Source organism: Balaenoptera acutorostrata, chromosome 1 (genome assembly GCF_949987535.1).
Source record: "Balaenoptera acutorostrata chromosome 1, mBalAcu1.1, whole genome shotgun sequence".
Lineage (NCBI taxonomy): Eukaryota > Metazoa > Chordata > Mammalia > Artiodactyla > Balaenopteridae > Balaenoptera > Balaenoptera acutorostrata.
The window spans coordinates 29,551,432-29,691,835 of NC_080064.1; the positions used below are offsets into that span (position 1 = coordinate 29,551,432).

The following is a 140,404-nucleotide window of genomic DNA, read 5'->3' on the forward strand; positions in this document are numbered from 1 at the left end:
CTGTCTGGCTACGGTTCCCCCATCCCAGATGGAGGTTTGGAGGGGAGAGAGGATCAATACCCTGATGGTGGCAGCTGCTCTGGGACGCCTCCTTCCTGCGCAGGTCTGGGCTGAGCCAAGCCAAGCGGGGAGTTCCCCCTTGGGCACTTGGCGGGAGGCTGGACCAACGGGGCTGGGAGACTGCTGGGAGGTTCTGGCCCCCTCCCCCATTCAAGACGGTGACGGCTGCTAGGGTGAGGGAGCGCCCGTCCAGGGCACCTGGTGGCAGAGCCAAGAGCTACAGGAATCCTGCGCTGCGTGGCTGGGTGGGAGAGATGGAGACGCGGCGAGGAGGGTAAGAGACGACACAGGCCACGCTGGCTCCAGATCAGGAAGTTTTATTGCTGACATGCAGGAAGAGTCCCCATGTAGTACAAAAATATGACTTTATACAAACTTTTTTGTGACTTTTCCCGTTTTGTTTTTTTACAATAGGACTTCTCTCAGCGTGTGACACCCAGTGAGGGCAGACCCAAACTCCTCTCATTTGCTTTGCCAGAAATTACTCAGACACATGGGCTGACCTTGGAAGGGACCAGTCTGTCTGACAGGCTTTGCAGACCTGGAGGATATTGCTTTGAAAAGGAGGAGAAAGACCACCAGGCAAGCAGGCCCGGAGGGTCTGGGCAGGCTGCCGGACGAGGGGCTCGGGTGAGGCCCTCACGGGAGGACAGTCACAGGGGCTGTGAGCCCTGGGCCGGACTGCATTTCTACTCCTTTAGGAGACTTCTTTTTGAAATAAATATAGAAAAGAGGGCATCCCGCCCCCCACCCCCGCCCCTCCCCACCCCAGCACGAGACCCTGGCTCTCAGCAGCTGGACAGCTGAGGCAGGCTGAGCCGGTGCTCAGGGGAGTAAGTGCTGGGCTCAGGCGGGCTCCCACGGACCCACTGAGGCAGAGGCACGAGGCGCCCACGTGCTGGGGTGGGGGCATGGGGAGGAAGGGGCGTGGGCGGCCCTGCTACTGCTGGCAAGAGGTGGCCCCATTTTTTCCAGATGGGGAAACTGAGGCACAAGGAGGTTTGGGACCTTGCCCAAGTCACTCACAGTGAGTCAGCTTTTGGGGAGGGGGCAGCTCACACCCTGGGAAACAAGGTCACGCAGGCCTCTGTCACCTCCCCACTGGGGAGAAGGCAGGCAGGAAGGGCCCGAGGGCCCAGGGCTGCCTGGAGGGGAGTGCTCGGCTGCTCTGAGGGGCCTGGGGAGGGTAGGCCAGGGGAAGGTCTTTGCTTGGCACTGGGCAGGGCCAAGTCCAGTGTGGGAGAGCAGGAAGGAGGGCATTCTGGTGAGAACAGCGTTTCTGGCAAGACGGGCATCCACTTCAAAATCTCGGCTCAAAAAGGGCAGCAGGGCTGTTCTCAAGCCAGGCTGGGCCCCCCAGTCCCTACGATTCTCCCCACGAGCCCTGCAGCCCCCAGGAAGGACCCTGGCGCCCCTGGTGGTCTGCTGGGAGAGACACCACCTCTATTACGAGGCAGGGGCGGGAGAGGAGATGCCCCCACAGTTCTCTGAACACAGAGGAGTGAGGGGAGTGAGACGGCGTGCAAGCAGGGCCGCCTGTTCACAGCTGGCCCAGAGCACCCCTCACCAGCCCCCCACCAGGCACCCTTCCCATCCATGTCGGCGTCACCTCGGTACCACGGTGAGGGGTGGAAGAGGAAACCAGGGCCGATGCGGGTGTACAGCACCTCAGAGAAGCTGAGATGGGAGAGAGAGAACCAAGTGTAGAAAGGCCTCCGCATCACCAGAAACAAGGAGGGACTGGTGGGCTGGAGGTGGAAGGGGACCGGCCAGAAGGGGCTTCTGAGCCTGGGGGCGAGGAGGGGGCCCATCGGGGGCTGTGGACTCCCTGCTGTCCAGCCAGGCTGGGGGCAGGGAGTGGCCATGGGCCGAGCCACCTAGAGATGGGAGAGAAGTTGGTTTCAGTACAAAAATAAATACATTTGAATTCCGCTTAAGATGAGGTGACAGTTTTCCAAAGCTTGGACTGAGGGGCCTGGGGTCAGAAGGGGAGGGAGGAAAACAGACTGCGAGGGGCCTGGGAGGGCAGTGGGGAGCGGGCATTCATGTTGGGAGCCAGCAGCGAGCTGCACTTTCAGCTTATGTGGACTGTGGGGGGCAGCTGCCCCCGGGGGTCAGTGGGTCGGTGGCGGTCGGCCCCCGGGCGGGCGGGCTCCCTCCTCCTCCCTCTCACTCAGTCCAGAGACAGCATGGTTAAAGAGACAGAGGTAGATTAAAACGTCATGATTAAAAGCAGATTAGTTATCTAGGCTTCTCAGATTAAAAAACCAAACAATCAAGCAATCATTCCAAAAGGTAGCTTCGTGGTACCTCTGCTGACCCCATGTGTGACCTGGGCTGTCCCTGCCCCGTCCCCGGTGCGGCCCGAGAGAGAGTTCAGCGCTACGGGGCCCAGCCGGGGAGCCGGGCTGTCGGCTGGGGGCCGGGAAGAGGTGGTGGGTGGTGCCGGTGCCCCTGCCCGAGGCTGCTATTTCCGCAGGTAGCGCTGCGCCAGGATGGCTGCGTCCAAGGGGTTCACGGGCTGCGCGTCGCGGCCCAGCCGTCGCACGGGCGGCACACTGCCCAGCTGCCGCCTGGGCCCCCAGCTGCGGGCCTCGTGCACGGAGCTCTTCTCCTCGGCCAGCAGCAGCTGCTGCCGCATGTAGTTCTCAAACTCGTATTGGGAGCACTCCTCCGTCACCTTCGCCTGTGCGGCAGAGACAGACCCACAGAGCCCGGCAGAGAGAGGGAGCCCAGCAGAGAGAGGGAGCGAGAGAGGCGGAAACGCAAGAGGGAAGAGCAGGGCAGTGTCAGCTGGCCCGCCTCAGGGGCCTCCCTCCCCAGGCACCACACCCTCAGGCCCGATCTAGTGGCCCAGAGTGTGGGTCCCGGAAGCCCTCCAGCCAACCTGGACCTCACCTTGCTGGCCACCCTGGGTGTCACTCAGACCTGTAATCTCCCGTAACTCACTGACCTTGGAAGAGGTCACATTCCCTCAGAAGGCTTAGCGTCCCACCCGCCCCCGTGAAATGGGGCAGTAGTCTCCCCTCACAGAGGCTCTCGAGGGACCGGGGCAGGTCAAGTGGTAAGAGAGCAGCCTGGGGCTGGGGTGCCAGCACCTGGGCAACCCTGTTTCTCCGTCTTGCCCCAGGCTGAGCTCCCTGGGACAGCCCAGGCACAGTCACAGGGACTGAAGTGGGCGGTCCCTGTGCTAATCATCAGAGGGGGAGAGCAGGGCTGTGGAATCAGACTTGGGTTCAAGGCTCAGCCACTACTTCCAAGCTGTGCGACTTTGGGAAAATTACTTTACCTCTCTGAACCCGTTTCCTCTTTAGTGAAATGAGATAAGAACACAGGACACATAGGCCTGTAGTGTGGACTGAATGAGGCGTACTGGGGGGGCACTCACTGCATGCCAGTGATGATTATTTTTAGCTGCTAGACAGCCCTGGGAGGGGGTGGGAGCTGGGGGGGCAGGGCCTGGAACTCTCTCTTGGAGGGCCAGCAGGCTCTGCTGTAGTCCCAGGCTGGCTCCGTCCCGTCCTCCCTGCCAGTGCTTGCTGTGGGACTCCAGCGGGGCCCAGAGAGGGAGGGTCCTTACAGCTTCCCTCCCCGGGCTCGGCCAAGCCCTGCCCTCCAGGACGCACCCTAAGATCACCCGCTAGCTGCCTTGCGCCCTGGTCTCCGCCCCGACCCCGGGCCCAGCACTTTCTCCAGTGCAGGCAACAGGGGAGGAGAGAAAACTGGGAGAAAATGAATCATCTGAAAAACTAAAAGCAGGAAGGGCAAGAGAGAACCCTGTGAGTCAGAGGGGCAGACCAGTGTGACCGTTTAAAGGGCCGGCATATGGCAGAGCCAGGGCCTGGGCAGGAAGAGGAAGCTGAGGGAGGGCCAGGCCGAGCTGCCGTGAGGCCTCCCCGCCGTGGGGCCTCCTCCCCGACTGCCTCCCAGCCCCTCTGTCAGGCCACGGAACTGCCAGCTGAGCCAGACCCAAGGCAGGCCCCAGGCAGCTCAGGCTGAGGACTTAGGTCTCTCTTTCCCAGCTCCAAGGGCTGGGGAGAGGCCAAGGAGGCCCTGGCTGGGAAAGGGGCCGAGGGGGCCCTGCAGCCCTGCCCAGCCTGCCCTCCCCAACTCACCTCCTGGGAGCTGTCTGCGTTGCTCATTTGGTCGTCGATGTCAGGAACCACCTGCAAAGGCCCGCTCAGAGAGGACAGGGACTGCCTGCAGGGGAGGCCGGGAAGTCAGGCTGGTCCAGGTAGCCCGGGCCCTGCTCCCCCGACGGCCAGGTCCCCGCTGCTCGGAGACTTGGCTGGAATCAACAGACCTGGGATAGTCCCAGCTCAGCCCCTTCCTAACACGATTGCCTCTGCTTCTCTGGGCCTCAGTTTTCTCTCTCTCTCTCTCCATATATTTTGGCCATGAGGCTTGTGGGATCTTAGTTCCCTGACGAGGGATTGAACCCAGGCCCTCGGCAGTGAAAGCACAGAGTCCTAACCACTGGACTGCCCAGGAATTCCCTCACCCAATAAATGGGGGACAATTTCCACCTCGCAGGCTGTGGTGAGAACTCAGTGAGATAATACCCATCCCATAGTTGGCATGGACTGGCACGCAGGAGATGCTCAACCCTGAGTTCTGCCTGCACCCTCCCAACCCTGCCCATCAGGAGAATCTGGAGATCTGACTCTGCCTGGAGGAGAAACGGGCCCAACCTCAGGCTACTTTTCTGGGGAGGCAGGACAGTGCCTACAGGTGGGCAGAACCCAGCCTTGCCCCTGCCCACTCACCACGACGCAATGATGGCACTGAGGGCCTCCAGGACGTCGGCAGCAGCCAGGCGCTGCTGGGGGTCGAGGACCAGCAGTTTCCGGATGAGACACACGGTGTTCTCAGAAACCCGCCCGTCCCTGATGCAGGAGAGAGGGAGGCAGAGGCTCAGGCAGGGTGGGCTGGTGCTGGGTCTCGGACCCAGGACTCTAAGCCTCACTGTGTTGTTTCCAGCCCTCAAGCCTGAAGGGCTGGACTCCAGGGAGGGAGGACTCACTCGGGGATGGTGTACTCGGCGGCCTTGATCTTGCGGAAGAGCTCCTGCGGGATGCTGTCGTAGAAGGGGAACTGGCCGTAGAGCATGGTGAAGAGCACCACGCCCAGGGCCCACATGTCGCTCGGCTTGCCCCGGTACGGCCGGCCTGCAGGGCACATGGACACACGCACACTCAGCCCAGGGCTGGTGAAGAACGGCCCTGGCGCTCCCTTGGCTTACTGGCTTCGCGCCTGAAGTCCTACCCACAGGACCCCTCCGCCTTGGCACCCTCACTTCCAGTCACCCCCGCCCCGCCACGCTTCCTCCCAGAGCAAGCCGCACGGGCCCAGTCTTTGAGCTTCTGTCATGCTCTTTCCTCCTCCGCTCCGCAGGCTGGTTCCCGCTCGTGCTCTGGAGACCCGGCTCCCCAGGGGGGTGCCCCGCCTTGGCGTGACCCCTGAGGGGAAGGGGTCACACCTGGCCTTGTGCAGCCCACCCTCCTGGGCACGTTTCACGCCTCCTCCTCACAGCACCAGCCCTGCTCTACTGACTGCGAGCTCTCGGGCGCTGGTCCGGCCCCTGCAGCAGACAAGCTCTCCCAGGAGCTCTAACCGTCAGGCGACTTTTCCCTGAGCTTTGACTTTTGAGGGAACAGTGAACTTCAAGCTTTCCTTTTGGTAATGACAATGCCAGCTATGGTTTATTGCGCCAGACACTGGGTTATGGCCTTATTTAATCCCACAGGGACCTAATGAAGTAGGGGCTATTATCATCCTGATTTTATAGATGAGAAAATAGAGGCCCAGAGAGGTCTGTACCTTTCCCAAGGTCACACAGGTATTAACCAGACTATGAACTGTGAGGGCAAGGCCATGACTGCCATTTCACAGCTTCATGCCCGGTGCTGAGGTCTGTGCTTGGCACACAGAGTCAATGAAAGGCAGACCTGGGATCAAAACCCACTTGAGTCACCCCACTTCATCCTCTTAACAATGTAGGGAGGCAGGACTGTTTTCAGCTTTTAACCCACAAGGAGACTGAGGCTCAGAGAGGGGGGTTGAGGGCCAAAGTCACACAGCTGGGTATTAACAAGGCCAGTCCCAGAGCCCGGGTCTCTGGTCTCCCAGTCCAGGTCTCTTTCTGATGCAGGGGGTTCCTCTGTTTCACCCTTCAAGAGTGGCATGAGTCTGGAAGAGCCAGAGCCAGAGGCCGAGGGCAGCAGGTGAGAGTGACGGCACGTGGAGGCCACCCCAGCCTGGCACTGCTGAGGAGGCCTGACCAGAGGCATCCCCTCCACCCCGAGGCCTGCATACAGTCACAGACCCCACCTCTGGCACAGCTCTGGCTCTGTCAACTACAGGGATGCTTTCGGGACTCTCAGGGAGGGTATCTGGGCTGGGCTGGGCTGGTGGGGGAGGGGTGCTCAGGGAGTTGGGAGGCACCCCTGGCACCCAGATCTCTAGCAGAGGCCACAGGGACTCCACCCAAAATCCCCAGGCCTGGAGAGTGGCACCACTGCCCTCTGCAGAGGTAGCCCTGGGAGGGGCCTGATGCTCCAGCAGAAGCCTCAGCTGGGAGAAGGCCTCCAAGGAGATCGCAAATGCTCGTGGCAAGTTAGAGCAGCCTGCTCCACAGGAAGACACGCGACAACTCGGGAAGAGGCTGCTTCTGCCACTGTGGGGAGGGAGGCACATGTGTGAGTGCTGGGGATAATGGGCCCTGTAGACAACCCTGAAACCTTCGCATCGCAGGGATGGGAGCGGATGTGAGCCCTTGGTCCCCGGAGGGATCAGGACAGAGAGAGGGACCCCAATCTGGCAAAGGACAAGCAAGAAAGGAAAGAAAGCCTACGGTGAAACAGAAGCGTGGGCTTGGGCAGGAGGCAGCCCTGGGATCGAGCCTCAGTTTTCTGGTTTACTATTAGCTGTGACTTTGAACAAGAGGTCTGATCTCTCTGAGCCTCCATTTTCTCATCTGTAAAAATTTTACCTCACAGGGTAGCTGTGTGGTTTTATACAGATGATGCCTGTCATATGCTCAGTACAGCACCCAGCACTAACAGTTTATCAGAAGGTGATAGCTACATAATTGACTTATTTTGTGTATTACCTGTCTCAGCCCCACTAGAAAGTCAGCTCACCATCCATGGAGGCAGGATGTTTGTCTGACTGTTCACTGCTGTAACCAAAGTGTCTAGAACAGAGCCTTGCATGTGGCAGGCCCTCGGTAAATACCAGCAGAATGAATGAATGAATGAATGAATAAACAAACAAAGGGAGTATTATCTTTGAAATGCAAGTCTCATCACGGTAGCCTCAGTGAAGACCTCTTCAGCGGCGTCCTCTCGCACTTGAATTAAAGGATGGCGTTTCTCAACAGGGCCTCCGTTAGGCCTTGCGCGGCTGGACCCCCATCCACCTCTCTGGCCTCCCCCTGAACTTGCTGAGCGGCAGCCTCAGGGGCCTCTGTGGTCCCTCAGCTGTGTGGCGCCACCCCCGCCCAGTCACACCCCTCGTGGGTTCCTATTTATCCTCACAACCTCAGCTCGAACGCCACCTCCCCGGGGAGGGCCTTCAAGCACCCATTCTTCACACTCACAGAAATCACGTTTCTTTCCTTCCAAGCACTAATCTCAGAGAGTAACTAGTGTAATGATTACCATCTTCTTCCTCCATGGGACCCCAAATTTTGTACCTGGAGGGACAGTACTGGTTTGGGCCACCAATGAAGCCCCAACACCTAGCCCGGGGCACACCCATAGATAGTTTGTTGACTGAATGAACGGCTGCAGAGCCTGGCTGTGTGAGGTCCCAGGGCCTGCTGCCTGGCACCCTGCACATACCGCTGAGCACGTCTGGACTGATGTAGGCGGGGCTCCCCCTCTGGTCCTTCAGCAGGTCCCCCTCGCTCACGAGATGCTTCCCGAGGCAGAAGTTGGTGATGGTTATCCGATGAGTCCTGGGGGCGGGAGGCAGAGAGTGAACAAACCTCGGTGTCTGTACCCATGGGCGCCCCAGCTGTCCCCACCTCTCGTCCAAGGAGCAGAGGAATCACACCCACGTCCTTTTCTGCTCCATTGGCCCTCCTGGCCTCCCCAGAGCTGCGTGGGGAGTGCCACTGGGGGTGCTGACACAGGCCAGTCACCCTTGGTTGCCACCTGCTGAGCTGTCCCCGCAGGGAGCTGAGTCACTCTGACCAGGGGAGCTTCAGGGTGCTCCCCTGAACCTGCGCCCTGGCTGAGTCTTGGGGCTACAGATTAGGGCTTGGAAGAACTGCAGAGATTTCTGCAGTCTCCACACACACAGTATCTATCAGTAGACTGGGAGGAACTGGAGACCCAGTCTGGTTCCCTCATTTGCACAGGAGGAAGAGGAAGTCCAGCAGAGTCTTGGAGGCCTTCCTTCAGTCCCCCAGTGCTGATCCCTTGGGTCCTCACTTTTATTATTATCACAGCATCACCAACAGTACTAAAAACTAATGCTGGGTCTTCCCTGGTGGCACAGTGGTTAAGAATCTGCCTGCCAATGCAGGGGACACGGGTTCAAGCCCTGGTCCGGGAAGATCCCACATGCCGCGGAGCAACTAAGCCCGTGCGCCACAACTACTGAGCCTGCGCTCTAGAGCCCGCGAGCCACCACTACTGAAGTCCGCGTGCTTCGAGCCCGTGCTCCGCGACAAGAGAAGCCACTGCACTAAGAAGGCCGCGCACCACAGCGAAGAGTAGTCCCCACTCGCCGCAACTAGAGAAAGCCCGCGCACAGCAACGAAGACCCAACGCAGCCAAAAAAATAAATAAAATAAAAATAAATTAAAAAAAAAAAAGGAAAAGGGAAAAAAGTTTAAACAAAAAAACTAATGCTTAGTAAGTGCAGACCCTGGCTTAAGTGCCCGATGGGGACTGTTTTCATTCACCCCTCACAACAGCCTACAAGGGAGACTTTCTCGCCGCCCACTTCACAGATGATGCAATCAGGACACAGAGAAGTAGAGAGACTTGCCCAGGGTCACACAGCTAGTGAGGAGTGGAGCAGGATCCAACCCAGGTCTGTCTGACCTCAGACTCTGCACTCTTGAGTGACACCAGTGGGGTGCCCACTGGGTCCCGGGACAATGCCCAGCACCTGACTTTCCCTTCCATTCCATCCAAGGTGACTCACCCCTTGTCTTGTACAGCAGACTCTGCACTGCTAGAAAACCACAGATTCCCCATCTGAGAGAGCCGTGGTGAGAGCAGCTTTGGGCTCCGGTCCTTTCTAGGAGGCTCACAACGAGAACAAAAACCGGCCCAGAGAGGACGCCGTACGCCACCCCTGGGGACGCGGGGTGAGGGTGCAGAGCTTCCTCGGCCTGTGTCGGGGGGCACAGGGAGGAAGGGCCCCTCTGCTGTGACAGCCGGCTGGCTGGGCGGAGAAGCCTGGGAGGACGGCAGGAAGGGAAGCCCCACCAGGGGCCTCGGGCGGCCTCTCCGTAGAAGAGCCTCCAGGGGGAGAAGAGGTTGGCTCAGAGGCACAGGTGTGTGCGGCTGCGCTCACGAGGCTCCGCGAGCCCCTCAGCTTTCCTGGGGAATTCTGCGGGCAAGGGCTTGGTGCACAACAAAGGCCAGTCTGTCCCCGGCGTTCCAAATGGAAACGCTGGCCCTCGCCCTCCGTACAGGCCTGCCCTGGCAGATGCCACGGAAACCTGCCTGGTGGCCCCCAGGGCAGCTAGAGCCTGAGAGGGCAGGCGAAGGGTCTCGGGCAAGGATCACGTCAAGAAGTGGGCTGCTCCCGCTCAGAACCGCCCACGTCACTGAACACGGCCTGCTCGGGCCTCTTGTCCACGAGGGCCCCACACAGCATACGCACTGCGTTTTCTCCCCTGGTCAGAGCTGGCCACGGCAGCTGGAGGCCTGAGACGCTGGGAGGAGGACCGCTCAGGGGAGAGTCTGGTGGGCTTGGGAGTCAGATTCCCAGGTTTTAGGCCTGGCTCTGCCACTTCCTGGCTGTGTGATCTCGGTCATGCTATTTAATCTCTGTTAAACCTCAATTTCCTCATCTGTAAAACAGGGAAAACATTAGCACCTAACTCCCAGGGCTGTGTTAGGACTTTACAAGATAAGAAGATAATCCCAGGGAAAGCACTGAATCCAGGGCCTGGCAAATAGTGACTGATTACTAAGGGCCAGCGCGGATGATATGTCATCCTCAGACGGTGGGCACAGCTGGTGGAGGTTACCGGTGGAGACCCCAGGGAACACAGCGTGCTGAGGTCGCGGGTGAGAGGAGCCGCACTGTGACGACAGGCCCTGGAGCACACGTGCCCGCGCGCTGGCCTTCCACTCCACTCTGCCGGCAGGACCTGCCAGCCCTCTGCCCGTGGGGCTCGAGAAAAGCTCGGCCGAGACTCTGCAGGGTGGGCGGCATGGCCGGGTTGGAGCCTCTCCCACAGGAAACCACACGGTCAGTTCCCAGCCCTCCAGAAGCCTGGCGATGCTCCCTGCCCGCCACCATTGCCCCAGTCGGCGCGGCGCACAGATCCCTGGGAGTCCAGACCCCCCAGGCTGGTCCTGGCAGGAGAGGCAAGGGCAGCAGGGGTGCAAGGAGGGAGCTCTGCGTCAGGAGGGCCCGCTCAGTGAGTCACTCTTTAGCTATGGCCCTCTGGGCTACCACAGTGTGTCTCCTTTTCTAGGAACTGGGCGTGCAACGTGCCCACGCGGAAAAGAAAGGACGGAGAAAGAACCCACAGCCAACCTCAAAAGGGAATTTCAGATGGCAACCCTTGCCCTTTATCCACGGCAGGGGAACTTGCTGTAGCAGCTGCCTTGCAAACCCTTCTCCCTGTTTCCCTCCCTGGGAGCACTCCGTCCTGCTGGGAGTCTCCAGCTCATCTGCTGCCTCTCCAGTTGGACTTAGGGCCTGGCCTGATGGGCAGGAAGGGGCTGGAGCTCCTCCAGGTCCACCCTTGACTTCGTAAGGATGAAAGCGAGGCCCCAAGAGGGGAGGGGTGCGCGCGTGGACACATGGGAGCAGGCACTCGGCGGCCAGCGTGGGTCCCTGCAGCACCCCCGGCGCCTTCCTGGCACCCGTGACTCAAGTGGGAGGTGGCCAGAACCGCTGTCTGCCCAAGACAGACAGGGGATTATAGGGTTAAAGGATGTGCAGCCAAGACCCAGGGTCTGAATGAGGTGCGGGTGCTCTGCAATCCCAGGGAAACACACTGCGTGCACATGCACGCACACAGACACAGACACAGACACACACACACACACGCATGGACACTCCCGGAAGAGCTGCCATAGCTACACTGGCGTTACTCAAGAAAGGTGTCACCTTCCGACTACATTCCCAGAACCTAGGGGGGCCTGGAGAAGTGGGAGCCAGAAGCTAAGCCACCACAGAGACAAAGAGGCCTGGGGTGCTGGCCTGGTTAGCAGCGCAGGAGCCCCTGATGGTGCATGCCCATAAGCACCCTCGGGACGCTCACTTAGAGCCAATGAATGGCTGCACGGAAGCCTGGGAGACCATGGGCTCTGCAGCCAGACGGACTTTGTGAACAGTGAGCCTGCAGCCCAGAGTGGGATGGTGACTGGCCCAACATCCCACGGAAGGCCAGGGCCCGAGCCTCCCGACATGAAGACAATACGCTCTCAGGGCCAGGATGGTCTGCACCTTCCGACACCTCCTCTCCTTGTGCAGTTCAGAGCTGGGGCCGGGGTGCCTCGGGACCTGGCCACTGGCATCCTCGTTGGCCACTCACCACACAGCAGGCCTCATCTCCAGAGGGAGCGAGCATAGAGGCCCTGCAGGCCCGGCTGGCTAGCACAGGGTGCGCTTACGAGGGCCAGTCTCTGCAGGAAGGCATAATCATCTCTGCTTTCACAGATGAGGACACGGAAGCTCAGAGGAGTGCTTGGTACCACAGCAGCTTCTCAATACATGAACGGCTTAATCAACAGGTGAATAATCAAAGGAACGAGTGCTCACGGTCTCAAGGGTAATTAAGAGGCAGTGCTGTGCTGTGAGCCAGGTCTGACCCCCAGGGCCCACTCCTCCCTGGCTTTCCTAACTCTCTCTCGGCCGGTCAAGGGTTCAAGCAGCCCTGGAACTCCTGTTTCCTTCCCTCCTCCCTGTGCAGCACGACAGGGCCAGGTTTCAACCACTTCACTTTTCTCAGGCAGGCAAATCTTTACTCATCCTTCACGAACTGACTGAGATGGCCAGAGTCTCTGCCCGCTCCGTCCTCTGCACGTTGGCCCTCGTACAGTGACAGCTGCCCTCCGGTCGCCCCAGGCGGCAAGCTCCGGGAGGCTGTCTGCGGCTCCAGTGCCGGGCGGGGCTGGGGACGCGCCGAGTGCGGAGGGGCGGCAGCATCCTCCCAGTGGCATCTCAGGCTGACACTGCAGGGTCTGGTGCCCCATGCCCCTCCCCAGAGCTCCTTTTCCTGTGACCTGTGTGGCTTTGGCCACTTCACAGGGATAGTGGGCCCAGGCCCCTCCAGCGCGGGCAACCACGTTGTGGAACAAATCCCCCACCACACCACTTCTGCCATGAGGCGTGTGCTGCCTGCCATTTGCAAGCCCTCCGACCCACTTTAACACCGGGAGGTGAGAGAGAGGTGAGGGTGAGAGGCTCAGGGAGAGCGGGTGAGGGAGGTGTGCCCTTCCCGGCCCTGCATTTCTAGGATCTTGGTGACACACAGGGTGGGCTCTCCTCCCATCGGTCCTGGGACCCTGCATGTTGGTGTCCCTCTACCATTGCCCCAGATCACTCAGAAGGGGCCCAGACCCTCTGCCTGAGTGGGGTGACAGCCTGAGGCAGGAGCCTCATGTGATCTCCCTCTGCCACTGGCTCACCGAGGGTGCTGGGGTGAGCCGCCCAGATCCCCTCCAATATCGAGGTGCTCTCTCCCTGCTGCTGGGAATGTCGGCTTCTGACCACTCACAGCTGTGTCCTTTTCCAGGAAGTCCTCTCAGCCAAAGGAAGCTGCCTTGCCCAAAGCTATGCCCCCAGGAGCAGCCTGCATTCAGTGGCTGGTCACAGTCGGGATACAGGGCCGTGTGCCCCCGGACTTGATTTGGGGCATCTGAAGGGCCACCTGGCTTTCCAGGCTGAGGCCCCGTCGTGACTGCCCAGAGTTTAGCTTCTCCCTCAGCCCAATCCTGCCCCCTTCTCCCTGAGAGCACGCCTCAGTAAACTTCCTGCACGTACATCTCAGAGTCTGTTTCCTGGGAACCTGACCCACGACAAAGCCTTGTTTTGCTCATCTGTCATTTTGTCACCTACTGGTCTATTTTTTATAGTCATTTACTGTGCACCCACTGGGCATGACAAATGAATGGACCAGGGGGACTGCTGAAATCCTTCCCAGAGCTCCCTTTCTGTGGCCTTTAAGGCTCCCCTTCTTAGCAAGCACCATATTCCCATGAGGCAAAAGACAGAAGCAAGCATCTCATCCCCTGGCCCCATGAGTCAGAATCCCCATGGGGACGCTGCTGGGCTCTGGGTAGTTGCAGCACGTAGCCTGTCCCAACCCCGAGGTTACATCACGAAAGAAGAAAAGCGAAGCTTACCTCTTATTAAGCACCATGTTCCCAAGCTTCAGGTCTCTGTGCACAATGTTTTTCTGGAAAACAACAGGCACATGGTCTGCACTGTGAAGATGAGAGCCAGGGTCGGGCCCAGCCTGTAAGAGGTGGGCTCTCCAGGTGTTGGGGAAGACATGTCTCTTTAGGCTTGGGCCTTGACTTGCAAGCCACAGACACATCCGGACCACTTAGGGCCTCGTTAACCACGTGGACGAACTAGGTAACGTGCGAGCCCAGGCAGTCTCTGCCCCACACAGGGTGTTTACCCCAGTTCTTTCACCCCTTAGGGCAGCAGCCAATGGAGAAAACCACTCCTCTCTCTGCCTCTACCAAACATCCCACCAAAAAACCAAGAACCAAAAAAGCAACCAAAAAATCCCAAGCACCTGCTTAGATCTGGGGTCAGAGTTGAATTCTCATGGTTCTGATGACCAAGTACTCCAGGCTTGGCCCACAGAAGCTGTGTGTCTGCAGGAGGCCCAGGCTCTCCTAACCTGTGCTTTGGGGTTCCCGACACCCCCAGCCCTAGGAAAAGCTCAGAGGCAGGCTGTGGCTGCACCCAGTGGGTATCTCCCGCTTAGCCTCTCGACTGCTGGGGCATTTCTGCACGGGGCTCTGCTGGGCTGCCCGCACCTCCCCAGGGCCGTGGGCTGAGGCCTGCAGCACCGTGTCCTCAGGTGTGCGTGTCCTCCGGCCACTTTCCTTCTGGATGTTCCCAGCTGCAAAGCACACCTGGGTGAGGGTGGGACAGAGCTGCTTCCACTGAGCAGCAGCAAGAAGGGCGGCTTTCCATGGAGAGAAGGTGGGAGCTGCAGGGGCGGAGGCTCACCTGGTGCAGGGCCTCCACCACGCGCACCACGTCGTAGAAGATGACCACGGTCTCCCGCTCGCTGAGCCTCTTCTCCTTGATGACGTAGTGCTGCAGGTTGATCAGGTCGGCGGTCTTGTCGCTGAAGTCGTGTGCACAGAGGCAGTCGAGGACGAGGCAGATGCGCTTCTTCATTTTCTTAACCATTCGGCTGGATTCTGCGTCCTCAACAATTTCACAGGTGCGGTCCTGGGAGGAAGGGGGCAGACCAGGGCTTGGCTGTGGGCCCACCAGGGCCAGGGCCAGGGGCTTGGGGCTCTCCTCTGGAGCCTGGAACAAGCCTGAATGTGTGAGAGCGGCAGAGGCCTGAGATCTGGGCAGCGTGGCCCATGGGCCGCTCAGCACTGCCCTGCTTTCCCCCGTGCCAGGCCCAGCCAGTGGCTCAGGTAGAAGCAGCTCAGGTTCAGACTTCATGCTTTGATCCTACTGCAAAGCGTCTGGATCAGGGCTGGGCACTGAAAGCCAAAGGGCCCTCTGAGCTCAGTGTGCAGGCAGCACACTCAGGGCTCCGGGGCATCCTCCCCTCCGGGCACTCCCAGGGATTCTAGCAATGACCGATGTAAACTTCCTTCCAGTGTCCAAGATGGGGGAAGCTAAGTGTTGTGCGTGTCCAAGACAACTGCTGTCACGTGGACGCAGGACTTCTGGGCAGCCGTGTAATGGCGGTTAAGAGTACGGCTCTGGCCCCTGACGGCTGAGTTCAGGCCCTGGCTCCACCTCGTCCTAGCTGCGGGACCTGGGGCGGCTCACCTAAGCTCTCCAACACTGGTACCTCGTGTGTGAAAGGGAGCCAGCAACCCCTACCTCACAGGTTGCTGAGAGAAAAGACAACCATGCCAAGTGCTTAGTAAGCACCTGGACTCAGTATCGGTAAGCCAGGGCTCGGTAAGCGGGCACCACTACCAACCCCAAGGTTGGTAGTTCTGGACCCATTTTCCTTGCTGAAAAGGTATTTTGAGTAAGAGAAAACACAGGTGCAACATGAGGACTTTGACCCTCCCAGCTTGAGGAGGCCCTTGGTGCCAGCCCCAGCCGACTGGGGGACTCCTGGGGACTGAACGCCACGTTTCTCCTCACGAGCAGGATCACACCTCTCATCCCCTCTTCCCCAGAGGCCCAGCACAGTGTCTGGCACACAGAGGACTCTAAACATACCTCTAATCGCTCTGGTTCTCTTATCCAAAATGACATACACCAGGGCCAAGCTCTGGAAGCTACCAGCGATGAAATACTAAGAAATCATAATCACCCCCGATTTGATTTCATGTTTAAGGGACACTCTACATTTCAGAGGTGCCTCTCATTGCACATCTAAGAATAAAGACCTCGGTGGGATCTATGTGTGGGGCTGGGAGGCATTTTCCCCTTATCTTCCCTCAAGAAATCAAGCCGACAAGGAGTTCTTATTGCCTGATATAACAACGGTGATGAGCACGTATGTCCCCGGACAGCTCGGTGCTTTATACCCTCTCACTCATCTTCCCACCACCACACATGGTAGGCACGGTTATCATTATTCTCATTTTGCAGATGAGGAATCTGAGGCTTAGGAAGTGACTCGTTCGAGGTCACACCACCTGAATCCAGGACTGCCCGCTCCAAAACCTGTGTGCCTTCCCTGACACCAGGCTGCCTCTAGCGTACCAGGTCCATCCAAGCATGAGTGGGCCTGGCCAGCGCATCTGCCTGAGGGCGGTGCAGAAGCTCCACGGGGGCCTCAGCAGGAACCCTCCCCCACCCTCCAGCATTCTGAACCTGGTTCTTCATTTCTGGAGACGCAATTTCAGTTCTGCCCCAGGGAGGGCTCTTTTCAGGGTGCCAGTTGCCAATTAGTACCTTTCCTAACGGACCTGGAACATCTGAGCATGGGGTTCAGGGACCCTTGCCGCAGAAGCTGAAATGCCTGGGCAGGCAGCAGGACTGGTACCAAAAGCAACTGCGGAGATCCACAGTGCCCCGGCGCCCGTCCTTCCTCACTGCCCTCCCTTCCACCCTGGCCTGGCTGATTCCTGACAACACAGCTAGAAAGAGCCCGTGTCTTTAAATAACTTCATACTTTCCTCTTTTCTCGGAAAAGCGGCTCTTCAAAGAAAGCCTGCAAGCTGCAAACCAGGTGCATTCCCGCTAGGCTGCCACCATCAGAGCAGGAGCTCGCTGGCCCAGCCAGACCTCCAGGCCACCCGCCAGGAAGTCCTGCTGTTCTGCATGTGGGAAGACTGGGGGGTCCTGTGATGTGGCCCAGCAGTGCCAGCCGGGGTGGGGACGGGAGAGGTGCCACTCACCTGGAAGAGCCCGTGGTGGTGAACCACCCCATCCTGCGTGTGGAGGAGGGAGAGCAGGGAGTACTCGGTGTGTAACAGCATCTTGCCTTGCCTCTCCTCTTGGCTTTCTATTCCTTGGTCGCCCCTCTCCTCAAGTGTAAGGATCTTTAGGAAGGCACACACACAAAAACAAAACCCCACAACCCTTACTTTTCCAAGCAGAGTGACCAGAACAGGAGGAGCAGGGTTTCACATCCTCCCACGCAACCCTGGCACACGCACCCACACGTGCGTGGACGAAGTGAAACGGTCTTTCCCAACGTGACAGCAAAGTGATATAAGCACAGACAGAGCTCCCCGGGAAGAAGTGCACTGCTCTCGCTCACAAGTGGTGCAGAAGAAGGTGGGAGGAGGGAGGAGCCGGGCTGGTAGGATGTCCCGGGGTCCCCGGCCCCCCACGCCTGGTGCCTCACTTACCTTCAGCTGATAGAAGTCATCCGTGCCATCTTTCCTCGCCAAACACTGCACGATGCTTGGCACTGGTGAGTTGCCCAGACGGGGACCTATGGCACAGACAGCCGCTGGCTTACTTCTCAGGAGCCTTGTCTACCATGGCACCGTGGGGCACTGTGCCGCCACGTGGGCTTTTGGCTAGATCTTCTCTCCTGGAGGGCACCACGTTCACATCCACTGAACTCATGGTCTCCCCTCCAAAACTGGAGCAGTATGTGTGCATCTGCCTGAGTACACCTGGCTTTCACAGGCACATTTCTCAAGAGGGGCTCTCAACACGGGGTGCATGCTGGAATCTCCAAGGAGTATGTGCTAAAACAGAGATCCCAGCTGCAACCTGGGCCCTCTGAATCAGCAACTCCAGGCTGAGGAGCCAGGAAACTGTCCCTTTAACAGGTTCCCCTGGTGGTCTGATACGGCCACGTATCAGCTTTTGGGAACTTCTGTACTTTCAGAGATGTACACGGCTTGATGGCCTGTGACAGCACCCTGAGCTTTCAGAGCATAAATCAGGTAATGTCACAGTGTCGATGCACTGCTAAAAAACCTTAACAGCACTCCACTGCTTTTAACATGCAATCAACATTCCTTTTTTTGGCCTCCAAGGTCTTGCATGATTTGGTTCCTGTGCAGCGTTCAACTGATCATGTCTCCCCACCCCTCCTCACCACACTCCAGCTACGCTGGACTCCTCATTCCTGAGATGTGAAGCCCTTCCCTGCTTCTGGGCCTTTGTGCACCTGCTGTTCCTTCTGCCTGGAATGCTTTTCCCCTGCTTTTCATATGGCTGCTCCTCCTTATCCTTGGCTGTCAGAGCAACTGTCACTTCCTCATACAGAACCTTCCTTGTCTACTCTCTCTCTAGACCCTTCTTACTCTCACACCATCTTGTTTACTTCCTTCAAGGCCCTTACCCTTCCTCCCCACCCCCATGATGATCTCGTGTGTTGTTTACTCTCGGTTTCTTTTTCCAACTAGAATGTTAAGTTCCGTGAGGGCAGGAACTTGTCTTTTTTTTTTTTTTTAAACTTAATGGTCTTTATTTTTAGCTTTAGAGTGTGTCTCTCTGTGTCTCCAACCAACTGTCCTGCCCAATGCCCAATTCTTTTTTTTCTTTTTTTTGGCCGCACCCCGCAGCATGCAGGATCTTAGTTCCCCGACCAGGGATCAAACCCGCGCCCCCTGAAGTGGAAGCGCCGAGTCCCAACCACTGGGCCGCCAGGAAACTCCCCAGGAACTTGTCTGTCTTAATCACGGCTGCATCCCTGACAAACAGCACAGGCCCAGCAGGTAGCAGGCTCCATGAACTGTTCGCTGCGTGGCTGGAACTGGAACTGGAACTATCCTGTACTCCTAAGTCCAAGATGCTGTCCCAAAGCAAAATTCACACCCAGTCTCTGGCTGCTAGGAGAGTTGGGGTCCTCAGAGCGCAAACCACCTGCAACCCTACACATGCAGTCTAGACTTGCTGGGCTTCCAACATCATGCAGAAAGGCCCCACTGCTCCTCCAGACCACTGTGTACACCCAGTTCTACAGGATTTCGGTGCCAATTTTGTAAGAAGTTTGCAGCTGTACCAAACACTTTGTGAACTTAGTTGTGCCCTCCAAGAATGGTCAAAGAAGTGCCGTGGATGAGGTACCTTGGGTTCTAAGGCAGCTTGTCTGCTTCCCGTGGGTGATGTCCTGGGGGCACACATAGGATTCTCTGGGGGAAGAGACGGTCTATCTCTCAGCTGACACTAATCTAAGGCTGGTGCGGCTACAACAGAAACAACAACTCCTGGTGCAGAGCGACCTTCCACTCTCATCAATAGACTCCGTTTAAAGTGGCCGAGGGTTGGTCAGGCTCCCACGCTGGGGTGGGCGCGGCGCTGCACCCTGCGTGTCTGCAGGTCAGACTGTGCTGCCCCGGCCCCCCACTCACCCGGCCGTCAGAGGCTTACCCAGGATGAACGGTCCAGCTCTCTTTGCATTATTTCCAGAAATCCCACTTCCTAGAGCCTTCGCCCTGGCCGACGTTTCCCCAGCTCCTCTGTCTGATGCTCTCCGCTTCATTCTCAGCTCTAGACGAGACAGAAAAGAGCCTTCTCACTGAGCAAGTCAGCGAGTTTCCTTACGCTAACCCAGCCTGCGAGTCTGCCTTGAGGACGCATCACACAGCTGCCGCTGCCACCTCCTCCCCCTCCCAGAGGAGCGTGGAAGGTTCTCGATAACAAAGGACCACGGCTCCTTTACTGGGGATTAATTAGGGGCTCAAGCTGGATGCACTGGCTACAGAGGTGGGCAGCTGGCCCACCTCAAAGGGACCAGTCAAATGCAGAGAGAAGGACACAGAGTTTTGTGCAGATGCCAACTGGGGTCCCCTGAGACAGACAGCTGGCCCTGGAGCGACTGTTCCCAAAGTGAGGCCTTCTCCCCAAATATCCCTTTCCCCTAAAAGGAAAGGGGACACAGGAGCCAGATTCTAGAAGACGTTGACCTCTAGACCTGGATTTAAACAAAACAGAAAGGAGTTGCTCCTTTCAGCTCTCTACAGTTCACGCCTCGGGAAGGCAGTGCGCTGGAGGCGGGGCGAGGAAAGACACGTACACAGAGGAGCTCCACACACGGAGGGCAGAGGGTCACAGGGATGCCCAGGGAAGGCCAGCTGCCCAATCCCGAGGCCTCTGGCCCAGAGTGGGTGCAGGGGCTCAGGGAAAACTTCCCTGAGGAGGTGATACTGGAGTGGGCCGGGCAACAGGCAAGGTCATTCCAGGCAGAGGGGCCTGGGTGAGCAAACGTACATAGTAAGAAACGGCACGTAAGCAACAAACTCCAAGTAGCCTGTGTCGCTGGAGTGCACAGGGAGTGGTGACAGGTGACCCACAGAGGGGAGCAAAGGCCAGATCTAGGGGACCTGATGGCCACGTTAGGAGTGTAGACTTTACCCTTGCACAGGGGGCTTGGGAACACTGAACCCTAAGCTTCTATAATTTTTTCTTTTTATAAAAGTAATTGGCATTTCCTGCAGAAACATTAGAAAACACAGACATGCAAAAATAAGCAAATAAGGTACCCACAATCTTAATATTCAAGCAGACTTTCCTGTGTGTCTGTTTGTGTGTGTGTGTGTGTGTGTGTATGCTTACAGTTCTCGTTATTACAAAAATTCAGACCACGCTATGATACCATTTCTAAGCCTCCTTTTCTCCCACCTAAAATATATTATGAGGGTGAATTTTATGGTATGTGAAACATATCTCAATTAAGCCGTAAAAAAACAAAACAAAAAAACATTATTAACGTCCTTGCATGACAATTTTCTTTTGTAGCGTCACTTGAAATAGCTACAGTCTCCTTGGTAAGAATATAGCATGATTTATCAGACCACACCCCTATTCATGGACATCTAGATTCTTCCCACTTTTTATATTTTTTATTAGCAGTTATGCACACACATCTTGGCATACTTGCCTCTCTCCCTCAGGATAAACTCCAAGAAATGCAACTACAGGGTCAAATGGGGCACACATTTTTAAAGGTGTGTGACATACACTGCCAGGTTGCTCTCAGGAAGGCTGTGCCAATTTATATATTGATACCATCAGCAGTGTGGGAGAGTAAGTCCCAGAACTTGCACCAGGAATGAGTATTTTAAAAAGCTGCCGATTTGATGAGTAATAAAAAGTATATCATTGTTTAATTTCATAATTCTTTAATTATTCATGAAGTTGGACTTGTTTTACATGCTTACTGGCTATATGTATTATTTCTTTTATGAATTTCCAGTTCACATTCTTTTTCTATTTTTTTTACTGCTTTGTGTGTATTAGTCTTAGTGATTTTTTAGGAGCTCTTTATATATTAAGGCTATAACTGACATAGGATGTAGTTTTTCTTAATCTTTTAACTTCTTTTTAATTAAAAAAAGACTAAATGTCTATGTAGTCAAATAGACTTCTTTTCCTTTAGTTTGTTTTTGCTCTTATGCCTAGAAGGTGCCCCTACTCTGATAACAGGTGCGTATTCACTAGTTAGCTTATAACTTCATATGCTGCCATTCTGGCCCTTATTCTAAACCCCAGGAGACTGACTCCACGCAGTGAACTGGAAGGTAGGAGAGATGGCCTGATGCCCTTCTAGTCCAATCTACCAGGTTTGACTCCCATCAAGCCCTAATTTGTCTTCAGAGCTGTGCCACTGAGGAGCAGACCCATGATTTCATCCTGAGAGTAACTAGATCAGGTAACTCAGTAGGCCCTGACAGTCCCCAGACAGAGCAGAAGCCATGGTTAGGCTCAGCTGTGACTTCTGCCAAAGAGGCTCATGCTGGAAGTAGATTCAGTCATTCACACAAAAGCAGGGAAGAACACAACTGTTTCTAGAAAGATCCTAAAAAGCTCAGCAGTAATGTGTCTAGAACAGTGTTCCCACTCTTTGCCTGGCTAACTTCTATGCATCCTTCTCAATGTGAATATCACTTCCTCAGAGAAGCGTTCTTGACATCCCCAACACCAACGGGTCATAGCCTCACTCGGTATCCTGTAATTTTCATTCATAGCACTTTCCATATTTTGTGATTATGTATTTATTTGTGTGCTTATATGCTTAATGTCTTTTCCCCACCACTAGACTAAAAATCCCTCAGAACTAGAAAAAAAGAAAAAAATTACATAAAACCATTACCCCCAGTGCCTGGCCCAGCAGATACTCTATGAATGGCTGGACGCCTTCCCTCCAGTTGCTGATGGTTCCTATTGGGTCAGCAGCCGTGTGCTGGAGCTGCCCTGCCCTGGTAGATGAGTTGATTTCATTACCATTCTGGCGCTGTTCTCTGCCTTCCCTGGAGCGCTAAGACGCCCCTCTCTTCCCGGTTCCTAGGAGAGCACCACGTGGTGTCACCGTACCTGTGTAGACGCTGCCTAGGTGCCCACGCACAGTCATGGTCTAGACAGCAGTTTGCCGGGAGCAGCTGCAGCACAGACAGTGAGTTGCCTCAGCCTGCCCCACCCACCCCACTAAGGATTCAACGCAAGCAAATGGCATGGGAGTTGCTCCAAAATGTAGGCAGACAGAAGGATGAGAGCAGATGGGCAGGGAGAGGGAAAAGATGCTGGCAGGCGAAGTGGCAGCAAGGCTGTTTCCCTTCCCGAACATCCCTTCACGCCGCCAGAGCTGGTGAAGGCGATGCAAGCAGTGTGAGGAGGCAGGTCTGGGCAACTGGAAGCTGCTGCGGGCTCGCGGGTGGGATGAGCTAAGACAAGCCCCTCCTGCCCCTCCAAATCATCCTGATGTGTCCCCCTCCAGAGACACACCTTCAAATGGCCCACAGATGCTCCCACGGGGAGGCCGCTCTGAGGGATCCTGGCTTCCCAGGGAGATCTGTGATGTGGAAGCTCTGGCTGCCCTGGTTTCAGAAGGCCTTGGGGCCAGGCCGCTCCAGAGACGCTGGTCCTCAGGCTGCGGTGAAGGGCCCTGGCCCAGCCTGGCTAACGGGGAGCCATCTGCCTGGTGTCTCCTGGGCCCACAGCTCAGCTTGCCAGGAACTCAGCAGGCCTGGTTCAGAAGTCTCTGGAACTTTAAATCTGTCTACTATTCCACGTGCTGTCCTCCCAAGTCAACGCCAGTTTCTTTAGAACCTGGATTCAACAGGAAGCTCAGTGAGGCAACGATGGGTGTGAGGGGTGAGGCCAGGAGGGAGGCATCCCCGCCCGCAGGCTGCGCTCCTCCACCCTGAAAGCAGGGGATTCCCTTTGCTTGGCCCAACCTGGGGAGCAAGTTGTGGGCCTCAGCTCTGTGTCCGCCATCACAGCATGCCCAGAGGAGGGGATGCCGGCCCTACCCTGTCAGTTTGCTGTTAAGGTCATCCTGACCCAAAGCGGCTGGGCGATGTGAGCCCAGCTCTCCCAGAAGGAAACAAAGGCTGGGCCCTCAGCACCACATAAGGTCCTAAGGCCCATCATGCCCAGTCCAGTGCTGTAGTGTGACAGGGTACAGGACAGTTGGGCAGGGCAGAGCCAGGCAGGGCACCCTACAGCAGGGCATGGTTCAATACGGTAGACATACCACCAACCCCCAAAGGAGGTGGGCTGCAAAGAGAGAGGGTACTGAGGCGTTCCCAGCTCAGTCTGAAAGCCTGGCTGTAGCCTGACTGAAGGCTCGGTCTGAAGCCTGGTCAAGGCAAAGAGGGGCCCATTACTCGCACCCAGAAGCATGCCCACAGGCCTCCACACAGGAGGAGACACGCGGGCCCAGGCGGCGGACACTCACAAGCGCAGAGCCAGCGTGAGCCCCCAGGGGACAGCACAGGGCCCGCACACACGCGCAGAGAGTTCTGCACTCATTCTCGCTGTAGGCTTCTTGCTGCAACCTCGGGGTTCCTGAAGAGATGCATGACCTTGCAAACCGAACAAGTGCAGGCAGAGTGCAAGGGCGGTCCCCGCAAGGAGCAAGCAGCAGACCCTGGCCCAGTGCACTACTTCTGTGCATGTGTGTGATGACACCACAGCTGGTAGCCACGATTTGTCAGCAGCTTCTAATGCCTGCTAGGGGCCTAAGGACTTGTCTACACTGCAGGGTCAGGCTGAGCCGATGGTGTCAGGATTCAAGCTGTCCCTGTCAGCAGTCCCTATCCCCACCCCCATGTTTCCTGGCTCTGTGCAAACAAAACAAACAAAAAGTTCCTAAGCTGTGTAGGCCTCTGTCTTCTGGACTTTATCTCTGGTAATGTCTACTGAAGGCAGGGACCTTGTCCCTCTGTCCAGCCCACCTGGCACGTGGAAATGAGCACAGATGCTCCCACCCATCCCTGGCCTCAGTCCTATTTGCCACGCATGAGTTAAGGGTCTGTGTGGCCAGACCCGCACCAGGCCCCAGGAGGGAGGTAGAAAGGGGTCTCTGTCCACAGGACACTCAGGCAGCAGAACAATGTGGTCAGAGCAATGCGTCTCGGTCTTTCTCATGCCACAGTACAGACAGAAACATCTGTACAGCACTTGGGGGTGAAAGGCCTGGGGACACCAGTTGTCCTCTGCTTAGCCCAGTCACTCCTGGGCTAAAGGGATCACCATCTTGACCCACATAACCCATACTGGCTGGGAAGCTCGGAGTCAGAGCAAGGCCTCTGGAGTAAGCCAAACCTGGTTGCAAGCCCAGCACCATCACTTAACAATGATGAGATCTCAGATGAGATACTTATTCTGTACCTACACAACCCAGAGTACAGCATCCACCTTACAAGGTTGGTCTAAGGATTAAGTGAGATAACCCATGCAAAAGGGTTAGCAAGAGTACCTACTGGCATATCATAAGCATTTGATAAATTGTGCTTTTATTAGCCTAAACACAGTAGCTTTGAATTTTTCCTCCTGCCCAAGGAGAAAGGGATAGTTAGGCACTGACTTGGGGTGGGGGGCAGAAGAAGGACGGTAACCAGACTAAAGGCTTAAGAGACCTTGAACCTGCCATCTGTCTGCTGGCCTGAGACTACAGGCGGGGTGGGGGTGGGGGTGGGTGGCCTGATGGCCAGCCCGAGTGACATGTTCAACTGGGTGTGGGGAGGACAGGAGGCCTGGGGGTTGGCTGAGCTGCTGAGGAGGAAGAGGGGTGCTGGGCAGTACCAGGTATAGTTCTGTAGTAGAGGGCAGAGTACAGTTGTTTTGCGGGTCAAGGGGAGGGCCTGTTCTTTCAGGCAGAGGCACACAGCATCTCATCCTCTTGTTCTGTTCAGTGGTTTATGGGGGAGCAGAGGCTGGAGCACCAGCTGGCAATTATCAACGCAAGGCGCAGTAAGGGACGGTCCAGGATGATGGGGTCATACCACATGGGTCCTTCATCATGATCAAGTTGGGGGGCACCAAGGAGTCTGCAAGTAAGACCTAGTGCCTCTAGTCCAGGATCTCTTGCAGAGGATTGTGGGAGGGGGACAGAGCACACATACTGGGCTGTAAAACTTCTACTGTCAAAGGATATAACTCTGGGTATGTGCATTTGTCAAAATGACTGAACTGTTAAAGGACCTGTGAAATTCACCATGTGTAAATATACCTCAATTAAAAAAAAAAAACAACACAAGCTGCAACCTTAACCAAATAATCAAAGTTATATCACTAATAACAGAACAAACTGACATCATGTTACTCCTGATATGATGCAACCTCATTTAAGTTATTTATTTGTTTTTTGTCAAAAATGCATAACCTCAATCTGATCATGAGACAAACTAAAATTGAGGGACATTCAACAGAACAGGCCTGTATGCTTCAAAAACATCAATGTCAGATAGTTAAAGAAAGGCTGAAGAACTAGTCTCACTTAAAGGAGACTGAAGACGGGACGAGTAAATGAAATGGGTGATCCTGGGAGGAAGAAGTTATACAGAACACGACTGGACAACTGGCAGAATCTGAATATGGACTGTATATTAGATAATATGACGTTAAATTTCCTGAATTTGAAAACTACATTGTGGTTATACAGGAGAATGTCCTTGTTCTTAGGTGACAGATGCTAAAGTGCTTAGAGGTGAAGGGTCATGATGTTTGCAATTTACTCTCAGGTGCCCGGAGACAGAAGAGAAGGTGCAACCTGCTGGAACAGCTCCCAAGACCCTGGAAGAATCTGATGTCCAGATTTACAGGTTCAAAGGGATTTCTTGTGGGTACACAGCTCACAGTGGCAGAATTTGGAATCTCATACTTGTTGGGCGGAGCCAGCCTGGCGTGAGCAGGAGTTCAGTTTTGAATGCCCCCCTTTCTCCAGGCTGAACACTGTGCTGAAGGAATGGGGGGAATGAGGTCTCTGTGCAATCTCCAGGTCTGCCACCTGGTGGCGTCTTTCTATAGCACATCTTCTTCACAGGGTTTCTCTCTGCACCCGCTGCAAGATGGTGGGGCACTGCTCTTCACCAGGCTGGTCAGGAAGGATGCAGGAGCAACTCCATCAGCAGACTCCCACCTCAGTTGCCTGTGGAACTGGGGCTGGACAAACAGATGCCAGCAGGCTACTCTTTCTCCTCTGCTCGGGGACCTGGGCCTGCAGTATCTCCATCTGTCTCTGCTGTGGGGGTCCTCCAATGCTTCCTGTGGTCTTTAAGAAGAAACCCAAACTCCTCAGTGAGCCTGGCCAGACCCAGGCTACCTATCCAGCTTCACTGCCCTTATATGCCCCATAAATCCAGCCACACCAAATGACTCACAGTTCTCCGAGTGTGCCACAAACACGCTTGCCCTGACCTCCTCTCCCTGGTTGGCTGGTCCTTCTCCCTCAGTCCTCACTGGTGTCACCTTCTGCAGCAGGTCCTTTTCTCCTCCGGCTCCCAGAGCACACTCTGTCCACTCCTAACGTGCCGTAGCCATTGTCTGACTCCCCGTCCCCACCACTCTCCAGGCTGAGCAACCCCAGTTCATCCCCACTTCCCTGCACCCACTCAGTGCCTGGCAAACTGCTGAATGAGAAAACAGGGAGTGTAGAGCTGTCTGTTATGCACCCAGAAGGCACTAAAGCCCACACTGGGGCAGGGGACAGAGAGGACCCAACGAGAAGCCAGGCGCTGGATTGGGACCCAGAAGAGAGTACGGATGGCCCACCAGCTTGTGACAGGAGCCAGACTCCAAGACCAGAGAGACAAGGGGTCACAGCTGTAGGTAACTGGGCTGCAGTGGTGCTGGGAATAGTCTGTCCAGGAAAAGTCCCAGGTCAGAAGTGCCTGGATGCCCGGGGCAGGGCGGTTCTGGGCTGATAGCCAGGGGTTGTGCTTAGACAGTGTTGGCTGCTGGAGGGCAACCTCCCCGAGGAATGAAACCCATTCACAGCATGCCTGCAGCCTCGGACCAACCCCTCACTGGCGAAGGGACAGACCAGCCCCCTTTCTGCTGAGTCCAGCAAAAAAATCTGCTTTCCTGCAGCAAAGTGTGGGAATGTGTGAGTGACAGCCTGGCCTGCCCCTCACACCAGGGACAGGTCCTCTGGGCCACTCTAGGTTTGTAGTGTGAAGGTCCTTCTGCTGGTCAGAAAAATTCCTACCACTCCTTTTCCCTCAGACCTTCTGGCCCAGCTATGCATTTAGCTGACTACACCTGGAAAGAAACAACGGGACTGGAGGTGTGAAATCTCAACACACGATGCAGCCAAGACGACCTGTGGAGCCGCAGAGGCTGGGTTACTGAGACCCCCTCCCACCAGACCACAAGGCAGTGTCCTCCACCCCTCCCTGACCCAAGCACTCGGGAGCCACTCTCACTGCACTTCAATACTCACATGTATGTGCTGCTACTAGTGGCCCAGCTTCCCTACAGACTTGCTCTTCATCCACAAAGTCAACCCAGGGAACCAAGAGAAATTCGCAGCCCATGGAACCAGGTGTTTCAAACCATGGACCAGTTACCCAAATGCCAGTTGGGAGCGCAAGATGGATTCTGGGGTCAGGTGGGCCTGGGTTCAAACCTCAGCTTCCGTGACTCACTAGCTTTATGACCCTGAACTAGTCACCTACCCTCTGTGAGAGTCATTTACTGTCCGTGGGCCTCAGTTTCATCATCTGTAAAAGAGGGGTGTCTCGAGGTCTCTGCTGGATGAAGGGTGAGCGTTCCCCACTCCTTGCTGAAGTAACCTCCCTGGTGACAAGTCTCTCCAGGTGCGCACCTTTTAAACTAGCATTCGATGGACACCTGCTGCTTGCCAGCAACCGTTCATTCTTAGTGTTTCCTAGATTTTCTTTAATTCTCACAACTTTATAAAGTAAAGATTTCCCCCCTTTTTTGGTTTGCTGACAAACCAAAGCCTAGAGGCCCTAGCCCAGCTGACTGGGCCAGAGGAGGCTGCCTGTGGCCTGTTCTCTTCTTCTACTCCTGCTGGCTGGCTAGAAGGGGGCTCTGTTTAAGGGCTTTTCCTTTGAGTTTGAATGACAGCCATCCCTGAAGCAGGCATGGACCCTCTCCCTGGGAGCCTGAAGGCCACAAGCAATCTCCCTAGGAACCCACTGGAAGCCATATGCTTCCGTGCTCAGGATGGATGCTGGGGGGATGGGGAGGTGGATTAGTAATCCCTCAGCTTTAGCTAGGACTCCCTGATGACAAAGATTCATGCACGTGCTGTCATCTCCACTGTTCCAAAACAGAGTGATGATTTTGTTCATTTTAAAATGCAGGATATGTATAGCTCCAATTTGTCAGGAATACATACCATCACATCCTTCTCTAAACGTTTGCCTTGGGGGTGACAGGTGAACTGGCTGCTACTAACCAGAGCTCCTCTCTTGCACGGGATGAACCTCACCCCCGGAAGGCTGCTGTGCTGGGCGTGTGGGAGAGTACCTGCAGCGCCAGAGAGGAAGTGACTCAGCCCAGTGGGAAGTGGGAGGGGCGGCCAGAATGAGGGCCCAGTGGCCAGCCTGCTCCCCCTCAGCACATCCGCACCAGACCCATCTAGAGCTCGGAGGTCCAACTCTAGTCTCCTCCAGAAGGCAAGACTCACACACAAGGAGATTACATAATCGGTGATGTCCCTCTTCACCCCCTGCCCTGAGCAAGCCCCACTGGGCTCCTCCGTGCCTCCATGAAGGCTGAGGGGAGAGACGGGGAGGGGAGTGGGCCTGAAGGCCCCGGGCTGGGAGGATGTATCCCGGAGTGATCCTGGGAGAAGAGACTCCAGGGCTGTGCACACAGAGGTGGACCTGGAGGCCCCTCTGGGGAAAAGATAAACAGAGTAAGAAAGCAATCCCTGGGACGGGGTAAAGGGCTTCAGCAGCAGCTTTTCTGAGAGCCACAGAGAGAATCCAGGGCAGCGTCGCCAGCCCTGCCACCAGCTCACCCCTCCCAAGGGCCTCCGGAAGCAGCTGATGTGACAACAAATAATCCGTCACTGTGTGTGGGTGTTGGAAGAGGAAGGGACAGACTTAATAGCTCTTTCTCAGGCTGTGCTGCCCTGGTATCTCCTATCTAGAGAAGTATCCAGGGGAAGCGGCCAATACCCTGGCTGGGAGACCTTCCCGGTGGTCCCTCGGCTCTGTTGCGGGGGGCCTTCTGCCATGTGCAGTGACGGGAGACTGAGTCACTGACAGCCCTCCCCGGTCACTCCAGCCTGCCCTGCAACAAAGGGGACCCCTCCTCAGCTCAAACCATCAGTTATTGCTCTGTTATTGCTTTGCTCAGTGGGAACAAGGCCCACCACAGGTCCCTCGTGGAATTCAGGTTCTTTTTCTTTTTAATATTTACTTATTTATTTGGCTGCACCGGGTCTTAGTTGTGGCACGCGGGATCTTTTTTTTTTTTTTTAAGTTGTGGTATGCGGGAACTTTAGTTGCGGCTTGTGGGATCTAGTTCCCTGACCAGGGATCGAAGCTGGGCCCCCTGCATTGGGAGCATGGAGCGTTAGCCACTGGACCACCAGGGAAGTCCCAAATTCAGGTTCTTGACACCCAAGATGGCCCAAGTCAGGCAAGGAGAAAGCAGCAAGTGACTAAAGAAGGGCTGGCTGAGTCTGAGAGCACCTTTGTGTCCTAGACATGCGTTTCTCTGCTCCACGGGGTCCTCACCCAGAGGAGAGGGACAGTGTTGTACCTGCCCAGGGTTCCTGAGGACTGCGGGGAGCCAGCGTGTGGGAGGCACTAGGTAAATGTTACGTTTCCTTCCTTCCATCTCAGATTTCCAGAGCGACAGAGGGGAAAGCCTGGGCCAGGGCCAGGGCCAGGTTCATGTGATTCTCTTTCTTCATATGGTTTTTAACAGCAAAAGTCACTACAATCATCCCGTGAGAAAGGTAATTTGGATTGGGGCCAGCAAACTGCCTTTCTTTAACTGCCTCTATCAAAAATGAAATTCAATTAAATTTCACAGCCTTGCGAATGAACAATACAGTTCACTTTCTGCAGTTTTACTGAATGCTGCTGGCTGTGGCTGCTTGGTGGGCAAGATTACAGAGGCAGACAGCAGGCTTTGCCATCAGAGTGGCCCTCAGTGGGCCGTTCAGACAAGTGGACCCACACGAGGGCCTCACCTGCTCCGAGTCGCTGAGGCCAGCCACGAGCCACCCCTGACACACACTCTGCTCATGAGTGGGTGAGAGCATGCTTGCCTGCGTCTCTCCAGAGGGTGAGCTCCTGGGGGCAGGGCCTGGGGCCTTGACCACTTCCGAATCCCCTGCACAGGCCCCACAGGTGTGCAGAAAACAAGGTGAAACCACAGCCAGCAAAGCAGAAGAAAATGCATTTGCCCCGGGCCCAGAACATCCAGTTCTAGGGATTTACCCTCCCGGTTCACTCACACAAGTTCACCAAGATGAATGTGCTCAACAAGGGTCCCTGGAGAGCCCTGGGTAGCAGGAAAAAACACAAAGACAAAACCACAGATATCAAAATGCACACACATCTCCCCCAGACAGGAAACAATCTAAATGTCCGCCAAGAGAGGACTGGTTCACTCCATCATGGTACGTCCACACAGGGGAATACAGCCTTTAAGACTAGGCCCACACCTGCTGGTAGATGAAGATGTTTAGGATACGTTACACTAAAAAGAGCAAACTGCAGGGGACTTCCCTGGTGGCGCAGTGGTTAAGAAACCGCCTGCCAATGCAGGGGACACGGGTTCGAGCCCTGGTCCGGGAAGATCCCACAAGCCGCAGAGCAACTGAGTCCGTGCACCACAACTACTGACCCTGTGCTCTAGAGCCCGCAAGCCACAACCACCACTGAGCCCGCGTGCTACAACTACTGAAGCCCGCGCGCCTAGAACCCGTGCTCCACAAGAGAAGCCACCGCAATGAGAAGCCCGCGCATTGCAATGAAGAGTAGCCCCCGCTCGCTGCAACTAGAGAAAGCCTGCGCGCACCAATGAAGACCCAACACAGCCATAAATAAATAAGTAAATTTATGAAAAAGAAAAAGCAAACTACAGTACTATTTGTATAAGATGATCCCATTTGGGTAAAAAAAATAAGAAAAAAGATGATTATACGCACCCTTGAATATGCATAGGAAATTTCTAGAAGAAACTTAACAGTGGATACCTCCAGGTAATAGAACTAGGGGCCTGAAGGAGATGGAGAGTTTTATTTTATATTCTTCTATATTGTTTACCTGTTTCATTGTAGGCTACTATAATAATGTTGAAAAATCTAAAAAATTTTCTGAGTCCATTAGAATTATTAAGAGCGGTAATGGAACCAGGGGAGGCTGGGTCTTAGGGAAGGCACACTTGGGGGAGTATGGCATGCGAATGCCCCGAACGTGTGGGCCTGCATGTTGATGCAAGGCTGCATCAGGAGAGTGGGAGACAGAAGGGACAAACCACCACTCCGGGTACACTGAAACTCTCTCAGGTAACTTGTAAACTTGCCTATAAGGAACTTCCTGTTCACCACCCGGTTTCTATAAAGGCTGGGAAGACCACCAAACCGTTCAAACTGGAGACCTGGAAGCTCGTTCATAACGCCTCTTTCGGGACACTCAGGCCCACCAGCAAAGAGCTCACCTAGGCCTCACCGGAGCCAACCCCTGGGTCCTGACTGCGGGCCAGGCACCAGGCGGAACCTGCCACAGACAATAACACCTTGTGTTTAATCCTCATTACTACTTTGGAGGAAACTGGGTTTGGAGATAGGAAGTGATTTCTTCAAGGTCACTCAGCCAGCAAGTGGCAGAACTGGCTTCTGAAGCTGGGTCTGATCTAAGCCTTAAATGCTGGGTGACACGGTTGAAGGTCTCCTTACCCACTGCTCACAGGGCAGGAGGGGAAGGACTTGTCTCCAGGCAGTGGCAGTTTCCATTCTTCTAGGAAAGAAGAAGGGACTGCTTCAGCTTTGTCAAGGTCCCTTCCAGCTCTATGGCTTTATTCCATGTGGCCTGGGCTCCCTGGGGCCAGAGCCTGGCCAGGACGGGGGAATGGGATGGCATGGGCTCTAGGGTCACGCGAGTGTGGGCTGGAAATCCGGCTCTGCCCTTGCTGGCTGAGGGTTCCTTAACCCCTCAGTGTCTGAGGGTTCTCTGTAAAACAGAGTCAAGCCCTCCTTCCTTAGATTGTGAGAAGGCCTCAATACATATTGCAGAGTACTTAGCAAAGGACCTGGAAGGTGGTGGGGACCCTTCTTTTGTGGCTGGTTTCCTTCCTGTTCCTTCAGGAGGGACCACCTTGGGAGCGGAGTTGGAGGAGAACACAGCCATGGAAGTCACACAAACATGGTAATGCCAGGGGCTCCACGTCTACTACAAAAAGGGGCAGGATTCCTGCTCTCCAAAGGTGGCAATGCCAGCAGTGGGGCTCCAAAAGACCCACAGAATTTTGGGCTATGCCAGTCCCAAGGTCTCCCAAGAGGCTGAACCAAGCCTCTCCCTAGAGGCACCTGCTATCCCCTGATCACACCTCAAAGCAGCTCTGCCCTAAACCCAAAGACAGGTGACAGGCATACCAGTCCTGCTCTTGCCAGTTCCCTCTACCACATCCAGGCTACTTTCTCTTCCTTCTGGACCCTTGGGTCACAGACTCCCTAAAGCCAAAAGATCCTTGGTCTCTTTTGCCAAGTAGGTGATGGTCTGTAAACAGATGTAGAGGGGACAGCTTCATCCTAAATGACAAGAGCCCTTCTCAGTTTCTCTGGTGCTTTCCAACAACTCGAGTTTCTTTGAAACCATCAGACCTGTAGACTGCTGGACTGCGTAAGCTCTAGGGAACCCCAACTCACACCAAGACAGACCGCCAAGAGCCAGAAAAGGGTGACCGCCACTGGGGTTCTCAGTGCCCCTTGGAAAGAGGGATGTCAACCCAAAAGAGTATCTTTGCTTGCTGAGGGAAAATCAGGCTGCTCCAGTTCATTAAAAGGGGGCCAAGAAATTACTTTAAAAATAATGAACATGAAGGATACTCTTTGAAGCAGCAACTCCTCTTGGAATTTATCCTGCAGATACCTAAGGTGGGAAAAACCACACATATGCAGATAGTCACTTCAGCTTTGTGTCGAGAGCAAAAGGCCGAAAATAACCTAAGTTCATCAGCAGAGAGTCTGTTGAATAAATTACACAAACAATGATGACACAATATTGCCAAAAATGACCCAGACGTGCATGAGACAAAGTGGAAACATCTCTAAGATAGTAAGTAAATCAAAGCAAGCAACACCATCCTTTCCCTTCTCGGATCTTGATTATAGATCCCGAGAGGAGATGCAGGGCTGCTATGGGCCCAGGGCCACCTTCAAGGCCACAGTCTCACCTGAGCAGGTGGAGGAGGAAGAAATGCCCTTGTCTCAGGCCACTTTCTCTTCTACCTTCTTTACACCACAAGTGCAAGGACAAATCCTGCAAAAATCTCCCCAATTCCAAAGGGTCTGTTTGAAGCCCCATCTACCAGCACATCCCTCTCTGCAGCCCAGTCTGATTCAGGCCTAGCTCTGTACTCCCGTAGAGCTCAGGGGGATAAGGGTACAAAGGCAGCTCCCTCTCACTTCCCTGATGGTTCTGAGTGAGTCCCAGGTGGCCTGGGGCAGACATCTCTCCTTCTGGAGAAGAGGGACTGAGTTGGCTGACCCAGCCTCTGGAGTAAATCCAATCTCAAGGTCTCTTTCTAGATAAGATCTCCCCGGGAGCACTGGGAACGGCCATCTCTCCCCTGAGGGCGTGCTGCTGTCCAGGACCCATCACTTGCTGAATCAGTGTGGATGGCACCTGACCGAAGGGCTGCCCTTTAGGGCCATCTGAAGGCTGAGGAAGTCATAGAAGTTTTGCAGACTCAGCCACTTGAGTTTCTGAAATACTGAAGAAGTTCACCTCCCTGGGCAAATCTGGGCAGGGGGAAGATGAAGGAAGGGAAGCTGCCCTTTTCCCAGGCGCTGACGCAGGCAAAACCAGAGAGAAGCCTGGCCCGAAGCTGGACAGAGTGCCACAGACTTTGCAACTGACCCTCTCCCATGGGAGGGCTTACTGAATGGAGCTGGCGGATTTCACTGGCCATTATCTTCTGCCGTCTCTATATCCGCACTATCATTCACTCTGTCAGCCAAATCGGGAAGCTCGAGGTCACCTGCCATCATTGCTCCTCCCTCAATCATCACTGCCAAACACTCCCAGAGTCCAGTTGATTTCCCCCAAAACAGCTCTGATCTATGCCCTTCCTCCGCATCCCAACTGCCTCTACCCTGATCCAGGCCCCCACCAGCCCTCACTTTGATTACTGCAAAAGCCTCCTACAGAGACTGCAGACTTGTTCTATCCCCAGTCCATCCCCCACCGGCAACCGGAGGGCTCCTGGCAAGATGCAGGTCTAATGGTGTTTCCTCCCTTAAACCAAAGCATCCCATCACCAACAGAATAAGAAGTTCAAGCATCTTAGCACTGATGCTTACCTCTCCAGCATGTCCTAAAGCCAGGTCCCTTCTCACCCTGTGCCAGAACCTCTTGTGGTTCCTACAGCGTGCACACACACCAGCCTGCATCCATGCCTGTGCCTTGCTGCTCCCCTGCCTGGAGTGCTTCATGAACCCTCAGAAAGCTCTATTCACCCTTCAAGATTCAATTTTCATCAAGATCCAGCTCAAGTTCTAAGGGCTCTCCAAAGTTCTCCCCAGTCACCTCCCCATCCCCGAGGAGAATCACTCCTTCATCTCACTCCCACTACATGCTGCACAGACTCCTATGAGACACTCACCAAACTCTATGCAAATGTCAGTTGGTTAGGAGCCTGCCTGGCCCCTGTTAGACCACAAGCTCCGCCAGGGCAGGGCGTGCCTCGCCATTCTCATTCTGCGCCTGGCTCCCAGCACATCCTCGGCCACGCTTGGGAGCTCACGTGTGTGGAACAGGGGTTCCGGATTTTAAGTCACCACATACGTCAATGTGTGCTTCCTGATGGTACTAATTCAGATACCAGACTAGGGTCACTAACAGGGACACACATGAAACAAACTCTAAATACTTTTTCTCCTAGTATACTTTAAAACATGATTTTTTTTTTTCCTCAGCAGTCCTACTTCTATTTTAAAAAATGGTTCTTTTAAAGAGCTGAGCTGAATCATCTGCATGGCTCCCATACAGACTTGGTAAATTCCCCACAGATTTCTTTTTTGGAGAGAATACAATAAAATTCTGTGGTCTTGTGATCCCTCAGGACATTTCCGACAGCTCAATGGGACACAGTTTTAGTTGCCACTAACTGCTTCAACTAATTCTTGGAAGTCCTTTCCTGCAGCCTGTAACAGCAGCTAACACTTACCAAACATTTCTTACTCAGTGTGTGCTAAATGCCCAACCTGCCACATCTTACTGAATCCTCACAACTGCCCTACAAGGGAAGGGCTCTTACTGCCCACATTTTCCCCAGATGAGAAAGCTGGGCACGGGAAGAATAAGTCACCTCTACTGACTGGCAGGGCTGGGATGTGAACTGAGATTCTGTCTGACAGCAGAACCAAATAGGCTCTTAACCACTACAGTCTGCTGCCTTCCCAAAAGGCCAAATTAAAGGCCCCAGGGAGCAACTGACCTTACAACTAAACTTCTGAGAGGACAGCCTCACCAGCCCAGCTGCTCGAGTGACCTGCAATCTCAGGAAGAGAGGGGCACATGTGCCAGGCACTTCTGGGGCAGGCAGAGCCGCCCAGGGCAATGCAGGGAGCTTGTCACCCGCCACCAGTTGCATACAGCGCTGTCTCGGCAAAGATCCCCCACCCCATGCCATCTCTCTTCTCTCGGAGGCCTGCAGTAGCCTCTGAAGAGGTCTCCAGTGCTTTAGTCTCTCCTCTCTCCTCCCTTCCCTCCTGCTGAGGCTCCAGGGAGAGCCTTCGAAAACACGAGTCTAATCACGACACTCCTCTGCTTAAAACCTCTTCACTTGCTCCCCACCGCCCTTGGTACAAAGTCCCAAATTGTTAATGTGGCATTCCTTGTCAACCCGTACTGCTTTACCTGGCACCACGCTGCCTTTCATACCACCATACTGAACAATCTGAGGTTTCTGGAAAAACTCTGAGTTGACATGTCTAAGTGGAGTACCTTGCCCCTTTGTTCTCACCTGGCTGATCTTTCCCATCCTTCTAGACGCAGCTCCAGCATCGTCACTTCTTCCAAGCCTCCCCAAAACCTCCCCCCACCCTGCCCAACTCAGGCTGAGCTAGAAGCTTCCTTCCCTGGGCTCCCACAGCCCTCTGTTCTTGCTGTTACTAGTTTTTCAAGACTACGTTTCAACTATTTATTTACAGGTCAGTCTCCCTTAACCGGACTGTGAGCTTCTTGAAATAAGAATAAGAATAGCTAACATTTATTGAACTCTTATTACGTGGCAGACATGGTTCTACGTGTTTTACATGTGTTAACTTTTGAAATCTTCACAACCACTCTATGTTATCACCCCTGTTTTATAGCTGAGAACACTGAGGCACAGAGAGGTTAAACAATGTGCCCAAGGTCACACAGCTACAAAGCTGCAGAGCTAGAATTTGAACTCAGGAATTCTGGCTCCAAAGCCCACTCTTAACCTCTATAATATAGGGTACTTGCCTCTCCAGGCAAGGACATTGCTGTTGTCACGTGGGGAATGAATGAATGAATGAATGAACGAACAAGGGCTATCTCCACACTGTCTAGATCTAAGGGACAAACAACTGGCACAGCAGGGCCACCAAGGAGCACTGGCCCAGTTCACAAGCACTGTTTACAAACAGGGGTTCTTTTGGCCTGACAATTACATATCCTGCTCTTCCTTATCTCATGCAAAGCTAAGCCAAGAGGGAAGGCGCCCAACCCAGAGTGACTACCCTCTTCTTCACTGCTCTCAAAACCAAGCAAAGCCAACCGGTTTCCTCCAGTGACTTAATACAGAGCAAAGTCTATCCCGACAGCGAAGGCGGCTGTCATCTCTTCCTTCCGCCAACAAACGGGGATCAAACCTAGGAAGTGGGGGTGGCAGAGTACTCGGCGTCGGGAATCCTGATGCCCTCATCTACTGGCTGGAAGGTGGTGCCAAGCGGCGTGGGAATGGGCGGGCCTGAGAGGGCACAGCAGGTGAAACAGTGACCATAGCAGCAGGCTCTCTCCTTGGAAAAGGGCGGCCAGACGTAGCACCGGCAAGCAGATAGCTCTGACCCGCACCTGAACACCTCCCGGGATTCGAAACTTCCCCAGCAGCGATGGTGCCCGTGCCAACGGGTGAGGGCTCCTGGAGGAAGCCCGGGCTGGTCCTATCTGGGAACTCGTTTCAACTTTCATGTCACTCTCGGGATCAGGAGGGCAGCGTGGAGAGGCAGAGGATGTCTCTTGGGAAAAACCTAGCTGGTTCAAATCCGGCGCCTTCACTGACTGACCGAGTGACTCCTGGCAAGGCTGACAGTGCCACCTCCCAGGGCTGCGGCGGGACCGAGACTCCCCGCAGCCACCGGGTACCCGGAGCGCAGGAGCCCCCGCCCCCGCCGCCCGGGAAGGGCAGACCACAGCGGAGGACGGCACAATCGCTGTTGCCATTTCTGTCGCAGCCGGACGGCCTCAGGCTGTCACCCCGGTCCCCGCGCTACGGCCGCTGAGGCCCGCCCCACCAACCCGCACCCCCGGCCCGGCTCCCCGCTTCCGGACCCCTGCCCTCACCTTCCCCCGGTGCTCAGCGCTGCTCGCCCATAGTCCGTAGCCCGGAGCCGGGGCTGCTCGGCGCTCCGTCCCGGGGGGCCGGGGCCGGTCCAGGGGCGTGGGAGCCGCTCACCGTCGCCTCCCGGCGCAGCCGCCCGAGCCGCCGCCGCCGCTGCCGCCGCCTCCCTCCATGGCTGCGGCGCCGCCACCTGACAACGGAAGTGACGCACCACCCCCTCCTCCCGGACCAGCCGCATCCCCGCCCCTTGCCCGTATCTACAGCCCACGGCGCAGGGATTGGGCGCCATCTTGACAATGGGCGGAAGCCTTCAGGCAACAGGCCAGAATCCGATTGAGGATTGGTTCAGGGTGGGGTCCGACCCGAAACCTGGGAAACGATTGGACACCGAGACCCTAAGGGGCGGTACTTACCGCTTAGCTATGTCTGCGGTGAGGTGGGGCCGGAGGCACCGCCCCCGCCCCTACTCCACTGAGCCTCGCGTGCCCTACACTCGCCCTACACTCGCCCTACACTCGCCCTCCCGGGTCTGGAGACGTCTGCAGCAGTTGAGAGGTCGCCTAGTTGTAGTGTATTTGTCGGAAAAGTGGCTCTTCCTTGACCCCCATTTCTGTTTCTGGAGCTTTGTGCGGCGAGCGCTGCCGTGAGGCTCAATCAATGATAGGAATTCCTGTCATAGCCCTCACAATTCATTTCCCTCTGGGCCCCTCGCTTTTGTAGAAACCACGCTTCAATCTGAAGATCCCTAGAGTCTCGACCAGGGAGGTTAACAGTGAAGAGTTCCTGTTAGCGATTCCAGCCATCTAACCTCAGCCCCTCCTGCTGCAGTTTCGGTCCCTTTCTCCTCCTCCTCCAGCAACCACGCCCTCCATGAATCAGCTTCTTGCACCAGCAGATGAGCCCTTTAAAGGGATTGCATCAGGCTGGTGACTCACTGGGGCCCTCTGAGAGCCTGGCTTCCCTCCGCTGGCATGCAGAAGTAGCTAGAAGGGCTCCGTGGTAGCAGCACCAGCCACCATGGACCCACTCCTTTGTCTCCCAGGTGTGAGCCAGTGTGCTTGCTGCATATGACTGTCTAACTCCCGGGTGTCTTTCCAGCTGTGTCATTCTGTATCCATGTGGGCACACGTGTCCAAGCCTGTGTGCACACTGCTGGATTTTCCTAGGGTGTGTGGCCAGGCACTTACGTGTATGCACGCATTTGTCATCTGCACACAGGCAGTGCCAGGACGTGAGAGTTGGTGTGAGAGAGTCGGGCTGCTTCCTCCTGTGTCCATCTCTTTGTCTCTGAATGCCTAGTGCACACTGAGCTGATGGGACTGAATAACAGTAGTAATCGAAACAGCTCCAGTATTATGTCACACACTGTGTTAAGCACTTTAGAGACATCAACGTTAAGGAGTCTGTTCACGGATGAAGCAGCTAGAGCTCTGAGAGGGGAAGTAAACTGTCCAAAGACATATACAGCTAATAATGGCAGGGCTGTGATTTGAACCAAGTCTGGCAGATTCCAAAAAGGCTGGATTTGAGTACTTGCTGTGTCCTTTACAAGCTGAGTGACTATGTGCAAGTTATCCCCATCTGTCAACATAGGGATAACACTTCATGGGATCACTGTGAGGATCCAGTGAGTGTGGAAAGGGCTTTTCATGGGGCCTGGCGAATAAGAGTGCTCATACCCCTCCCAGTTACTGAGCTTCAACGCAGTGGGGGACCGAAAGTCAGGCACAAAGAAGCGGGGCCCAGCCCCCCAAGCTCCTCTGTCTGACAAAGTGAAAAGCCTAGGGATTCCGGAAGCCCTAACTCTGACAGGAATGAGTGTTGGGTTTTCCAGAGCTCTAATTATCAGCTAGATGAATCACTTAGAGCTGACACCACCATCCCCACCCCCAGGAGGCTCTCAGCCAATTCAAAATATAGAATTTTAACAAAGAGGAGGAGGGGGAAGAGAAAGAGAGGAGTAGGAGAGGTAATGAATAGAAAGGAAAGGTGCCAGCCAGAGGAAATGAAAAACTGTCACCAGGACACCAACAGGAGGAGACCGCTGCATCACACACGTGTGTGTGTGCACGCGCGCACACACACTCACACACATACACACACACACACACACACACGGTGACATACTCTCCTGCTGGCTCTCCAACTCTGGGCATGCTGGCAGACGGCGCTGCCATAACAAAGTGACGCCTGTCACAACAGCATGAGATGGTTGCTTGAGGATGTACCAGCAGATCTGCCTATTACAGAAGGAGAGGAGGAGACCTTCAACCCTGGGGAGCTTCCTCAGGCTTCTGGAACCCAGCAAACCCTTCCTACTGGCTGCCTTCTGACTTCTCTTTGTGGCCAAGCCCCTAGACCCAAGGTATGGCAAGTTCCGAGTGCCAGGCCCACACCTGGTGGCTGGGTACCACCACTGTGAGCAGAGGCACCGCTTATCTTACCCGGTTACCAGCATCAGGAGGGCTGGGCGGCAGAATAGTGTAGTGCAGTAGTAAAGATCATGGAGTTTTAGGCATACAGACCTGAGTTCAAATCCCCACCCTCCTCTTCACTGGCTCTTTGACCTTGAGCAAGTCACCTCACCTCTCTGGGCCTGTTTGTTCATCTTTAAAATGGGGCTACTAATATAAACCTCCAGGGTTGTTGTAATGATGAAATGAGATGATTCATTCATTCCACAAAGACTTATGGAGTGCCTGCTATGTGCAGAGCACTGAGCTGGATGCTAGAGATCCAGTGGGACCAAGCAGACCACAGTTCTGCCCTCCTGGAGCACGTAGAGCCCCTGGCACAGGGCCTGGCACACAGTGAGATTCAACAAGCAGTAGCTATCTGTGATGACCATCTTGGCATTCTGCCATTACCTTAATCACAGGACCTGGCAGATGCCTCCACCTTCCCCCTGAGGAAAGTGGACCTCAGTTTCCTCAACTGTAAAATGACAGAGTTGGATTGGATCAGTGATTCCCAACCTTCTCACCTTGAAAGCTTCTTTTAGTATCTTCCATCCACATGAGCCTCATATCTGGTAAGATTTTGTCTCCCGTACAACCTGCATCAAGTCATTTCTTCCTTTTTATTCATTACAGCCTCGTATGACAGCCATAAGAGCTTGTGATCAGGAGGAGCAAGCCAGTGTGGCCACCACGCTGTTGGTATAACTCCAGCCCGAAGCAGAGACCAAGCTAGCTTGGGTAACCTGCACATACTATGTGCTGTTTCTCTGGGTCCCTCTGGAACACTGATAAGAACTCAAGGGACTCCTGCTGCCCTCAGGGACCCTTCAGTTGGGGATGCCAGACTGGAACTCACTGAACTGGATGCTCTCCTGCAAGTCCCATCCAGCTGAGAGCTGGAGATGTCACATCACTCGTGTGGCCCCCAAGGAGATCTGAACTTCAAGCCATAGGCCACCCAGCTCTCTTCAGAGCCCTGGGAGTCTCCTCCCCCAAATGAGAGAGCATCCTGTACTCTTCTCTCCAAGGCCTGGAGGGGAGGGAGAGGAAGGGGCACGCCATCCCACCTGAGCACTCAGAATTCCAGGGGGCTCAGTCAGCAACTGGGATCCCCACATCGGGGTATGTGCGGGCTTGAACAAAGGCTGCAGCAATGAGCACAAAACCCAAACTCCGATGGGACGATGACATTTTGAAATATGTTTTTCATCTTTCCCTTGGTGTCCCTCCACCCTTCCCTTGTGCATGTAGTTAGGTTACTCCGCATACATTACGCCAGGAAACAAATGATACGACAGAATGCAGAGTTCATTTTTTGCTTCTGAATTCCATGAGGCTTGCCTTCAGGGAGGAATGGAAAGAATATCTGTGCAGATCCAAATTTAGAAAACTGTAACAAGGGGGATCTGGGAGACTGAGACTTTAGGGGGTGGCCCCTGAGAATAGAGAAGCTTCTCCTCAGCCTCTGAGCTAGAGGGCATCAGGGTCCGGGAAGCAGGAAGAGTTGTGTTCCTTTTCTTGGTGGAGCACCAAGAAGTAATAAAACCCTCTGAAGAAACAGCTGTGCGCTGCACTGGGGCAAACAGCGGGGCCTAACTAACCCAAGACCCTAGGAATTTCCTGGGCCGGAGTGGCCTGGAAAAAGTAGAGTAAGAATCTGAACACTCAGAGGGGGATGGGTCAGGAAGGAGCAACTCAGCAGCATCCTGAACAGGCTGAAGACAGAAAACCAGTACAAAACTAGGACATCTCAGGGGATGCTAGTGTGACTGGACCAGACACCATCAGATCAGACTACCCTGCCCAAGCTTTGGCATCTTCAAAGGAAGTGCCCTAGAATTCAACCAATTCTGAGGAAAGTGATGGGGAACTCTGAATTGACTGCATTTAAGTTTCTGCCACTCTGGCTGAGTGAAGCCAAATATGAATTCAGTTGAGTTAGAGAAAATTCAAGTTATATTTCTTACACACCTGAAATTGGAACCAGCTATACTCCTTATCCACAAGGCCCTGTATCATTTGCCTCACCCCCTTCCCATTTCTCCTGCCTCCCTCCCCTCTGTCAACAGTCACAAGGGTATTCTGTTATTGCCCCCAACCCCCCAGCTTTCCCACCTCGGGACCTTTGCACTGGTGATTTCCTCTGCCTTCCCTTGGCTCTTTAAATGGTAGGCTCCTTCTCAGTATTTTGTTTTTCTTCTTTCTTTCTCTTTTTATTAATTTTTATTGGAGTATAGTTGCTTTACAATGTTGTGTTAGTTTCTGCTGTATACCAAAGTCAATCAGCTATATGTATACGTATATCCCCTCTTTTCTGGATTTCCTTCCTATTTAGGTCACCACAGAGCACTGAGTAGAGTTCCCTGTGCTATACAGTAGGTTCTCATTAGTTATCTATTTTATACATTGTAGTGTATATATGTCAATCCCAATCTCCCAATTCATCCCACCCCCCCTTCTCAGTTTAACTTCTTTAGTCCACACTTTCTGAAATAAAACCACCTATTTTCTCTCAAAGGGCCCTGTTTATTTCCTTCATGACGCCTATATGTTTACTTTTGTTAGTCTCCCCCTCCAGAACATCAGCTCCCTGAGAGCAGGACCCCTGTCTCTCTTGATGTTCCCTCAGTAGCTAGCACTGTGACTCAGATTACTTGTGGAATGAATGACCCGTGGCTTGCCATAGCTTGGCGGGCACTGAGCTCCCTCCACCCCTACACCTGGGCCCCCGCCAGCCTTTCCCAGCAATCCAGGACCAGATGCCAAGACCCATAACCTTGGGGCTTGAACACTTAGCTGTGCTCTACCCCAGGGACTCGGCATGAGTGTGTCTCAGTGGACCCTGGTTCCCTCCCTCCCACCTGTCCTCCCAGCGCCTTGCCTCAGAACCATACAGACCCGCTGGCATCTGTGCACAATGCTTATGGAACATGTCCAGAGCCCCTCTTCCCAGCAACCCGTGCTAGCCCTACCGCTTCGCTCCCTGGCCTGGGGGCTCTTCCTTGCTCTGCTCCTGATGTAAAAGCAAACCATTTAAAAGCCTCAGACCTAAACCTCTCCTCCATCCTTAGGTCAGACTCCCAGCATGAGACCTCTTCAAGTTTGGGGGCATCTGCAGACACGTGGGAAATGTCTGCAAGGGAGGCTGTGTGCGGACTTCCCTCCGGTTCATCATACTGGAAGGGGTGGCTCTCTCTCCACTGGCTTTGAGAACATGGACATTTCTACAGTGAGGAACCCCTTTCTGTGCCTGCCCTCTGATTTCTCTTACCAGCTGTCTTCTTCTTGTGCTGCTCCCCTTAACTCTAGCTGTCAAAGGGGCCTGGAAACTCAGAGAAGTGGTTTTCTCCCTGCTAGGACCCAGTGTTCTCTCTGAAGGCAAAGGGCAGAGTCTAAGTGCCTTCTGGGGCCTCTGGGCAATGAAGTAAATACAATAGGCAGAAGATTCATGGTGGGTGGGTGGGTGTTGATAATGCAGATTCCAGGTTCTGTTTCAAATCTGGGGAGCCAGGAAGGTGGCTCTTCTAGACACATCTCAGTTGGTTCTGATGAGGTGGTCCAGGGACAACACTTGGACAGACTGGGCTAGAATATGAATGCAGTGACCATGGGCTGCCAGCGCCCAAATGAACACTCCTCTCCAGTCTCTCTCAGGAAATGATTACCTCCTCTGCTAGATTCTAAGCCCCTCTCCAGAAGGGACCAAAGCTTACTGGACAATGTGTGCTCAGCAGAAGGCCTGGCGCATGGCAGCTGCTCTGTGGACGTCTGTTTGATGAAGACAAACTCTCTGCTTCCACAGGACAGAGCCGCTTTTACTGAGATGGTGGCAGGGCTGGTACGGCTGCAAGGCAGCTACAACAAAGGCTGGGGTTCTAACCCCGAGAACGCATTCTTCCCTGAGGACCCAACGACTCTCAGAATCAGAGCCTGATTTCTTGCTGTGGGATGAGCTCCCACACTGGAGGGGAGGGCCCAGGATTACTCCAGCCTCTCCAGCTCAGGAAAAAGCAATGAGACTAACAACCTCTTCAACAGGGAATCGGAACAGAAGAGCCGCTTTCCCTCTGACCAGACTGAAGGCCTCTCCTACATTCTCAAACTTTGCTGCATATTCGTATCACCTGGGAAACTTAAAAAAATTCCACTGCCCAGGCCACACCTCATACCACGTAAATCCAAATAGGTGAGGGTGAGATAGGTGATTCCAATGTGCAGCCACGCTTGCGACCCAGCACCCTACGACACAGGACCGACAGGGAGCCCAGCGCAGAGGGGAAAGCATGAGGCACAGACTTGTTCGCATCCCTTTTAGTTTTGTGAGAAAAAAACCACAATTACAAGAGAAATGGGATGCTCAGGCCAAGCACATTTAATAATCCTCACTGGGAGAGGGTTGAAAACTTTTTGACACATTCCCTAAACCAGTAAATCAGAGATTCAGATAGATAATGATCCAAAGGGGGGACTGTCATCTACCCCAAGGCCACAGATAGATAACTAGAATTCTGGGTCCCAGGGTGAGTCTGGGAGGTGGGACCCTGTGAAAGGCAGCTGTGACAGGTGATGTCCGTCAGACACCAGCTTCTGGGCTGGCCCTGCTCCCTTCCCAGGTTCTGGGCGGGGAGGGAGAGCAGGCTTTGGCTCAGTAGAACTCTGGAGGAACCTGAGTGGAGACCAGGGCTGGCTGAGGGGACAGGCTCACTTATAGTTTTTGGAGGGAAATTCCCGCCGGCCTTTCCCCTTGCCGCCAAAGTTGCGCACCCGATGGATGACCTGCAGCTGCTGCTCGATGGTCGCGGTGATGTTCACATCATCGGGGATGTGGACGTAACGGACATTCCGGCCTGTCACAAAGAGGTCATCCAGCTCGACCTGATGCCCCCAACGGTCCGTGTAGGTGACCTGGGCCAGGCGGATGTTCATGAAAGCATCAACGTTGTCTATGCGTCCGCGGGCCATGCTCTCATCCCGCAGGTCCACGGTGGTGACCTGGCCCTGGAGGCCCTGCAGCAGGATGATCAGGCTGTTCTCGGAGATGGTCCGCTCCTTCACTGAGTGGCTCACTGCCATTCTTCCACACTGCGGCTGCTCGCTCTGGGAGGGGCACACAGAGGGGAGCTGTGGCAGGCTAGCGGGTGCGGTTGCTAACTCACCTCCACCAGGTTTTAGCACAAAATCCCCAGCCCAGACATCCCCAAGTCTGCCCACCTCCCCAACTTCTGTGTCTATGGAGCACCCTTAGGTGCTTCATGTACACACCTCAGAATCCTCACAACACCTTGCAAGCCAAGAATCACTTATACTCACTTTATAAATGAGGAAATATGGCCGGGAGAGGTTAAGTCACTTGCCCAAGGTCACACAGGTGATAAGCGGAGGTGCTGGGATTCAAATCCATCGCTGCCTGACTCCAAACCCCACACCAGTGGTTCTGAACCCTCACTGTATGTTAGAATCATCCGCTGAGTTTTTACCTGGCTGCCACACCCCAGAGGTTCTGATTCATTTGGTCAGGGGTGGGGCCCAGGTATCCTATTTTTTAAAAGCTCCCCAGGTAATTCTAATGTGCATCCGAGTTTGAGAACCACTGCTCTAAAGTGTAGTTTACACCTTGCTACTCAAAGTACGATCTGTGAACCAGCAGTTTCAGTATCACCCAGGCACCTGTTAGAAATGCAGAATCTCCAGGCTTTCCTCAGACCTACTTAGAGAATCTGCATTTTAACGTGACCCCTAGGTGAACCACCAGTTCTCAAACAATCGCCTGCATCAGAATCACCTGGAGAACCTGTTAAAACACAGATTGCTGGGACCCCCTTTCAGTTTCTAACTCAGTCGGTCTGAGGTGGGGCCCAAGAATGCGCACTTCTAAAATATTCTCAGTTGATGCTGATGTTACTGGCCTGGGGCGCACTGAGAACGACTGGTCTACAGGATGCTGCCACCATGTAACCAGAAATTTATATAATTGATTGAAAACAAGAAATGATAGCATATACCGCACATACGTTTTGAAGGTAGAGAAATAGAGGTTCGACTCCCCACTCCACCCACACTCTGTAAACGTAGGCCAGTTACTTAATGTCTCTGAACCTGTTTCCACGTCTATTAAACCGTAGGCTAAATGAGGCTAACAAGCTCTCACCACACTGAATGTATTTTCCTTTGCTTTCGATTATGCCCTGATGCTGTATTAATGTAACTTTGTCTTATCTATCCCCCATTTTCAGACCCTGAGTGCAAGTTGGTGGAACTTTCTTTTCTTTCCTTAAGACCTCACTCAGGATACCGACAGGGCTGTGCAGGGTGGCATTAAGTGTGGCAAGCTACCCATACCACTGACAAGAGGCTAGGAGCTGGGCCGGCCGACTCTAACGACCCCACCCAGGCTTCACCAGGAGTACGTGCCCAAGCAAGGGTTTGGGGCAGCACACTGACTGCAAAGAGGCAGGTCTGGTCTCGAGGACGGGTTCGGCCACTTCCTAGGAGGGCGACCTCGAGCAAGCCACTTGGCTTCTTCAAGCCTGTTAGCCAATCCCTAAAAGGGGGATGGTGATCACCCTTTACTCACAGAGCGTGGGAGTGGGCTTGGGTAAGGAGCTACGCTCAGCAATCGGGAGGAAAACGCTGGCCCCGCTCCCTCCGCCTCCGCGGCTCCTGGCTCCCCAGCGTTCCGCCCCTGGCTCCCGGACACACCGCGCGCGTTCCTTCCGCTGTCCCGCTGCGCGTCGCCGCCGAAATTAGCGAGCGCCTAGCCGGCCTGCTCCTCTCCCGCGGCCGAAGTGAGAAGCCATGGCAACCGAGGGGCCGCTCTGCCCTCCCGGACCATCGAGAGCGCGGCAGCGCGCAGGGCCCACGACCCCGCGGCAGGCCCAGAACTACAATCCCCAGAAGGCCTCGCGGGTGCGTGTCTCGCGCTCCTGCAGCCGCGGCCTACGTCATTGGCTTCTCTCCTATTTTGGAGACATTCTTCCGTTCAGCGAATCCGGTCGTCCCTCCTCCGTGGAGCAGTTAGTTCCAGAACCCCCGCGAATACCGAAACCAGGGCTGCTCAAGTCCCTTCTATGAAGTGGCGTCGTATAGGAGGGTTCCTCATTCGCGGATACGGAGGGCCGGCTGTATTCATTGAACCTTCACCGTGTGTCGGACACTTTCCCAGGCTCTGGTCGTAGGGGTGACCAAGGAGACAAGCTCCGTGATCTGATGACCCGACCCTTAAATCTACTGGGGCGGGGGGGAGGCGGAGGAGTCGCCTATGAGAAAAAGAAAATTATGATAAAATTTCTTCAGAGAATTAAAACGGGTCGATGTTATAGTGACTGCGTGACCTGTTATTGGACGGTCAGGGATGTCCTGAGAAGGTGACATTTGACATCTGAGTTGAGATGAATTACATGAAGCCAAGCTTGTGAACACTAGGAGAAGAGCATTGCAATTAGAGGGAACAGTTTGTGCAAAGGACCTGGTGCAAATGAGCTTGACAATTTGGAAAAACGGAAAGGCCAGTAAGACTGGGAAGAGTAGTGTGAGAAGAAGTCGGAGAGGAAGGCAACAGCCAGGGTATTTAGGATTTTGCAAGCCAAGGTAAGGCGTTTGGATTTCTGGATTAGGAGTGCAGGCTCTGGAGGCTGTGCCTGGGTTTAAATCTGCCCGTTGTTAACTGTGTGACTTTAGACAAGTTAATTATCCTCTTTGTGCCTCAGGTTTCCTTATCTGTTACTGGAAGTGCAACAATAGGCCATCAAAGGAGAGTGACAGGATCTAATTTACAGTTTAAAAGGTCATTCTGTATAGCCTTGGAAAAGCTGCTTATCTTCCTTCAGCCTCAGTTTCATTAGAAAAAAACAAAACATAATGACTAACTTAGAGAATTGTTTTAAGGTTTGAGTGACCTTCATTAATCTGTGAAAGCACCTGGCACACAGGAGAAGCTCAATAAGAGTTAGGCTTGTGTCATTCCTTTATCCTCTCATTCACTGGTTTCCACCTTCCCCAGGAGCCTTCTCTTTTTACCAGTCATCACAGCTGGTCTCTTCTTATCCTAAGAATTGAAATTGTCTTTCTCCTCCATGCATGCTATTCTTGTTTTCCTACCTTCCACAGTAGAACTTCTCAGGAGAGGCCTCTATATCAGTGGTTCTCCAGTTGCAGTCCCTTTTCCAACCTCATTTCTGTGTGAGACTGGATTTTCTTCATGTACTTCAGCCAAAACAACATAGCACAATGGGCTGAATGCAGAAGCAGATATGAGAATCCAATATCCCTCTGTTGTGATAGACATTAAAGAGATTTGCAAAACTATAAAGCAGTGTCACTCTTCTCACCATATTTTTTCTTTTGGAAAATATAGTTATTTTTAAATAAAAATATGTTAATGGGTCTGTTGTTATTTAAAAGAGAATTAATATTAAAATTTTAATTTCATATATATGTGATTGCCATATATATATATATATACACATACACATACACACACACACACACATATATATATCCCCCACATAAACAAACACTTTTGGGGGTTTTCAATAATTTTTTTTTAATAAATTTATTTATTTATTTTTGGTTGCGTTGGGTCTCCGTTGCTGCACGTGGGCTTTCTCTAGTTGCAGCGAGCGGGGGCTACTCTTCGTTGTGGTGCGTGGGCTTCTCATTGCGGGCTTCTCTTGTTGCAGAGCACGGGCTCTAGGCGCGCGGGCTTCAGTAGTTGTGGCACGTGGGCTCAGTAGTTGTGGCTCATGGGCTCTAGAGCACAGCCTCAGCAATTGTGGCGCACGGGCCTAACTGCTCTGCGGCATGTGGGATCTTCCTGGAACAGGGCTCGAACCTGTGTCCCCTGCATTTGCAGGCAGATTCTTAACCACTGCACCACCACGGAAGTCCCTTCAATAATTTTTTTTTTTTTTTTTTAAGGATTTTCTTATTTATTTATTTATTTATTTATTTATTTTTGGCTGTGTTGGGTCTTCGGTTCGTGCGAGGGCTTTCTCCAGTTGCGGCAAGCGGGGGCCACTCTTCATCGCGGTGCGGGGACCGCTCTTCATCGCGGTGCGCGGGCCTTTCTCTATCGCGGCCCCTCCCGTCGCGGGGCACAGGCTCCAGACGCGCAGGCTCAGCAATTGTGGCTCACGGGCCCAGCTGCTCCGTGGCATGTGGGATCTTCCCAGACCAGGGCTCGAACCCGTGTCCCCTGCATTAGCAGGCAGATTCTCAACCACTGCGCCACCAGGGAAGCCCCCCTTCAATAATTTTTAAGAGTACAAAAGTGTCCTGAGACTGAAAGTTTGAGAACTGCTGCTCTGTCCTGAAGGCTTTCACCTACTCACTCAACTCACTGTAATCTGGCTTCTTCTCGAGTATTTTGAGTTCTACTCCCATTAACTTCTCTGAAGAAGGTTACTAATGATTTCCTTGTTCTTAAGAGAACCTCTATCTCTTTCTTAGTCCTTACTTCCATGATCCTTCTCAGTGATTGACCATATTGACCATCGTCCTCCTTGGTAATTTTTTTTCCCCCTGGGGCTTTGTATCACTTGGTTTCAACCATTTCTCTGATTGTTTCTTCTCCATCTCTCTTTTTTTAACCCCACTTCATTCTGCTCCCTAAACATGTGTGCTTTTTCTGGGGCTTTATTCCGGGCCCAGCTATCTTCTTGGTCGAGTATCTCTTTGCCACCTACTACTATATGCTGAATTTCTTGTCTACATCTCTAGCCCAGACTACTCCACAGAAGACCTCCATTTCCCAACTGTCCGTTGCTTATTCTCACATGTGTCACTGGTACTTGGAACTCAGCGTGTCTATAGGACAAGTTCATCAAGTCTTTCCCAAATGAATTGCTACTCTGAATTTTTCTATTTCTGTGGTTGCTACCACCATTTTTCAACTACCCAAGTGGGCACCTTGAATAAGCTTGACAACTTCTATCATTTCTGGATTCACCCACACCTGTCACAGTCAGTGAACTCTGAAGATTCTATGGAATTTGTCTCCCAGCCTTCACTTGCCTTTTTATTCTGACTGCCACCATTCTAGTTGAGACCCTCTTTTTCTCATCTAATTCCTTATAAAAGCCATCTTACTGGTCTTTGTGTCCCATGATCCTTTGTGAACAGATTCAAAGTACAGTTATGATCTTATTTACCTGCTAAGAAAATAATCAGTTCACTAGCAGAAGTAAATTTCCAGTGCTGACATTGATTTGATTCCAACTTACCTTCCAGCTGAATCTCCTTCAGGTTCTCTACCCAAACTCTCCAACCAGTGTTTCTTAAAGTGTGGTCTGGGAACCAGTTGCCCTAAAGTTATCTGGAATGCTTGTTAAACCCAACCCCACACCTACAGACTGAGGAGTGGAGCCCGGGGATCTGCACATCTAGCAGTGTACACGACAATTGGAGACCTGCTGCCCTCCTTTCTAGTCAGACTCAGCAACCCCCAGACAAGCCCTGCACTCTTGTCTCTGCCTTTGCTATACTGCTCCATCTGCCTGGGATCTTCTCTTTTTATCTATAGATGTTAAGTCCAATCCCTCCTTCAAAGGCTGGCTCCATTGCTGTACCTTTCTGAAGTCTTCCCTGATTACCCCAATTGGGAGTGACGCTGATAGCGTATTGCTTAGTATATGTTTGCTTGTTGCATGCGGATTCACCATAGTTATTACGTAAATCTTGCTTCTCCTGCTCGTCTCTTGGGTGTTGAGACAGGGAGAAGGTCCTAGGAGGCCCAAATGCTTCACCCTACAAACAGCAGTTGCAGGAGGGACTGGTTTTATGAATGTGGTGAGAAGGTGATGGGGATCTGAATGAATTGGTGGCAGTGGGGTGGAAAGAAGGGATGAGTGTTAAAGACTCTGAAGAGAGCTAATCAGAATCCTTGGGGGCTGATTAAATCTGGAGTGTGGTTTGCAGAGGGGGAATCAATGACTGAAATTTTAACACTGGGTATCCAGAGAGGTGGTCCATTGATAGGAATAAGAGGGTTGGGGGGTCATGCCTGTGGAGGGTATCTCATTTTTTGGCTACTCAGACACCGAACTCCTTTCCCATTTGGGGAAATCTGACATTCTATGAATTTCAGTGGGAGGTGAGGTTCTGCTTCCCACTCCAGATGATTTAAAGGCCTTGTCAGGTATGGCATGGGCTTGTGACATAAACTCAGGCATTATCAGATTCTAAATCTGGAGCAAGTGACACGAACCAGCAGGAACTGTTTAGGCTCCGTCCTGGTGTCTGCGTCATCCAGTGCCTCATTCCTGGGGGTGCTGCTGGTGCTGGAGTGCTTTCCTATGCTGCCTTCCCTTCCTAGGTTCCTGGCCATTTCCCATGGTCCTTCAGTCTTCCTGACAACTGTGAGTTGCCTGAAGCCCTTTCAGTAGAGTCCTTCTCTACCTAAGTAGCCAGAATTAGTTCCAGGTTTTTTTGCAACCTGAAACCCAGACAAGGGTCCACTTGAATTGACTTCAAGAGCCTTGAATTTCCCTGTTCCCTTTAGATGAGCTCTGTTGTGGTTCTGTATCCAGTTGTCAGAGAATCACAGAATCCTGAGAGTTAGGGTGATTCCCAGGTCACCTGCTCCAACTTACCACCCAGGGTCCACATCCCCACTCCACCCCCCCACAGATCCTCCCGTAACCACTGCCCGAGACTCCAGTGACCAGCAACTCACTCCTGTACCAGCTGTTTTACTCCATTGTTGAGAGGTTTTGGGTAACTTCTACCCATCACTTCTGGTTCTTTTCTATGGAGAACTGTCTTATTTTGTATTATATTTAAGAAGTTTCTTCATGCCTTTCAAAAGTGAAATAAATGTCCTGAATAAATAAAAATGACGTCAGTGTTAGACACTAAGCTTAGGGTGATGGAGCATCTCAGGGAAAGTGAGTCTGCAGTCCAGGTGAGGGGGGGCGGATACAGAGATTTGTGAGTTAATAGTACTGGTTGAAAATAATGGCCTCTGAAAAAAGGGATGCAAAACAATTTGCAGAAGAATGCAAACTAAGCACTGCAGGGCACATAAAACATTTGGTCAGCACTGGGGCAAGAGCGCTGGGGTGAGGGTAACGGATAGGGTGAGGGTGAGAAATGGAGTGTGAGAGAGAGATGAGGTGAGAGTGAGGATGGGGGTGGGGGAAAACGCCAGGGATGAAATAAGGATCCTCCAGCAGTTGCCCTGGCCGTTCTGACAGACTTAGAAACGGCTACGTTAATGCCTGCATCAGACGGCCATCCTCAATCAGAAGCCACCGAGGGAGAGAGGGGAAGTGTGGTCAGAAATCAGTAGGATTTGGGACTTTTCCTGGTGGTCCAGTGATTAAGACTCCGCACTTCCAGTGCAGGGGGCACGGGTTCGATCCCTGGTCAGGGAACTAAGATCCTGCAAGTGGGCCTGGCGTGGCTGGTGGGGTGGGAGAAAGAAAAGAAATTAGTAGGATTGGAGCCCCCAAGGACAAGGGTGAGAGAGTTTTAGGAAGAAAAGGGTCTTGAGCAGGGCCACGGAGAATGGGGAGCAGAGAAGGTTGTGGGGTCCAGCAGAGTTGAGGCCTGGAGACTTGAGAAGGGACCTACCTGTGTAGTGACAGGAGCTATATGGGGAGCAGGAGGGAGGAAGGTGAGGCGGCTCGGAAGACCTTAGAGCTGGTGAGTGAGCTGAGGAGGCCCTGGAGGAGCAGAGGCCGTGCTGCGTGGGAGCGGGTTGGACCAAGGAGCTCCCCAGCTGCCACTTGGTGCACTTTTAAAAACATTTAATTAGTTAATTAATTAATTAATTTTTGACTGCGTTGGGTCTTCGTTGCTGCGTGCGGGCTTTCTCTAGTTGCCGTGAGCGGGGGCTACTCTTCTTTGCGGTGCGCAGGCTTCTCATCGCAGTGGCTTCTCTTGTTGCAGAGCATGGGCTCTAGGTGCACGGGCTTCAGTAGTTGCAGCACACGGGCTCAGTAGTTGTGGCTCGTGGGCTCTAGCGCGCAGGCTCAGTAACTGTGGCACACAGGCTTAGTTGGTCTGAGGCATGCGGGATCTTGCCGGACCAGGGATAGAACCTGTATCCCCTGCAGTGGCAGGCGGATTCTTAACCACTGCACCACCAGGGAAATCCCCGGTGAACTTCTGAGGTGCAGAAAGGGGTCTGGGTAGGGAAAAAGAGATAAAAGATGTGGTGAGGTAGAGAGGAGAGGCGAGGGAGGGCATCTGACACGGGTATTATCTTCTCAGTTGTAATGGAAGCTGAGAGGCCTTCTGGATATCCAGAAAACCCAAGTCAAGCATCCTTGACCTTCCCCTTGAATACCTGAAAAAAAAGTCAGCCCCTGGGGAATTTTATAAAGAGCAGGAGGGTGGAGTGATCTGAAGCCAATGTGCACATCTAGGATTTAGGAGTCTTGGGTCTGCCCCCAAATCTATAAAGCTTTCTTTATAATATTTTATCCTTTGTGCGTTTTAAAGTTGTATGTATCAAGTAACCCTAAAATAAAGAGAAACAATATATGAAGTTTATAGACAGTGGTTTTGGATGAATTATGTAAGAGATGGGAATTTAAACAACTTCCTTTGTTGTAATTTCAGCTGTCTCTGTGACTTTCTTTTTGTTTTTTTTAATTTATTTATTTTATTTATTTATTTTTGGCTGCGTGTGGGCTTTCTCTAGTTGCGGTGAGCAGGGGCTACTCTTTGTTGTGGTGCGCAGGCTTCTCATTGTCGTGGCTTCTCTTGTTGTGGAGCACGGGCTCCAGGCACGCGGGCTTCAGTAGTTGTGGCTCGTGGGCTCTAGAGCACAGGCTCAGTAGTTATGGCGCACGGGCCTAGTTGCTTCCAGGCATGTGGGATCTTCCTGGACCAGGGCTCGAACCCGTGTCCCCTGCATTGGCAGGCGGATTCTTAACCACTGTGCCACCAGGGAAGCCCTCTGTGACTTTCAAGAAGTCACTTTTATTTTTTTCCTCTTATTTTTCTCCCAGGATACAGGACTAGTGTTAATGACCCACCCTGGCAGGTCCTTCACCTTCATAATGAAATTGAAAAAAAAAAAAAAAAAAAAGGGCCACACCTAGTGGTGTGGCCTCGCTAAGCCTAATGCAGCTGGGGTTTCCTGTGGTTCTGGGAACTAACAGAGAAGGTAATGTTATTTTTGACATCAGAGGAGTGACTGGCCAGAAACAAAAAGAACACAGCGTGTGTATGTGGGGTGGTGGGGGGTGTTAAGGGGATCAAGTAATCCAGAATAATCTCCATCGGCCCTTGGAACGCATCTTGACATTCTCATCTGGAAAGAGGTGGCTATGATCTGAGAATTTACTTCACGTTGGATCATGAAACTGGGCAGGGAAGATTCAACTGTGAAGAGGGTTCTCCAGCCCAGTCCCTTGAAAACACTTCTTTTCACTCCCTCTGTGCCAGCTGTCCAGGAATTTGGCAGCTGAAGAGGAGTTTTCCAGGGCATAATTCAAAGGGAGGAAGGGGGAAGTAAACAGTGTATCAGTTTTTGGATTTTAATTTGGGTCTTTACAATTCAGTATTATGCAAATATATATATATATTTATATATATATATATATATTTTTTCCCCCCCTAAAATTTGCATTTGTCTTTCTGTGGTTTCCTGTGGCTTGAGTTGGTCTCCATGGATGTAAACCAGAGTGACAAACCAGGTGGAAGAGGATGAGGGAATCTGATCCTGTTCAGACTTGGGGATCTCCAGGATCTGGTTATGATGCTTGGATTTGTTTCTTGCCTACCAGGATCTGGATCTAAGGAAAAAAGTGAGTTTATCTTTTAAAATTGTTACATACTTATGTGGACTGCATGGGATGACTTTCATCCCAGAACTAAGGGCTAAATACATTTCCTCCTTTTTTTCTTCCCCTTCACTCTCAATTTTTATTACATCTTTCTTCTGGGAGCCATTAAAGTACTTTTGTTCGGAAGGCTTTTCTAGAGCTTTGCCTTGCATGTTCTACAGGGCCTTCCAACACTATGATAAGGACAAGAGCAGGACAGTTTAAAACTTAGTTGAGAAGAGGTAAGTCACAGAATTGCTGAAAGAGAGCAGATATACTCCCAAAGCATGGAGTGGGGCGGGGGAGTGCGGCGTGGGTAAAATTCCAGTTCTCAGACCCCACCTGGGGCAGGGCCTAAGAATCTGTAAACTCGGCAACTTAGCTGGGGCAAGCTGGCTTTGAGTCAGTGAACTAGTTCTTTTCCTTTCTTACAGATGAGAGAACTGAGGCTCAGTGAGGGTAACTGCCTAAGACGCCGTTGTGAATTTGGGGAAGGGATGGGGACCATGGTGTGCCTTTCCTTGGAGCACACTGGGCACTGTTGTGTGACACCCTCAGACCCCGTGGCCTGGTGTTAAATGAACAATGATGCCTTGTCAGTACTCAGTCCACATTCTTGCCAGAGTAATCCTTGCCTTCTTTTTCCTTTGCTCCCTCCCGACTCCCCTGCTTTCTTTGGGTACCCTGAACCACCATGCAAATAAACTTGTTTTTCTCAACATTTGTGCAAGTCTAGAGACATGAAACGCAAAGACTGCCTCGTCACCAGGCTGCCTTACCAGAGATCTGTATCTTGTTTATTCACTGAGAGAACAGATAGGTTGGAAATCATCAGCGCGGCTCTGGGATAGGTGGAGGGAGGAGGCGGCTTCTTAGCAGCCCGTGGCGCACCTCCAAGGCCCCAGGACAAGCTCGGAGCAGACAGTGGAGTTCAGGTTTGTGGCAGTGCGGTGGCAGCCAGATCTAGGACAGAGCCTTTCCCTTCACTTGTCATCCGGTCAGGCCACCCCAACTGGTGGCCAGATTGCTTACAAGAGACTAAAACAGAAGGCACTCTGTGAGCCTGTAAGAAGCAGTGTACACAGCACGGTGTGCTTCTCCCTCTCAGCGGACCTTTTGGGGGCTTTGGTGGGTAAGAAAGAGTCACTTTCATGGGTAGGAAGCAACTTTATTGGGTGATTTACCCTTCTGTATCCAAACCCTGTGCCTTGGGTAAGCTAAAGGACAGGCCCCCTTGCATTCCAGAAATATGTTCGCCTCAACTCTGGCTAGGGTGCAAGGGTCCTGAGTGGTCCTGGTGGCTGGCTCAATCTCAGGCAATGATCAGCTCAGCTCAGTTTCTCTCCTACCCTCTGCCGTTCTGGATATTGCTTCCAAGGGATTGAATGTACCTTGACCTCTGGATATTGGCTGATCCTGAGCCCGTCAGTTACTCAATCCGGGATGACTATGAGGTGGAGGGCTGACCCCCTTCCTAAAGCAATTAGGGCAGCCCTGGCCTGAGATAGTTCTCATAGATCCCAATTAGACTTGGCACCCTGCCAAGGGAAGTCACTCACCTGGTGCACGGCAGGGACAGTGGTACACCGTGTGCACCTCCCGTACATCCAACTTAAGGCTCTGCTTGGCCACTGATGGCGAAGCAGAGGAGACAGATGTCATGGCAGAGCATGCGGGGTGTCTTTAGAAGGCAAGAACACTAAGTGGCAGAGGAAGACTCTGGGGCTAAGGAGGACGTATCATTCTTAAAAAGCAAACTGTTTCCTTGGTACACATTTCCATATGGGATAAGCCCACACTACATATGGATAGAGAGACGTGCGGAGAACCACAGACACCCACATGCTCTGCGCGGGGCCTGCCTGAGGATTCCCTGTCACGGCCTTGCTTCCTCTGCCTTGGAGGTGACAGTTCCCAGTGTGCCAGGGAGAGGAGGGCTGTATAAACTGGGCCCCGACTGTTTGAGGCAACTGCCTTTTCCACTTACGTCAAACTCACAAGGCAGAATACATCCCAGAAAGCGCTGAAGTTTTGTGATGATTCACAGGCATCTGTGAGCAGTAGGTCCCCTGAGCAAAGCTGTAATGAAAACGGCAACAGGAGCGCCCTCTTACTGACTCTCAGGCTTGAACCTCTGGCTCCGGATGCTTTGATTGCCATAAAACTAGCAAGAACATGGGAAAGGTCCAATTTAAAAGCCAGAATATATTTTGCTGAAAATATGAATATGCGTGTGCCTTCCAGAGACTGTGCTCCCTGAGGGAGACCCGCACAGTTCGTTAGGACATAAACAGGAACAAGAGGTAAGGAAGGGCTTCACTTAGTAGAAAACTAGCAGCATCGTTTGGCTCCCTGGGGCGTCCCCCGGGGTCCTCATCAAGCAGCCTCTCCGTAGGGGGAGGGGCGTGCCTGGTCAGCACAGCTATAACTCATCCATCATGGCAAGCAAATCATCGCCCTTGCTGGCACTCCGCCTTGGCTGGTCCAAGATCTCAAACTCCCCCATGATCCGAGCCAGCTCTTCGTTTGTCTGCTGGTCCTGTGAGAGAAATGAGAGGTGGAAGGGAATGAGGAGGATGTGTGGGCACCATGGCCTCTTTGTGCAGTTGGTAGTTAATTTTCCCACCACTGTGATGCATTTCAGTTCCTCATCACCTGTTTGTCAGAATAGGGACTACATTACGTGCCGATTAGAGAGGAGAAGGGAGGGCCTTTGAAGTTCAGTGTTATTATAAGATGAGGAGGGTAATAAGATTTGACTTATGTAATCCCCTGCACACACCTGAGTAGCTTGGATGTTGATAACTTCATAGGATAACTCTTCTGGCCTGGTTAGCGCTGCCTGTCTGTACAAGATGGTAGAGAAATGGGTCAAAGGTTAGGGTTTTCTCCCTGCTAGTGTGGCAAACTGGCCCTTGATAATTTGGCAACCTATTTTTTCTGCCTCACCTTCTGCCCTTTCCATTCAACTTTCTACCCTGTCCCCAACCAGTGCACCCTACACTCCAAGAAGTCCTTTTATGTCTCTGTGCCTTTGCACATACTACTGCCAAGAACGTTTTCCCCCTTCCTCTGCTTGGCAAACTCCAAGACCCAGCTCAGTTGCCAACTCCTTCAATCCGCGGGTACAAAGTCAGTCGCCGTGTCCTCCACTGGAGTGTTTATGACATGGCGCTCGAGTGACTTGTGCACGTGTTCATGCTCCTACGACACTGGGAGTGCCTGAGGACAGGTCCCAGGTTTTCCGCTCCATCTGTGGGTCCCCACATGTACCACAGTACCTGCCACTTCAGGGGAGAGGGGAATAGAAGGCAACCCCCATCCCAAATATTTAGTTGCGAGGAGCATCACATGAGATAATGAAGGCAGAGGTGCTCTGTCAACTGTGAAGTGCTGTGTCAGTCTCAGTGAATTGCCACCACTATTGGTTCTGGGGGAGACTGATCCCAAAGATATCATGCTCTGACCTCCTTCTGGTTTCTTAACAGTCTTTTGTTAACATGATTATCTTGACTTACAATTCCCTCACTGAGTTGTGCTTTGCCAAATGAAACATTAGAACTATTTTTTGAATGAATCCACAAAGTTCAGGCTATTTAATACTGGTGGATTCTTCTTTAACTAGGTTATTGAGTTTGCTGGTATTTCATTTGTGATCTTTACATCTGTGTTTATAAGTGTCATTGGTTTATAACAGTCCTTTTTCGGTTCTTATCACACTTAGGGTTTTTATATAGGTCTCTAAAGAAACAGGCTGAAAACGTACTCTTCCTCTTCATCAGTGGTGAAGAGATTCAGCCGGAATCCTGGCTCAGGGCCACTGGGTTTCTTAATCTCCATGCCTCCTATCAGCCTGGCCAAGAGATTCAGCTCTTCTTTAGCAAGAGGGTTTGGAGCAATGCTTTCCTGCAGGAACAGTTTCATGATTTTTAGCCACATGAAGGTGATCACATTTTCTGCTGAGACCCCAGAGCCCCGGGGTGGTATTATAAAACAAGACAAAACGATAACAGTTTAAATTACTTCTGGGAAGGACCGGGTCCAAATGAAACATAGAAAACAGGCTTAACCAAGAGAGAAATAACCTGTGTCAGAAGCAGAGGGCCTCTAACAAGGCACAAACCAGAGATTCTCAAGATGAGGGGAGGGCCCCAGGGATCCCCATTCTCCTCAAACTACCTTCCTCCTTGAAGGAGAAGAACTGTTGCTTCTCCTTCAGGCAATCTAGTTCCCCCAGCCTTTACAAGTAGCCTGGCTGGAGGCTCCAGGTCCAAGGGCACTCATTCCACGGGAGCGACCACTCTGCGCTCAGGTGGTGACCGTGAACAACCCCTCCCCCCGTCCCCCCACCGAATCCCTTCCGTCCTGTGGCTCCCACTCTCACTGCCTGGTCCCACTGCAGCCTTCCCCCCTCCTCCTAACCGGCTCTCTCTAACCCAGCTTTCCCCTGCTGTGCCTCTTGAATCAGGCCCCATGTCCCTGCCCAGGAGAATCTCTGGCCACTGCTGCTATCGTGTTATGATCTAGCCATGTGGGAGAGACGCTGCCTCCCTGCTTCCCCCAACACTATGCCTCTGGGTGCCTTTGCTCATACTGTCACCTGGGTTTGTATGCCTGTTTCTCCCTCTGGGCTATTTAGTATCTTCTTCACTCTACAGCCTCTCTTGAATGTCGCCTCTGCTGAAAAGCCTTCTTGTTCCCTGTCCCCCGCTCCCACCCCCCTGGACAGGACATGCGTTCTGACACAGCTCTTTACTCAGAATGCTCAGCGAGTGTCTTCCGCCATGCTGTAGTTATCTGTTCCGTCACTGTCTTTATAAGCCCCTTCAGGATGGGACTACATCTAAGCCAGCTCTGTCCTGGGAACCCAGCCCATAGACGTAGTTCAGTAAATGTTTACAGAATAACTGAATAGTCCATGATTTGTCCTATAGCTAGCTGGTAGCTAGTTCAGTGAAAATTTGTACAACAGAATTCAGAGGACCAAAAACCCCATTTTGAACTTAGCTTCCACATCATTACACAGGGAAGCATTGAAAAGGGATGTTTGAAGGATCAGAATACACACAAGTGCTAAACTCAGCAACCACGGACCTCGCAGCACTGGTACGATGCTATTTCACATGTCCTGGTGTGTGGTTCCTGCTTAATTATGGTGGTGGAGCCAAGCTTAAAATTACCTAATTAGGGGCTTCCCTGGTGGCGCAGTGGTTGAGAGTCTGCCTGCCAATGCAGGGGACACGGGTTCGAGCCCTGGTCTGGGAGGATCCCACATGCCGCGGAGCGACTAGGCCCGTGAGCCACAACTGCTGAGCCTGCACGTCTGGAGCCTGTGCTCCTCAACAAGAGAGGCCGCGATAGTGAGAGGCCCACGCAGTGCGATGAAGAGTGGCCCCCACTTGCCACAACTAGAGAAAGCCCTCGCACAGAAACGAAGACCCAACACAGCCAAAAATAAATAAATAAATAAATAAAATTTCCAAAAAAAAAACTCAGCTTGTGTGTTCCCAACTTAAGGAAGCCACCCAAGCTGGGTGAAGTGCTAAAAAAAAAAAAAAAAAAAAAAAAAATTACCTAATTAGTCAGATCACTGGAGGTCTCCATGAGAAACTGTAATTAAAAACCTGTGTGATGGGGACTTCCCTGGTGGCACAGTGGTTAAGAATCCGCCTGCCAATGCAGGGGACATGGGTTCGAGCCCTGGTCCGGGAAGATCCCACATGCCATGGAACAACTAAGCCCGTGCGCCACAACTACTGAGCCTGCGCTCTAGAGCCCGCGAGCCGCAACTACTGAGCCCACGTGCCTAGAGCCCGTGCTCCATAACAAGAGAAGCCACCGCAATGAGAAGCCTGTGCGCCTCAATGAAGAATAGCCCCCGCTCGCTGCAACTAGAGAAAGCCCGTGCACAGCAACAAAGACCCAACGCAGCCAAAAATAAATAAATAAATAAATAAAATTAAAAACCAAAAAACCTGTGCACTGGTAAGGCAGAATGGAGAAGATTGCAAACAATGAGGGAAATGTTGGCCAGCTCTGAAATCTAGAGATCCCTCCCTCTCCCCGTCCAGACTCTTATATCTAGAAATAAGCTATGAAGATAAACAAGGGAGGCAGAAGCTCACCTGTGTCTGTGCAGCTAAGTTCTCTGATGCTCCAGACATATGGGTTTCCACGGGCCGATTCACACTGTACCTGGTGGTAACAGAAAACCACGAAAACACTGTCCAGGCCTTTTACCCTGACTTCCTTCTTACTCAATTAGTGCATAGTTTTTATTTTGAGGCATTGAAAAGTGTCCAGAAAGGTGCTGGGAATACAGAATACAACTAAGTGGGTGTCAACCACTCAAATTTTGCTTCTTCCCCAAACAAAACATCTGGGAAGCTGTGTGGAAATTTTTTCTCTGGCAAAGTAATGTGTATCGCTGTAAAAAACGTGATCGGTACATGAAGGCCAGGCGCTGTTGGATCGCCACTGCAACAAAGGTTTTGGCTAGTTCTCTTGCATGGCTATTTAAAATTATTTATCTTTTCAACTTGCTAAGTTACCTTATGTTGGGAAATCTGAGGTGCCCTTTGGAAACGTCGGGGCTCTGCATGCCGTGTATCTAGGGGAAATTCCTCCAATTGTCAGCAGGGATTTTTCATAGCAGAAGTCAAGCTGGTTTTTTAAGTGAAGGGACCTCCGTTGGACTTGAATTCATTTGGGGAAGGAAGAATTTGCTTACATATTAGTTCCCAGTTTCAGGACTCGGTCTCCATAGAGTTCAAAAGACCCTTCTTTGGGGGCAGCGACATAGCTCCCGCCGTGCTTGAATTCTGCCTTCCTCACTTCTTCGCCTTTGTGGTTGAATGTTCTACAATACAAAGTAGGACGTGATGACGTGTTCTCCAAGCTTGGAGAGTCCCGGAGGCTTCTTTATTCTTGGTACTATGGGACCAAAGGGAATTCATGCACTGCTTCAAGATAAAGATGCTGGTTGATGTAATGATAGTAATATAATAATAATAATAATAATATTTATTGAGTACATGTTATGTGCCGGGTGCTGTGTAGCACTTTGGAGCATTACAGTATTATCTTATTCAATAGATGAGGAGATAAATCCTGGAGAACTGGGTGGTTTGCTTCAAGTGTCTGCGAGGCGACAAGCTGGGATTAAACCTCCCCTCCTCACTGCTGTGCTTAACTGAAGAAAAGGAGGGGCCCCAGCAGGGCTGCACTCTACGTGGTAGCCCACATACTGGTTTCCCAGCACCCCAAACATTGGTCTGACAACTACTGTTGAGAATTCACCTGATGAGTCCGGGAACTTTGGTTCCCCAGGGAAGAGGCCCAGACACTGGCAACACAAAGCGACCGCTGGAATTCTGAACTTTGTCCTTTAGAAATATGGACACCTGGAAAAAAAATACTTATTGTCATTTTTCTTGGTCTATTTCCATAGACGTATGCATTCTGAGGATGGAAAGTGTGTAATGGCTTAAGAATGCTACCTAAGAGAGAAAAACTCACCGTAACTAACACCTGCAGAGGTGTAGTGTTTTTACACGGAACTTCTTTGGCGCCACACATCAAATCTTCCAGGTGAGTAGTGCTACCCCTGCCTTAAAGGAGGAGGCTGAGTTTCACAGAGGGAAATGACTTGCCCAAAGAGAACAGGAAGAGACAGGACCAGGATTCAAAGCCAAGGTTGACTCCAAATTCCACACCCACTCCTTGGTTCCTTGCAAGCTTTCCATACAGCTGTGAGGCTTGAGCTATAAGAACCTCATTATCTCCGTTTTACAGATGAGGAATTGGTGGCTCAGAGGTTAAGACACTTCCTCTAGGCCAGCCAGCTCATAAGGGGCAGGGCTGAGGATTCAAACCCTTGTGTTTCTGACTCCAAGCTCTCAGCTATGTGCTGGACTGGTGGATCCAAGCTGGCATTAGAGTCTGAAGGTCTTCTCTGTGCCTGAAAACCCTATATGATGCTTACTTCTACTCCTTGCTTTGTGCGCTCTGTGTTCAGGTCTTGGGCAGGTTAAATCCCATCAAGATTATAGCAGTTAATCAATTTTATTGGGGAGTTCCCTGGCTGTCCAGTGGTTAGGACTCGGTGCTTTCACTGCTGTGGCCTGGGTTCAATCCCTGGTCGGGGAACTAAGATCCCGCAAGCTGTGCAGCACCACCAAAAAAAAAAAAAAAGAAAAAAAAATCAGTTTTATTGGAGCTTAGCTTCCTCATCTGTAAAGTGAGATACATTTTTTTTTTCATACTGTGGCCCTTTTTTTAAAAAAAATTTTTATGTATTATTTATTTATTATTTATTTTTGGCTGTGTTGGGTCTTCGTTTCTGTGCGAGGGCTTTCTCTAGTTGCGGCAAGCGGGGGCCACTCTTCATCGCGGTGCGTGCGCCTCTCACTATCGCGGCCTCTCTCGTTGCGGAGCACAGGCTCCAGACGCGCAGGCTCAGTAGTTGTGGCACACGGGCTTAGTTGCTCCGCGGCATGTGGGATCTTCCCAGACCAGGGCTCGAACCCGTGTCCCCTGCATTGGCAGGCAGGCTCTCAACCACTGCGCCACCAGGGAAGCCCAAGTGAGATACATTTGTAGGGTTCCTTGAAACTCTAAAATTCTACAAGATTACATTAGTAATATCATCAAGAGTAAGCATCTGTTGCATGCAAGGCAGTGAAAGTGCCAAGTGGTAAGGATTTGTATGCTGGCAGTTTGGCCTGCCGATGTTAGACTGCCCAGGCTCACACCTCAGCTGGGCCTCTCCTTGGCTCTGGGGTTTTTGGTAAGTTACGCCACCTTTCTCTTTGGTAAACTGGGGATAAAAACAGAACCTATTCAATGGGGTAGTTGACCACTATGTCAGATAATGAACAAAAAGCACTTATCACAGAGCCTGACACATAGGAAGTGCTCAATAAGAGATAACTAATATTCTCAGTATCACAGTCTAATTGGGCACAGGACACAGCATAGAATGGAAAAATGAAGACACTATACAACACGATATGCTGAATGGAATATGCAGATGAGTCCACTGAGGAGAATGACCACAGGCAGAGGGGGTGGGTAGGTGCGACTGTGGGTTTGGAGCTGGGCCTGGAGGAGGAAGGTGGGTGTGAAGACACTTCAGAAGCCGAGATTGGCAGGCACAAGGCATGTTTCGGGGAAAATGTGCACACTGGGTTGGTTGGAGGGTTTGGCTTTAAGAAATTTTTAACCTTGAGATTCTGTGACCAAGGGATATGAATATAAGCATGGAGAAAGAAAATTTTGAGAGAGAAGTGAGACCATATGTAGGTACTGGATTCTCTGTTAGCTAATTCTAACAGGGTTGACTATGTCATAGATCTGAAATGTACAAATTTAAGTCAAGTGTGTGTTTGACCTGAGAATCTGCCCTTGGCTGGATGGGACTTTTGGGTCTGCCTGCTTGCCCAGCCCCTCTGCTGGCCCTCAGCTGTAGGTGTGACTCTCCTGTGCCCTGTTCCTCTCACTCCACCCTTTTTATTCCGAGGTGATCTCATCTACACCCACATGCCAGTATTCACCTCTGCGCTGATGGCTCCCAGACCTGGAGCTTCCACTCAGTCTTCCTCCCTGGGCATCGGACCCATCTACCCCATTGCTTATTAAACGTGTCCACCTATGGGTTCCATGGGATGCACCTCCAATTCACCCTGCTCAGAACAGGGCTCAAGCTGTCTTCCCTAACCTGATCCCAGTGAATGACACCATCAGGTCACCAAGTCAGAAGTCTGAGTCCCCTGCCCACCACCTTCCCCTGGCCCTTCAGTCGCCAAGCCCTGCCCACCTGGTGATCACTTCTGTGTCTGGCCCCTCCTCTCTACCCTGCTCCCTAGTGCAGACCTTCATCACCTCTAGCCTGGCCACTGCAGAGCCTCCACACTGGTCTCCCTGCCTCCGCTCTCATCTGTGTTTCATCCATCCTCCACTTTGCTGTTAGAGAGACTCTTCTAAACTCCTATCTGACCATGTCCCTCTCCTGCTTCACTGGCTCTCTGCTGCCTGGCAGATAATGTCCAGTTGACCCTTGTTCCTCTCCGCAGCCACGTTCCTCCCTGAACCCTGTGTTCTCGCCATACTCGATTGCTTGCAGCCTTCTGGCCCCCTGCACCAATTACACCAGGTGGTTACATGCCTGTGCCTTTACTGAGATGGTGTCCTCTTAAACCCTCCTCCTGTTTTCCCATGGTCCTGGTGAAAACCTATTTCTTTTCTTTCTTTCTTTCTTTTTTTGGCCGCACCACATGGCTTGTGGGATCTTAGTTCCCCGACCAGGGTTCAAACCCGGGCCCCCTGCAGTGGAAGCATGGAGTCCTAACCATTGGACCGCCAGGGCCCCCAAACCTATTTCTTTTAAAAGCTATTGGATCCTCTATGAAGACTCCCTGATGCTCTTGGGTAGAGGTGGCCATGGCCCACGTTGTGTCCTGTCTCTTCATACTCTTCTGGGTCAGAACCAAACATACATAAGGTACTTAGTGCACTTTCCCTTCTCTGATGAGGTCCTGAAGGCAGGAGCCATGTTTCCCATGGAAAGAGAGGATGAAGGTCACGGAGCTGTGGGGCTGGAGTGCTGGATGAGACATCTCCACGAGCACCCACATTCCACAGGATGAGGGTAGGAGTCAGGTGGCCCGGAGGAAGTGAGCCAGGGACGTAAATGCTTGGTGGATGTGGGTGAGTGACTTGGCAGTCGGTTTCAGCAGTGAGGGATGAGTGCAGGGCTTTGGATGGTGTAATGGTTGCTGGACTGGCCTTACAAGAGGAGGGCTAAGTTTGTGAGGGCAGGAAAATAATGATCGGAAGGTGAGGGGGAAGCTGGCCGAATGCTGACTCTGCTTCTCACATCCTGCCTGTGGATGAGGGAGAATGACCGGCCTCCTTCAGGTGGCCAGAAGACTTCGCATACCGTCTCTCTGCTGCATGCTGGGGATTCCCACATTTACGTCTCCAGCTTGGCGCTCTCCTCTGAGCTCCAGGATTAGGTATTCAACTACCTACTTGACTCTGCTACTTGGAGAGCAAATCCCATTGAAATAGAATTGATTATTTTTTCTACTCAAATACACTTCCCTTCAGTTCTTCCCCCACTCAGAAAATGGCACCAGCCACTTAGGAGTGTTTCTTTCTTCTTCTTTCCCTCATTCCCCACATCCAGTCTCTTAGTGAATCTTACTGGCCCTGCCCTGAAGGTATATTCCATACGTGTCTCCACTGCTAGCACCTAATCCAAGTGCTTTCATTTTCACCTAGATTTTGTAACTGCGATCCTACCTCTACCCTTGTCCCATTTAATTCATCTTCCAGACACACATCATGTTGCCACTCACCTTAAGACGCTCCAGATCTTTGCTTTACTCTTAGAATAAACTCCTTTACTAGGGTCTAAAGCTAAGTCAACTGGTAGGTAGGTACCGGTTTATTCATGACTGGCATCTCTTCTGATTAGTTAGTGCCCGTGCTGCACAGGTGGTTAACTTTATTTTAAATATCACCCCTGCCTAGATATGCTCCATCCTCACTGGCTTTCGCTCTGTCCAAGGAGCACATCATGCTTTTTCCTACCTAATGGCGTTTGAACTAGCTGTCCCTTCAGGTTAGATGCTCTCCCCTGAGATCTGTGTTATTACACTCTCAACTGAAATATCTGTCCTCAGAAAGGCTGCCCTTGCCTCTATCGTCTAAGGATGTACTGTCCGGTATGGTAGCTACTAGTTAAGCATGACTATTTAAATTAAATCTATAATTCAGTTTCTCTGTCGAACTAGCCATATTTCAAGTACTCAACAACCACATGTGGCTAGTGGCTCTCATATTGGACAACACAGATACAGAACATTTCCATCACCGACAGGAAGCTCTGTTGGACAGTGATGGTCTAAGGCAACATCCTGTCCCAGATGCCTTCTATAACTTTACTGTATATGGCCACCTTCCTAAGAGTTATCAAAGCCATAACACGACTTACGTGTCCTCCTTGTCTCTCCCTACTAGCACGGAACCTCCTCAGGGCAGGGCCTCTGCCTTGTTCACTTCTGTATCTCAGGACTGAAAACTGCCTGGTGTAGAGTAGGCACTCAATACATATTTGTTAGACTGACTAGTTTTCCAGGGATGAACTATTTCCCAGTGGAGTGGATAATGGAGTGGAGGTGTAAGGACCGTGCTGTGAAGAGGAGAAGATGGAGTTATGTTTTCCAACAGCTGGAACAGCGGGAGCACAGGAAGAAAGTCCCTGATAGAAGACGCACGTGTGGGAAGGAGCATTCGGAAGAGGGTGGGTGACTTGAGGGCCCACCTTTTAGGAGGCGACTCTGGAGGGGCTCTGGAGAGCTGAAGGGGGTTGGGACTTGAGATGGTTGTACGTAACTGCTCAGGACTCCAAATGGAATCGGTCTTCGTGCAGCCTCTGGAGCCTGGGGCACAGCTCAGGCCTTGACCATACTAAGGCCACTTCACGTTGTTTTGTGATATCACAGAAAGCTTTGGGCATTAGGATGAGGAGTCTTGCATTTGCTTTGGTTAAACAATGAGCAAGGGAGTTTTCAGAGCTGTGTTTTCTTGATTTAGTTAGTTTTGCTAACAAATCTAAAATCTATGAAGATTGTTTTGAACACGGAGAGAATCTGTATAGGCAATCATAACTTGCAGCTGAGCAGAAATACCATTAAAGACCAGACTTGGAAAAGCAGCCAGATGTTACAGATCGGTGGCTGAGTAATGTCAGGATATGTGATTCCTATTTCTCTTGATGAACACTCTGATGTTTCACTGCCTGCCCATTTAGCAATTAAAGCTTAATATATTTTGTGGTTTAATATATTTTAATGATTTTGTTATAGACTTATTATTAGGAAAGTCTTTTTATCATAATGAATTTTATCTTGCCAGAATTGAGAAATCAATATGGCTGCTTATATTACTACAATCCATAAAATAATGTCCAAATATGCAGTCTTGACAACCATATGATGCAGAGTTTTCAATATTTTAAAGCAATGCAAAACTTAATCTTATTTGTACTTTCATATTTTTAATTTTAATTGATGACTATTAGAGATCTTAATTTATATTGATGTTATTATTGCTCCATCCATAGCAAATGAAATTATTCATAGGGGTTAAAAATAAAATTGGCCTCAGCGTTGAAATCTATTTGTCTTTCCCTGTCCATAGGAGGGAAATAACAATCAGGTCCTAAGCATATTCTATTTCTTTTTTTGTTTGAATTTTATTTTGTGAATATGTTATACATGCACATGTACAAAACTTAAAAGGTTCAAAGGGTGGGAATTCCCTGGCGGTCCAGTGGTTAGAACTCTGTGCTTCCAATGCAGGGGGCACAGGTTTGATCCCTGGTTGGGGAACTAAGATCCCACAAGCCGTGTGGCACGGCCAAAAAAAAAAAAAGAAAAAAGGTTCAAAGGGTACACGAGGGAAAGTCAGTCTCTCTTGTATCCCTATCCTCCATGCAGTTCCCCACTCCCAGGAGCCAACCACTGTGACCAGTTTCCTGTACATCCTTCCAGAAGCATTCTATAGTGTATACATATACAAGCAAATACATATATGTTACATGTGATGGTTCACTTAATCCTCCTGAAAAACCCTAAATTAGGAACTGTCATTTCCATTTTTCAGATGACGAAACTAAGGCGCCAGGGAAGTAATTTGCCCAAGGTCACGGAGCTGTGCTGTAGGTGGGATTCAAGCACAGGAGTGCCTGACTCCAGAGCCTGGGCTCATTTTGCTGTATCACCCACCCTCCCATACCAGTGTGTTAAATTCTGGGAAGGAACAAAGTCCTGTGCAAGAGAGCCAGGCCCCAAATTCAGAAGCTCAGAAATGTGTTTTTCAAAGTTAGGGTGTAGAGCTGTCTGGAGGAGGCAGGGTCAACTGGGAGGCAAGAGCCAACAAGAAGTATGAAGGCCTGAGCCGGGCTGGTGGCGACAGGAACGGAAAGGAGGGCGTGGAGAGTGAAAAGGCAGACTCGTTGGGCCTTAGAAGCAGTTAGAAGGTCAGAGAAGGGAAATCAAAGGTGTGACGCTCTGGTTCTGAGCCGAGTGGCCGAGGGATGGTGGCGCCCTGAAAAGAAACCAGGAAGTTGGGCAGGACTTGAATTGTGGAGACTAGTTTAGCTGCAGACGTTAGGTTGTGGGCGTGGGGGAGTGTCTCAGCAAGCAGGTGGAGATGTGGGTCTGGACGGCAGGGCTGGGACAAGGGTTGGGTAGAGGTTAGATGCAGGAGTCATAGGTGGAAGGGTCAGTCGGCAGCCAAAGTGGGGAGGAAAGCGATTCCTCACGAGCAGGGGGTGGGTAGAGGCAGAAGGCGGAAGGTTTGGAGACAGGAGGAGGGGGAGGAAAGAGTGAAAGGCAGAGAGATGGGAGAGGTAAGGGAAGGCCAGGACGGTATGGTGCCAGGAAACTCCATGGAAGGCGACAGTTTCAGGGAGCAGGAGGGCAGCCTCCTGACAGCTCAGACACTGGAGAAGTCAAGATGATAAAGGCTCGAGAAAAGGTTTTGGAATTGAGATCAGGCTGGTGGCCTGGAAAAGCAAGGGAAGAAGCCATACTTTAAAGAAACACATAAGGTAACTGGGAGGGAATGTTGGCATCACTGTCTTCCTTGGTCCATTGAAAAACTGCTGAGATTTGTTATGAGAAAATTTCTCATCATGGAGCCAAACACCGAGGATATTGCTAACTGGGCAGAATCCCAGCCTTGTCTGCCCTGAAGACTTGCACCCTGTCTCCCCAGGACAGCAGTGGCAGGGTGCCCCCGGGCCGCCCACTCACTCACCCTGATGTGCAGGTCCTGGAAGAAGATGAGGAGTGTCTGCCGGATGAGCTGGAACTCCCCCGCAGAGAGACCCCCGTATGTCTGCGGAGGCAAAGCAGATAGAGGTGTTCCACTTTCAGAAGTGAGATGGAAGGTGCAGACAGGCAGGGGTGGGTGGGTGCCCAGGGATGGGAGCCAGAGAGCAAGGAGAGGACTCAGCTGCTGGGCAGGAGGGGCAGGAAGGCCAGCACTGCACCCTCGCCTGAGGGACAAGCCCCACGGTGGCACACCGAGCGGGGTGCACTTTACCTGCCCTGTTCCCCGCGATTCTATAGGACATCCACCACCAACTCCCTTTCAGAAAAGTTAGGAGAGAACAGCTATGTTCTGTATCATTGCTTCCCCAGTTATGAAGGCAACAGTGAGAGGGTATAAGATGCTAATGTCTCTTGTGTTTCCAAAACGGATACCTGGAGATTTTGAGAGTTTTCTGGGAGAGGCAGGTTTTGTCATTCCTCACCCTGTTCTCTTTGTCATAGAATCTGCCTGTTCTTAACAGAGGAATGAGAATGAGTATTGGGGCTGAGAGATGATAAACTGACGATACGCTTACTTCAGTCAGCTGCTGGAAAGTCTCATCCACTTGATGCAGGATGGTTGGGGAGTCTTGGATGAATCCCTTGATGGCATCCAAATGATTGAAAGTGACCAGCAACACATCCTTGGGACGAGGACACAGCAATACTTGATATTTGAAAGCCATTGTCATCAGGTCATAGAGCTGCCAACCCATACATGAATAAAAGAAATAGGACCATAAAGGCAGACATCAGAACCTCAAACAATGATTCAGTCGGCACTTACCGGAAACCAATTCTGGGCTTATCATGCAGCTCAGTGACCATATCTAGTCATCACTCAAACCAAGACACTGTTGAGAGTAAAAGGGGGTGATAGTAATAATTAAGCTGGGACAAAAGGAGTAAACCAGGATATTCCTGGGCAAACCAGGATTTCTGGCCAGCTTACGTGTATTGTTGATGGAATACACATGAAACAGTACGGGCAGCTGGGGGGCCCTGGACAGGGTGCTGGACGTGGAGAATGAAAACCCAAATTCAAGCCCTCCTTGCTGCTGACTTGTTGGATGGCCCTGGCCAAGTCTCTTCGCCTCTCTGAGCCTGAGTTTTCTCATGTGTAAAAAATATTCCTGGGACTCCCCTGGTGGTCCAGTGATTAAGAATCCTCCTTCCAATGCAGGGGACATGGGTTTGATACCTGGTTGGGGAACTAAGATCCCACATGCCACGGGGCAACTAAGCCTGCACGCCAAATCTACTGAGTCTGTGCACTCTAGAGCCCATGTGCCACAACTAGAGAGCCCGTGTGCCACAACTATTGAGCCTGCATGCTCTGGAGCCCACACGTCACAACTAGAGAGCCCATGCGCCACAACTACTGAGCCCGTGTGCTCTGGAGCCCGTGCGTCACAACTAGAGAGCCCATGTGCTGCAACTACTGAGCCCGCACGCTCTGGAGCCTGCGCACCGCAACTGCTGAGCTCGTGCGCTCTAGAGCCCGAGTGCCACAACTAGAGAGAAGCCCGCGTGCTGCAACGAAGATCCTACATGCCGCGACTAAGACCCGACACAGCCAAATAAATAAATAAATCTTAAAAAAAAAAATACTCCCTAATTTCCCAACATTGCAGAACGGCTGAGAGGAGTAAATGAGAAAACACATGTGAAAGTGGCAAGAATGAAGTTCCACGACTGTATGAGATGAAAAATGAAACTTAGTAAGAGATCAACAAGCCCCAAGTATGGTATGACCACCCATGAAGATCAGAGGTGAGACACTGGTGAGGAACAAAGTGGTCACGATAGGCTTTGTGGAAGAACTGGGCCTGCTACAGACTCAAGGCAAGGTTCCAGCTGGCTGAGGGAGGGGAAAGGCATTCTAGTGGGGGGGAACAGCATGCGTGAGGGTCTGGAGGCAGCCATAGCCGTGCTCTTTTCCTGGGAGAAAGAGTAGAGCAGCCTGACTGGAGGGGATGGTTTGTGTTCAGGGTGGCGGGAAATGAAGGTGGGTATGGCAAGGTTGGAGTATTAGAGGTTTTAGAAAGATGGACAAGATAATTTAGACTAGATGTGGTAGGAATTAGGGGGCTACTGAAATGCTCTGTGCTGATGTGATAAAAGTAGTGATTAAGTGAGATTGGTGACTCTGGCCATGAGGAGATGCGAGAGAAGGGAGAGACTGGAGTGGGGAGGATTAGCTGGTGCCTGGCTCCTAAGAGGGTGGCAGTAACATCGACTGACTCTATGAATGAAAGAAATTTTGTTGGAGTGACCCAGACGGAAGGCCCGGAATAAAGATGGTGGGGATGGATAAGGAAGGGAAAAGAAGAGCACGTGACACTCCGGAGGAAAGCTGTCAGTACATGGTGCCTGCCTGACTGGATTCGGGAGACGATCTGAGGGCTGTCCAAAAGGACCACAGCATTTCCAACTTAGTGCCTGGGAGATACACGATGCTACAATGGAGGCAGGGGAGTTTGGGAGAGAAGGCGTGGACACACCTGAGGTGGGCTTGGGAATTAAACTACAGCCACCTGAGTGCTGTGCAAGCACGTGGATATGCATGGCCTCAACTGATCCGCTTTAATTTCACAAGAACTCTATGAGGTACGTATTATCCCAAGTTTAAAAATGAAGAAGCTTGCCTAATTTCACATAGCTGGTACTTAGTAGTAGGGTGAGATTTGAAACTAAAGACGGTCAGATCCTGAAGCACGTGCTAGAACCCTCTACGCGATCCCCTTTCTCCAGCATGCAGATAAACATCTCGCTTAGAAAGTGGCATACAGCAGGAGCAGCCTGGTGTGTGTGTGTGTGTGTGTGTGTGTGTGTGTGTGTGTGTGTGTGTGTGTGTGTGTGTGTGTGTGTGTGTGTGTGTGTGTGTGCGCGCGCGCGCGCACACACATGCAGGTGTGTCTGATACTAGAGATGTAGATTTAAGACTCTCCACCATCATCATCAAACATTAAGTACCTGGGACACCCCTGGTGGTGCACTGGTTAAGAATCCACCTGCCAATGCAGGGGACATGGGTTCGATACCTGGTCCAGGAAGATCCCACATGCCGCGGACCAGCTAAGACCGTGGGCCACAACTACTGAAGCCTGTGTGCCTAGAGCCCATGCTCTGCAACAAGAGAAGCCACCGTAGTGAGAAGCCTGCACACTGCAACGAAGAGGAGCCCCCGCTCGCCGCATCTAGAGAAAGCCCGCACGCAGCAACGAAGACCCAGTGCAGCCATAAACAAACAAATAAATAAATAAATAAATTTATAAAAAACAAAAAACATTAAGTACCTGTTGTGTACAGGGCACTGTGCTAGGAATAAAGGATAAAAACAGGTATAGGATGAAGAAATGAAAGTTCAGGTGAAAGAGTTATTCAGTCAATTGCATCTCAGAGCTATTGGTAGAAAGAAGACTTGAACCCAGGTTTTTTTATTCCAAGTTCTGTGTCCTTTCTCAGTGGAAACCTAAACTTTCTTAAAGGCAGAGGGAGAGGAACAAGCAGAGAAGAGAAGATATCGAACATTTATCGAACATCTATGTGCCAGGCCTTCTTGTGTCATTATATCTATGTTTCTCACTTAATCTTTCCACTAACAGATGAAGTAGCTGTTATTATCCCCATTTTATAGATGAGAAAACGGAGGCTCAGGGAAAGAAAGTAACTTTCTAAAGGTAAGTGGCAGAAGGTAAGAGGGCATAGTTAAAGGCAGTCTGTCTCTCTGAGGTTTCCAGGTACCGGCAATGAGACAGTATTGATTTTTGCACACCTGGCACCCACTGTCAGTCCTCATGATTTATAAAAATTCACATAATGAAGGGACTTGAAAAGGAATTATTATTATCATTATTTTAAAAACTAACTGAAGTCCATGTATTATTCAGATTTTATTAGTTTACCCTAATGTCTTATTTCTGTTCCAGGATCGCACATTATGTTTAGTCATCATGTCTCCTTAGGCTCCTTTTGGCTGTGACAGTTTCTCTGGCTTTCCTTGTTTTTGGTGGCCTTGACAGCTTTGACGACTGGTCAGGTATTTTGTAACATGACCCCCGAATGGTATTTGTCTGATGTTTTTTTCATGATCAGCCTGGGGTTGTGGGTTTTTGGGAGGAAGATCACAGAGGCAAAGTGTTATCGTTATCACATCATATCAGGGTACCACCACATGGCTTATCACTGTTGACGTTATCACCTGGTTGAGGTAATATTTGCCATGTTTTTCCACTGAGAAGTTAGCTGTTTTCCCCCTCCTTTCCATACTGTCTTCTTTGGAAGGAAGTCACCAAGTGCAGCCACATTCAAGCAGTGGGGAGTTATGCTCTCTATCCCTGAGGGCAGAGTATCTATATAAGTGTTTGGAATTCTTATGAACAGGAGATTTATCTATTCTCTGCCATTATTTATTTGGAATTATTCCTTTTAAAGTCAGAGTACCCTAAAAATTGGTTTTGCAAAGAAACAGATATGTATATATTATAAATATTGGGTTGGCCAAAAAGTTCGTTTCAGTTTTTCCGTAACATCTTACGGAAAAACCCAAATGAACTTTTTGGCCAACCCAATAAAGACTGAGCAGTTTTGAATTTGCTTTTTTAAAAAAAATGCCTGGGGGCTTCCCTGGTGGCGCAGTGGTTGAGAATCTGCCTGCTAATGCAGGGGACACGGGTTCGAGCCCTGGTCTGGGAAGATCCCACATGCCACGGAGCAGCTGGGCCCGTGAGCCACAATTGCTGAGCCTGCACGTCTGGAGCCTGTGCCCCGCGACGGGAGGGGCCGCGATAGAGAAAGGCCCGCGCACCGCGATGAAGAGCGGTCCCCGCACCGCGATGAAGAGTGGCCCCCGCTTGCCGCAACTGGAGAAAGCCCTCGCACGAACCGAAGACCCAACACAGCCAAAAATAAATAAATAAATAAATAAATAAATAAATAAATAAGAAAATCCTTTAAAAAAAAAAAAAAATGCCTGGTTTGCAGAGCTGAGCTTTGTTAAGGAAGAAGCAGAATTAAAGCTTTTAGGTTTGCGTGCTTGTATTGGGTTAAGGTGTTCCTAAACATGGACATGCAAATCAGCACACTCTTTGGGTGACATAATGGAATAAACAACACAGGGGTTGGTGCAGATGACTTCTGAGGTCCTTCCCAACTTGAAACTCAAGAACAACCCATGTTTACATGTGCCTGTCTTTTGCCAGGCACCACTGCGTACGTCATCTCATTTGACTCCAGTCTGTGATCATCCACAAGAAATGCAGCCTAGGGGACAGAGGCAGCTGTCTGCTCACCTTATCCATGCTGGCCTGGTTTAGTCTCATGATGGAGGCGTGAGCCAGGCGGTCGTAGACTGTCCTCAGGGCCTTTTTGGAGTAGAGCTCTTGGGGTTTGAACAATTCCTCCATAAACTTTCGATTGAACATGGTTGAGATGATGTCATTCAGAACTGTAGAGACAAGAGAAGATGCAGCTGAGCAAGGTACTGGCGGAAGCTTTATTCAGGAAATGCTCCCTGTGTACGAATGGAATGGAGGAGCTGGGCCTATGTAGAGTGGGGATGTGGACGTGTTTGGTGAGATCTGCTCCATGGGGAGAAACCACACAGGTGTCCCAGTAGAAAGCAGGGTCAGGAGTGCTTTATGAGACCATCTCAGGGCAAACATACATGTGACAATGTACAAATATGCTGTGCTTCAAAGGTTACAAACCACTTTTACATACATTATCTCACTTGGTGATAGGGGATAAGTTTCTTCTTTCTTTAAAATAGATTCCTATTAGAATCTTTAAAAAAGATTCTTTTCAATTAGAGCTCTACCTTAAAATGAGAAGCAGCATCATGCTGTTTTGTTTGTTTGTTTAGCAAGTCTATAACATTTTTACTTAAAATTAAATTTTATAAAAATGGGACCTATAATGGTAATTGACTCTTTTTTTTTTTTTTTTTTTTTTGCAAAACAGTTTACAAAAATAGACAAGTCTACCCACTGGTTAGAGATTAAAACTTTCCTAATGTTTCTATAAGATGTGTACTTCAGATAAACACCATTTTAGGATGCCTTAATTTCTATATATGATCTATAATATTGATATTATACTGTAGTGATATGTCTCATACTGTTGTTCAGATGGAAAATGTCCATGCAGTGAGAATAAAAGGTCCTAAGGTGTGTGCAAACCAAAGTTTCTATAATTCTAGTTTTTCATTCACTCATTCATTTAGATATTTTGTGCAGCTCAAATAACATTAGTTGAGGGCTGGGAAAACCCTTTGGTACAAGAAATAAGAACAGGTATGGTTGAACACAGATTATTCTTAATTAAGTGAGTGTATATGGATGCTGAGACTATACATTCATAGTAATTAAAATTTGAAAGAAAACTGGTTACTTAACATAATTATACAAAATCAATTATCAAATGTGGGTGATTATTGCTGAAAGATACAGATGCCTCTTTCTCTTGCCACATAGAGGACACACCAGGTGACTGGCTGTGGCCTTGTATCTTAGAGAGTGAAGGCAAGGTCATGATTTCGGGCACCCTCTCAACCTGTAAGTAACTGATAGACGTACACTGAGGGCTCAGGCCAGCATTTTAAAGTATCTCAAAGAGCAGTTTTGGGGAGAAGCGGGGAGCTGAGGGCTAGTCGTACTTAAATCTTAAATGGAAGGGCTACAGAGAGAGGGGAGAGGGGGAAGGGAAACACCTCCCTCCCCACTCCCCCCTCCCCGACACAAAAGAACGAACTGACTGTGACTCCTTCCAGAAGTGTTGAACTCACACTTGACCTTTGGATTTTACTCTATACTCCATCCCATTAGTGAGGAAGAATCAGATCCATTACCAACACAGGGCATCCCTCACACTGGACAGTTCCAACCCAGGGCAGCTTACCCTCGATGTGCACTAACATTTCCCCATTGTCTCCCTAGAGACAGATGAACTCTTCTGGGTTTGCCTCAAGCACAGCCTTTGCCTTTCACCTAACCAAGCAAGGACCTGCAATAAACTGGGCTTTCTGACATTTTTCTTACCACAGCCTATATAACATGTAGAATTTGCAAGGAAATAGCTACAAATGGAAAGACACATATAAAGCCTCAGAAGAGAGAATTTTAAGTATTTTCCATAGGTGTATGTAGGCCAGGGAGGAGTGCCAAAGAGGAAGAATTCAAGTTAAAGAATCACATCAGCTCTGATTATGTTCACGCTTACAAAGAGCTCCCATTCACCTAGGGGCTGAAATATGTCCCTAGGGTCTTTGAGCCTTTAGCAGAATCTAGGAAAATAGCTTAGACTCAAATAAATCAGCTTGAAAAGAAAGAAAATCCCAAGGTGATTGTTAGCCACTCTGGCAAAGTAAAAAGCAAAATGAAGCCTTTCCCCCGGGAAGTGAATAAGCTATGTATCACCATGGGTCCTTGCATGAGAACTTCCAGAAAGTTCTCCTGCTGGAAAGAGAGTACGACAGGCCCTGTCCCTGTGGGCAGAGCAGTGAACACAAATGCCCCCAAGAGGAAATGGCAGTTTTACGGTTGGGCCCTGGCACCCAGAGCACCCACCTTTTCACTTAATTCTTTGGAAAGAGCTTGGGGGCACAAATTAACATGCTTATACCTCACAGTGTGCTTCACCTGGCACTTGGTTGAGGTAGGCCTGCTGAGTACCAGACACTGAGATCAACATCAGGGCACAAAGAGGAAGTAAACTTTATCCTTGCCCAAGAGTAGCAGCCCACACCGTATTCAAGTTAAACCTGAGAAATAGTTTTAACCTGATCTCTCAGCTGTTGTTGGTGTTAGTTTCTGGCACTCTCGTGAGCTCTGCATACTTTCATGAGGCAGGAATGTGCTAGCAGCCAGATTTCATCAGGAGACTAAAGGCAGGGAGTGGGGTGGTTTTTCACAGGTGCACTGGAAGGGTCAATAACTGAGTTCTTAACATATCAGGCTTCTAATCCCGGGTTCAGATTATGAAGTTAGTTTCTGCTTATTATTTTTGGACGCTTAAGTTAAGATAAATTCCAGTGATTCAATTACTTACACGAAGAGTCTTCAAAATCCATACTTCTCACCTGAAGTTCTGCCGTGCGTCAAGAGGTGGGCCAAAAATTGCTCAAGAGAAGTGGTGAAAGATGGTTGTGAAATATTATAAAAGAGTATCAACCACTTCGATTGGGCTTTTCTTCGAGCCTGGCCTGATGAAATAATTCTCTGGGTGAAAGCAACTGAGTTTTTATCAACTACCTCTGCTGTAAATTTTATTGTTTATGGGAACATACAACTTGGAACCAAGGGTGAAACAGAGAAGCTACTACTTCAGGATGATTAGCATGTTTTGAAGCCTTATTATGTTCCAAGTACTGGGCTTAGAACTTTCCATGCATTATCTCATTTAAACCCCAGGACAACTCTGAATTATTATCCAATTCTTTCAAGGGGGAAAACTGAGCCTTAGAAAGGTTAAAGTCCAAGATCACACAGCGGACGGTGGACTTGAAATTAGAATGGGGTTGTTTGATTTTAATGCTTGTGCTCTTAAATATTGTATACATTATCTCCTCAGCATACTTGGTGTGGGGAGAGCACTTAAAATATCGAGGACGTTGGCTATGACATGCATAATCTATACCCAGATGTCAAATGATGGAAGATATTCGTGACAGTTAAAGGTGAGAAAGGCTAAGGTTTTATTCTGAGGAATCGACAACTTTTTCAGGTTTGCTGCTAGTTGTAGGTGAAGAGGAAACTGAAAATTTGGCATGATAAGGCCATAGTGCATGTGTGTCATGCCTTCCGCACGCAATCCTGGTGGCCATGCAGCCATAGGCTTCCATTTTTCTCGGTTGTTCAACAGATATCTCCGTGTGCTAAGCAGAACAGCTCTTAAGCTACACGATGCTATCACAGAGTTGTTTTAAGGATGACTAAATAGGACAGCCTACCCAGAAATATAGCTACTGCTCCAGCTATCCTTGCAAAGCTTGGAACTGATGAAAAGGGACAAATACCTCAGGTGCAATATGGTCCTTTGGCCAATGTTTCCTTGGTTTTCATCTTCCACTCTGTATTTATTTAAGTAAAAGATTCAAATGTATAACCGATGTCTCAGTTAAAGAGAAACTCACACCTATTCTTTTATTTGGAAATATTTAGAGTGGTCCCACTTTAAGCCCCGCTGATGAAGGACTGGGTGAATCTGTGGATGCAGACTGAATACATGCAGCCCCAAAATAGCATACCTCGTTTTCTGTCCACCTCTGTCCATTCATCTACATGAAGCATATAAAAAGAAAACACCAGTTCATGAAGCAAGAACGTTATTTTCAATGAGGCTTTAAAAATACCAATTCCAATTACCTGGCTTATGAAACTTTATTTTTCATGTTTGCATTAATGTTTAATGCAAATGCTCTGCCTTCCATTTGAAACTCTTAAAAGGATGATGGTTAAATAACAAGTTCCAAAAAAGCCCTAGGGAGGCTGTATCTTACAGAGGGTGGCTTAGGAGGAGAGGAAGCTCAGGAGGACTAGCTACCCTGGGGTTTATCTTGAAAGGCTCAAGAAGTCATCCCCTCTAACACTCTGAAAGTACACATCATTCAACACAAGGCTTTTAAAAACACTAACTTCCACCAGGAAGAATAATCCCCAGAACAGGGAGAGAAAGGATTTTCTTTCTTCACAACCAGATTTTCTTATTACTGTAAGATTTCGCTTTCTAGAGTACAGACAGAACTGCTCAAATTAAAAAACTTGAAACGTGAATTAATAGGGAAAAAAGTCTATTTGTTTCTGATTTACTTTTTATAGAGAGAGGCATGACTTCCATGTAAAAAGAGGGAAATAACGATGGGACCACTGTACAGAAAGCTCCTGAGGACAAAAGTAGTCAGGGAGATGCCAAGAAGAGACCAAATAAGGAAAAATGTACTTGGCTAGAGAAATCTGTGAGAATCAAGACCCTTTATGGGTTGAGACCTGGCTCTACCACTTACTAGCTTGATAACTTCAGGCAGCTTGTTTAACCTCAGTTTCTTCATCTGTGAAAGGGGGATGATAGCTGCACCTACCTTGTAGGGTTGTTGTGGGGATGAAACAGACACATCGGGCACTTAGCTGGCTTCTCTCCTAATTCTGCTTTCTGTACTGCAGAACTCTGGACACCACCCATAAAGGATGGTGATTTTTTTTTCCTTAATTTTTTGGGAGAGATTTCAGTCTAGAAAAACCACCCACAGATAAACAGAATTCTACACACATCCACATTTCAAAAACATTTTGTATTTTGGTGTAGTTTGGAAACATTTGCACTAGATTGTTTGAGAGGTGATTTCTGAGGTTATAAGCAAAGCATATATGTGCCTTCAGTACACAATACCAACAGCTTCGAAGAGATTGGCCTGAAAGCACAGCCAGTGCCATGTCCTAACTAACTGCAAAGGGTTCCCATTGCAATGTCAGACTCCTCTGGGAAAATTCATCATCTTTCTCCCACAAGAGTCACAGGGTTTAGGAGAGAAAACACTGGGGAAGCAGCACCAAGAGTCTGGCCTTCTTAAAGCAGATGCTGGCTTCTTTGGCATAATGTCCGCATCTTCTATCATTTCGTGGCATTTATTTTACAGGCGGTCTTGCCTGATAGGCTCGTGGGAGTTCAGAGAGAGAGAGCTGCAACCCCCTTGAAGGTGTGTTTGGGAACAGAGGGGCTGCCAGGGGCTCACCTACCCTAAGGGACAGTGAATACCTGCTGCTGACAAAACCGAGCTGGCGAACACATGCCCAGGGCTACCAGGCACCCCTGCAGGCAGTGACAATCGGCTCCAGCAGAGGTCTCTGTCGTGCTGTGTGCTCCTGGCCCCCTTCCTCCTGAGGATCCGGGGAAGGTAAAGGATGCCCTGTTTTTCTATTATTTCTCCAGATGACTTGTTTGTGACAATTCCACTTTACTTATATTTGGAGTGGGAGGTAGGCCCAAGGATATCCAGAGCTGCCTGTTAAATTGGAACTAGAAAAATAAAAACAGAACCTCACAGCATTTGGTTGCTCAGTACTACGCTGTGATCTGCACATCTTGGGAAAATCACTTAATGGCCCCATGCCTCAGTTTCCCCTTGTCAACTGAGGAATGTAAACAAAATGTAAGAGGGTCTTACTTATGAGTATCTTTAAGAGGGTGGGAGTGAGGCAAAGGCAGCTTTTATTATTCTCGCAATTACTTAAACATGGGACTGCATTCAATATGCAACACTCAAAAGTTGCCCCACAGAGACAGCACTTCCTTTCTGTTGAATGCTAAACTAGAGGCTGCACTGTGGGGAAAAACTGCAAGATCTGCACTGGCCTCGTGGGAGCAGGATGGCCTCCAGGAGACCAATTAGTTGTATAAGGCAGTGAAAACATCTAGAAGAAATACGATTTCCATTCAAAGCTTCAGTGAGGACTAGTTTACCGTGTCCGGTGTTTTACAGGCCTCTGTGCAGGGGCGTTTGTCACAGAGGCCCTGCTCCTGCAGCTACACCAACTCTAAGTGGTGGAAGAGATGAGTGTTTCTCGATGTTTTGAATCCCGCACCCTCTGCCCTGCTTTCTCGCTCTGTCTTCTGCAGGTCCTCATCAACCAGCTACTTTCTGTCATTTCTTTTATGAAATCAGTGGTTATATTGGGTTTTTTTTCAAACCTCTCCCCCTCCTCCCAATCTTCCAGTCCCCTCCCCACCCCACTCCCCCCACAAAGGTTCTGACACAGTCCCCTCGGGTATGGAAGTACAGGGCAGCAGTTAAGGATACGGGTGAAGAGTATGAGCTCTGGAGTCTGATGACCTGGGTTCAAATCCTTTACTCTTCCTCTTACCAGCTATGTAACCCTGGGCAAATTAGCCTACTTTCTCCATCTCCTGTAAAATGGGGACAGGAGTATTATCTATATGATAAGATAGTTGTGGGGATTAAGGTGTTCAGAGACGTCTATGGTACATGGTAAGTGCTTAATAAATGTTTGTTGGGGCTTCCCTGGTGGCGCAGTGGTTAAGAATCTGCCTGCCAATGCAGGGGACACGGGTTCGAGCCCTGGTCCAGGAAGATCCCACATGCCACGGAGCAACTAAGCCTGTGTGCCACAACTACTGAGCCTGCGCTCTAGAGCCCGCGAGCCACAACTACTGAACCCGTGTGCCACAACTACTGAGCCCACGCATCTAGAGCCCGTGTTCTGCAACGAGAAGCCACCGCAATGAGAAGCCCGTGCACCGCAATGAAGAGTACCTCCTGCTCGCCGCAACTAGAGAAAGCCCGCGTGCAGCAACAAAGCCCCAATGCAGTCAAAAAAATAAAATAAATAAATTAAAAAAGATGTTTGTTGTTGTTGTATTAGGAAGACATATCCCCCAGGTATAGAATCACTTACTGGACAGACTGATCAAAAGCCCTACCTCCAGTGAATGTGCAGAAGGGCTGCATCAGGCTCCACCCAGCATCTCACATGGCATCTGACACTCAACCCAACTGTGGAAGGAATGAGTGTGTGAAGGTGAATTACGAAAGGTGGCTGAAACTCCCTGAAGCTGTATCTAGCAAACCCAGAAGGACTGCAGCTCCTGAACACAAAGGAAGCCAGTCCCCTAGTATTCACAGGGTCTTGCCCAGACCACCTCCTGAAAGACCACACCTGCTACTCATTGGGTTAAACGTGTTAAATACATGACCTCATTCGATCGTTACAACTTCATTGTAAGGTGCATATTATTATTCCCCTTTTATGGAGAAAGAAACAGGCTTATAGATGTTACACTCCAAGGTCACACAACTAGTTAAATGGCAAAACTGGAACTGGGACCCATATCTGCATGACTCCAGAGAGGATGCTCTTAATTGCTAATTTACACTGCCTTGCAAGATGCAGACTACCAGTCCAAGAACTACCTGTCAGCTCACTAGTGCCAATAGCCCAGATGAAATCACATAACATAGCGCCAAGGAAAACAGAACCCCCTTGAGGAAGAAATGGCAATGTCATACAAAACAGCAGTTCAACAAACATTTACTGAGCACTGATTTATTCTGTTGCAGGCATTATGCTAGGTGCTGGAATACAAAGATGAATACGACAATCACATGGGGGAGACAGACGCATATACAGACCATTTCAGTATAATGTGGCCAGCGATAAGGTGGAGAGGGACACACTGGGGTGCTATGGGAGTATGTGCAGGCCCTTTCCCATGCGGAGATGAGAAGGAGATGGTTCTTAAGCTGAATAATGCAGGATGCAAGGGGCTAACTAGCATGGAAATGGGAGGTGTGGGGTAGAATGGGAATTACTAGCATGGAAACACGAATGAACATGCTTTAAATGGAGACCTACAAGCAGTTTGGTATTAAGATACACAGTAGGAGGCAGGCAGTGGTGAAAGGTGGGACTGCAGAGGTGGACAGAGGTCAGATCAGAAAGGGCCCTGAAATGTCCTGCCAAGGACTTGGCCTCCATCCAGACAGCAGTGGAAAGCTGACAAAGGGTCTCAAGTAGCAGGAGGTATGGACGGATTTGCAGTTTAGAAAGCTCACTGGCAGCAGTGTACAGAATGAATGGAGGAGGCATGCTACAGGGAGTTCTTTTATCTCTTTATGCATGGACTTGGACTCAATTGCACAGATACAGTAGTGAATATCCGAATATGTATGCTTAACATCTGAATTTGTATGTTTAACATCAATGGAGCATACAGAGACTGTTGGAGAGAATAAATGTTTTAACCAGCGGCTATGTCAGTTACTTTTATACCAACTTTTCTTCCTCTACCTTGAAATATAATATCTCCTTCATAGTTAATCCAGGAAACTTGGTGAAAACAGTTGTTGGTTGAGAAGAGGGGGAAAAAGGGAGAGAAAAAGGGTGGCAGAGAGTTCTGGGTGGCCATTCCTCTGGGGTTAGATGTGCTGTGCATGGGAGGCACATTTTGCACTTTAGAAGCTTTCATATCATTACTTCCACAACTACATTCTCTTCAAACAATTGTGAAGGGAAAAGATTTACAACTTGTCTTCTATTTTCTTATTTATCTATGTTACTTCAGAACCTCACCTTTCGAGAAATAGCTTCTGAACTTAGCAAGACTGGCCTCCAGTTTATGAAGGAGGATACTACACAGAGGAATGGAGGCTCAGAAGCTTCCCTGGGGGGAAAGAGGATGCTCGGATTAGCAGCGTGTCACCAGGTGGTGGGCCACTGGGACTCCCACATTTGGGAGGGACCGGTTGTCAAGAGAGATTGGGAAATCATCTCCAATTTAAGGGGATGAGTAAATGGCGGAGGGGTCGGTTCCCTAATAATATCCAACGGGGGTATTAAATCCCTCTGCGGTGAAACGATCTTTTGGGGACTTTCCTCATGAGGGGCTCTGCCTGGATGGGGCTGTGGGTTGTGAAAGAGGTCCCTGGCTACGAGAGAGCAGGGTGCAGGGGTGTTGGTCAGTCTGTAAAGGGGTCTGGCTGGGGAGCTCTGGCTGCGAGAGCAGGGGCGGGGGCTGGCTGTGCGGGCCTGGTCCCTCTCACCTTTTCGGGCCTTGTCTCCCGGGATGTTCTGGGCCCGCAGCCGCTGATCCAGGATGTAAAGCATCTCCCCACCCAGGTTCAAGAAGAGCAGCGGTAGCGTCCGCACCGACATGGTGCCGGAAGCGAGCGCAGCTGGTACAGAGCCCGGAGGTTTGGTAGCCAGAGGCCTGGAGGCCCGTCAGACGCGTCCCCGAAACCCGGTTGCTAGGCAACACGGCGGACGGCAAAGAAGAGCCAATCAACAGGCCGCTTGTTGGGAGGCGCCCGGGGGCGGACGCGTATTGGGCGGGGCGGCGAAGACCTACAGGGTAGATTGGTCCGAGCCGGAGGTGGGAGCGGCGTGGGCCTTCGGCCCGGAGCGCCGGTTTTGAGTTTCTAGAGCCCCGGCGGATAGGTGAGGACCTGGCAGGGCTGGCGGCCCGGTTTCGTTCACGCGGTCACCCTCACCCCGCCGGGCCGCGTGCTCACGTGCCCCTGAACGAGGAAAACCCAAGCAAAACTCCTTTAGAGCAGACTCCGGGCAGACAGACCTGGGTTTGAATCCCACCTCTGCAGTTTCCTCGCTGTGTGACTTGGGGCAGGTGCTTTGAGCCTGGGCTTCCTCATAGGAAAACGGAGGGGACACCCACCTCCCAGTGTTGCAGAGAGGAGTCATTGCGATCACAAAATGCCACGAAAGCACTCAATAAAATGGTAACTGATTTTTAGGTGGGGGAAGGACCAGAAGTCCTTGAATTATCTGCATTTCCTCTCTAAAAGCTACTTGGAGTGTAGCCCCTCCTGTTTCATACACCGGGAAGCAAACCAGGCCTTTTCACGTCTGTGCCGCTCTCGGAAACCGCGTGCTGGGGGCTCTCCGAAGCTACCCCCCACGCTGTTAAGCAGGCCTGGCATCCAATTCTCTGCTTTGAGGGCAGTGACCACATACTTCACCCCCATCTTGAGCTCCAGGATCACCTTCTCATCACCTGTTGCACATTTTTACTTTGATGAGCAACCATTTCCGTAAATTTCAATACTTCTATGACCTACTCATCATCTTCCCCTCCAGCCAATCAGACTTGAAACCTTAGCCTTGGTTTCCAACTCCCTCCCCCTGGTCCTCTTATGTCACCAATTCTGCTTTTTCCACCAAAATCTTTCTCAAATTTACCTCTTCATTTCTTTCTATCTGCATTACTGTTTCTCCATATTAATTGCTCTCTTCTCTTCTCCACGGGCCTGGCTGCTAGGCTAAATTTCAGAAGACACCACTTTCAGTATGACATCCCTTCAGTGGCTCTCTACTGTTTGGCAGATCACAGGTGAAATGCCTTTGCATGGCATTCAAGGCTGTCCACTCTGGCTCTAACTGCCTTTCCAGAGACTTCTTCTGCACTCTCTTAATAACCCCCCAATCCAGCTGAAGTCAGCTCATTAGCGTTGTCCCCTCTTTGGAGCATCACCTCCTCTTCCTCATAACCACATCCACTACTGGAAGGTCTTCCCTTAACATATACCAAGCTCAAGTCCTTCCCACACCTTCTCGAGTCTACGTTCCTTCCTTTTAAAGCCGAGTTTTTAAAAAAAATTATTTTTGGCTGCATTGGGTCTTCGTTGCTGCGCGCGGGCTTTTCTCTAGTTTCGGTGCACGGGCTCTAGGTGCACGGGCTTCAGCAGTTGCGGCGCGCGGGCTCTAGAGCGTGGGCTCAGTAGTTGTGGCGCACAGGCTTAGTTGCTCCGTGGCATGTGGGATCTTCCCGGACCAGGGCTTGAACCCGTGTCTCCTGCATTGACAGGCGGATTCTTAACCACTGCACCACCAGGGAAGCCCAAAGCCGAATTTTAAAAAGAGTAGTCTAGGGACTTCCCTGGTGGTGCAGTGGTTAAGAATCCGCCTGTCAATGCAGGAGACACGGGTTCGAGCCCTGGTCCGGGAAGATCCCACATGCCACGGAGCAACTAAGCCCGTGCGCCACAACTACTGAGCCTGCGCTCTAGAGCCCGTGTGCCGCAACTACTGAGCCTGCGCTCTAGAGCCCGTGTGCCGCAACTACTGAGCCTGCGCTCTAGAGCCCGCGTGCCGCAACTACTGAAGCCCGTGTGCCTAGAGCCCGTGCTCCGCAACAAGAAGCCACCACAATGAGAAGCCCGTGCACCGAAACGAAGAGTAGCCCCCACTCTCCGCAACTAGAGAAAGCCTGCACGCACGCAGCAATGAAGACCCAACCCAGCCCCCCCCCCCAAAAAAAGAGTAGTCTACACTCACAACCTGAATTTCCATAACATCCTCATTCCCCACCTCACTACCACTGGATTCAGCTCCCTCCACTCTACTGAAACTGCTTCACCATGAAGACTTTTTGGTCCTTAACTGACATCTCAGCATTGGATACTACACAGTAGTTGAAAGCCGGCAGCCCAAGGCTGATTTGATCTTGCCTGGTCTGTGCACAAAAGGGAATAGAACTAGGCTGGGAAGGTAACAAGCAGCTTAGCATCATTATCTTACACTTGGCCTTCATGCATTATGCTATCTGCCTGGTTGCTAAAGGCTTTTGAGTTTGCTACAGTGTAATTACCAGAGCTTCTCAGACCACTTTTTGCCCTAGGCTATGTGATAATAATGAACAGAACATGGGCTTTGGAGTCAAGACAGATGTGGGTTTGAATCCTTGCCTGCCTCTAACCAGCTGTGTGAATTTGGACAAATTACCTAACCTCTCTGAGCCTTAATTCTCTCATGGTAAAATGAGGGTAATTATGCGAATATGGTGAGGGGGGCCAATAGGTAAAGGTGGCTTTAAAGATTAAATGAGTTAACGTGCCCAACGCAGCACTTAAAACAATGCCTTTCCCGAAGGGCCTGTTCCACGAATGTGTGAATGTGTTCCTTTTCTTGCCTTCTTTCCACTAGCCCCCTTACATGTCGGAACCTGGCCCTCCACACAATATCTCTCTTTTTTTTTTTTAAATAAATTTATTTATTTATTTATTTTTGGCTGCATTGGGTCTTCGTTGCTGCGCAGGGGCTTTTCTCTAGTTGCGGCGAGCGGGGGCTACTCTTCATTGTGGTGCGTGGGCCTCTCATTGCAGTGGCCTCTCCTGTTGCAGAGCACAGGCTCTAGGAGCACGAGCTTCAGTAGTCGTGGCATGCACGCTCAGTAGTTGTGGTGCACGGGCTTAGCCGCTCCGCTGCATGTGGGATCTTCCCAGACCAGGGATCGAACCCGTGTCCCCTGCAATGGCAGGTGGATTCTTAACCACTGCACCGCCAGGGAAGTCCCCAATATCTCTTAAGTAGCTGTGTATACTCGAGTCCTGCCCCATAAAAGGCCTTCCCTCTTGCTCCTGGAGGTGGTATCTGAGCAGCTCATCTTCAGTTCTGACCCTCTCATCTCACTTCTGATTCCGCAAGATCCCAGGCCCTCTGTTCCACCCTCACTTCCCCTTCCCCTTAACCTCCACTGCTCCTCCTGACTCAGGCTATGCCCTCAGAGATCACTCTTCCCATCCGGACATGGTCCTTTCTTCTTTGTTTACATTCCCTCCCTGGGCAATTTCACTCACACCCATGGCTTGGGTCACTTTAAACATACCTCCCAAACCTGTCTCCAGCTGCTCTTTGGACATCACTTTAACACACCTTCCTTCCTTTCCGGCTCTCCTCAATGGCAGGGGTATTGGTGTTCAGATTGAGAATCTGATAAAAGCTACAAGTCCTGTCCCTAAAACTGCACACGTACAAAATATTGCTTATAAATTCTGGCTTCCCTTCTCACTCAGAATGAAGTCTAAGGTCTTCCCCACAGTGATATGGACTGAATATTTGTCCTTCCCAAATTCAAATGGTGAAGCCCTAACCCTCATGTGATGGTATTTGGGGGTCTTTAGGAGATCATGAGAATTAGGTCGCGAGGGTAGAGCCCTCATCATGGGATTAATGCCCTTATAAGAGGAAGAGATTCACTCTCTCTCCCCGTCCCTCCCTCCTTCCACATGTGAGGACATAGTCAGGAGGCAGCCATCTGCAAGCCAGGAAGATTCCTCATCAGAAACCAAATAGACCAGCACCTTGATCTTGGAATTCCTAGCCTCCAGAACCGTGAGAAAATAAATTTGTTGTTTAAGCCACTCGGTTTATGGTATTTTATTTATTTACTTATTTGACTGCACCGTATCTTAGTTGTGGCACACTGGATCTTTTAGTTGTGGCATGCGGGCTCCTAGTTGCAGCATGCAGGATCTAGTTCCCTGACCAGGGATTGAACCCAGGCCCCCCTGCATGGGGAGTGCAGAGTCTTAACCACTGGACCACCAGGGAAGTCCCAGTTTATGGTATTTTAAAATGGCAGCCTGAACAGACTAATACACCCCACAAGCTCCATATTAACCTGGTTTCTGCTTGCTTCTCGGACCTCCTACTCTTCTCTTTGCTCACTCAGCTTTAGACACACTGTCTTCTTTGGGTTCTTCAAACATGCTAAGCATACTCAGGCTTCAAGGCCTTGGCACTTAACTTGGTGTAAGTGGGTGGGCTTTGTGGGGAAGGGCTTATCCATGACACCCCAGAATTTATAAGCAATGTTATATACATGTGCAGTTTTAGGGACAGGACCTGTAGCTTTTACCAGATTCTCCATCTGAACACCAAAACCTCTGCCCCCCAATCAATCAATCGCTCTGATCTCTCCCCCTCCCATCCACCTCCACACTTATGCTGTTTAACTATCAAACAGCCTTGTTGCCATCATCACGCCTTTGGTTTTCAAACCGTAACTGTCTCCCCTCTCCGTAGAGGACCGTGTAGTCTCCTCAGCCAGCATATGAAACCTCTCATATCCCAGCTTCAGCTTACCCGTCAAGCTGTACGTCCAGTTCTGCTGCTCTCTGAATGCAGCATGCACCTGTACACTTCTTTGCCCCTGCACCTGCAATTCCTTCTGCCTGGGATGCCCTCGCTCCCCATTTCTGCCCGGTGAACTTCCACTCATCCTATACGGCCCCATCTAGAAGGCAGTTCCTATGCTGGCCTCCTCACACAGCGGCCAGCCAGCCACGCTTCCCTGTGCTGCTGTGTCCTCAGTCTTGCCTCCACTGAACGGCCCCTGGAGGACAGGGGTTTGTTTCTGTGAGTGTGTGTGAGGTGTGTTATGAGAATGCGTCCCGTGGCGTGTGAGGGCAGGGACTCTGCCTCAGATACTCCCGGGACCCCAGAGTTGCATGATGGAATGAATTCTTCCTCGTCCTCAGGCCACTAAGAGCCCCACCTTCTCTACTGTTATTCTTTAAGGCAGCAAGTCATAATTTTAACATTTATTGGCTTTCTCTGATTGCCTCTGGTCCAGTTTTGGAAGGGCTCTCTGGGTTCTTCTGGCCTTGTTTCCGGGCTGCTGCAGCTGCAGCTTTTAAGGCCCTTTTTTGCTTCTTCAGCTTTTGTGCCTCTTGGAAAACCTGGGGATGAGAGAGGGCAGGAAAAAACTTTGTAACGCTATGCAAAACCTCTGACTTCGAGCACCTGGGGTGGGAAATGACTCCCTCAGATGGCCGCCCTAGCCTTTCTCTATGGGCTTCGTGCCCTGGGAGCCACCTCAAAGCCTCGGGGCCAGCTCCACGCATTGCTCAGAAACAGACGACCCCTCCTTTCTGCTCTCCCCACCACGGTCCTGGAGTGGGGCCAACCAAAGCAGCAGTTTCGACTCGTACCCGAATGCACAGAGCCTTCTTGGTCACCCAGCGGCGGTGGGGTTTTCGGGAGTACAGAGGGGGAAAGGTGTACTCAATCCCCAGCTCCCTGCATGTCTTCTCAAAGACAGCATAGTTGGTCTTGCGGAGGTTTTTGAGCATCTTTTTCCTCTGGTCAATGCTCATCAGCAGATAGCGCTTGTGGGCTTTGTCCTGTACGAGAGTTGGTATTACTTTGAGTATTATGTAAGTAAGTGGTGTGCCACTTCACGGTAACAAAGGATGTTCATTTTACCCTGGCAATGAAACTTCCCCACAATCTTAGGCAAATATTAGTGCAACTCTGAGGTAGGTAGTGTTACTGTTATTCCCATTTTACAGATGGGAAAATAAAGGCTCAAAGATGTTAACTGATTCATCAAAGGTTCTAGAACTGCTGGGTCGGGACCTTGTGTTAGGTCAGGTCTTGAATCCAGGTCTAGTGGTCTGACTCCACATCTCATGCTCTTTCCCCTGTACCACCCACTCAGCCTCTGCACAGCTCAGCAAACTGTCAGCTGGGGTGGAGAGGAGGGAAGGCTTAGGAAAACCCCTGCCCTCAGCCAGGCACTGCTCCCTCAGTGGGGCTGGCATTCCATACTCCAACTCTGATCTCCAAGGAACAGCTCAACTAGCTTCAGGGAACACTGAGGTGCTAGGTGTGGAGCTGGGCCAGTCTGTGTTCACAACCGTGTGTTTATTAAAAATACCAGCAATTGCCTAATTATAGCAGCTCTGTGTCCGACACTGTGCTGAGATCCAGCAGAATGGTTAGGAATGTGGGCCCTGGAGCAAGATCACCAAGTTTCAAGTCCTAGCACATCATTTCCTAGTGGTGTGCCTGTGCCTGGAGGGATAACTTAATTACGCCAGCCTAGCTCATTCTTCTGTACAATGGGATACAAAGACAAGTATAAGGGTTAAATGAACTGATGCATGTAAAGTATTTAGCATGAGGCCTGAATACTTTATACGCGTCATGTTGGCTGCCATTACTTCATACAGTCCTTGCAATCCTGTCGGCGGGTACTATTATGATCCCCATTTGACAGACAGGAGAATTGAGGCTTGGACATGTAACTTCCCCAGGGCCACACAGCCAGTTAAGTGGCAGTGGCAGAGCTGGGATTTGAACTTGGGGCAATCTGACTCCATGCACGCATTCAACAACTATTTATTGAGCGCCCACTGTGTACCACACGCTGTGCCCTTGCTCTGAAGTTTGTGTTCTTGACCATTGGTGACACTCAGCACTGCCCTGTAAGGCTCCCATTTCACCCCTGGAGGTGGGAGGGAAGTGTGTTTCCCACCGCAGCTGAGGGGTGGGTGCTCTGCTGCCTAGCCACCTGGCTTCTCAAGCTGTTTCTCTGGACCCAGAGGCCATCAGTGCTCAAGCTCCTCTCCCCCAGCTAGCTGTGAGTGAGGCCCAAGGGTTACCTTTCGATGTTTCTGCATGTGTTCTTCATAACTGTGGATCTTGACAGTCAAGGCAACAACTGAAACCACAAACCACAGAGGATGAGAGCTGGGCACAGAGGAAGGAAGAGCCAGACCTTGGTTATGTTTTAAGACCTCAAGGAAGGGCTTCCCTGGTGGCACAGTGGTTGAGAATCTGCCTGCCAATGCAGGGGACACGGGTTCGAGCCCTGGTCCGGGAAGATCCCACATGCCGCGGACCAACTAAGCCCAAGCGCCACAACTACTGAGCCTGTCTGCCACAACTACTGAAGCCCGCGTGCCTAGAGCCCGTGCTCTGCAACAGAGGGAAGCCACCACAATGAGAAGCCCGCGCACCGCAACGAAGAGTAGCCCCCACTCACCACAACCAGAGAAAAGCCCACGCACAGCAACGAAGACCCAACACAGCCAAGAATAAAATAAAATAAATAAATTAAAAAAAAAGAAGACCTCAAGGAATAACAATCGCCAAAGCTCTTGTACACCTCTCTGTCACTCCCAGAGCACTCTGAACTTCAAGATCTCAAAAGACTTTGGATTATCTTTCCTTTAGAAAGCAAACCATAAGGAAGGGAAGTTCCTTAATCTTATGAAGGTATCATCCCCAAACCCCAAATCCCAAATTAGCATTCTTAATGGTAAAACTTTAGAGCATTCCTGTTAAATTCAGGAATTAGTCTGGGATGGCTGCTATCATGGTTTATGATTCAATACTGCCCTGGAGGTCCTCACCAATGCAATAATTTAAGATCCCAAAACTGTCAAGGGTCTTCTCCTTGCCTCTTCCCTTCCAGCTGCCATCCTTATCTCTGTGTTTTCATTAATGAGTTTTCCGAATTATCAGCTCCCACTCATCTCCTAAAGCCCCAGAATATCCTTCCCTCAGCTATCCTCCTGTTTAACTCAAACCTATATTGCAAAGGCAAAAGCAGAAGGCGGCCCCAAGGGAGAGGCTGTCACTACAGCAGGCCCTTACCATACACACACTGAGCTCTGGGAGCACTGCAGAGAGTGCAGTGGGAACGCTGGCCCTGACCCCACGCCCTTTCACACCACCTTAACTGCAGTGGAGAGAGAGACAAGCTCTGGTTCCTGAGGAGCTTGGCCTGAGCTCATACAGAGGTACGAGGCAGGACCTGGGCGCTGACTACAGCATCACGGATAGAGTCCAGTTTTCACTGTCCTTGGTCCTTCCCGTCTCTCCCTTTACCAAGCCACATCTAATACCAGCGTATCTGCAGGTGAGGGGCCTGGATCAAGTACCAGCTAGCAGACTCCCCTGCACCCCCACTCCCCAAGGGCCCCCCGACCAACTTCGAGCCTCCAGGGAGCCGGTGTCCTTAGGGTTTTCCACGACCTTCTTCATCAACTGCTCTTTCTTGATTTTTAGCTTCTCTTTCTGTTGAAGAGAGAGACCGAGAATCTGTGAGGTCTGCCACCCTGTAAGAACTAGCCCTCATACCTCCAGGGCGAGGGCCACAGTCGTAGCAACTAGGCCACAAAGCTCAGGGCGTGACTTTACTCTGCTCATCAGGGTATGGTCTCTGGCCAACCACATGGCTGTTCACATCTAGGTGAGCCCAAGGCCAATGCCACTGACAGGAGACTGTTGGATGAATGTCCCCAAACCGTGCTCACTCATTCATGTGTTAGATCTTTATCGAGTACCTACTGTTTGTCAGGTGCTAAGGGTACAATGGGAAACAAGACTGTCCTGGCCTTGGAGGTGCTCAGTCTGGGGGTATTGACAATTGGATACAGAATGAGAGTGGGATAAGTGCTGTGGCTTGAGAAGCATGGGCTGGGAGGTGTTACCAAGGTAGGAGGGAGTCTCAGAGGAGAGGACTGAGAGAGGCCAAGGCTTGGCAAAGGCCACTCACCTGGTTGGCCATTTCCAAAGATAAGATTTTTTTCACGACATCATCAACCCTGTGGAAAAACCACAGCAATGAGAGACAGGTGTCGGCGGGGGTGGGTGGGATGAAGGAAGGGGAGCAATGCTGTTTTCATTTTAGTTTGAAAAGCAAGGATGAGTGAAAATTCCTTTTACAACATGAGTCTCTCTGGAAGTGGGGTGCCATTTCTCAGGGATTCAAAGTCAGCACGGATCTGATTTGCTGGGCTGAGAACATGGAATGATGTGATAACTACAGAAAATTGGGGCTGTCAGCTCAAGTGTTTCAGGCTTGTCACAGGGAGAGCAAAAAGAGGATTTCCATTTTAGCTGGAATATGGTTCTATCTGTCTTGAGACACTTCAGTTCTACAATCATTGTTTCTTTCTCATGTCACACTGAGACATGGGAGGGAGGTGGAGGGGCTGTGGGAGGGACTGGAGGGGCTGCCCAGCTCCCACTGCACAGGACAGGGGCTGAGCAGAGGATCCTGGTTTTGGTATCTTTCAGCCCTGGATTCAAACTCCAGCTCTGCCCCTTAGGAGCTATATGACACTGGGCAGTCTGATAATCTACAAAATGGGGACACTATTTCTTCCCTCACAGGGTCAAGAGATGAAAGATTTCTACAAACACCCGTGAGGCATGGTACCTCCTTGGTATCTCATGGTAGAGGGTCTTTACCCAGAGCACAAAAACGGCAAGCAGGTGTGCTCCATCTGCCCCTGCTGCCCACTCATCCTCACCATGCCTGGGCTTCTAGAGTTCTCTGCCCTGTTCCATAGTCAAGCTGCAGATATATCAGGCATCTACCTCGAAGGCCCCTCCTTGCCAATCCTCCCAGGGCCCCCTGCCTCATCAAGGAGATTTCTTCCTGCTTACTTCTCAATTCCAGGGATGTCCTGGTAGTCCTTGAGCAGCATAGAAGGCAGCGGGTCATCTTCATGGCTGGGCTGGACTGTCAAGTGGAGGGATGGAAAACACCCAGAGTCAACTCTCACTGCCCATCCTCCCAGACTTGGCTCTTCTCACCAACTTTGTCAGAGACATCCAGGGTCTGAAGCAAGGCACTGGGTAACCCCGGGCTCAGTTTTTCCTCTGCAAATCCTGTGGGCATCTGCCTTGATATTTCATGCTGGGAGTAGGTGGCCTTTCCCAAGACCCTGTACTGTGCCTGCACTTCTCACACACCTGTCTGGCTCTACAGTTATCAGACGTCCCGCTAGGATGGGTGCTCCTGTGGACGGACTGAGGTCGACTCCCTGTGAATCCCCCACATCTGGTCTGTGGCCCAGCACAGAACAGACACCCAACTAATGCTCGCTGGCTCACTGCATGAATGAAATAAGGGGCTTGAGAAGGGACCCTGAACTTTAAGATGCCTGAATTGTAGATACCAAATAGAGATCACAGGAAACCCTCAGCCTTGGTGTGTGCTTGCAGGTGAGGGAGAGGCATGGGAGAGATCAATTTGTCTTCTCCAGTCAGCCCCTGCTCTGCCACTATGCAAATAGTACTAACTAAATAATACTAAGATTTAGTAAGCGATCTGAACAGCTATGCAGACTGCCTGGGAATGGGAAACCAGACCCTCCCCCTCGGAAAGGCGGACACGAAGCGCTATATCCCACCCTCCACCTCCCCTCCTCTTGCCCTTCATGCAGCCTCCAGGCCCACGGCTTTGTCATAAGGTGGACGTGGGCTTCTTCGCAGGACCTCCGGCCCACCCCTGTCCCCCGCACCCCCCTCCCCCCCAGTGGCTCCACGTAGACACCTCTGTCCCCTTGGCCACCCCAAGCCTTCCAGGCAATCTAATCTCTCTTCTGCCCCAAATCCCACCCAAGAGCCCCTACCTGGTTTCTGGGTGGCATATCCGCGGGCGGCCCGAAGGATGAGACCTACACAAAAAAGAGGGGGCTGAGGACATTCTCCTTCAACAGTCCAGCCTCGATTCTCGTCTACGGCCCTCGCGTTACCCTTCTTCCAAGGTCTCGGCCCCTCTGCGAGAACCACAGTCCCATTTCTTCCGCACCCCGAATACCCCATGCCTCTCCCACCGCGCCTTACTTCTTCCCCACTCACCACTCTTTCTCCTGCCGCTACACGCCGCCCCCCTCCCCCCTAACCTCTTCCCGCGTATCCTCTATCTCCGCCGAACCCCACTTCCCTACTTCCGCTGTGCGGCTTCTCAGCTCCTCACCTCCAGGACGTGAGGGAAGGTCCCGCTGGACGGAGAGAAGCTTGGCGCACCCTCCGCCCGGCAGCCCGAGGACTGGGGCCTGGGTCACTGCCTGGGTCCGAATCGAACTCAGCGCCCTCCACGCCGCCCTCAGCATGCTGGCTTCTGACCCCCAAGGGACCCGCCCCACGGCCGCTGTCGCCTTCGCGGTACGGCCTTGGTTATACGGGCGCCGCCATGTTGGCTCAGGCTCGACCAATCGAGTGCAGTTGCGAGACCGGAGCAGATGAGGACCGAGATGATGGATTGGCAGGCGGGACTCAGTGATGACGCGAAGTTGGGTCGAGGGGAGAGGTCTGGTTAGCAGTAGCGCGAGATTGAGGGAGCTTGGTCGTTGCCTGACATCGTTAGTGGCGTGAGGTGCTGTATAAACTCTAAGATGCCACGTTTTCTTGAGCATGCCTCCCGCCCTTAATCCTACTCCATGTTCCTGACCTTGGGCCCCGATTATCTTGGGGGCTGCCCTGGGGCCTGTCGTGTCTTCTTCCCCCAACCTAGTATCTCCACCCCTTCTCCCTCCAGAGTGCAGGATGGACCCCTGTAAGAACAACTAGGTTTCAGCCTCTTCTCTGGCAGTGTTGTAGCGTGGTGATTAAGGTCGGTGATTTTGGACAGCCCTGGGCTGGAATCCTAGCTCAGCCGTTTACTGGCTGTGTGATTCTGTGTGCAAGTCACTCAACCTTTCTGGGCCACAGTGTGCTTACTCAACCATGAAATGGGAGTGGTAATAACAGTATCTACCTTTTAGGTTGTTAGAGGATTAACTGAGGCAGTTGTGTGCAAAGCACCCGGAATATAGTAAGCATTCAAGAAATACCAGCTTTGATACTTGTGAAATGAGGGGGTGTAAGGACAAATGCCAATTAAAAGTAGGAAAAATAAATCTTAATTTTCCCCGGTGCAAAAAAGGGAAAGACTCTTCTCCCCCTTGCTTTTCTTAGAGCATTTACTTTAGAATACGTGTAACTGTGAGTTCTTTCTCTGCCCTTTTGAGATGTATGTAAATCTTTTTAAAAGCTAAATAAGCCTCTTGCCAGTTTTACAACCCAGGAATGTGTTTCTCAAGGACCTGGGAGCCATCTCTTTGAAATATCTTTAAGAAAGATAGAGCCCCTGTCTCCCAGTTTCTGCTGGAGGGTGGGAGCCTAACTTCAGCTGGTGCCCAGCTCCAAGTTGCAAACCTCCCTCCTCTCATAAAGATATGAGAAATTTATTTTTCCTTTGGTTGATGGCAATTAGCAAACCCAGGTGGCTACCGCATTTCCCAGCTGAATTTAGGATGACCCCTGTGTGACAAATAGTGCTGTCACATCCTCTTGCTTGAGGACTAGTGATTATCTTGAGAAAATGTATGCAATGAGTTGTATCCGCTTGGCTGTGTAAACAGATACAATTTCTCTTCATCTTTGCAAACTCTGGAGCTGATTGCCTGTGACATTCTGGTTTAATTCTCATCCAATTAAAAAAAAGTTTTCTTCCTCTTCTACCCTTGTGGAGAGGTTTTCTATGTTGGCAGGAGATTTTGTTTTTAATTACATTTCTGCAACAGGGGTTACTCTTTTCTGAGGTCTGTTCCCCATGTCCCACAGTTCTCTGTGACTCCCTCGGTAACCCTGGCCACCAAACCCAATGGTCATTTCTCAAGTCTCCATCACTAGAATGGGAACTCTTTTTTTTTTTCTGGCCTCGCTGTGCAGCATGCGGGATCTTACTTCCCCCACCAGGGATCGAACCTGTGCCCCCTGCAGTGGAAGCGCGGTGTCCCAACCACTGGACCGCCAGGGAAGTTCCTAGAATGGGAACTCATTGAGGATGGACCGAGCCTAGTCATTTTGGAACCCCCGCTGCCAGCACAGGGCCGAGATGCTAGGTGAGGGCTGGCTGAATGACGGAATTAAGGAAAGAATAAATAAATGAATGATTCTAAGGAGTAACCCCCCTCCCCCCGATTTCTAGGGCTCTGAAAAGAAAAAGAACAGAGATTCAGGCACACTCAAGAGTTTCTCAAAACCAGGTCAAACCAAATCAGACCATAAACCAGTTTAAGAGACTGAAATTATAGGAAACAAGTACAAAAGCCTAGTGGGCAGGGCTTGAAAAAGCATTCTCTGGCCTTTGAAGTGGGAGGCCCAGCCCATGGAAATTGGGGGGATGGGGGAGGGATGCTAGGGGCCAGAGATAGGGGGAGACTGGGAGTCTTTCTGCCTTTCCTGGGGCTGGGGTTTTTTTAGTGAAGGGCTTACTGACCTCCTCTTCTCTGGATAGCCCAGGCTTATCAAGAAGCAGGCCCAGGTGGGGAGTTCTAGGAAGCCCTAGAAGCCCCCAAGACCTTCCACCCCACTGACCCGGAGCCCCTGCAGGAGAGGGAAGTCAAGCAGTGGCTCAAAGATACAGTCATCCTCTGGGTTTGGGACTAGGGGGTCTGGGGTCCCCAGGGGGCTGGTCTGGAACCAGAGGTTCTCATAGGACTTGGGGCTGGGGGTGAGGCCCCCCAAGAGAGGCTGAGTGGAGTCGCAGCGGAGGTAGTGCCCAGGCCCTGGGCCTGTGGGGCTGCCCAGCACCTGCACGTAAAGGACCTGGTCACTGGTGCCAGACTGGGGCTGGGGCTGGGTACAAGGTACTCTTGGGTCCCCCTGGAGCACATAGGCCTGGACCAGGCTGGGGAGGCCACAGGTCCCTGAGCTGTCATTGGACTCCCAGGGTCCTGGCTTCTTCTCTTCCTCCTCCAGCACCGTGATCTTGGTGATGGGCGGCATGCTGGAGTCCCGAAGGCTGGGCAGCTGGAAGGTATCCTGGACATAAAGATGTGGGGTGAGAGCCTGGTTCATTTCAGATATCTGCCCCAGCCACTTCCTGCTGCTCTTTGCTGAAACTCAAAGGGTTACTCAAAGGATGCAAAGCATCTCATATGTTCCTGACACGTGTTATGTGCTGTTCAGACTTAGTCTGGTGAATCTCCCCAGCACTTCTGCGTGGGATTAGTCCCATTTCACAGTGAGGTGACTGAGGCTTTGAATGGGTAGAGTAGGGATTCGCACTCAGGTCTGCTTTGCTCCAAAGAGGTGAAGTGATGGGAAGGCCCGAGTACTCATCCTCAGAGGGGTACCCCTTCACTTTGAGCCTGGGGTGGGAGCCTAACCCCCAGCCCCATTTCCCTTTCCCTCCGGTGTTCTCACCTCCGTTGTGATGGTAGGCACCCAGGAACCCAGGCTGCTGTGGGCTGGGTCTGGAACACTTGGCCAGAGGGGATTCTTCCTGCTGGAGAAGGGGGCGGGTGAAGGCTAGGTCAGGCATGCCCTCCCATCTTTCCATCCTTTCTCCCACCTACTCCCAGCAGCTGAAGGGACGACCCCTTCATGCAGAGAGGAGAAGGTGGAGGGCCTGACTCCCAGACCTGGGTCCTGAGGCCTGGCAAGGCTGAGAGGAGCCTAGACTGGCTCACTCAGGCCTGCACTTCCCTGTACGCAGGGTTCGTTGGGTGTCAGGTCTCTCAAAAGGACTCACCTGGGTCTGCAGCAGAGCTGGGCAGCCCCACAGAGGCAGATGAGCAAGACCAGGAGGCCGAAGAGGCCCAGGAGGATGTGCAGCTCAGACTCCTCTAGAGTGAGGGGAAAGCCAGAAGAGGCAAGAGTGCACGTAGGTAAGGCTGGGTCTCCTCCTTCAGACTGGGATCCAAGGGCTGGGCTGGGTCTCCTGCCTCAGACTGGGATCCAAGGGCTGGGCTGGGTCTCCTGCCTCAGACTGGGATCCAAGGGCTGGGCTGGGTCTCCTGCCTCACACTGGGATCCAAGGGCAGGGCTGGGTCTCCTGCCTCAGACTGGGATCCAAGGGCTGGGCTGGGTCTCCTGCCTCAGACTGGGATCCAAGGGCAGGGCTGGGTCTCCTGCCTCAGACTGGGATCCAAGGGCAGGGCTGGGTCTCCTCCCTCAAATCAGGGGATCCATGCAAGGCTTATCTACTTTCAAAATGGAGATCCTTTGGGTGAGGCACCCTCCCAACAGCCTTGTCCTGCCAGCCCCCTTCTCCCCTTACCTAGGGCCAAGGTCATCAGGGTGAGGCTTGTACTGTTGGTGGCCCACGCCTGGCTGGCAGCCATGAGGTGGACATGGTACAAGGTGGAAGGCTCCAGGCCACGGAGGACAAAGCTATGGGAGGAGGCGTTCAGGACAGTGTCTGGAGGAGAGGAGAATGGTGAGTCTGGGCTGGCTGCTGAGCCTCCCCAGGGCTTCTGAACCCGCCCTCCCTGGCCTTCTGGGGCTGTGGGGCACTGAGGATAGACTCACAGAAGGACTGGTCCTGAGCATTGGTCCAGAAGATAGTGTAGTGGGTAAGGGGGCTCTTCCCCAGCTCAGGGGCCTCGGGTACCCACTCCAACTGGGCCCAAGTCTTGCCAATGTGCCTTAGATGCAGCTCTGGGCCATGGGAGGGGGCTGCCGGAAGAGAGAGGTACAGGGGCTGACAGGGAGCGGGGCGGCGGGGAGAGCCCAGTTGGACTTGTTGTGGATCCCCAGACCCCAGAACTGGGACACTTTGTGGGGGTGGGTGATAGAAGAGAGTCCAGGGGGACTCATGTCCAAGCCTCATTTTCCCAGGAACTTTCCCTGCATCCCACCGACTGCTAATAAGTGGTGGAGCTGGGATTTGAACCTGCTCTTCTTTGACTCCAAAGCCTTGCTACCTGATTTCTGCCAGGCCTGATTTTGTCTGGTTCATTATTTGATTTCTGCCACTGACTCTCTAAGTTTATGCCAGGTCCTCAGTTTAATTTTTATCACACGTGACACCTGATCAGTTTTTGCCAAACTTGCTCCCTGAATTCTGCCGTGCTCACTGCCCAATTTCTATTACCCCACCACCTGACTTCTTTCCAGCTACAGGGGTCCAGTGTAAGCCAGAGGTAACCTTAGGATTGAGAGAGACCCTCTTCTGGGCCAGAGGTAGGGGAGGAAGAAAATGTTCCCTCGTATTCCTGATTTTGGGGGCCTAGACAGGCCTTGAGAGAGAGGAGGGGATTCTGAGAAAAGGCTTGGTGGCTGACGAACCCATCTCTTGGGAGTAGGCATAGATGTGCTGGGAGGGTCCTTTGGTGTCCTGGTACAGGGGGGTCACAGTGATCTCGTAGAGCTGAAAGGGCCTGATGTTCTCTGTAGAGAGAAAATAGGGTCGGCACCCTGGTTAGGGGCTAGCCTCTGATGATGGTCGGGGGCTAACCTCAGACTTCAGGGATAACCTGGACCTCATTCTGCAGGGCTGGCCTCTGCAGTCTCTTCTTCAGACCATTTGGTGCGGGTAAGGGGCAAAGAGTGGAAGAGAGAGCTAGGAAGGTGGCAGAGTCAGGGCTGGAAACAGAGGATCCAGTTAGACTGCAGGAGGGACTTCCTGATTCTGAGGATGTGAGATGAGAACAGTGAAAGAACAGGAAAGACTGGGGAATCTGCTTCTTTAGGGCGGTTCAGCTCGCCCCTTTCCTACTGTCAGGCAGGTAAAATGTCCCCCCCTCTCCCGGGCCCTGCCCACCTGCCCAGCCCCCCAGGCCTGCCTCACCCTGCAGCAGGGTCCCTGCAATGCTTCCATTATGCTCCATCCTCCAGGTCTTAGGGCTGCCGCTGGGGCTGGGGGGACCGATGCCCCACTCAATGACATAGCCCCGAGGCTGAGGGCTGGGGGGCTCCCAGCCCACCCAGAGGCTGTGAGGGTCTCGAGCCATGGTGTGGAGTCTGCCCAGGGGTGGGCCTGGAGACAGAGTAGGAGACGATGACATGAAGATGAAAAGAATGCAGGCCCTGGAGCCAGATGCCTGGGTTCAATCTGGCCTTTGCTACTTACAAGCTGGGTGACCTTGGGTAAGTCAACATCTGAGCCTCAGTTTCCTCATCTGTAAGGTGGAAACGATGATAAAAGTTTCTACCTCGTAGGGTCATGGTGCAGATTAAATGAGGTGGTACATGAAACAGGCCTGGCATGGAGTAGTGCTTGGTGATGATGAAAGCTAACGCTGTGTGGTTCTCGGTATGCATTAATTCACGGAGTCTGCTAACAGTCCCATTGTGGGGCACAACTACGGTCCCCATCTTAGCAATGAGAAAACTGAGACAGGGAGGGTAAGTAACTTGCCTAGGGTCACATGGCTGGGAAATGGGAACATTAGCTATTGTTATTGTGAGTCTCACTTCATGAGGACCCATGTTCAGGGGCACCTGGGGTTGGTAGTGGCTGATCCCCTGAGAATGAGCAGTTAACTCAGGGACTGTGTTCTAGCTGGAAAAACTTAGGGCTTTCTTTCCCATATCCTTGGCAGAATAGACTGTGTGTGTGTAGGCACCACCACCGGCTTAACCTGGTTCTGGCTAATGATAATAATAATAGCTAACACATATGGAACAGTTACTTTGTGCCAGGCACATGTCTTAACTCGTAATCTTCACAGTGATGCTTTGAGTTAGACACTGCATCATCCCCATTTGCTAGATGAGTAAACTGAGGCCAGGGAGGGTAAGTAACTTGCCCAGATCACATTGCTAGCAAGTGACAGGGCTAGATTTGAACCCAGGCAGTCTAGCCTCCGAATTTACATGCTTAACCATCATGCTCTACTAGCTGCTGGCCCCCTTTACCTCCGCTCTCCAAGAAGACCACTGGGGTAGGATGAGAGGTCCCAGCTGTGTTATAGGCCTCAAGGATCACCTCCCGAGCTTCTGAAGGCAGTTGGAAGGTACAGTTTAGCTCCGTGGTGTTGCAGAGCATTGGGTCTGCCCCAGCCTGGTCTGAGGGTCTCCAGGAGACCAGGTACCCTTGGATCTGCCCGCTGTCTTCCTCCAGGGGAACTGGCTGCAGTGGGCATAGGGGGGAAAAGATAAGGGGATGCCCAGCTCATCTGGAGTGGAGGAGAGCTTCTAGATGGGGTGGCCATGTCCCAAGAACTGAGCCCCCCAGGCTGGGAGCCAGCCCTCCTCCCTCTCTCCCTTCTTCCCTCTGCACCAGGTCCTAGGAGGGAGGGAAGGAAAAAGCAAGTCGGTGTATGCAGCAGGCACCAAACTAGATGAGTCCTCCACTGTAGTCTCTCCAGAAGGGCACTACCCAGCTTCCTAGGCACATGCAAAGTGCATGCAAATCACCTACAAATGCATCCAAGCCTCCCAGACCTGTTGGAGTCCTGAGCCCCAGCTTGCAGGGGTCTGTTTGGGTTGAAAGAGGTGGAGGGATGGCCTTCAGAGGGGGTTACCTGCCAGAACAGCTGCACGTCCACTGTCCTGGGGTCCAGCTGCCTCTGCCGCCACCATGTGTCCAGTCTGACAATGGGGGCTGTGGATAGAGCAGAAAGAGAGGGTCAGGGAGGGCCCTGGAGGCCAGACTGGGTCCTGATGGCTGCTCCCAGCCTGTTACCACCCACTTACCCCGTTGTGTGGTGGTCAGCTCCAGGCTGGGGCTCCAGTTGCTCCAGTGGCCAGGCAGGCGCCAGCGGGTGCAGCGCATCTGCAGGGCGTAGGCTGTGGATGGGAGGAGCCCGCATAGCTCATACTGGAGGGTCCTGGAGGGCAGGGCGCCCACCTGGTGGGGGGGGGCGTGGCTCTGAGCCTGGATCTCTGTGCCCTTCGGTGCCAGCTCAACTTACCCTGCCCTCAGCCAGCCCCACCCCAGACTCCTGAGGTTGCCTTCCACCTCACCAGGTCCCAGCTGGCTTCTCCAAGCCGAGGCTGGTGGCGCAGCTCACACTTCTGATCTATGTGTAGGCTTGGCTTCCAGGTCTCCCAGCGCAACCTCAGGCAGCCTGGCTGGGGCGGGGCCACCTCAGGGCTGGGCCCCAGGGCCCACAGTGTGGGGGGCTCCAGTTTCACTGCCAAGAGAGGGGTCGTCAGACCCTTTCTCTGATCAGTCCTGTTGGGCTCTATCCTAGCTTCCACTTGTCTCCCTGTCTGTTGTTCCATTTCTTTTCTGGGTCTCCGTTTATGGGATCTGTGTGTCTTTCTGTCTCTCTCTGTGTCTCTTCATCTCTGTGTCATCCTGTTTCTGCAGGTCTGTCTCTGTATATGTGTCTGTTTCTCTCTCTGTTTCATACTCTTGCCCCAGGGCCTTTGCACTGGTTGTTCTCTCTGCCTGAAGCACTTACCTTCCGGATATCCAGTGACTTGCTCCCTCATTTCCTCCAAGGATCTTCTCAAATGTCACCTTCTCAGTGAGGCCTTCCCTGACCACCTTCCTGAAATAGCAATAGCCCCCTCTCCCCATCGCAGCCCCCTCTCCCCATCGCGTCCCCCTGCTCAATTTCCTCATCATGCTTGCCATTACCCGACATTCTATTTTGTTTATTTTGCCCACTGGAATGTAACATTTCAGGGGCAAGATTTTTGCCGTTTTGTTTACTGCCGTATCCCCAGCACCTAGAACAGTGCCTAGCGCAGAGTGGGCACGTCAAGAAATTTGCTGAAAGAATTAATGAGTGTGGGCTTCCCTGGTGGCGCAGTGGTTGAGAATCTGCCTGCTAATGCAGGGGACACGGGTTCGAGCCCTGGTCTGGGAAGATCCCACATGCCACGGAGCAGCTGGGCCCGTGAGCCACAACTACTGAGCCTGCGCGTCTGGAGCCTGTGCCCCGCAACGGGAGGGGCCGCGATAGTGAAAGGCCAGCGCACCGCGATGAAGAGCAGTCCCCGCACCGCGATGAAGAGTGGCCCCCACTTGCCGCAACTAGAGAAAGCCCTCGCACGAACCGAAGACCCAACACAGCCAAAAATAAATAAATAAATAAATAAAAGTAGCTATAAAATTAAAAAAAAAAAAAAAAAAAGAATTAATGAGTGTATCTCTTTGCCTCTGTGTTTCTTCCATGTCCTTGTCTGGGTCTCCATAGCTCTGTCTACGACTGCATCCACTTTGTTTTTCTCTCTCCTCTTCCTCCACCTCTAGGTCTTCTAGCGTCTCATTGTCTGCCGCTGGGTCTGTGTTTCCCTCCCAGTGCCTCTCTGTGTCTGCCCATGGTGGGGTCGCTCCCCTCCCCCACACTCAGTGTCACCCACCGACGTCCATAGGGACAAGGCACAGCTTCGGGGACACGCTGGTTCCCAGCGCGTTCTTGGCCTGCACCCAGATGCCCGTATTCTGGTACAGCTGTAGGTGTTTGCGGGGGATGGAGCAGTGGCTCTGCCCGTCCTCAGGCACGCAGTCGGGGATGGGGTCCTCCTGGCTCTGGCAGTTGCCCCGGCTCCTGCCAACAAGCCAGGCTTGGGTGTCAAGCGGTGGAAGAAAGCGAGGCTCCCTTCTGCTCCCATCTTTGCCTCTGGCTCCCCACCCCTACAGTCCTACCCATGCTCTGTCCCAGGACCCAAAGGAACGGGGGCTGGTGTAGAGACCCCTACTCACTTGAAGCTCTTCAGGGTGAAGTTCGTGGACAGATGGGTGTTGGGGCCTGGCTCCCACTGGCAGGTGAGGCTGTTGGTTGTGAGGTTCATGAGGCAGGACAGGTTGTGGGGTGTGGCGGGAGGGTCTGTGTATGGGGTGGGGAGAGTGAGGGCTTCAGGTAAGACCACTCAGAAAGCTCCTACTGGGACCACTTGGCCTCGTTTCCTTGCCCTGGGTCAGTCCCTCGTCTCCATGCAGGGTGACCCCAGAGAGGCAGCCCTGGGGGAAGCTAAGTTACAGGCACGTACAGGGATAAGTACCACAGAGTCTCCAACCCTCTCAACTCTGCCCCCTTTGACAGTAACAGTGTAGCATCTGGTTTTCATCCTGGTTCTGCCATTCATTAGCTGTGTGATCTTGAAGTCACCTAACGGCTCTGTGCCTCAGTTTCCTCATCTGAAAAATGGGGGTAATGGTAATATACCTACCCCCTAGGGTTCTTGTGAGGGCTGAGTGACTTACTATGTATACAGTGCTCAGAGCAGTGCCTGGCATATAGTGAGCGCTCTGTAGTGTCAGCTTTCACTGTTGTTGATTCTTAAATGAGAACCTTGGTCTTTCTTTGTTTTTAGTTATACATTGGCTTGGCACAAATCCATCCTTCTCAGTTTGAATAGAAGGCTGAGACTGGGGTAGGGGAGAAGCTGGGAGCAAGCCCAGCTCATAGAGAATGTTCTTCCTGGAGACACCCTCCTATGGCTGGGGGCTTGGTCTTACTCGGCAGCCATATGGAGTAGTGGTTACTATACTGGCTTTCGAGCCACACTGCCTGTTATAAATCTTGGCTCCATCCTTATTAGTTTGTGACCTTTAGCATGTCACTTACCCTCCCCGAGCCTCAGTTTCCTCATCTGCAAAATGGGGCTAAATAACACTACCCACTGGTAGGGAAGATGACATGATATTGTGCCTTTAAAGTGCTTATTGAGCAAGAGCTCAAGAAAGAATAGTTCTTATTAGTATTGGCAGGAGGGCATTGGAGGCAGAGTGGGTGGATGGCTGCAGGGACTCACAGCCTGCCTGTAGCTCAGCCTGGTCCAGGATCTGCAGGCTGTTGCCCCAGTGCAGGCAGCAGGAGAGAAGGGCCCGAGAGCGGTTGAGGTGGGGCAAGGTGATGGTGGACTGCAGGGTCCCATTCGGCAGGTACTGCTGCCTCTCCCCGGGCTGAAGCTCTGCTTCCAACTTCCATACAATGTGTGATTCCGAGCCCAGGTGGCTGCAGTTCTGGCTGATGATGCAGGAGGCTGTGATGGGATCCCCCAGGCGGATGATGGGGGCTGAGAGGCTGATGTGCCCGCACTGCTCCAGGCCTGGGGTGGAAGAGAAGGGGCCATAAGTGACTCCTCTGCCTGGCAGAGCTGGGCTCCTAGATTCAGTACCCCTAGACTCTGTGCCTTTACCTTCATGCTTTACCTCCCAAGACGTGTCGCTGGAATGGGGAGGGTGTGTATGGGGACTGTGAGAGGCTCTGGGGGTGAGATCAAGATAGCGGTGTGTGGGTAAATGTTTATCAGCTGGCTATACAGAGAGAAACAGATCCTGGTTTGTAGCCTGGGCTGCTTTCCCTGGTGTAAATATTCCCACCGTGGCTGATTTCAAGCTACCAGTGTGACATCACTGAATGTGAACCTGGGAAGAGATGTACACAATCAGCGCTTGCAAGCCAACCCCAGCACACCACCAGATGGGAGACTAGTCCCCTCCCCAGCAGTGGTGAAACAATGGTTAGAATGATAGGAACCCCACAGCCACTGCAATCTTTTCAGATTTCAAATCTGATTGTTACCCCATCTTGATCATAGCACTTCAATGGCACGTTATTCCTCTGAAAGGCAGTATGGTATGATGGATAAGAGCATGGATGTTGGAACTAGACTGCCTAGGTTTAGAGCCTGGTTCTATTGCTTATTAATTATGTGACCTTGATGTGTCACTGAGACTTTCTGTGCCTCAGTTTTCTCATCTGTAAAATGGGGATAAAAAGTCCCTACCTTAGTTTTGTTGGAAGGATTAGATGTGAGAACACGTGTAAGGCACTTAGAACAGTGCCTGGCATGTAAATATTTGCTGCCATGATTAGGATAAAGACTCAGATCCTTCTTACAGCCCTTGTGGCCTGGCCCCTGCCTAACCCTCCTGGTTCCAGCTCAGACCATCCTTTTCCAGCTCCCATCACTCTGGCCTTCTTGCTATTTCTTGAAAACACCATGCTCCCTCCAATCTCCAGATCTTTGTACCTGCTGATCCTTTTGGAGGGGCTCCTTTTCTTCTCTCCCACCCCTCCTTCACCCGGTTAACATTTAGGTGTCTTGCGGGGAACCAGACCAGGTTCTGACCAACCAGACCAGGCCAAGCCCCTTGAACATTCCCAAAGCTCTTATTATCCTTCATAATTATGTAGTCGTGTGATTATTTGCTTGTTTGTCCCCCAAACTAGACCATGGGTTTTGTGAGGCCAGAGACCTTGGCTGTTTCACTCATTGCTGCATTCCCAGCACCTAGCACAGAGCAGGCCCTTGGTGGATACGTATGGAATAAACGAGTAAGCACTGCCATTTGCCCACGATGTCTTCTCTCCTCTCCCAGGTGTTCTTCAGCCCATTTTGCTGATGGGGATGCTGAGCCCTTAAGAGGAGGAGCAATTTGTTTAGGGTCACAGAGCAAGTTCTTGGAGGCTTCTACTACTCCACAGACTCAGAATTTCAGACTAGAAGGAAACTTGCCAACTGTTTACTTCAAAACTCCACCTGATACTGAGTCCTCCACAGCAGGGCTAGGATGGCCTGTTTTTGTATGGCCTGCCAGCTAAGAACATTTTTTATATGTCTGAAGGGTTAAAAACCAAACCAAACAAAAAACAAACAAGAACATGCAACAGAGACTGTATGTGGCCTGCAAAGCTGAACATTACATCAAAGTTTGCCGACCCCTGCTGTGCCTTGGCTTGCATACCCCCAGAGATGGGAGGCTCTCCACCTATCAAGATAGAGTTTCCATAGTCTGGAGAGCTCTGCCTGGGATTCTTTTTATTTTATTTTATTTATTTATTTTTTGGCCGTGCCATGTGGCATGTAGGATCTTAGTTTCATGACGAGGGATCAAACCCGTGCCCCCGGCAATGGAAGCGTAGAGTCCTAACCACTGGACCGCCAGGGAATTCCCTGGGATTCTGTATTTCAGGATTAAAGCTGCCTCCTTACGGCTTCCACCCTGATCCCTTTGCTGCCCATGAAGGCTGCACAGGACTCAGGGGTTCCTTCTGACAACACGGCAGAGATTTGCAGACAAGACCTGGCTCTTCCCCACCTTCTCCAGGCTGGCCAGCCCAGGTCCTCTCACTTTTCCTCAGAGGTGGTGGTTTGCCTACAGAGGTCTATGCATGGGAACCTGGCTACCCCACATCTGTGGCCCAGTTGATTCTTTCGGGATTCTCTGGGAATCCCAGGAGCACTGTGGCAGTGCTGGGAAAGGCCTCCCTCCTCCACCCCCAGCATCTCTCCCTGTGCTCCCCTCTCCCCTCGGCGCCCTCGCTCCTGGCCACACTCACTTCTGGGGAACAGCAGGATGATCAGAGCAGCTCCCGCTAGGTTCCAGGCTCCCAGCCCCGCCATAGTGCCGGCTTGGTGCTCACCTGGAGGCAGAGGACGATGGTTAAGGTCATGGGCTTTGCAGTCAGAGCTGAGCTTAGTCCTTGCTCTGCCACAGTGTGGCTTCGGCCAGGTTACCTGATCTCTCTGAGACTAGTTTCATTGCAAAATGGAGGTAACAACAGCCTATACTGCATAGGGTTTTGGGAGGAAGACCCAAAATGATACAAGTCAAGGGCTTCACGCAGTGCCTGGCACATAGGAGACGACTCTGTAAGTGACAGCCGCTGTTATGATTCTATTTGCCTTCCAGGAGAGAGCAGGGAAAGGAGCCACAGGGAACAGTATTCTTCTCCACTTCCGTTCTGTCTTAGCTGGGTTGCCCCCTCACAAAGCAGAGCCTGAGATGAAGGCTTGCATGCAGGGAGTTTATTTTGGGAAGATTCCAGGAACAGAGTGAGGGAGTGGGGAGAATGAAATGGGCAAGGAGGGAAAGCCAACACAAGGGTTCGTCATCAAGCCAGTCACATTTATGGACAACTGGGGCTCAATCCCGCTGGAACCTTCCAAGGAGCCATGTAGAACAAGCCTCAGAACTGTCCACCCAAGGGACAATTCATCCCTTGGCTGGCTGAGAGAATGGGAACATTTTTTCACCAATTCCTGCCCCCCGTTGGTCAAGGGCTGTCCCTTGGGGTATTAATTCTCTGGCATGTCCATGTTGCACATGCATGAATACCAGACAGGTCCTCCTGGGTGAGCCATGCTCAAAGTCCTTTCCTCTGACGCTGGTGAGCGTCAGAGACGCTCCCTGGCAGAAAGGGACAACTCCACAGAGTAGCTGAGGACAGGTTACACCTCGGGAAGCCGGCTGCCGCAGAGATGGCTAAAGGGAAGGTGGGCTGGAGGATACCCCCAATTCTGGGCACAGACCTCTGGAGGCCTTCTGGGACCAGGCATCCTGTGGTCATGGCGACAGTGCCCAGATGGAGGGAGCATTAGTTCCCTCTAATTAGTTCATTAGTCTCAGGAAGTATGCATAGGTTTCTACTGCTGGGGTGGGCTTCCAGCCTTTCCACTCTGCTCCCACTGGGGTCTTGGGGCCAGACACCTGATCCTCCAGCACTAATTGACACTCTTGGTGGCAGGTCAGTGGGAATCACCAGCCTGTACATACATGAACACATACATGTAGGTGGTGTCTCAGCTGATCCCCTGTGCTCAGAAAGAATTAAACTCCTCTCCCTTTTCTCTCCCTCCAAGAGAGAGGTGTGAATAAGAAATGCCCAGATACCCAAGGCTATTCCTGCCTGCCTGGGTCTTACTTAAACCCCTGGTCTATCCTTACGTGTTGCGGTATCAGGATACCAGGTGAATGCGAGCCCATAAGTCACCTTTTTGCAAATCATGAAAAAAGCGCCCCTTCCTCTGGACAAATGCAGCCCCACACTAGGACCTGGCAACTAGAGAACAGGCTGAATTTCAACCTGCGCTTGCTGGGCAGCTTTGTGCAGTGAGAAACCTGCACAACTGTTCAGAGCACCCCAGTCTACCAATCAGTGGTTGGCAACTTTCTTCTTACAGCATGCCAGTATGATTATCCACCATGCCCACTTGTTGGGGAAGATTTAACCTCCTTGGCCCAGATTTTGGGACACTGGTGCCCATCTCCATGTATTTTTGATCATATCCCAGCCCTCCTGCCCAGCGAAGTACCACTTCATCTCTCTCCATTGGCTCCTGTCCAGAGTGGGCAATGCAACCCCAAGCCCCCAGGGGCCCAGGCATCCTTTCCCAGGGTTGCCAAGGGTTGGCACATTTGGCATCAGTCCCTGGTCCCCCACGGCAGCCCTGGGTGCTCCCTACCCCAGCTGAGTGGGATCTGGGGCCAGGTAGAGCATGGTCTCACTCTCTGGGGGCCCAGTCCTGAGTCAGACCACCTGGTCTGAACCCCGGCTCCACCACTTACCAGCTTGGTGACCTTGGACAAGTTACTTCGCTTTTCTGAGCCTCAGTTACCCCATCTGTGAAAGAGGGATAACAATAGCACCCACTTCTCAGGGTTGTGGTGAGGATGAAATGAGATGGTCCGTGATAAAAGCACTGAATACGGAGCCTGCATAGAGGAAGTACTCAATAACAATGTTATTTTCACGCGCCATAAAGCGGGACACCGCCTCGTGGAATCAGCATGGTTTAGTGCCTCCCTCCCCTGCTTACAGGCTGCGTGGTCACAGCCTCCTAGGACTGCCACCTTGCTTTTGTCTGTGTCACACCGCACATTTCAAAGCCCCATTTCTGAGTCCCCTGCTCCTTGGCCCCCCAGTCTCCCCTCTTGCTCCAGCCATCTCGGCTCACTCTCTGGCCTCTCTCTGAGTCCCAGCACACCACGCTGTCCCCTGGGGTCACTGCATCACCCCCCCTCCTTTCTGTTTTCCGCTCCTTTCCCTCCCATCACACTCAACCTTCTCCAGTTCACACCCCTCTCTCGCCTGTTCTTTCTACTCCCCTTCACGTGGAGATTCTTTCCATGGGAAGAGGGTTGGGGGGAGGAGGAGGCTGGGAATGAACAAAGGGAGAGGACTTCCCAGATGTGGTTCAGACAGAGAGAGACAGGCGGAAAAAGTAGGAAAGTGAGATACACAGACCAAAACGATGGAGAGAGACTCACAGAGATAAAGACTGAGGCAGGAGAGAGAAAAGAGCCGGAGACAAGAATGCTGATACACAGAGACCGAGGCACTCAGAGGCTGAGAAGCAAGAGATACTCGAGATTTTAAGATTCAAGAGACAAAGGGAACCGTGAGAGACAAAAAGAGAGGCACAGAGAGACTCTGAGACGGACAGAGAGAAGCTCAGAGGCATGGCAAGCCAGAGAGGGGCTGAGGAGGAAAGAGAGATGGAGAGTGAAATAGACAGGGATGGAGCCCGGGAGCAGCTAAGACATAGGTTCAGAGAGAGAGACAATGAGTACGCCCTTCCCTGAGTCCAGCCCTTTCTTGAGCCCAGATCTGTCCTCAAAGAGATATTTGTCTGTTTGTGACTTCCCCAATGCAAAGAAAAGTAGGGGCACCCTGGGAAAAGTAACTCAGCATCCGGGGCTCTTGGTTCCAAGGGACAAATCCTAAAGGCAGGAGCTCTGCTCCCAGGCCCCCTGCATACGGACACCCTTGACAGAGCTGGGGGAGCGTAACTGGGACTCCAGGGTCCCCTCGAGCCCAAGGCCCAGCCCTCCCTGGGGCTCCCCTACTCACGCTGGAGCCCGCGGCCGGGCACCCGCCTGGCCTCTCTGGTCTCTGCTCTCCTCTTCAAGGCAAGTTCCTGAAAACAGCCACAGCCTGGCTGCTCTCCCCAGCCCTGTCGTTAATGGCTCGGCCTCTGACAGGCGCAGGGGCTGCGGATTGCAACACCTGCCCAGCCTCCTTCCCGCCCTTGCATTGTCGAAGCTGGCACGGGCAGCCCCTTCCTCCCAGGAAGGAGCCTAGGAGGGAAGCTGGTGGGGCCCGGGCAGCCTTCCTGCCTCGGGGGTCTTAAAGGGGCAGAGGGATGTGGCAACGTTGTCCCCCTCCTCTGCCTCCGGATTTCCTGACCTCAAAGCTCGGAGGCCGGCAGGGCCCAGGCTCTAACCCGCCTGGGTGCCATTCCCATGCCCCCTCACCCCGCTGCCCTGGGGGAACATCACTTGGAGACAGACCCTGGCTCGAAGGCTCGCTCGGCCCTAAGCCCCTTTTTAGCACTAGACTTGGGGCCCTGATCCTCCCAATATTCAGAGGGGCGTCCTCCAGGTTACAGGGAACTCTGTTACACAGTACCTTCCTCCCGACTCCCTCTGCATGGCATGTTCCTTACTGTGGCCCAAAGGCCACACAGAGGAATGCGGACTCTGGCGACAAGGCAGGGGATTGCCTGTGAGGCTCCGGTCTTCACAGGCTCACTAGAGATTAGTAATGTCAACTCACAGTGATTCTGCCAAACTGAATATTTTTTCATTGAGTGAAACAGACTACATTTTATGTCTTTCACAATTCCTCTGCAATTGTTTACAAAAAGTTTTCTGTGCATTTTTCTAAAGAGGGTTCAGACTGTTCACAGTTTATTGGGTTTATGATGCAATAAAGATTAGGTACCAACAGACTAGCAGAGTGTCTATAACATAGATCCTTTTTAGAAAAAGTGGGTTTCTGAGTCTGTTGTGATGGGGCAGACCTGGGCTCCAGTTCTCGTTCCAGTACGAAATATCCAACTGTCTGCAGCAACCTCCCCGAGGTGTCCCAGAAGCCTCACATGCTCAACAAATCCCACTGACTCCTCTTTCAAAATATAACCAGAATCCTGGGTAGATAGGTATTCACTGTAAAGTTCAACTTGGCCATATGTTTGGATATTTTCCTGATGAAAAATTGGAAAATATAAATATCACTTAATCCAATACCAGCCAGCTCTAAGCCATCCTTTCTCTTACCTGGATCGTTGCAGTGGCCCCCTCCCTCGTCTCCCACTTCCATTCATCCTCATCCCCCCGACCTGTCTATTGTTCCTTCAGCAGCCAGTGTGGTACTGATCAAACAGAAGTCAATTCATGTCATCCTCTGCCCCAAACTCCCAAGGGCTCTCATCTCACTCAAAGTCAAAGCCCTTTCAATGACCTACAAAGCCCTGCTCAACCCGGGGCCCGTTCCCTCCCTGGTCCCTCTCCTGTGATTACTCTCCCCCTTACTGCTGTGCTCTAGCCACTCTGTTGCCTTGTTATTTCTTGGACTTGTTAGGCTCCCTCCTGCCTCTGGGCCTTTGCACTTGCTGTTTCCTCTGCCTGGACTCTTTTCCCCCAAATCACTCTATGGGTCACTCCCTCCCCTTCTTTGGGTTTTTTGCTCAAATGTCACTTTCTCATTGAGGCTTTCTCTGACCACCCTTTAAAAAAACTGCAACCACCCCTCACTCTCTAGCTCTCTTTCCCCCCTAATATTACCCTTTTCACCATCTGACACTGGCTGCCCCCAGCCCCACCTCCCACTAGAATGGAAGCTCCATGAGGACAAGGGTTTTAGTCTGTTTTGTTTAGAACTTTATCTCCAGGGACTTCTTTGGTGGTGCAGTGGTTAAGAATCCGCCTGCCAATGCAGGGGACACGGGTTCGAGCCCTGGTTCGGGAAGATCCCACATGCCACAGAGCAACTAAGCCCGTGGGCCACAACTACTGAGCCTGCGCTCTAGAGCCCGCAAGCCACAACTACTGAGCCTGCGTGCCTAGAGCCTGTGCTGCACAACAAGAGAAGCCACTGCAATGAGAAACCCGCACACCTTGACGAAGAGTAGCTCCTGTTCACCGCAACTAGAGAAAGCCCACGTGCAGCAACGAAGACCCAACGCAGCCAAAAAATAAAAAAATAAAAAAATAAAAAAATAAATAAAATTAAAAAACAAAAACAAAACCAACTTTATCTCCAGGGTCTTCAACACTGTCTGTCACATAGGAAGCCCTCAATACATAATATTCGTTGAGTGAACGATTGAATGGATGCATCTTCCCTCCACTTCACCAAACCTGTCCCCAGTCCCTGCAAACCTCATCTTGGTAAATTATATCACCCCCAAGTCCCCCAACCCAGGGACCCAGGAGTCATTCTTCACGCCCCTCCCCCACACTGTCACATCCAGTCAGTTCCTAATGAAGGAGAATGGGCCTTTTGTTCAACATTCAGAAAATTTGTTCCTCAAGTAGGTTGCAGGGGCATGATGGTGAGCAAAAGCAGCCTTAGTTTCTGCCTTGATGGATCTCTCAGGCTTATCAAGAACTCAGAAATTCATCTCCTCTCTCTGCCTTTGTCAGGTCTCCCCACCCCTCACCTGGACACACTGCTGCCTCCCTCCGGGGCTGAGCCCCTGTCACCTCCGGCTGGCCAAATCCTGGCCCTGCCCCCGCTTGGGCACCTTGCCTGCCCTGAGCATCTCTCCGGGCTGGGTCGGGTGCCCTCCCTCCTTGGTGATGCTGTAATGCTGCAGCGGCTGTTGGCTGTCTGCTTCCTTCATTAGACTGTGCGCTCCTTGAGGGCAGAGACCACGTTCTCTTCTCTGCCTGCAGCCTCGGCACAGGGCACCCAGAATTCTCAGTGCAGATCTACTGGACTGCGGACTTTGGAGAAGCTGTTTACCCTCTCCAAGCCTCAGTTTCCTTACCTGCCACAGGGGTAATAACTCCTCCCAGGGGTTTTGTGAGGATTAAATGAGCTATGGGAGGTACGGAGCCTAGCATGGTAACAAGCACGTGGTAGGTGTTCAAGAAAATTCCTTACTTTCTTTCTGCTCTGCAGAGTTCAGTATGTCAGAGCAAGACTCTACTGATCTCATCTGTGCTCCATTCTCCACTGAGGACCTGCACCAGGCAGTGGAGCTGCCGCAGCTGAAATGAAAATTAGACTTAAGGAAAAACTTTCCTTAGGTAAGAAGCATTAGCAGATAGAGAGGCTAAGAGCAGAGGTTGAGGTGTAGACTGCTTCGACTTCCCACTTAATGCCGTGTGGCCCTGGGCAAGTTGTTTGACCTCTCTGAGCCTCCGTTTCATCATCTTTAAAATGGGGATAATGTTAGTATTTACTTCAGGGGATCCTTGAGAGAAATCAGTGAACTAATGCGTGTGAGGCTCATGGGACAGAGCCAGGCTCACAGTAAATGCTCAATAAATGTTTACTCTGGTGAGCTGGAAAGCAGGAGACAGCTGTGAAGTCAACCCCTCCCTCACACCTAGTGTCCGCTTTGTGGATACTTCCTCCTCCAGCTCTCCTGCCCCGCCCCCTCCTCCCTCAGACTGGGTGGCCTCTGGGGACTAGAAATCCCAGTCTGGGGGTTCTGCAGTGGATGGGGAACCCCATGCTCGGCAGCCCTACTGCGGGTGGGGTGGTTTTTGTTTCTGCGGGCAGAGGCCAGGTGGGCCAGCCAGGGTGAGTGTCCAGAGGCGGAGGCTCTGCTCCTCCGCCAGGGGCTGGTTTGGCTGGAATACAGCAGTCGGCTGAGATTGTGCAAACAGGTCATTGTGCAAACACGCCCCCGTGTGTGACCTCGATTGTGCAAACAGGTGTTTACTGGAGGCTGCCCAGCTTGGGCTGCCCGCTTACAAAAAGCGCCTGAGCTGTTGACTCAGAAGGAACCAGAATCTGGACACTCATTCTTCCTTGAACACACCCTGAACTTTCTGCCTCCCAGCCTTGGCTCAGGCTGTCCTCCCTGCCTGGAGTGCCCTCCTCCACCTCCATCTCTACTTGTTGAAATTTTACCCATTCTTCAAGGCTGACAGAAAATGCCACTAAGTCTTTCTCCATAAACTTTTCCCTCATTTGCGTACTCTGGGCATTTGATAGACCTCGAAATTCACAGGTCATGTTTTACCTTACGGCCCTTTCTAGACTCTGAGCTCCCTGAGGGCAAGGACTTTTCCTTATTCTCCTCTGAAAGGTTAGGAAACTGAGGCCCAGAGAGGGAAAGTGACCGGCCCCATGTCACACAGCCAGCTCTGTGCAGAGCTGGGCTCTAAATCAGGTCTCTGCATTTTCTGCCACACTCACTACCTCTCTTTTGACCCCCACTCCACCTCTGACCCTGGATCTTTTCTCCAGTCCCTGGGTTGTGGTGGAACTCCAGCTGGAACTTAAGGGATGAGTGGGATTTGTACAGAGGAGGGAAGGGTATTCAGGGCAGCGGAACAGCAAGAACAAAGGCATGGAGGCTGGAATGGGAAGGGTGTGTATGAAGGCTGTTAAAGAGGTAGGAAGAGGCAGCACGCGCCTGGGAATGGTGGGAGATGGTGGCGGGGTCAGGGCTGCATCCTAGACCTGGAGATGACATTGACTCTGCACCACCTTGGGCAGCATCTCACGGTCCTGCCTCTCGGACCCCCATCTCCCCCTGATACTCCACAGATGCCCCAACTAAACATGCCCCCACCTGAGCTCCTCCACTTTTTCTCCTGAAAACCTGCTTTTCTGTCCAGGCATCTGGAAACCTGGACTCGGCCTGGACTCCTCCCTGCTCCTTATGCCCCACATCTGTCCTGTCACCCTTTCCTGTGGGTTCTGCCCCTTCTCTCCCACCTCACTGCCATGGCAGGGGTCAGGCCACCATCATTACTCTTCAGAATGATGGCAACGACTTCCTCCTGGTCTCCCTGCCTTTGTTCCTGGGATACCACCCTTCTTATACTCAGCTGGAGGACTTCTTTCAGAACACAAGTCCCAGCATGTCACTGACCAACTGAAAACCCTCCATTGGTTCCTCGCTGCCCATGGGATAAAGTTCCAAGTCATCCTCATGGCCTTTGAGTCCCTTCGTCGCCAGCCCCTAATCCTCCCCGATGCTGGAGCCTCATCTCTTCATACTCCCTTTCCCAACCTCCTCCTCCCCTTAGGGGCCTGAAACCCCAGCCATTCCATTTACCATCACTGTCCAATCATGTGCTGCTTTTTTTGAGGCTCCAGGGCTTTCCAACACTCTTCCCTCTGCTCAGAATGTCCACCCCCCTTATTTTTGTGTCTGAAGAAATCCCTTTCATCCTTTAAAATCCAGCTGAAATGTCACCTCCTCTGTGAAGCCTCCCTGGATTTCCCAGGCTGGGTTAGGTGCTGCTCATCCAGGTTCCCAGGTGCTCTGTGAAGCCCGGGACTGGATCAGTGACCCCAGTATCCAGCATGGGCCTGGCATGGAGGAGGTGTCTGTGAAAGGGTGCTGAGCAGTTTGGATGTTGGACCTGGGTCTTCAGGCCAGAGGGATCACCAGTGACCATCAGTTTACCTGCCAAGGGATCTGGAAGAGTCTTTTCCACCCAGTGGCAGACCATACTGCACTCTCCTGCTTCCCTGGTGCTCAGATTGGCAGGATTTTCTGCCTTTGATTGGCGGCCCAAATGACAGATAAATCAGTTAGGACGTAATCAATGCTGAATGCTGGAGGGCCGTATGCAGGGCCCCAACCTGCGAAGAGGCTGCGATGGTTGCCCAGATGTTCTCCTGGAGGGTCTGCTTCTAGGGAAGGAAGCAGAATTCTAGCTTCGGGTGGGCAAAAGTGAAGACCCCCCCCTCCCTCCCCGGCCCCATCTGCCGCTTGTGGTCTGCTGGCCAGGAGGGCCTTATCTCTGCTCTCCCGGCCTTGGCCTGCCATGGTGTGTCTGGGTGGGGGGTATGGTCCTGGTGGTGGTGGTGGAATCAGAGGCTGAGGTGAGATAAAGCTCAGATGCTTATCTTGGCTTGGAGGAAACCTATCTGTTCTGCAACCCTGTGGCTGGCAGAGAGTCCCCAGGCAGGGCCAGCTTCTGCCCTGATCGTGGGCTTCCTTAAATGAGGTAGTTGGATCCAGGCAGCTGGTTCATGTCCCCATGCATTGGGGTGGGCAGGTGGAAGGGAGAAGACAGGGACATTTTTGCTCAAAATCTTGCCAGGAGGAGTAGCCAGGAGAAGTCAAATAACATGGTTAAGGCAAGAGAGAGGTGAAGGCAGGTCCATAACTTCTGTGATGAGAACCTAGGGTCTGCATTCTTCTGCTGCTTCCTGGGGTACCTGGCCTGGATCCTGAGAGGGAAGAGGGGTCATCAGATGTAACCAGTCTGTTCCCTTAGTCCTGTGTCCTCTGTCCCTCCAGTCTAGATTCAGGGGCCATAGATGGGGGCTTTTGCCCCCGGGTGAGCCTTTGGGCTGGGGGCCCCCAGGGAGTAGAGGGATGGTGACTTTTGCAACCTCCTGTGGCTATAGCTGTTCTAATGAGTGGTGTAGACTCCTGGGGCAAGGCCTGGCCTATTAGCTCTGTCACCTCTCTGACCTCCCAGGCTGTTCTGCTATGTTTCCTGGAATGTCCAGGTCATTCAATTCATTCACTTATTTATTCACATCCCCCTGCCACCACCACGCACGTCCCACCATCTCACTCTTCTTTCCATTCATCCTCTCACTCACTGGTCCATCCATCCATCCATCTATCCATCCGCTCACTCACTTATCCACCCCCTCACTCATCTATCCATCCCCTCATCCATCCATCCACCGTCTATCCATCACACCCACCCATTCATTCACCCATCTGCCCACCCGCTCATCAATTCAGCAAATATTTTTTATAGAAGCAAAACTTCCACACCCTTAGACTCTTCACAGAACCTCTGCCCGCCTCCCATCCCTCCCACACTACCTCCCTGTGGCCCTTATGAAAGGAGGCAGCTCCTTCTCCCAAGCTCCAGGTACGACAGGGGCCAGGAATATGGTGGGATTTCCTCTTGATCCCAGGGTTGCATCCAGACGTGGCTCCTGGGCCCTCATTTGAAGCCCTTGCCCGTGGAGCCGTTTCACCCTCTACCTTTCCCCGTTCCTCTCTTCTACTGACCTCCACTCACTCTTGACTTGGGTGCCTGCCTCATGGTCTTCCTCTCCACGGCCACCCTGCCACCACCTGGGGGCGCCTTATCAGCCACATGGATGATGCACCCACACCTGGGTTCTTCATTTCCTTGACCAGTCACCTCATGGCTTTTCCCTTTTAGCCACCAATGCTGTGGTCACACCACGGACCTCAGTGTCACCTGGAACTGCTCAACCTCTAAAACCTCACACTCCGTCACCTGTCTCTTTGCCCGCAGCTCTCCCTCCATCTAGCTCTCACCACTCCCCCACAGCTCCTGCCTCCTCCTCACCTTTCTTCCTTTCCTTCTCCCTCAGCAGCCCAGCAATAACTCACTGATGACTCTCTGACCTGTACCCTCAGTGCCTTTGCAGCCCTGTCCTCCCTCCTCCCTGGTCAGAAGAACCTCATGGATCGTGCTGCCATTGGCTGTCTCCCCCTCCCCAGCCCGCCCTGTCCTGGTGGCGGGCCTGGGAAGACGCTCATGGAAGATCAGGCAGGAGCCTGGTCCTGGCTCCAGTTTCTCCTGGGCCCTCAACCATCCCTCAAGCTCTGTTCTTGTCCTCTGTCCCCAAACTCTCCCTTCGATGCTTTTGGTCCCTTTGCAAGAGTTCCCCCCACCAATTCTTAACTGGCCAGTAAGAGAGTCTAACTTTGATTTTCTGACCCCCAAACATGCCTATCCTGGCCTTTTCCAAAATGAGGAATCTCTCCCATGGTCCAAAACCAACTTCTCCTTCCACCCTTCTTCCAAGTTCCTTTCACTTCCGCAGCGATCACCACCATTTCTCCCCCTGCTTTTGTACTAATAATAACTACCATAACTTCCTCTACTGAGTGCTTCCTGGGTGCTGTGCTCTGCTTTAAACACTTTGCATTCATCAACATATCTAATCTTTATGGCTGTTCTATGGGGTAGAGTCTGTTATCACTATCACCCATACCAAAGATGGGAAAACTGAGAGACAGCTGGCAAATGGCAGAGCTAAGATCTGGTTCTGAGCCCTGGAAGCTTGACTCCAGATCCTGTACGCATGCCCACTATGTCTATGCTATGCTGCTTCGGGGCTTTTCTTGCTGCATGGCTCTGCCAGCAGCACTGCACCTTGATCCAGTTTCTTCCATTCCTTCAACATAATTTCCTTTTTGGTACTACCCTACCTTTCTCCTCCCATTCACAGCCAAATGATTGTAAAGAGTTGTCAGCATTTGCTATTTCCACTTCCTTACTGCCCAGCTGAACCCGCCTTCCACCCCATCACCCCATAGGAACGTCTATCTCCGGATCACGCACAACCTTCTGATCACCAGATTCTTCCCAGTCCTCTCCAGACTCAGCTGCGCTGCTGGATTTGCCAACATCAGCCTCCTATTCCTTTTGACTTAACGGATTTTTAATTTTTAATTAATTAATTAATTAAAGTTTTAATTAATTTATTTAATTTATTTATTATTTTTGGCTGTGTTGGGTCTTTGTTGCTGCGCGCGGGCTTTCTCTAGTTGTGGGGAGCGGGGGCTACTCTTCGTTGCAGTGCGTGGGCTTCTCATTGCGGTGGCTTCTCTTGCTGTGAAGCATGGGCTCTAGGCACGCAGGCTTCAGTAGCTGCAGCATGTGGGCTCAGTAGTTGCGGCTCGCGGGCTCTAGAGCGCAGGCTCAGTAGTTGTGGTGCACGGGCTTAGTTGCTCCGTGGCATGTAGGATCTTCCCGGACCAGGGCTCAAACCCGTGTCTCCTGCATTGGCAGGCGGACTCTTAACCACTGCGCCACCAGGGAAGCCCCAATGGATTTTTTAAAGTAAAATTTTAATTGAAGAATAACATATATACCATTGCAAAATTGTAATTGTAACTTTTAACCTTATTGGAAGTGTATATAATTATATATGTATGTGTTTTTAAGTTCTTAATTTTGAGATCATTTCAGGTTTGTAGAAAAGTTGCAAGAATAGTACAGAAAACTTCTGTCTCCCCTTCATCCAAATCCTTAACATTTTACCAAATTTATCATCTATCTAGCTATCTATTATGGGCTGAATTGTGTCCCCCAAAATTCATATCTTGAAGTTTCAACCCCTAGCAGAGAGTGACTATATTTGGAGATAGGGGCTTTAAAGAGGTGATTGAGTTAATATGAGGCCATTATTAGGGGGCCCTAATCCAATACGACTGGTGTCCTTATAAGAAGAGGAAGAGACACCAGGGATGCTCACATACAGTGAAAAGACCATGTGAGGACACAGGGAGAAGGCGGCCATCTGCAAGACAAGGGGAGAGGCCTCAGAAGGAACCAGCTCTGCCAAAACCTTGATCTTAGACTTCCAGCCTCCACAACTACGAGAAAGTAAATTTCTATTGTTTTAGCTACCTGATCTGTGGTATTTTGATATATACATGCATATACACATGCGATTTTTTTTCTGAACCATTTGAGAGTAAATGGCACATGATCCTGCATTACCCATAAGTACATCCCACTGTGTATTTCCTGAAAACAAGGACTTTCTCTTGCCTGGTCACAGTATGATGAGGAAAATCAGGAAATTAACATTGTTACAATAATGTTATTCAATCTACAGCTCTTATTCAGATTTCACCAATTGTCCCTAGATATGTACTTTAAAATGTACTATGTAATATTTGATATGTAAGAATGCTTGAAAATTATTTAATAATAAAATAATCATCTACCAATCAATCACCCAACTAGAACAGGGGTCTAGAACAGGGGTCAACAAACCCAATTTGGCCCAGCCTGTTTTGGTAAATAAGGATTTATTGGCTCACAGTCACATCCATTTATCTACATATGGTCTGTGGCTGCCTTTGAAGTATAACAGCAGAGTTGAGTAGTTGTGATAGAGCCCTATGTTCTGCAAAGCCAAAAAGTTTACCATCTGGCCCTTTACAAAAAGTTTGCCAAACTCTGGTCTAGAACAGAGGTGTCCGATAGAACTTTCTATGTTGATGGAAATGTTCTGTAAATCTGTGCTGTCTAGTAGAGTAGCCACTGGCCACATGTAGCTATTTAGCACTTGAAATTTGGCTGGCATGACTTGAGGAACTGAATTTTAAATTTTATTTAATTTTAATTAATTTAAATACAAATCAAAATAACCACGTGTGGTTTATGGTTACTGTATCACTGCACAGATCTAGGACATCACCCATGTCTTTTCATCCACTTGTAAATTTCTTCCTATTCTACCTCCCTGTCTCCTCAGCCCCCAGAGGTAACCACTATCTTGAGTTTTGTTTCTATTATTTCCTTTCTATTTAAAAATATAGTTATCACATATGTATGTTTCTATAAACAATATATTATTTGATTTGATTGTTTTTGAACTTTATAACAATGCTATCATACTGAATGCAGTCTTCTGCAACTTGATTTTTTTCTCTCAACATTATGTTTCTGCCATGTTGCTCTGGGTGATTGAGGCGTTTTCATTTTTTTATTATGTAGCTATACCAAAAATTAGTTTTACCCATTTCTTATTAGATGTTAAGGTAGTTTCCATTTTTTTCCTACTAGGGATAGTCTTATATATCTCTCTTGAGGCATAAGTTCATGAGTTTCTTTAGAAGAATTGCTGGGCAAGTAGGATACATAAATGTTCAAACTTACAATTGGCACAATCTTGTTTTCCAACATGCTTGTACTAAGTTACATTCCCACCAGCCGAGTGTAAAAGTTCCTGTTGATCCAGAGCCTTACCAGCCCTTGGTGGTGTCAGACTTCTTCATTTTTGCCAGCATGGTGTAAAATTGTAGTTCATGTTGTCTTAATTTGCATTTTACTGATTATTAATAAGGTTGATCTTCTTTTCATACGTTGATTAGTCTTTCATGTTACACTTCTGAGAAATGCCTGTTCATGTCTTTTGCTCATGTTTTTAACTGGGTTGTCAGTTGTGTATGCTGCAAATAATTTCCCCCAGTTGGTGGCTTGTCTTTTCATTTTCTTTGTGATGTCTTGATGGATGAAATTTCTTAATTTTAATGTAATTGAATTTATGAATATTTTCTATTATGGTTGTTGCTTTTTACCTTATTGAAGAAAGCCTGTCCTGTTCTGAGCTCATAAAGATATTCTCTTGTATTTTCTTCTATGAGTTGAAAGGTTTTGCCTTTCAGATTTAAGGCTTTAATTCTCTTGGGACTGATATCATTTATGGTTTGAGAAAAGGATCCAATTTCATTTTTTTCTGTGTGGCTATCCAATTACTGACATATTGAATAGCTCTTCCTTTCCCCAGTCATTTGCAATGCTACTTCTACCTATGTCGTGTATTAAATTTCCATGTGTTTTTGGTTTGAGGCTCTCTCTTCTGTTCCATTGGTCTATTAGACCAGCCCTATGTCAATGCCATCCCATTCCAATTACTTTACCTTTGTAAGTCTTGATATTTGGTAAAGTCCCCTCACCTTATTTTTCTTTGCCAGCAGTGTCTATTCTTGGCTTTTGCACTTCTAAGGTATTTTAGAATTAACTTGTCTAGATCCACAAAAATTCTGTTGTAATTTTGATTGGAGTTGCATTGATTTTTATAGATCGATTTAGAAGGAATTGTTATCTTTAAATATTGAGCTTCCTTATCCATAAAAGATTTAAAATTTTTTAATTTACTCTCTTTAAGTTTTACAATTCTTTCCATCTAGGTCTTACACATCTTTCATTAGACTTATTCCTGTTTCCTTATGTTTTTGTTGCAATTGCAAATGATATATATTTTAAAATTACATCTCCTAAATACAATTGATTATTCCCCCATAGGAAAAGATATCTTTCTCTTTCCTTCCTTTTTTTGTTTTTAATTAATTAATTAAATTTATTTATTTTTGGCTGCGTTGAGTCTTTGTTGCTGCGTGCAGGCTTTCTCTAGTTGCGGTGAGCGGGGGCTACTCTTCATTGCATTGCGCGGGCTTCTCATTGTGGTGGCTTCTCTTGTTGTGGAGCACCGGCTCTAGGTGCACGGGCTTCAGTAGTTGTGGCACGCGGGCTCAGTAGTTGCGGCTCGCGGGCTCAGTAGTTGTGGCTTGCGGGCTCTAGAGTGCAGGCTCAGTAGTTGTGGTGCACGGACTTAGTTGCTCCGTGGCATGTGGGATCTTCCCGGACCAGGGCTCGAACCCGTGTCCCCTGCATTGGCAGGCAGATTCTTAACCACTGCGCCACCAGGGAAGCCCTCCTTCTTATACATTGTTTAAAAATTTAGCAATGGTGTTAAATCTCTTTTTCTAACACGTCATTTGTAGAGTTTTGGGTTTTCTTTGTAAATAAACATGTAATCTGTGCATGATACACATTTCTTTCCTTCTGATCTTTGTGTGTTTTATTTCATTTTCTTGTCTTACTACACTGGCTAGGACTACCAGTTTGGCTCTGAAGAGAAGCAGTGATAGTGAGCATCTTTGTCTTATTTATTATTTTAAAGGAAATAGTAATGTTTCCCATTAAGAATAAAGCTTTCTAAAGGTTTTGGGTAGATAACCTTTACTATTTAAAAAATTTCCAGTGGAAATGGAGGAAGATGGTCAAAAGGTACAAACTTCCAGTTATAAGATAAATAAGTACTAGGGGTGTAATATACAACACATGATGACTGTAGCTATATATATAGGAAATAGATAGGAAAGTTGTTGAGAGTAAACACTAAGAATTCTTATCACAAGAAGAAAAATTTTCTTTTTTCTTTCTTTTCTTTTTATTGTATCTATATGAGAAGATAAAATTATCTGAACCTATTGTGGTAATTATTTCACAATATATGTAAATTAAACTGTCATGCTGTATGCCTTAAACTTATACAGTGATGTATGTCAATTATTTTTTAATAAAACTGGAAAAAAAGAAGTCTCCCTTATAGCCCTAGTTTAAGAGTTTTAAAAAATCATGAATAATTTATCATATCCAATGTTTCCTACTGCATCTATTGAAAAGATAATGCAGTTTTTCTTGATTAATTTGTTAATGTGATGAATAACATTTATAGATTTATAATATTAAATATATTTGGAATTCTAGGATAAACTCAAATTGGCCATAATATATTATCATTTTTATGCACTGCTAGATTTAGGTTGTTATACCCTTTTAAAGGATTTTTTTGCATCTGTGCTCTTGAGTGAATTCCTTTCTCATACCCTCCTTGTTAGGCTTTGGACTCAAGGCTCTACTGTCCCCATAGAATGAGCTGGGAAGTGCTCTGTCTTCTTCAGTTCTCTGTAAGAGTTTGTATAAGTTGGAATGATCTGTTTCCTGATACAGAGTTGTTCATAATATTCACTTTCTGTCTTTCTAATCTCTTCTGGATTTGTAATATGTTCCTTAAAATTTTTTTTAATACAAAATTTTGGTGACCTCTGTCTTTTATTATTGATCAATATTGCCAGAGATTTGTCTTCTTCTTTTTTTATTTCTTTTGGCTGCACTGGGTCTTCATTGCTGCACGCGGGCTTTCTCTAGCTCCGGTGAGCAGGGGCTACTATTCGTTGTGGTGCGCGGGCTTCTCATTGCGGTGGCTTCTCTGTTCAGGAGCATGGGCTCTAGGCGCGGGCTTCAGTAGTTGTGGTATGCGGGCTCAGTAGTTGTGGCTCTCAGGCTTAGTTGTTGCGCGGCATGTGGGATCTTCCCGGACCAGGGATGGATCCTGTATCCCCTGCATTGGCAGGTGGATTCTTAACCACTGCACCACCAGGGAAGTCCCGAGATTCGTCTCTTTATTAGTCTTTTCAAGATACCAAGTTTTTATATTTTATTTTTTTATTTTTTTTGCTTTGCTTTGCACTAATTCTATTTTCTTTACTTTGATTTAATTAATTTCTCTTCTTAGCTTTATCATTACTTTTTTGGGGGTTTTGTTTTCTTTGGGTTTATGCTGTGATTCTTTTTATAACTTCCTAAGTTGGGTGTTTAGTCCATTAATTTTTTGTCTTTTCATCTTTTCTAACAGAAACTTTCAAGAATCTCCATTTTACTAGAAATATTTCTTTGCTCTGTCCCACAATTTTGACAGGCACTGTTTCCACTAACATTCTGTTCTAAGTGTTTTAAAATTTCCATTATGATTTCTTCTTTGACTTATGAATTATTATACTTAGAAGAAAACTTTAAAATTTCCAAATGTACGGGGATTAAAAATTTTTGTTTCTTATTGAATTCTTTTTCTTAGGTATATTTTTTTAAAGACATGTATAATTCAATATTCAGTCCATATACAAAGATCCCCAATTGTCCCAAGAATGTCTTTTATGGCTATTTTCCCCCTCCTTCCCCTCTTTCTCTCCCCACCCCCTCTCTTTCTTCCTGTCTCTGTTACTGATCCAAGATCCTATCAAGGTTAGTGAATTCCACGCCTTTTTTATGGAGTTTAATCACTTTTAACAGATTAAACAACAGCCTTTCCCACTTTTTTGTTATTCTAACACTGACCTTTTTGAAGAATCCAGGCCAGGTATGTTACAGGTGTCTCACATTTGGGATTTGTCTGACTTGTTCTTTTCTTTTGAGAACTAGGTGTCTCTCATTTATTCATTTATTTATTTGGTTGCGCTGGGTCTCTTAGTTGTGGCAGGCAGGCTCCTTAGTTGCAGGAGGCGGGCTCCTTAGTTGCGGCTTGCAGGCTCCTTAGTTGGGGCTCACGGGCTCCTTAGTTGTGGCATGCAAACTCTTAGTTGCGGCATGCGTGTGGGATCTAGTTCCCTGAGCAGGGATCGAACCCGGGGCCCACTGCATTGGGAACGCGGAGTCTTATCCACTGTGCCACCAGAGAAGTCCCTGACTTGTTCTTCTTGATTGCTTTTAATTTGTTTACATACAGTATTGCCTTTCTGTAAACCCAACATTAGATCTAGAGGCCTGATTGAATTTGGGTTAATCATTGGAAGCAAGACTATGTCACAGGTGATGTTTGCTACCTTATATTGGATAACAACACAAGGCTTAAAGGGTCAATAAAAGGTCATAAAAGGTCCATGTGTCTCACCATTGCTGATGCCAAATTTGATCACTTGGTTAGAAAAGCGAGGATCAGATTGCTCCATGTTGAAATATATTCCCCCCTTTGCAATTACTAAGTAATTTGTTTGGAAACAGTATTTTCACAGTGTGCCAAAGAATGAACCCACAGATTAGTTAGTTATTGAATTCCAATTTAAAGGCATTGCACTTAGAAAACATGATCTGTGTGATGTTGATTCTTTGGAATTGAGACTTGCTTTATAACCTAGTACGTGGCCAATTAAAATAATTTTTAAAACTTTGTGCTTGAGAAGTGTAGTTGGATGCAGAGTTCCGTAAACTTCCATTAAACCCCACTTGTTATATTGCTCAAATCCTCTTTGACTTACCAGTAATATGTATTTGACCTACCAATAATGGAGAGGTGAGTATTCAAATCTACCCCCATGATAGTGGGTTTTTCTATTTTCCCCTGCAGGTCTGTCAATTTTGCTTTCTATTTTTTGAGGGTATTTTATTAGGTACACGCAGATTTAGAATAGCTGTGTCTCCCAGGAAGAGTGAACTTTTAATCTTTATGTACTGACCTTTTCTATCCCTAATAAGGTTTGTCATCTTAAGTTTGTTTTCTTCTTCTGATTTTAGTGCAGCTGTCCCAGATTTCTTTTGATTAGTGTTTGTATGGTCTTTCAACCCATCTCCTTATGTTTTAGACGTGTCACTGTAAACAGCAAAGAGCTGAATTAAAATCCAATCTAACACTTTTTTAAAATGGCACATTTAATCCTTTAAAGTTTATTGTGATTATTGATATCTTTGGACTTACTTTTGTTTTCCTACTTATCCTATTATTTCCCCTATGCTTTCTCCCCTTCCTTTCTTGCTTCTCCCTGCTTTGGATTGATTGAGTTTGCTTATTGTCTTATTCTATCCTTTTCTACACCCTTTATTGATTTGGAATTTATACACTCTACCATATTTCTAGTGGTTGCTTTTGAAATTCTATCCCACATACCTAATGAAGTCTAAGATTATTAGTATTTCTAAACCTCTTTCCAAACCTTACAAAGAGCTTTGAAACCTTCAACTTTGATCTCCTACAACGGGTTTACATACTATTTCTGTGCAATATTTTGGTTCTTTCCTTTTCTTTCTCTTATGTTGTCATTATTTTATACAATGTTTCTGTAGACTTATCTACATGTTTATCAATTTCTTTACCCACCATTCTTTCTTCCACATAGACCTTCCTTCTGGGATAATTTCTCTTTTTCTTATAGCACATCCTTCAGAGGTTCCTTCAGTAAAAACTTGCTGATGGCAAACTCTTTTTGCTTATCTGTAAAAAAAAATCTCCATTTCACCCTCAGCCTTGAAAGATAGTTTTTCTAAGTTCACAATTCTAGGTTGACAGTTATTTTCTCTCAGTGCTTTGAAGCTATTCCCTGTCTTCTGGTTTTCACGGTTGCTGTTGAGGTGTGTTGTCTAATTATCCTTCCTTTGTAGGTGGTATGTCTTTTCTACATAGCTGCTTTTAAAATCTTTGTCTATGGCGTTAATGCAGTTTCAACACACTGTGCCTAGATGTGGATTTCTTTTTATTGAGCTTGTTAGATATATGTTATGCTCTCCATATCTGTGAAGTCATGCCTTTCATCAGTTCTGGAAAATTCTCAGCCATCGTCTCTTCAAATATTGCCTCACCTCCCCTTTTCTCTCTGAGACTTTCACTCAATCCACCATAATTTTTCAGTCTCTTTTAGATTTTCCATTTGCATGTCTTTGTGCTGAAATCTGTGTAATTTCTTCAGATCTACCTTCTAGCTCACTCCTTGTCTCTTTGGTCGTGTTTAATATGCTGTTGAACTCATTCGTTGAGTTTTCTGTTTCAACAGTTATCATTTACATTTCTAAAAGTTCCATTTTGTTCTTTTCCAGATCTGACTAGTCATTTTTAAAAATTGTCTCTTCTTACTTAATTACTCTTATAACGTCATCTTTATTTCTCTAAAAATTTTAATCCCTTATTTCATATACTATAACAATGACAATTTCTGACATCCTTAGGGATCCAAATCTATTGTTTGCTTTTTCTGCTCACTCTCACCTTGTGTATTTGATTTTTATTTTTTTAATTGTGGGTTTATATGTATATTCCTTGGGAATTCTGAGTGTCTAAGTTGAGGATGCTGTCCTCCAGAGAGGATTTTTGCTTTTGTCTGGGGTCAAGGGACACCACTGACCTGGGATCACTTTAGCCTCTGTTGAAGGTCCTGGGTTAATGTTGAGGCAATGGCCCCCATTTTGAATCTATCCCAGTCTTGGTCTCCTGACAGTAGAATTTGCTCTCACTCCTTTGTTTTCTTACAGCTCCCTTCCCATCCAGATGGGAAAAACTCAGTTTTTTTCTATTTCTCTGCTGATGGTGCTGGTGGGCTTAGAGCAGTCCCTTGTTCCCACATACCTAGCAATGCTTAAAAAAATTTTTTTTTTCGTTTTATTGAAGTATAGTTGATTTATAATGTCGTGTTAGTTTTAGGTGTACAGCACAGTGATTCAGTTAAACAGCCTAGCAATGCTTTAAAAGCCACTTTCTTTCAAGGAGCTGGTTATATGTAGTGTGAGGGCCCAATATCCACAATGTTGCTGGAAGAGGTTTTCTCCTTTTCGTGCAACTCCCCACTCTCTCTCTATGACTTGCATGTTCTTCCTGTCTCCAGGTTATTAAACCTTCCTCTGTATTGATGCTAGAGAGTAGTTCCCAGAGCAAAAATATGATCAAGTCGCTTCCCTGGTTAAAGCCGTCCAGCTATCCCCACTGCCCTCAGGATAAAGAGCAAGCTCCTCAAGTCTTTCCAATCTCATCTTCATGGCTTCTAGCCTCAAACTGCATGCTCTAGTAACTTCTCTGTGGCTCCTACCCTCTCACTCTGAGTCCTTTTCCATGTTATTTGCCTATTTCCTTGCCTTAGCCCAAGCTCTTTCTACTGCCTGAAATCCCCTTTCTCCCCACCACAATTTTTTCCCACCTGGATACACCTTACTCATCCTATAAGACTCATCTCATGTGCTGCCTTCTTCCAGAAGCCTTCCCTGATCCTCTTCCAGGTTGGAGGACTCTTCTGTCCTCCAGGGAAGACTCCTCTGTCTTCCCAAAACCCCTGGGCTTACCTCACTCCTAGCATTTGTCAAATCATGTTGAAAGTTACTGTTTGTATATCTCCTTCTCCACTAGACTGGGGGTGCTTCTGGAGGTCAGGCTTCTCACTGTTTGGGTATTCACACTGCTTGGTACAAGTCCTGGCTTGGAGAAGCTGGTCCATAGATGTTTGTTTCATTGAACAGAGGCCCTTTTTCCCATCCTGAAATTTCTCATGACTGAAATTACTTGTTGATTTGGAGCATTTTTATACGTGAAGACATCATTTAATGTTGTTGATGTGGCGCTTTCCATCAGGGCTCGGAATAAGAAAGTTCCTTCAACCAGATGAGGTCTTTTGGACATGCAGAGGCTGATGGGTCTTTGGCCTCCTTGTTTGGGCACGTGCCATTGTGTGGAGTCCAGTACTTTGGGCTTGGCAATAATAATACTTATTGTATAGGTTTGTTAGAAATATTAAATGAGATGCTATATGCAAAGCACCCATCTCAGTGTTTGACATATAGTAGGTAGTAAAAGAAAATGTTCTTTTTCCCATTAATGATTGAATTCCTTGAGGTTAGGAAACATGCATATTTATTTCATTGGTTCTCACTCCACCGAGAGCAAAACCTGGCACAAAAAGGACACAATAAGTATCTGATAAATGAATATGTGCCTGAAGCCTCAACTTTCAGAGAAGAACTACCCTTCTTGGGCATCTCTGGTTTCCATAGCCTGTGGCTCTGCCCCACCCTCACTCCATAGTACTTTGGGACCTTTCAGAAAATCAAATGTAGCTTTCAGTTCTCAAAAGACAAAACCCAACAATAGCTGAGACACGTGGTGGGAAATTCTAGCTTTTCTGAGCTCTAGCCTACAGTCAATTCACATGCTGGAGCCCCTAAGTCTGTTGTTTCCAAGATTGCATGATGCCCTCTCTGTTCATACTAAAAGTCCTCCACCTGCTCTTGCATCGTTTAGAAGATTGCTTTTTTATTATGTCACACCATGTACCCGACATGAGGCCCCATATGAGAAGCCTCTTTCAGAATTACTTCCTGGAAATATCTGTCCCTGTGGAGGAACTGATCTGCTTCCTCCTTTCCGATAATAAGAGTGTCGGAACTCAGTGTTTCATTTTTTGCCCTGGCTGCCAGGAAGCTCAAAGCCAAATTTCAGGATCAATCACAGCACCTATGACAACCCTTAAGATTGTTGTTGTTGTTGTTGTTGTTTCTTGAGCAATATGAATCTGTTGAGTGAATTAATCTTTCCTGTTATAAAGCCATCTCATGTCCTTTTGGGAAAAAGATGAAGCACACGTGAGTTTCAAAACTATGGCTGCAGCAGTAGCAACAACAGCAAGAGGATGTGGGGGGGCAGGGGAAGAATTGGCCATCAATGGAGCCGTGTAGGATGCTGGTGTGGAGCGGGGGTTCTGGGGCCAGACTGCCTCCATACAAACCTTAGCTCTCCTTATCACCCGCTCAGGACTCTGGTACAAATTACATAACTTTTCTGAATTTCCTCAGCTGTGAATAAGGATCTTCATTGTATCTACTTTAAAAGGTCACCATAAGGATTAATGAACACAATTCCTGTAAACTCCGTAGCATGGGGTCTGCCCCAGAGTAAATGTTCAATACATGTGAGCTGTGTTTTTTTAAAATTTTTATTGCAGTATAGTTGTTTTACAATGTTGTGTTAGTTTCTACTGAATCAGCTATATGCATACATATATTCCCTCTCTTTTGGATTTCCTTCCCATTTAGGTCACTACAGAGCATTGAGTAGAGTTCCCTGTGCTGTACAGTAGGTTCTCATTAGTTATCTATTTTTTAAAAAATAAATTTATTTATTTAATTCATTTTTATTTTTGGCTGCGTCGGGTCTTCGTTGCTGCGCGTGGGCTTTCTCTAGTTGCGGCGAGCGGGGGCTACTCTTCGTTGCAGTGCATGGGCTTCTCATCGCAGTGGCTTCTCTTGTTGCGGAGCACGGGCTCTAGGCGCGCCGCGGGCTTCAGTAGTTGTAGCACGCGGGCTCTGTAGTTATCTATTTTATACATAGTATCAATAGTGTATATAAGTCAATCCCAATCTCCCAATTCACCCCACCCCCCCTTTCCCGCTTGGTATCCATACTTTTGTTCTCTTACGTCTGTGTCTCTAGTTCTGCTTTGTAAATAAGATCGTCTATACCAGTTTTTTTTTTTTAGATTCCACTTACATGCGTTAATATACGGTATTTGTTTTTCTCTTCCTGACTTACTTCGCTCTGTATGACAGTCTCTAGGTCCATCCACATGTGAGCTGTTTTGAAAATAGCACTGAGCCTGGGTGGCTGGACAAAGAGACAAGAGCCTCATTGAAAGAATGATTTGGTTTTAAGGGACTCGTGATGTTGGCAGTGGCTGGGAACTTTGTGTAGAGTCTCCTTCAAGGCCTCACCAGCCTGGGAAGGTATCAGTGGAGTCACCTTAATAGACACGACCTGTCCTTGGCTGACTTCTATTCCCATCTGTTCACCGGGATTTCTGGAAGCCTGCAGTTCTTGTCCAGTTATTTCTGGAAGCCTCCAGGGAAGTTTCCATGGTGTTCATAAAAGAGCCAACCAACGTGAATTACCTTGTGGCCTCCACTGTGTCCTCCGGCTCCTGCTTCTGCTTCCCGCCCCCTCGATGTCCACCATCTGTGAGGTGGCCTGAGACTGCCTCATCGCTCACAGCTGCCAGGGCCCTCTGAGGGGCACCTATGCCTGCCGTGCCATGGGTGCTTCCCCTGGACACTTCCCAAAGCCAGAGTGGCATCGACATTCCTGCAGACTTCAAGGCATCAAAGTTATATTGAGCTCCTTGAAGAAGTAAGGAGCCTGGCCCTCGCCCTGGGTCTGGGTCACACCTTGTTGCATGGGTGCTAAAGCCAGACTGCTTCTGTCCCCCCGTATCACAGAAATCCTGGAGAAAGTTGCTCTGTTAGTAACCCTTGCGGCCGCTCTCAGCTCTGATGTGAGTCCCTGGGACAGACCTGGGGACGGGCAGGCTCAGCACGACACCCCCCTGAGGCCCCTCTCTCCTGCAGCCCAGCCTCCTGCTCCGCGCACATGTCTCAGGGCGGCTGTCGCCTCCATCTCCCCTTGGGAACCCTCAGATGCATCCGAGCCCCAGGGGAGGACTGAGCTCAGACATAAGCTAGTGTTGGTTACTACTAACAACCCCAAGGTCAGGAAGAGGTGACTTCGGGAACGACCCAAGGTCAGAGAGAGTAAAGGACTGGAGTTGAGCTTTGGGGACCCTTTGCCCAGAGGGAGGGGCTGAAGGGAAGGAAGTGGATGAAATCAGTGGGAGAGAGAGGAGCAGAGTTTGGATCCATGATCCCTGGGCAAGACCCAAGGAAAAGTCTGTGAAAGAGACAGAGCAGTAGCTGCTGGGGAGGTGGGGGACACCAAGGGAGCACTGACCGGCAGAGGGCAAGGGAGGAGAGAATTTGGAGGAACAGGAGGTGGTCACGTTGTCTCACCTGATGGATAAAGCCTTTGGGGCTGTGCAAGTGTCCGGGGGACCCCAGCTCTTTAGCTAATGAACCAGGGGGTCCACGACTAGTTGTAGCTCTCTCTGGGCCTCAGCTATTACATCTGTAAAATAAGTGCATAGAATTCTGAAGACAAGCATAGGAGAATAAAGACAAGGGCTGTTTCCAGGCATGGAAGAGAAGAAGAATCCCAGGTCAGGGGGCTGACCTCTGGGGTGCAGGAGGAAGGGGAGAGGAGGGGGAAGAGAAAAGCCCAGAGCTCCTGCTGGGTGGGGCAGAGGGGAGGGTGGGCCCTGGGAATGAACTGCACTTTGTGGCTGGGTCTCTCTCTCTCTCTCTGTGCGGGGGAGTCCTATTGATGGAGGCTCCACCAGAGTCACACCCCTCATCTTGTCCTGGGTCTGGTCTTCCGGTGGCGGCACCAACAGCTTGTTCAGCGGTGTTTCCGAGATATGTGGAGGTGAAGGTGAAGGGGATGGATCTGGGAGAGCAGGTATGTAGAAAGGTGGAAAGATAGTCATTGCCCTTGAGGGCAACTACTGGGCGATCTTACTGGGCCAGACACGCAGTCACAGGAGGAGCAAGCTCAGGTGCCATAGGCTGAGTCCCTAAGTGTCCAGGGGGTTTGGGGGAGAGGAAGCAGCCGGGCAGAGCTGGTTTTCTCCAGGAAGCCTTCCAGTGGAGGTGATTTCGGAGGTGGGAAAGGACGTGGGGGAGTAGGATGAAGACGAGTGGTCCATGCCAGGCTCAGAGGGGACAGAAAAGCTGTGGGTGATGGGGACAGCTGACTTGTTTCAAGGGCAGTTTGGGATGTGGTCCCAGTACAGGGCTCCCCACTCCCCCCTATGTGTGTGGCCCAGAGTAGGCCCCCGGCAAACCTGGCTGAGTGCTGAGATGGAGGATGGGGACCCCCAGGAGCTGGTTTATTAGAAGGATCGCTGGCAGTGAGGAGGGGGAGCTGAAGGCTGATAGAGAGGGTCGGACCCCTGCCTTTCTGCTTGTGCTTCATTAGTCCCCAGCTCCACCATACTGCTGATGTCCCTGCAGCACTGGGACAGCCAGAGGTGTTCATTACTAAGCCCCAAACTTTCCCATGGCTCCTGTGGTCTGATGGCCGGATGGGGTCCAGGAAATCCAGCACCAGCCACTGCTGTTAGTGGTAGCATGGGGCCTGAGAAATCCAGCTTAGGATCAGGAGTCCCTCTGGGCCCAACCCCGGTACTTAGGACGCAGAATTTTTCCAACAGGTGACGTGGGGAACGAAACAATCAGAGAGGTCATTGCCTGGGGCAGAGATTGGATGCTCCAGGGCTGGCCAAAAGGGGAGAAGGAAACGAGCTGGTGTCAGAGTGGAGCTGAGCAGGAAGGCCGCTGTGAGCCACTACCCTGCAGAAAGGGTATGAGGCGGAATCTGGGAAAGGGGATAGAACAAGAGGGGAACTTCAGCCCTGGGACTCGCCCAGAGAAATATGGGGGCAGGGATACCATAAGAGCTGTTACCCTTCTGGTTGGAATTTTCCATAATATAAAGCTTTTTGGAAAGAAGAAGTGCACAGTCATTTGGCTACAATCACTAAGGTGTTATTGCTGGGCCCCGAGACCTTCCATAAGCCTCCAGAGTGTCCTGGGGCAACTTCCCTGTAGTATCTTGGTAGCCTGTCTGCCCCAGATGGGGTTCAAGTCCCTCCTCTGGACCTGGATCTTGAAAAGTGTCTCCTTGGCACAGAGAAGGCCTTCCTAAGCAAGGCACACAGCTCAGAAGCTGTAAAGGAAAACACCGTGAGGTTTTTACCTCATAAAAGTAAAAATCTCCCATAAAACAAATGACATCATCAACAAAATTAAAAGATAAGCAACAGACTGAGAGTTGAAGGGGAAAAAAGAAAATAGTCTCAACATTCCCTCCAAACGTCTCAGTATTAGGAGGGAAGGCAGGAGGAATGATTTCTCTGAGGCTGGGTCTTGGTGCTGGTGTCTACCCAGTGGGCTTGACTCTGACAAAATTTTATCAGCCAGAGATGAGATCACCCTTTCTAAGAGGACTGCATCGAAAGGGAAGAGTCTGTAGTTCATTTTCATGGCCCATTAAATAGATTCGTGGGTGGGCCAGTAGCCTGACACACCTCACATGAGGCCCCAGGCCACGAACCACACAAGCTCCCCCTAGTTCTCGCTGAGGTTTTGAGCTGTCTGTCTCCTCCCCCCGCCCTGATCCTAACCAGTCGGTTCCCCACCACCAGCAGAGCATGAGTGGCGCCACCCCCATTCCCTGCCCCAGTCTCCTAGCTTGCAGGAGGCAAGGAGGACGGGAGAGCTGCGACTGGGTCTCTGCTGGGGATGCTAACGGGCAGGATAAGGGGCTGCAGCAAGATCTTCATGTTCATGGTAATTTGCATGGATCCAGGTACCAGAGGCATCCAGCCTCTCACCTGGCTCAGGTGTACTAACAGCCGAAGTCTGGGGCCAGTGATGGATCCAGGGGAACCTCCCCCATAACCATCCTGCCAAGTGGCCGCTGATACCCTTAGGGTTATGAGCGCCCGAGGAGTACCACAGGGTGTCCTCTAGGGAGGCCAAAGAGCTTAAGAGGCAGAGATGTGACAACCGTGGATTCCACTCAGGTGAGGTCTAGAGCGATGGGTGGGTGAGGTCTCAAAACATGGAAGGGTGATGGGCCCACTCGCGTGATGGGCAGCCTGAGACCGAGGTCAGTTCTATGTCCAGCAAGTTCTGGGCTTTCAAACATGTTGAAACAGGTTCAGGAATGAGGATGCTTTGTCCCGAGGGACTTGTTTACAGGCCACAGAAGTGAGCCCCAGGGTGAATGGGACCCTTGAAAGAGCGGGAGTTTCAGAGGTGGTGAGGAACAGCAGCTTTTCACCACGTGGTGCCCAGGCCCTTGTCTGCACCTTCCTTCCAGGGGGAGGAAGGAACAGTGGGCTGATCAGGCCCCTGGCTGAGAGTGGGGGTCAAAGGGAAGAACAGGGGGCTTGGCTGGAAGGAGCAGGGCCCTCCCCAAGGCTCCTCTGTGTTGTAGTGGGGACTGGGGTAGGCAGACTCACTAATGAGAAACTGCCAAGGGCAGTGGGAACCATCAGAAAGACCTGGTTGCCTCCAAATACTGCCGTTTGCCCTTCTGAGTCCCGCAGGATGGTTTTGACCACCTGAAGAGGGACAGAACTCTAGTTAGTAGGGCTTGGTTTTTCTGGTCCAAGGAGGCAGAGGATGTCAAGGACCAATGGGAAACCTGACTTCTGCTGGAGGAAGCCTGCATGAGAAGCTCATCAGAGATCCTTCCAGGAGCTGAACCTCAGAAGTTAATGTACTTACATTTCTTGCCTGTGAGAGTTAAGACCTCTCGGCTGGGACTGATCAATTTCCTATAACACCTGGGCTTGTCCTTCTGGGTGGGGATCAGAAGGCACCCCAGTGGCCTCAGGGGTGTGAGCGAGGCGTCCGTCAGCATGTGGGTTCCCTGCTGGAACTGACTTGAACTGGGAGATTTTTGAAGGCTGCTGACTGTGAGAAATGCTTCTCCAGCTGGAATACCGAAGTGCAGGGCCCCTATTTCCATCTACATGGCAACTGGGAAAGCGTATTTGTTTGTTTTGGGGGCTTAAACATGAGAGAACATTCTCTGTCATGTAGAGGTGCAGGGCTGGTGAGGGGCTCTGGGGTGTTCATGGAACACGAGTCTTACACCTTATTGCTCCCCATCCCCAGGGAGCGGCTCTTTCCCTCATGGTCCAAGATGGCAGATCCATGTTTTAGGAAACAGATTGGAGGATGGGGTGATGGGCTGCAAAGGGCAAGCTCCAGCTTTCTTTCAAGGAAAGTCCCAGAAGCTGCCACACCACACTTCAGAGCATGGGCATAGTGACACGCCAGACCTACCTGCAAGGGAGGCTGGGCCATGTGGGTTTTATTTTGCGGGGGAAGGGACATGTGTCAACTGGAGGTGGTGGTTAATGGAACCTGTATACGTATGTGGAGACATCTCGACTTGAGCAAAAGGACAGTGGAACCAACCAATAGCATTTTTGATTCATGTCATGTTCATATATGGCTTGCTATGTTCCAGTCACTATTCTAACTGTTTCACACGTACTAACTCGTTTAATCTTTACGAGAATTGATGAGGCAGCTACTAGCAATATCCCTGTTTTATAGATGAACAACAGAGGTTAAGTAACCAGCTTGGGGTTACCCAGAAAGTGGCTGAGCCAGGATGAGAACCCAGGCAGCCTAGCTTTAAAGTTCGTGCTCTCAGCTCCTGTGCTATTCTGTCACCGGCATGGGGCTGCTGCCATGGGATTCCCCTCCTGCTGCCCTTCACTTGGGGGTGGGGTGGCTTAGCAGGGCCACCAACCTCAGGAGTAAGTTAAAGGTTGGAGCAAGCTGGCTGCAGGTACCGTTTGCTGCATCCTAAACAGGACAAGCCCTGGGTGATGCCGGGCCCTCCTCAGCACTCAGCGTTGCCTCAGCTCAAACCTGGGGCTGGAAGCATAAAGCAGTCCAGCGCTGGAAGCTGCCTCTAATCCCACGGCGGGGAGGCCGGATTTTGCCATTGTTCAAGGGGCGGGTCGGGGCGAGCCACAGAAAAAGCGACAGACTGCCCCGAGGATGAGAAAGTTCCCCTGTGCAGCTCAAGGTGGGTGAGGACCATCACGGCAGACAACGGGGGAACCCATAGATTAAATCTGAGGACCGTGACCCCAAGCCCCTAGGGAGCGAGAGGTGAGGACAGGCCAGCAAGAGTCAGGTGTGCTTTGGGAGTGGTGACTTCTCAGGTGGGGCATCTGATTCTGGCCCTCTTTGAGAATTACTCACCGAGGGGCTTGGGGAAAATGAGGGAACTGGCATCTTTCCACACAGTTGAGGACCCGGGGGCGTGTAGAGGCTGTCACAGGTGGCCCAGGCCATTGGGATAAGAGAAAAGCATGGACTTGAGAGATTTCAAGGAGGGAGAATTAAGAGGACTTGGACACTGATTGGATGTGACCAGGGACATGTGACACAGGACACATTTTCTTTCCAATGGGAGGAGGAAATAACGATGATCCCAAGTGTGACGCGAGCGGCCACACCCTATGGGGGCTTTCTGAGGGCAAGTCCCCACATTGCAGACCATGCCCTGGTTCAGAGAAGGCATCCAGGGAGAGGCAAGGGATGAGCAGGCTCTGCCGGAGGTCAGTGGGGCCGTGGAGGCTGCCCCCTGCCCTCTTTCAGGCTGCCAGATCCCTGGAGCCAGGGGGCATGTTGGGGTGCCCAGAGGAGCCCCACACCAGGTGGGAGGGTGTGAGGGAGTCCTGGGAGCTCTGGGGCCCCAGTCTGCTAAGAGCAAGGTCTCCCACTCAAGTCCTAGCCTAAGGACAGAGGCTTCAGCAGGCCACAGGCCTGTCCATCAGGCCAGTCCTGGAAGATCTCCAGGGTCCTGGGACCCCCTGACCCAGGCTCCTCAGTCACAGAGACCAGACCTGCTGGTCTGACAGCTGTGAGCCTCTGCTTCCTGGCCGGAGGATATGCTGGTCACTTACTCCTGCCCTCGCTCAAACCCTGGTCTGATGGACATCGGTGCCCCCCTCTTCCTGCCCAGCTTTGGAGTTCACTGCTGGGCTTGCCTGCCATTCCTGGGAAAGAGGAATTACCAGCAGGTCTCAAAACAGCACGGCTTCCTCCTGGACATGAGAAAGCAGAAATCAGAAGTGGCACCGTTGGGCTGTGAGCCCTAAGCTCAGGATACAGACCTGGGTGCCCCCTCCTCATCCCATTTCACAGACTGGGAAACACAGAAGCCCAGAGAGAGGATGACATTTACAGTCACTGGGCAGAGCTGGGAATAAGCCTGTCCACTTGCCTGGTCCTTGGAGGAAATGAGTCTCACCATGTTAATGAGAGTCATGATGGGGTTCCCCTCACTTCCAGAGCCCCCAGCTGCACCCCAAGCTCCTCAGGCTCTTTCTCACCTGCAGACCTTGGCTTGTGCGTCCCTGTCTAGCCTGCCTCCCAAGCCCACCCCACTGCAGGTTCTGCTTTCAGCCACTTCACACCGATGAGACTGTGGTTCCCCCAAGGCGGGAACTGGATTCCCTCTTCCCTGAGACCCAAGTCCACAGCAAAGCCTTGCAGACTTGAAGAATATTCCTTTCCCAGGGCTGGGCCCAGCTGCTGGGGCTTGGAGGGAAATGTGCCGTTTAGACGTTGGAGCTGCCTCTGCTGTAACGCCCAACTTGGAGAGCTGTGCCCTGGTCACCACCTTATTCTCAGCCAGGAGATCTGGGTGGGCCCTGAGGCAGGAAGAAGAACCCAGGGACCCAGTCTGGGTCAGTTCTCCAAAGCTGGTGCCCAAGAGGGCTGCAGAAGCCCCTCTCCTCTCTCCAGCGCGTCTCTTGTGTCTTTCCCATAATGGCCAGCAGGTGACACCATAACCCCAGCTTTGCCCACCTCATGTGGCTTTGTATTTCTCCTCTACGCTGGGGGCAGGGCTGCAGCCCAGGAGGGTCCCATGAATCCTGCCAAGGCCCCTTTGTGGCTCTCTTCCTGCCTCTGCTGGTGGTTTCTGGTGGAGTGGAACGTCTCCCAGGGCTGGCAGAGTCAGTCTGAACACGAGTTCATGGCATGCCCCTTGCTCCAGCTCCTTGCTATCTTG

The 140,404-nt window shown here is 50.7% G+C and overlaps 4 protein-coding genes across 21 annotated transcripts; all 4 read right to left on the reverse strand.

Annotated features, from left to right (window-relative positions):
• Positions 1–361: 361 nt before the first annotated feature.
• Positions 362–38,238, reverse strand: STK40 (serine/threonine kinase 40). Of its 12 annotated transcripts, none has more exons than XM_057549036.1 (13): positions 37,809–37,993; positions 22,564–22,887; positions 21,935–22,125; positions 19,213–19,332; positions 17,232–17,317; positions 16,776–16,919; positions 14,455–14,682; positions 13,611–13,663; positions 7,905–8,020; positions 5,084–5,228; positions 4,827–4,946; positions 4,176–4,260; positions 362–1,937 (listed from the first exon to the last, which is right to left on the reverse strand). In XM_057549036.1, the coding sequence occupies exons 4-13, from the start codon at positions 19,322–19,324 to the stop codon at positions 1,398–1,400; spliced, it is 1,629 nt and encodes a 542-aa protein (XP_057405019.1). In that variant the 5' UTR covers positions 19,325–19,332; positions 21,935–22,125; positions 22,564–22,887; positions 37,809–37,993; the 3' UTR covers positions 362–1,397. The 12 variants fall into 12 exon arrangements, 11 of the variants coding, with proteins under 11 accessions (XP_057405019.1, XP_057405009.1, XP_057405000.1 ...); XM_057549026.1 differs by lacking the exon at positions 21,935–22,125 and adding an exon at positions 28,430–28,560; XM_057549017.1 differs by lacking the exon at positions 21,935–22,125.
• Positions 38,239–44,614: 6,376 nt separating this feature from the next.
• On the reverse strand, positions 44,615–47,151 carry LSM10 (LSM10, U7 small nuclear RNA associated). Its single transcript, XM_007182537.2, has 2 exons — positions 46,840–47,151; positions 44,615–45,362 (listed from the first exon to the last, which is right to left on the reverse strand). The coding sequence occupies exon 2, from the start codon at positions 45,336–45,338 to the stop codon at positions 44,967–44,969; it is 372 nt and encodes a 123-aa protein (XP_007182599.1). The 5' UTR covers positions 45,339–45,362; positions 46,840–47,151; the 3' UTR covers positions 44,615–44,966.
• An 8,717-nt stretch (positions 47,152–55,868) lies between these two features.
• Positions 55,869–95,991, reverse strand: LOC103000012 (protein OSCP1). Of its 6 annotated transcripts, none has more exons than XM_057557229.1 (14): positions 95,734–95,991; positions 95,387–95,431; positions 94,416–94,491; positions 93,520–93,568; positions 92,954–93,038; positions 75,219–75,373; positions 70,461–70,628; positions 69,869–69,949; positions 62,339–62,442; positions 61,770–61,898; positions 61,165–61,234; positions 58,806–58,945; positions 57,822–57,885; positions 56,121–57,578 (listed from the first exon to the last, which is right to left on the reverse strand). In XM_057557229.1, the coding sequence occupies exons 1-14, from the start codon at positions 95,867–95,869 to the stop codon at positions 57,462–57,464; spliced, it is 1,419 nt and encodes a 472-aa protein (XP_057413212.1). In that variant the 5' UTR covers positions 95,870–95,991; the 3' UTR covers positions 56,121–57,461. The 6 variants fall into 6 exon arrangements, with proteins under 6 accessions (XP_057413220.1, XP_007182600.1, XP_057413212.1 ...); XM_057557236.1 differs by having other exon boundaries at positions 70,461–70,568; positions 95,734–95,990; XM_057557243.1 differs by lacking the exons at positions 61,165–61,234; positions 61,770–61,898; positions 62,339–62,442 and having other exon boundaries at positions 56,133–57,578; positions 95,734–95,990.
• A 1,889-nt stretch (positions 95,992–97,880) lies between these two features.
• Positions 97,881–112,094, reverse strand: CSF3R (colony stimulating factor 3 receptor). Of its 2 annotated transcripts, none has more exons than XM_028166643.2 (17): positions 112,010–112,094; positions 110,725–110,779; positions 108,716–108,799; positions 106,182–106,478; positions 105,130–105,253; positions 104,787–104,974; positions 103,437–103,606; positions 103,167–103,320; positions 102,995–103,074; positions 102,387–102,600; positions 101,317–101,505; positions 100,815–100,916; positions 100,056–100,202; positions 99,805–99,945; positions 99,277–99,370; positions 98,949–99,027; positions 97,881–98,564 (listed from the first exon to the last, which is right to left on the reverse strand). In XM_028166643.2, exons 3-17 carry the CDS (start codon positions 108,777–108,779, stop codon positions 98,085–98,087), a joined length of 2,523 nt encoding a protein of 840 aa, XP_028022444.2. In that variant the 5' UTR covers positions 108,780–108,799; positions 110,725–110,779; positions 112,010–112,094; the 3' UTR covers positions 97,881–98,084. The 2 variants fall into 2 exon arrangements, with proteins under 2 accessions (XP_028022444.2, XP_007182602.2); XM_007182540.2 differs by having other exon boundaries at positions 98,949–99,030.
• Between the last annotated feature and the right edge of the window lie 28,310 nt (positions 112,095–140,404).

Bases quoted from the DNA above. Each gene is read 5' to 3' on its own strand.
- LOC103000012 (XM_057557229.1), bottom strand. From the start codon at position 95,869: ATGCTGAGGGCGGCGTGGAGGGCGCTGAGTTCGATTCGGACCCAGGCA. The intron at 95,432-95,733 runs GTGAGGAGCTGA...TTTTTTGTGTAG, and splicing joins CCTTCCCTCACGTCCTGGAG to GTCTCATCCTTCGGGCCGCC. The intron at 62,443-69,868 runs GTGAGTGAGTGG...TTTTTTTTCCAG, and splicing joins TCCAGGACCTGCACATCAGG to GTGTCCATATTTCTAAAGGA.
- STK40 (XM_057549047.1), bottom strand. From the start codon at position 19,324: ATGAAGCGGAGAGCATCAGACAGAGGAGCTGGGGAAACGTCGGCCAGG. The intron at 14,683-16,775 runs GTGAGTGGCACC...CCTTCCTCCCAG, and splicing joins ACCACCACGGGCTCTTCCAG to GACCGCACCTGTGAAATTGT. The intron at 4,261-4,826 runs GTGAGTGGGCAG...CCTCCCCTGCAG, and splicing joins AGTGCCATCATTGCGTCGTG to GCAGTCCCTGTCCTCTCTGA.
- LSM10 (XM_007182537.2), bottom strand. From the start codon at position 45,338: ATGGCAGTGAGCCACTCAGTGAAGGAGCGGACCATCTCCGAGAACAGC.
- CSF3R (XM_007182540.2), bottom strand. From the start codon at position 108,779: ATGGCGGGGCTGGGAGCCTGGAACCTAGCGGGAGCTGCTCTGATCATC. The intron at 101,506-102,386 runs GTAAAGGGGGCC...CTCTGTCTCCAG, and splicing joins GGTCTTCTTGGAGAGCGGAG to GCCCACCCCTGGGCAGACTC. The intron at 100,203-100,814 runs GTTCGTCAGCCA...CTCTTCCGGCAG, and splicing joins TGCCTACTCCCAAGAGATGG to CCCCCTCCCATGGCCCAGAG.